Source organism: Carassius carassius, chromosome 5 (assembly GCF_963082965.1).
Source record: "Carassius carassius chromosome 5, fCarCar2.1, whole genome shotgun sequence".
Taxonomy (NCBI): domain Eukaryota; kingdom Metazoa; phylum Chordata; class Actinopteri; order Cypriniformes; family Cyprinidae; genus Carassius; species Carassius carassius.
Window position 1 is genome coordinate 31476223 of NC_081759.1, and position 143887 is coordinate 31620109.

Genomic DNA, 143887 nt, shown 5'->3' on the forward strand with positions numbered 1-143887 from the left:
CAAGTGCGAATGAAATATTGAAGCCATAAACCGAAATGATCAAAACATACACGGACCAACTATCCTGTCCATGTCCTCTCACTTGAATCAATAGCCCCTTTCACACTGCCATTCCGGCAAATACACGGGTAAAGTGTTCTGGCAATTGTTCCCGGGTCGCTAGATTTTGCACTTTCACACTGCCAGTGATTACCCGGGATATGTGTGTGCTTTCACACACAACCCGTAAAGATCCCGTAACGACACGTGACATCAGGGCGTGACGTGTAATGTACGAGTCGAAAACGTTAGGCAAGTTATACTTTCACTGAAGCAAGTGAACGATCTCGGCGTTAGCGCGGAAAGTGATGAACAAACTGATCTCTGCTTCATTACAGTTTGCACATATTTTTTCGTCGCGAACGTTGATCTTCCTTCAAAACAGCCGGTAAAAGAGTCACGCGATAATGCGCGTCATCACTTCGATGCGGCATAAGATCTGGCTTTTGTTCACACAGCACTCGTCCCGGGATTGAACCCGGCAATGTTACTAGGTCCCCGACCCGGGTTCAATGCCGGAATCAATCCCGGGACGTGGTTGCTTTCACACAGAAGGCGATCCGGCAATGTTCCAGCAATATGCCGGGTCGGACGTGCAGTGTGAAAGGGGCTAATGAGTATTGAGTCTATTTACCTTCTGCAAGCCCCGCCTTGTTCACGCAGTGATTGACATGGCACGAGGGGGCGGAGACATAATCGACTCGAAATGCATTTTCAATGTGCACATTGAATTTTGCTACATTCATTGCGGGACATTGAACAAAAATGCAATCGTAAGTGTCTTGACTGTGAGTGTTAAAGGAGCTATGTGGAGGTTTTTACTTAAAAAAAATCTTTAAGATAGAGTTTTCATTTGTTCATGTATGAGCCAACCATGATGTAAAAAAAAGAATGACACCTCGACTGTCCACCACGGTTGCCTCTATCAGCATGTAAGCTCAATTGTGTGTGGAGGAGTCGGGCCCGAATTGGCGCGAAAATTCACAAAATGTGACGTCATGCGCGTTATCGTCTACTTGGGCTTACAACCGTATGGCGCGCCAGCCATTATATTAAGCAGCGGCAATAGTTTTTTCAAATGGACTCTGCGGATGGAAAGAAGCGACCAGCCTCCAGCACAATTCAGACACCCACGGACACTCCTTGTAAGAAAAAAAAAAAAGAGCGTGCGCACTGAGAACGAGACTGGCTGCAGTTCCTCTAACGGCCACTGGTGTCAGTAACGGTTAGAAATTTCAGAACCTATGCAATGCTCCTTTAATGCAATTAAGAAAAATAGCATTTGAATGATAATTTTGCCACAGTTTTTGCTTGAACATGTTATACATTTCTAATCATTTCTGTAATACATTTTCATTTTAATTTTGTAACTTATAAAGCGTTAAAATTAGTATTCATTTTACATATTAAAACTAGTGTGTGAAATGTCAAATGAAAATTATGTAATTTAATTTTCATTTTCATTTTGCACCATACATTGCACAAATGTATTGGAAAATGTAAATACAGAAATGCATTGCCATTTTACATATTGCATTGTCATTTTGCATATTACATTCCAAATTGAATATTGCTACCCATATGCTTCCATATACGTGGGTGAATTATCGAATCATACAATCAAAGCGATTCGTTCAGTAACACTGATTCAATCAGAAAAGAAAAAAAAACACCTATATTGTCTGTAACTTGCCTTGCAGACTCGCAGGTTGCTTCTGCTGTGGCCTTTTTTGGGAAGTATTTTTGGAGCAAAATGTGTCTACAGTGTAAGTTATGCAGTATTCATTTCTTATTTATTGAACTGTTAAAAACATCATCACAGTCACAAAGCCTTGAAAGTGACAAACTCAATAAACATTAGTTGCCTATTTTTTATTTGGGTATTTGCGTTATAGCCATACAAGGACAAATCAAAGAAAAGAAGTCGTTAAAAGCAATCCTAAATAACTTTTTTAACTAATGACTTTAAGGTAGCGCATAAACTCCCACTGAAATCTTTGGTTTAGCCCAGTGGGTTGTATGGTCTGTGGTCTCATTTTCTGAGAGAGAAATATCTTCAGAGGTGCGGACACAGATTGAAGACCATTGTATTCTGGGCCAACTTTAGAAGAAAAACCTTCCATAACCTTCAGTTTAAAGGAAAACATCAAACATAAAAGTCTCTTTTGAGATACTACAGTAGATATATTGTATGCATGTTACCAAATATAGCTTCCATCATTTTAGAAAAGTGCTGCTTGCCAAGCCAAATGCTTGGCACAACATGTCATTTTATGATGAGAGAAATACTTTTTTTTTTTTCTGCATGACGTTTACAAACTACTCAGTGTCTTTCAGTTCCTGGCTACTTTCCAGTTTGTTCTCCTGCTGTGCAGTATCTCATAAGTCAGTCTTAAAGTAAATTACTTTTTTCCCCTCTTTGCTTGGACGCTATTTATAAGCCACTTTATAGGCATCTTCCACCTTCCAAATGATTTTTGGCTGTATTGTTTGTTTGTTTTCCAGAATGATTCTGTTTTAGAAAATTGCTATTCACTAAACTATATTAATCACAATATTTGCAGTGAGCACTGTGCTTTTGTACAATATCAGTGTAAATCATAGTTTGCTCTAACAGACGTAACTCCATTGTGGTATCCAATGGTAATACCATGGTTATTTGATGTGTAGTGTGGATCTGAATACCATAATTATATCCCATGTAGTTACATGGTAATCTATGGAGCTATACCATTCTTCATGTAAATTTTTTTTAATACTATGTATTACATTTTGGTTTTATTCTGAGAAAAGTAACAATAATCAGTCACCACAGACAAATACAGGACAACTACAAGTTTAACTAACTACAACCTAAAATCTACAAGATAGTTATATACTAAATGTCTACACTGTAGTTCAGAAAGTGTTCTAGCAGGTGATGCTGTTGGCAAAGGCTGATGGGTGTTTACGGAGCTGCATGAAGCTGACTTAGCATCCTCTTCTTCTGTTTCTGTCTTCTTCATTTAGAAGCAAAAATCAAACATTTGCCTTCCTCTCTTTCTGACGCATGCACAGCACTGCACAAACTAAACTTCCCCTGAGGAATGTATTGGCCTGTACTTAAACTGGGCCAGCAGATTATAACTGTGGCTTCATCAGAATATGACAGACTATGAGCCTTTCCTCTGTACAGCTGCACTATAATCTCAACTATAATCCAATTTTAGGATTATTCATATGAATGTACACGAATATCAGTTTATATTAATAAAGTGAACATAAGCCTTTGCCTTATGTTATATACATATATATATATATATATACACAGGTGCTGGTCATATAATTAGAATACCATCAAAAAGTTGATTTATTTCACTAATTCCATTCAAAAAGTGAAACTTGTATATTATATTCATTCATTACACACAGACTGATATATTTCAAATGTTTATTTCTTTTAATTCTGATGATTATAACTGACAACTAAGGAAAATCCCAAATTCAGTTTCTCAGAAAATTAGAATATTGTGAAAAGGTTCAGTATTGAAGACGCCTGATGCCACACTCTAATCAGCTAATTAACTCAAAACACCTGCAAAGCCTTTAAATGGTCTCTCAGTCTAGTTCTGTAGGCTACACAATCATCTGGAAGACTGATTTGACAGTTGTACAAAAGACGACCACTGACACCTTGCACAAGGAGGGCAAGACACAAAAGGTCATTGCAAAAGAGGCTGGCTGTTCACAGAGCTCTGTGTCCAAGCACATTAATAGAGAGGCAAAGGGAAGGAAAAGATGTGGTAGAAAAAAAGTGTACAAGCAATAGGGATAACCGCACCCTGGAGAGAATTGTGAAACAAAACCCATTAAAAAATGTGGGGGAGATTCACAAAGAGTGGACTGCAGCTGGAGTCAGGGCTTCAAGAACCACTACACACAGACGTATGCAAGACATGGGTTTCAGCTGTCGCATTCCTTGTGTCAATCCACTCTTGAACAACAGACAGCGTCAGAACGTCTAAAGACAAAAAGAACTGGACTGCTGCTGAGTGGTCCAAAGTTATGTTCTCTGATGAAAGTAAATTTGACATTTCCTTTGGAAATCAGGGTCCCAGAGTCTGGAGGAAGAGAGGAGAGCCACACAATTCACGTTGCTTGAGGTCCAGTGTAGCGTTTTCACAGTCAGTGATGGTTTACGTTGCCATGTCATCTGCTGGTGTTGGTCCACTGTGTTTTTTGAGGTCCAAGGTCAACGCAGCCATATACCAGGAAGCTTTAGAGCACTTCATGTTTCCTGCTGCTGACCAACTTTATGGAGATGCAGATTGCTACATGCTGCTGTCGTTTGCTGTTTTTTTTTTGATGACGCGTCACGCATGTGGCGGACGGCGGTGCGACACTGGTGGCTGGTGTTGCCAGATTGGGTGTTTTTCCGCTACATATTAAGACCCGTTTATGGTGTGTTTTAGCCGGATTTTCGCCTGGAGGGCTCTATAGAAATCTGGCAGGGCTCTATAGAAATCTCCCTATTGAACGAAGTTAACCTGAGAGAGCGTGCCGTTCACAGACACCAGAATGAACGAGTTCACATTAACGGTCATCAGGCATTAATACAGCACGTTCAGTTCACGTTCGCCCAAAATATGAACAAGTTCATGAACTATCGTTCAATGAACGCGTTCAGGCACAACACTGTGTACATGCTCATACTTTTCATTTTCATACTTTTTAGTTGTCCAAGATTTCTAAAAATCCTTTCTTTGTATTGGTCTTAAGTTATATTCTAATTTTCTGAGATACTGAATTTGGGATTTTCCTTAGTTGTCAGTTATAATCATCAAAATGAAAAGAAATAAACATTTGAAATATATCAGTCTGTGTGTAATGAATTAATATAATATACAAGTTTCACTTTTTTAATGGAATTAGTGAAAAAAAAAAACTTTTTGATGATATTCTAATTATATGACCAGCATCTGTATACCGTATTTTTCGGACTATAAGTCGCACCTGAGTATAAGTCGCATCAGTCCAAAAATACGTCATGATGAGGAAAAAACATATATAAGTCACACCGGACTATAAGTCGCATTTATTTAGACCCAAGAACCAAGAGAAAACATTACCTACTACAGCCGCGAGAGGGCGCTATATGCTGCTTAGTGTAGAGTACAGGAGCACTGAGCAGCATAGAGCGCCCTCTCGCGGCGGTAGACGGTAATGTTTTCTGTTAGTTCATTTCTCCTGGTTCATGTCAAATTAATTTTGATAAATAAGTCGCACCTGACTATAAGTCGCAGGACCAGCCAAACTATGAAAAAAAGTGCGACTTATAGTCCGGAAAATACGGTATATACCTTTTAATTGCTGAACAATTGCTGAAAAATATAAGGAAAACCATTTATGATTATCTATATACATGTACAATATTTAGGCTAATATTTAGACATATTTTTACTTTAATATAATATTGTATGTTTTTTCATTTGTATTACAATTTTCCATCTATTTAGATTACATAGATTACCAATTAAAAAAGTAATGTGATGCATATTTTCAATATAAGAGTCAACATAAAAGAATGGAGAAAGAGATTCACGTAATAGTTCTAATAACCCCAAAGTTTTTTAAAAACACAGTGAACAGGTTTATATAATCTTAAAGTTATTATATATAAATCTCCTGCATTTTAACTGAATCTTGCATCAGCTTGTTCCAATGCTAGCAATATTTAAACTGTTCATACATTTTAACTGATTACTTTTCATTGTTTTCAATGTTGATTCTTAGGATTATAAATTAAAATAAAATTAAATAAATAATATTTAAATTAAATCTAATAGATTTAAATATTTAATGATTCATTTAAAAATAATTTTTGAGTGTATATTTGCTGTTACACACATACACACACGCACACACACACACACACACACACACACACACACACACACACACACACACACACACACACACACACACATCAAATGTCAAATATTATAAAATGTAAAAATTTGTAATAATAATATAATAAAATAAAATCTTACGTTTTCAATCAGATTAGATTTAGAAAAGTGCCTTTAAAAAAAACTAACAATGAAAAGCCAGTAAGTCTTTGTCAGGGACGTATTTAGGGAAACAAGGATATTTTCAGGCAGTAGGAGAGAGAGAGCACTGGGGGAGTGGCTTCTGTTGTCAAGGACAACAGCATCAACGTGGTGACAACACACACCCGCACCCTCCCACACAGACACACACACTCTCTCAGAGAAAGCCAACGAATGCGTCTGCATGTCTGAGTAAGTCAGTGAATCGATTCTTCCTCCAGTGGACCGAGCCAGACAGCAGCATGTACCCAATTGAAGAGTGCCTCTCCTGGGCTCCAGTGGTGCTCAGAGCCAGTTGATTCCACAAGGGAACCACAGACACTGGCAGGAGGACTGGAGGAGGTGAAGGAAATGGGAGAAGGGACGCCGGTTAACTGATTAAAGCCCTCTCTGTTTCTCTCTCTCTTTCATTCCCTCTGAGTGAGGAGAGACAACTCTATGCACTGCATGCTGTAATCACATTGCTTGTGTGTAATTTGCTCCTCTCAATTACTTGTCCTTCCTCCTTATTTTTGTCTTATTTATTTATTTTTTTAGACTGCTGCAGTCTGGAGAAAAGGCAGAGCACGATTTAAAAGGACTTGTGGGTCTCTTGTGCTGCCTCATCTTTCTCCCTCTCTCCTTCTTTCTCTGTCTTTTTTTAAATGTAAGTGGAAGGTGGGATTGGGGGGAGTGGGGATAAACCGTTGTGGCCAGCTGGAGAGATGGGCAAGTCCAACAGCAAGCTAAAGCCTGAGGTAGTGGAAGAGCTGTGCAGAAAGACCTACTGTGAGTATTCCTATTTAGTCCTTTCTTCCATGTCTAGTGCCTTTTTGTGCTGGTTAATTGCAAGTTATAATTATTCTCCCTATTATTTTCCTTCTCTGTGAACACAAGCCTGTTATAGTATTTACTTTAAAACCATCTTCCATAAAGTTGCAATTGGCTTAAGTATAAGCTGAATGTAACCAAGCTATTATACTGCACTATTGATTCTGTTTATTTGTGTGTGTGTGTGTGTGTGTGTGTGTGTGTGTGTGTGTGTGTGTGTGTCTTACCTGCCTGCTTATGAACGATTATGTTAGCTTTGAATTAAATGTGATCATCATTTCGTCTGAGGGGTCGTTGATTCTCCTCTGTCACTAATCATAAAATCATTAAGCGTGTTTTGACTGGCTTGCATCTCTGTTGCGAGAAGATAAAGTGCCTACATGAACAGCTGGCAGCAACTCACATGTCGAGTCAATAAGGTGTGGAGCTAACTGCAAATTGTGTTGCAACAATCCTTCCCTGAGGTGGAGAAAGAATATTAGCATTTTCATTATCACATGGACTGGCTTTGACTTGATTTAGATTGCTGAAATGAGATGAGGCTTTGAGACCATGTTAATGCTGCATATTAATCACAGTGAGAAATAGGTGAAGCAAATTTTAGAGGGGAAGGTAGAACTGCGATCATAGTTATGACAGAATTAGGTACACATGACTAGATTAGCAACAACTGTTTAAGTGACCATTTTTTTGTTGTAGTGTAAAACCACGGTCCCAGAAGACATTGTTTATTTCATTTACATTTATATGTATACAAACACATGGAAATGCAAGCAGATGCAAAGAGGTTTCGTTATTTGTTGCCATCACACAGTGTGCAATATTTTTCAAACTATGCCATAATCAAGGATATTTTGATTTGCTTCATGACTTATGTTTCTAATAAATAAACACAAATAAAAAAAAAACACAACACACACGTCTCCCGGAAATCCTGAAGAATTCAACCAATCCGATGATGACTTCGACACTCCTGAAGTGTTTCCACTTTTGTGTCCCATATGCCTCAGACGTTCAGCCAACAGTCCATGGGCATGACATCTGAGGCTGACACTAGGTAACCTCTGACCTGTGGTCACAAAGACATTTGACCAGTAGTGGATTTAAATGTCACAGATTTACCTCTTGGCTCAATACAAGAATACAAATTCCATCTGCATTGCAGTGTTGCAGCAAAGTGCACTGGATATATTTATAACTTAAGATATGTTTTATAATTTGTAACTGATCATTTATTACAACTTAATCTCTGGAGAGTGACCTCATGTTCTGCTCTCCATATTTTTTCTTAATTTGCTTGGCTTATATTATTTTATAATCATCATTTATTCACTTACATGTTGTTCCAAACCTGAATGTCATTTTCTTCAGTTGATTTTTTTTATTGGTTACCAATATTTTTTTTTATCTTTTAAGTCTTTTTTTTTTTTTTTTTTGTAAAGAAAGAAAACCATTTGGAACAACATGAGAGTGAGTAAATGGTGACAGATCTATGCCTTTATGTTTGTGAGTTATCTATCAAACTGGATTCTTGTTTTTGTTGTTACTATAGTGATAGCTACTTAATTAATTACTTTTTAAACTAACATTTAATGTATCAGTTCTCTGGGACATTATCAAAGAGCCACCTGCTACAAGTAGGTAACTTATTTACTATGTACTCCTTTAAACTTCAGTAGAATTTAAGCACATTCCGAGTGGTAGTGAACCATTCATGTTTAATGAGCATCCTCAGAGGTTGGGTTTTGTGCACAGTGGGGGGTAAAGCAGGACTGTAAGGAAATAATTTCCTGCTCCTTCGCTGCAGGGTTATATCAGAGTGTGAGCAGTTGAGCAGAAATCCAACAGGCTTTCAATGAGACGATGTCTGCAATAAAACCCTAACATTAAGGATTCATGTCAGTCACTATTCAGACAACAAGTGTTTTGATGCATTGGTCACGTAAGTGACCTGAAGATGTGAAGATTTTCCTGAAGTTTTTTTTTTTTTACTATGAGAAATTAATTGAAAGTTGACTGTGAACTATTTCAACACTATTTCTTCTTTTTATGCAGTGATAAAGTTCTTTGCTCTCCATTCATTAAAATAAATAGTGTACACTAAACACATCATGTAACAAACCTTTCTTGCAGAAAGTATGCATTTCATAATTTTTTTACATATAGAGAATTAAGAGTGCATGAAGCATTGAAATATTTGCATTGCAACTATATTTGCATTGCATGGCAACAGCTTTATGTACACACACAGAAACAAACAAGCAATCTGTAATTAGCCATTAACAGGCCTTGTAGCCTCTCTTTTCTCTCTCTCCTTCTGTTCCCATATCCTTCTTCAGTTTTTCTCCTCTCCAGTCCTTGTCTTTACTCTTTCAGCCTTGTCTCTTCTCGTTCTCTCTGCCTAGTGTCTACACTGTCTGTTCCACTCTCCTCTCAATCTTTGTGTCACTATTACTAGTTTCACATCAGCCATGTTCATCCTCTCCCCCTTCTCTCATCCAGAAATGTAACCTTTGGTCTCTCTAGATTGATTCCCTTGTCTAATTGCAGACCGGCAGCTGTCGATTTGGCCTAACACATCCACAAGCTGTCTGTAATATCATAATATTTTACTCAGATTGTTTGTTTTTGTCATCAATTCGCACACTCTGTTCAGTTCTAGTTCATTTTTTATGGTCACCATGACGATGAGCTATATCCACTGATCCAGTAAAGACTGCTAGTACATCTTCCACTGCTTCAATAAGAAGAATGATACATTTAAACTATTTATTAAGATACTAATTAAACACACATAAACCAGCTAATCAAGGTCTTCAGAATCCCTGGCTGTGTATGAAATTGCTCCCTGTACCCTAAAGCACAAAGTATACTTCATTTTTGTATGTGTGCGCTAGCACATGCGTACAGTCAAACATGTAGCCTTTCAAAGTAGGCCTGTGCTCCATTTGATGTTTTGCGTGAACGCGGGCAGTTGACACATGTGCTTTTGAAAGCTTCATCCATGTCTAGTGTCTGGTATATTTTTCACCATAATTTATGGCAGATAAAAAAAAATGTCCCTCTCGCTCAGAATCGCTTGTCAATGTGGCCATCTGTTGTAGCAGTCTCTGTTATTTTGTTGTTGTTGTTCTGTCTGTTTTCCCTTTTGTTTCATTTTCTATTGTGAAACAACACCCTGGAACAGTGTTGCCACCTTGTGGAACAACTGATTACTGCAAAACAAATTCAATGTGCATGTGCGACCTGCGTGTAGAAAGTACACACAGTTAAAAAAAAATCGGGGTGTGTTCATACTGTTCTGATGAGAAATTCTCTCACATATGCATAAAAAGTGAAGTATACTTTGGGCTTTAAATAGTGAACTATTTGAGGGGACAAGCCATTTGTAACGGTGGACGTTATCAAATGCACTCATTCTTTCCCATAACACACTTCAATAATGTGTGTACAACTGATGTACACTCAATGCCTAGTCAATACCCATAATGCACTGTGAGGGTCATGCCGAATGAATTCACATGTCTTGCCAGAAGATGGCGCCTGCAGCTGAATCATTCATACATTTACCAAACATTTTGTGTTTATTTTGCTTTATTAAAATGTTGTTTGATTGTCCGCCGGTTCCCGCCTCCTTCTTCCCGATGACTACAAAGGTTGTGATTCATTACAGTGGTGCCGAAACCCGGGAGAAGGAGGGACGCGCTGCTGAAGATCCCTCGCCGCTGTGGTGAATCCGCGGTGCCAACGAGCTGGCGAGGAGTGTGCCGCCATGGACGCTCGAGGCGGTGGACTGGAGCGAGTTGCCGGGGACGGGCAAGCTCGCTGCCGACCCCCCGCTATCTGGAGGGGCGGCTGCCGTCCGTGAGGGAGCGGAGGAGTCGGCGCCGTTCGCCAGGTGGCCGGAGCCTGCTGCCATCCGCCGGAACGGGGAGGAGCAGGGAACGGGGGACTCCTGCCGGCTGCCCAAAACCGGACGAGCCGTCGCCGTCCACCGGGCGGCGGAGGAGTGTCGTGCCGTCCGCCGAGGGCCGTCCAGTGCCACCGCCAGGCACAGCGGAGGAGATCACCCAGCTGGTGGAGGGCCGAGCAGCGGTGCGTCTGGGAACCGGATTTTTTTCTTTTTTCTTTTTTTTTCTCCTCTCTCCCCTCTCTCGTCTCTGTCGCTCCTCCTTCCATCTCCTTTTCTCTCGCCTCGCCTGTCCTACCCCCAGGTTCCCGCAGGTCCCCGTGAGCGGTCCCCCCCGGAGGGGGGGGGGAGTAGAGCGCAGTCTCGGGAGTACCTCCCGGCCTGCGAGGGGCGATGGGGGTATGTGACGAGTGGGGCGGGGCCGAGGGACATGGGAGCGAGGCCGGTGGAGTGATTGGAGATGAGCTACACCTGTTCGACCCGCCGGTCTCGAGGCCCACGGAGGAGATGGAAGGATATAAAACTGGAGCGACGACAGTGAAGGACGAGAGAGGACCAGGCCTGGGCTTTTAGTTGTGTTTTGGTTTTTATTTGCGCGCACCAGTCGTCCGTGAGGGACTGGTGCGCTGTTTTGTGTTTATTTTGCTTTATTAAAATGTTGTGTGATTGTCCGCCGGTTCCCGCCTCCTTCTTGCCGAAGATTACAAAGGTTGTGATTCATTACAGTGGACTAATGTAGGGAACGGTCAATTTGGGTATGGTGTCAATGTCAACAGTCGCCGTGATTATGCCAAGTAAGATATGTTCCTGGATCAACATCTTTTGTTGATCCTGGATCATCTTGACTGTCCAAAAATATAGGCTAAACCCAATTCCTACCTCTAAACCAAACCCTACTCATAATTTATTCCTAAAATCTGTAAGAAATGATAGCTGATTAACAAGGGTGTAGAAGCACCTAAGCCCTGATCGTAAACCTAAAACAGATATTTCCTGAAAAGTTATATCTCAATTCTGATTGGTTAATTGGAATGTTGTTCCAGGATCAACAAGGATGTTGATCCAGGAATATGTTGTACTTGGTGAAATCACAGTCACTCAATGTCAACAGCCAGTAGAAACATCATTGAAGTTGGTTGAAGCTAAACTCTGCAGGACGTTGTCCCTCCAGGGGCAGGATTGGACACCCCTAGACCAACACAAACATTCACATGTTAAAAATGTGCCATTTTGTTTTTCACAAAGAGGGTTCTAATTGCTTTTCTGTCGCACTGCATAGAAAATTGCACATATGCATATAGGTATGTTTTCAAAAGAAGGCATCTGGTGATCCTGAAAGAGATAGACAGGATAACTCACTGGTGATGATGGCAACCAGGTCTGTCAGCAGGTCTGAAGTCTCCAGCAGAGCCTCGTCCCTCCCCTGCCTTCACATTGAGTTTATGTCCACAAATAAGGTTAATCAAATATCACAGTGGGTGGCCCAGGGTAGAGGCACTACAGCAGACGTGATGTGGAGGGAGATTTACCGAGAGTCTGCTTCACAGAATGTACAACCCGAATTCCGGAAAAGTTGGGACGTTTTTTAAATTTTAATAAAATGAAAACTAAAAGACTTTCAAATCACATGAGCCAATATTTTATTCACAATAGAACATAGATAACATAGCAAATGTTTAAACTGAGAAAGTTTACAATTTTATGCACAAAATGAGCTCATTTCAATTTTGATTTCTGCTCCAGGTCTCAAAATAGTTGGGACGGGGCATGTTTACCATGGTGTAGCATCTCCTTTTCTTTTCAAAACAGTTTGAAGACGTCTGGGCATTGAGGCTATGAGTTGCTGGAGTTTTGCTGTTGGAATTTGGTCCCATTCTTGCCTTATATAGATTTCCAGCTGCTGAAGAGTTCGTGGTCGTCTTTGACGTATTTTTCGTTTAATGATGCGCCAAATGTTCTCTATAGGTGAAAGATCTGGACTGCAGGCAGGCCAGGTTAGCACCCGGACTCTTCTACGACGAAGCCATGCTGTTGTTATAGCTGCAGTATGTGGTTTTGCATTGTCCTGCTGAAATAAACAAGGCCTTCCCTGAAATAGACGTTGTTTGGAGGGAAGCATATGTTGCTCTAAAACCTTTATATACCTTTCAGCATTCACAGAGCCTTCCAAAACATGCAAGCTGCCCATACCGTATGCACTTATGCACCCCCATACCATCAGAGATGCTGGCTTTTGAACTGAACGCTGATAACATGCTGGAAGGTCTCCCTCCTCTTTAGCCCGGAGGACACGGCGTCCGTGATTTCCAACAAGAATGTCAAATTTGGACGCGTCTGACCATAAAACACTATTCCACTTTGAAATAGTCCATTTTAAATGAGCCTTGGCCCACAGGACACGACGGCGCTTCTGGACCATGTTCACATATGGCTTCCTTTTTGCATGATAGAGCTTTAGTTGGCATCTGCTGATGGCACGGCGGATTGTGTTTACCGACAGTGGTTTCTGAAAGTATTCCTGCGCCCATTTAGTAATGTCATTGACACCATACTTGCCAACCTTGAGACCTCAGAATTAGGGAGATATTAAAAAGGACCCGGGTGTGGGGGGGGGGGGGGGGGTTGTGTGTCGTCATATATATCACATACACAAACGATGTGTCGCCATATATAATATCACATACACAAACGCAAAGAAAAATGTAATCCATTTATTTGACAAATTCAATTCCTTAAGGCCTCTCCTCAGGCGGTTAGACCCTAATTTGTTAGCTACTGTAAATGAAGAGATATGAAATAGCTAGATCTTATCAATAAACATTTATTAATTCATAGCCTAATGCAACAATTACATAAGTAAACTCTCAAAACATTATAATTATGACATTTCATTTTTAAATTTTCATGTAACAGTCTAAAGCTAAATAAATAGCTGTTCTTGCCTTTCATTTCAGACGTCTGCTTCTAGGGGCCGTTCACATATCGCATCTTTTTCGCGCTCAAGGTCGTTATTTCAACCGTAGGTGCGCGGCCGCGGTGAGCACGCTCATAATGGAAGCAACGTGGTGCGCTACTTTTTCCAGGCGGGTTTTTCCTTCTCATCTCCAGAAATATATCTAGTAGTAAAGCTAATGCGAGCCGAGGTGAGGCTAGAAATCAATTAATCCTTTGCTGATACTTCTTCGTCGTCATCATGGAGAGCGCAGTTTGGTTGCATAGCAACGACAGACGCCATGGGAGCGCAAGCGTTTGGTCTAAAACGGCCCCCAGTGACGGATGGTGTAGCAATATTGTTGTCCGGGTGGAAATCGGGAGAAATTCGGGAGAAAGGTCGGTCCGGGAGATTTTCGGGAGGGGCTTTGAAATTCGGGAGTCTCCCGGAAAATTAGGGAGGGTTGGCATGTATGATTGACACAATAATGCCGATGAGTGATGCAGTGTCGTCTGAGAGCCCGAAGACCACGGGCATCCAATAAAGGTCTCCGGCCTTGTCCCTTACGCACAGAGATTTCTCCAGTTTCTCTGAATCTTTTGATGATGTTATGCACTGTAGATGATGAGATTTGCAAAGCTTTGCAATTTGACGTTGAGGAACATTGTTTTTAAAGTTTTCCACAATTTTTTTATGCAGTCTTTCACAGATTGGAGAGCCTCTGCCCATCTTTACTTCTGAGAGACTCTGCTTCTCTAAGACAAAGCTTTTATAGCTAATCATGTTACAGACCTGATATCAATTAACTTAATTAATCACTAGATGTTCTCCCAGCTGAATCTTTTCAAAACTGCTTGCTTTTTTAGACATTTGTTGCCCCCGTGCCAACTTTTTTTAGACCTGTAGCAGGCATTAAATTTTAAATGAGCTAATTAAGTGGATAAAAGTGTAAAATTTCTCAGTTTAAACATTTGCTACGATATCTATGTTCTATTGTGAATAAAATATTGGCTCATGTGATTTGAAATTCCTTTAGTTTTCATTTTATTAAAATTTAAAAAACGTCCCAACTTTTCCGGAATTCGGGTTGTAGCCCACACAGGCAGCCTGGAAGGGGATGTCCTCTGATTCACGTAATCAGCAATGTACTGCAGTTAGCTCTCGATTTATGAGGTGTTCCTATTGATAAATTTACCAGTTTTCAGTGTATATTGCTCAATTTAGTCACAAACACTGTGTGTTCCTAGTGTACTCTTTTGTTAAGAGGCTATTTTGTAATTCATTTTATGTTCCAGGTGTTTTAAAGGAATTTGTGTTTGTAATCCTTTTCAGCATGGGATTTTGTAAGTTGGCCTTGTCTTACTACTGCCTGCCACTGTTTGGGTCCCCTTTTTGGCTTATATCAGTTTGAAAGCTGTAGAAAAAATGTCTGATTTAGTTTTTATGGGTGACTACAGGTGAAACTGTCATCTTCATAGAACTTCCAATACACAGGAAGTGGAAAAATGCCCATGACCAGAAGCTGTCCAATTACACTTTTACTGAATTTTTGTTGTTGTCTTACATTCATTCATTTTCATAGGAGTGGAAAAACTTTCATTAGTCATTCATTTACCTAATTCTCACCTCCGGTTTTACCTCCTGGTAAGATCAAATATCCCTTGTGAATCTGCTATCAGTCAGATGTAAGAAGTAAGAACCATTAATTTTTAACATTTTTAAAATAAGCCTCTTATGCTTAACAAGGCTGCATTTATTTAATATGAGATACAGTATTATTACAAAATGTTATTACAAAAAGATGCATATGTTGTTTTACCATAAGGGTCCAGGTAGTTAGCAGAATGATAAAGTTAATGTTCGGAATTAGGATTGACAGTATTTTGGGCATGTACTGTATATGGATTTGTTTATGGTTCATTTTAAGATATATGCACAAAAACACCTTTGTGTCAGCATCTTACAATCTAGTGTGTCTTCCAGTCATTTGCGTTATAAATCAGACTCTGACAGTGTACTGGCTCCCAAGGCGGTGGATTGTTCATTATTTTTAGCCTGTCTCTGTCTTTTGCTCTTGCCTTGCTCTTTAGCTGGTCTTAATTTGCTGCCACGGCCCACGATAGCTGACAGTGAGGGGGAGTAGTATTGTAGAATGAGTATAAGTGTCCTGCAGCATGACAGACAGATTAGATGAGATGTTTAGGGGTTTGTTGTGGGCTGGGTTTTTATGGATTTGAGGAGCATATTATCTTGAGTATCTTATTTATTCTGTTTTAAAGGAGGCTTCTCTTCTGGTGTTTTTTCCCCTCTTTTGTTCTTTGTTGTAGCAGATGGAGAAGGATGTAGTAGCTGGAGTCATGTTGGTTCATATGCGCTGATGAGACACATCTGTGTTACCATGTGCCCTCTGCCCTCTCGTCTCCCTCTCCAGACATCTTTTTGCTGTACCACTGGATTCTGTTACCCTTTAGTTATGTAAATATTTTAATCCTTTATACATTTATTATAATATTTGACTCCTTATTCAGCTAGAGCTCTCTCTGCTTGTCAAGGTCTTTGTCAAATCCCTGTTTCAACAGTTCTCTTTCTCCTCCTCATTCATAATCAAATAAATTTTTTGCATCTTCATACAATTTATCTTCTTTCACCATTTATTTTTCCCCGTTCTACCTTTCGCTCTACATAGATGGACATCCCTGACCTTGGTAATGACTACCCTCCTACCAGAGCTTTCTGTGTGTGTACGTGTGTATGTGTGCAAACACAGTTGCAAACAGTAATTAAGAGTATTAAAATGTAAACACTGAACTAACACAAACCGCAATGACCATCTGAGCCAATGGCATACTGAGAATATCAGATCCAAAAATGCTAAAGTGTTGCATCTGCATAATCCTTCAATATAGCATCTCACTGGGGCATCTCAAGACATGCTGTTCAACGATTTAAACATAAGAACTATGTGTCACGGGGTGACGAAAGAGAAGCGGAACTAAGTCCCGCTGGAATTGTGTTCCCCCCGGGACGGTGTCGCGGTAACACCGGTCCACTTCCGGGTTGCGCATTACGCCACAATAACAGCGCTAATGACAGATTGACGTCTGGTGTGGAGAGTTTGATGTGGCGATCTGTGAGAGGATTATGGAGGCGGAGTAACCATATAAAAAGGGAAGTACAGAGACCATGAGGGTTGTTGTTTTCCTACTGGCTGTTCGTTCCCCCGGCTGTTCTTCCTCGTTGTCTTCTCCCCGGATGTTGTTCTTCTCTTCGGATGTGTTCCCCTGGGAGAGGTGAATCCCTTGGACGTTTTGGGCTGGCGTGTGAAGGTAGTTGAGGACTATTGTGGGGTTTCGGCTATCTGGCTGTGCAACAGATATATCAGCGATCGAGTGGAGATATTAAGGACGGAAAGGGTGCGAGTTATGGGAAGCAAGTGAAGACCAGGCCGCGCCATCATCATCAGAGGGAAGATAAGTGACCTGATCTGGGACTTTGATAAATTGTATACACCTGTACTGGGATTAATAACGTTGTGAAGTGGACGGAGCAATCGTTGGGTGAGTGCTGGCTCTAATTGCACGAAGAGTGGGTGTGCCGTGCCTGAAGTGGTGGGTTTACATAATAAATTGTTTGAAGTGAAGTTACAGAGTGTGGGGAACATATATATGGAGTTAATGCCGGACGCTCACCACTCCGAAAGCCCACCACCATCGCCGTAACCAACACCCAGGCATTCAGCGTGCTCCCTGTTTGCGGGAAGTTTGTGTGTGTACATGCTAATGACTTACTCTGCTGTGTAGATCGCAGGATTCTCTGGGCCGAACGCCGCATGTGATGTCCCTGTGGAAAGAGGTGGACACAAGAATTATTCCTTCCCCGGTCTCGACCGAAGCATCTCCCAGCCGTAAGCCCCATTATCCATTAAAGAACACATACCGCTGTTGATTACTTACTCTGCTGTGCAGATCGCAGGATCCTCCGGGCCGAACGCCGCATGTGATGTCCCTGTGAAAGGAGGTGGACACGAGAATTATTCCTTTCCCCGGTCTCAACCGAAGCATCTCCCAGCCGTAAGCCCCATTACTCATTCAAGAACACATACCTGCTGTTGATACTTACTCTGCTGTGCAGATCGCAGGATCCTCTGGGCTGAACGCCGCATGTGATGTCCCTGTGGAAAGAGGTGGACACAAGAATTGTTCCTTCCCCGGTCTCGACCGAAGCATCTCCCAGCCGTAAGCCCCATTATCCATTAAAGAACACATACCGCTGTTGATTACTTACTCTGCTGTGCAGATCGCAGGATCCTCTGGGCCGAACGCCGCAAGTGATGTCCCTGTGAAAAGAGGTGGACCCAAGAATTATTCCTCCCCCAGTCTTAACCGAAGTATCTCCCAGCCGTAAGCCCACCATTCATTCAAGAACACATACCGACGGTGATTACTTACTCTGCTGTGCAGATCGCAGGATCCTCTGGGCACGAACTGCCCGAAGACTCCACGCCCTCCCGGCGTCCGAGGTCTGATCCCGGTCTGGTTGGGAGACATAGAGTTAGTACAGAGACTTTTAAATGCTTTTAACTAAATAAAACTTTGTTCATTTTTATACTCTCTCGTCTGTCTGGTTTCTCTGGTACGCTCCCCGAGGTGATCCTGGGTTTCAGGGGTGGGTGCAGTCAGGCTTGGCCACCCCGACCTGTGACAGATTTGGCGTAGTCGGCAGGGTTTCACCTCGGGTTGAGCGACCAGGGATTCTCAGATGGCCGACGACGAGGCACTGGGGGCCCCACCCCGAGTCATGCCAGTGTTCATGGGAAACCCCTGGGTCCAGAAATATGGAGGAAGTGAGTCAGAGGTGCGCCTCTCCGAATGGCGGGCTCAGATCGAATATCTGGCCGGGCTACAGGGACTGAGCGCGACTCAACAGCTACAGTTTGCCCTCAACTCCCTTGACGGGGAAGCACGGCGGGAAGTCCAAGCCGCCCCCGAAGCTGTCCGAACCACCGCCCAGTCTGTGTTCAGATTCCTGACGGAAAGGTATGGTGACGCTACTCCAACTGCGGTTCTCCGGGCCCAGTTCTTCAGCAGCAAGCAGGGCCCCCGCCAATCCGTCAGAGCTTTCGCCCTCCAACTACGGGAGCAAGTTACCAGGCTGCAGGGGCGCCCAGACCATGGTCTCGGAGAGGGTGAGACCCTGTTGAGAGACCAATTCCTGCTGGGGCTAAGGGAAGGCCCGGTACGCCAGGGACTTAGAGTCCAATTTAGGAGGGAGCCGGAACTCACCTTCGAAGACCTAAAGAAGGAAGCGGTGGCATTGGAGATTGATCAGGCTGAGGTGAAAGAGCCCCCTGTGTGTGCGGCCGTAAGTAGCTCCGTAGTGGCTGTCCCCGACATGGCGGAGTGGAAACAGACTCTGAAGCTAGAACTCCTAAAGGATGTCCGGGAGCAGATGGCGGAGCTAACCAAGACGCTCGTGGACGAGCTGCGTCTCGGGGCTACCAGGCCAGAGGTGAGGCCCATCTCGCGGGACCGGGTGTACTCGGACGGGAACAGGGACGCAGGGAGGCGACCTAACCGGCCCAACCGACCCCAGTTTGAGTGGGACGAGCAAGGACGACCTATCTGCAACCGCTGTGGCCAACCAGGCCATTACAGCCGACAGTGTGGCCCTCGAAGAGGTTCGGAGGGGGGTTTTTAGGTCGACCGGCCACAGTGGGTCGTGTGGTCGGGACCCCCTTAGATGACCCACCCATCGGAGCAGGCTCCAAGGACAGGCTGGTCGGGCATAGCCCAGTGGTGGAGGTCCAGGTGTGCGGTGTGAAGGTGCCCTGTCTCGTCGACACCGGATCCCAGGTGACCCTGTTCGCGGAGAGCCTGTCGCAAGAGCTGTTTGGAAACCAGAGGATGCATGGGACGGAGGCTCCCTGGCTCTCCCTGAAAGGAGCAAATGGTCTGGACATCCCCTACATTGGCTACAGGCTGACGGACTTGGAGATCCATGGAGTGATCGTGCCCCAGAAGGGAGTGATCATCGTAAAGGACCACTGCTTGGGGAGTCACCGGGCCTTACTAGGTATGAATGTATTATCTGCATGTTGGGAAGAATTGTTTCGGGTAAGGCCCGCTCGAGGGATCTCGCCGGCCGAACAACAGGAATGGGAACGCGTCGCCGCTGACTGCCGACGGATCCAGATGTCCCGGGCCCGGCAAGGCCGCGAAGGGACTGGTCGGGTAGCGTGCTGGTATGCCCTGTCCGTGCCAGCGAACAGCGAGGCCCTAGTATGGGTACGAGTCCCCCAGCGGGACGTAGGAGCGGAGGAATGGGTGTTGGTGGAGCCCCACTGGGATGGCCAGCAGGTAGAAGTCGCCAGAGGTTTGGCCGTGGCACGAAGAGGACGGATCCCGGTGAGAGTTCGGAACGGGACGCCCCACGTCGTGCACCTATACAAACACCAGCGGCTGGTCAAGGTAACGCCGGTAGAACCCCATCAGGTGCGGGAGGACCAGGACGTGAGCTTTCGCCAAGTACACCCCGCGGTGGTGGAAGTGGCCCTTACCCAAGCGAGCTCGTCGCCCCAGAGTCTAGGGGAGGAGGTGCCCGGCCACTTGAAGGGAAGTTCCCTGCAAGGGGAGGAGCTGGGACCGGCACAGGCCAGGAAGCTGCGAGACCTGCTGAGCAAGTGGCAACATGTCTTCTCGGCACACGAAGAGGACTACGGCTGCACCAACGTCGTGCAACATCGGATCCCCACCGGAGATGCAGAGCCCAGTAGAGAAAGGTACCGACCCGTCCCACCTACCCTGTACGCGGAGGTCCGCACACTGCTGCAGGGTATGCTCAATCGAGGGGTTGTTAGAGAGAGCAGCAGCCCGTGGGCAGCTCCCATCGTGTTGGTACAGAAGAAGACTGGCGCATGGAGGTTTTGCGTTGACTACCGCAAGCTGAACCTGGTCACTAGGAAGGACGCGTTCCCCCTACCCCGGATCGAGGACTCCCTGGCTGGCTTGACACGCTCGGCATGGTACTCCACGCTGGACTTGGCAAGTGGCTACTGGCAGGTACAAGTGGCCGAGGCCGACCGGGAGAAGACCGCCTTTACCACCCCGTTCGGTCTCTTTGAATGGGACCGGATGCCCTTCGGCCTCTGCAACGCTCCTGCCACCTTCCAGAGGCTGATGCAGCGGTGCCTGGGAGGTCAGTTGATGGAGTCCGCCTTGGTGTACCTGGATGATGTGATTGTCTATTCCCCAGATTTCGACTCCCACTTACAACACCTTGAGCAGGTCTTCGGGGCCATGGAGAAATATGGGCTGAAGCTCCAGCCGGACAAGTGCCATCTGTTACGGCGGGAGGTCAAATTCTTGGGACACTGTGTGGGCGCGGCGGGAGTTTCGGTCGACCCGGAGAAGGTGTCGGCGGTACGAGAGTGGGCTGCCCCACAGACGGTGAAGCAGGTCCGGTCCTTCCTGGGCTTCGTGGGGTACTACCGCCGCTTTATCAAGGACTTCTCCAAGATCGCAAAGCCCCTAAATCAGTTGCTGGCTGGGACAGGACGCCCCCGAGGTCGCGGATCACCGGCTATCCTGTGGAGCCCCGAGTGTGAGGCTGCGTTCCGGCGACTGAAACACGAGTTGCTGCAGGCGCCGATTCTGGCGTATGCGGACTTCTCCAAGCCCTTTGTCTTATATACAGACGCGAGCAACCTGGGCTTGGGGGCCGTGTTGGCCCAGCAACAAGGCGATGTAGAGCGGGTCGTAGCCTACGCAAGCCGGAGCCTTCATCCAGCAGAGAGGAATGACGCAAATTACAGCTCCTTCAAGTTAGAGTTGCTGGCGCTGAAATGGGCACTCAGCGAGAAGTTCAAAGATTACCTGTGGGGTGCCCAGGTGACGGTAGTAACTGACAACAACCCCTTAGTGCATCTACAGACGGCGAAGTTGGGGGCAGTGGAACAGCGCTGGGTGGCCCAGTTGGCCAATTATAACTACCAGCTCCGGTACCGGCCAGGACGGGAGAACAGCAACGCTGACGCCCTGTCCCGACTCCCGGAAGCTCAAGGTCCGAGGGACCCACCGGAACCCACGCCAGACCCCGAGGGAGAGGAGTATATGGTGGGCATTGTGGAGGCGCCGGGGACTCAACGTGAGGCGATGCCTGTGAGTTGGGGATGGGACCCCTGCCGCTGGAAAGAGCGACAGCAGGCCGACAGGGAGATCAGTGGCTTGATGCGATGGCTGGAACGGGGGCGAAAACCGACGTTGGCCGAACAACGGGCCCAAGGGGGAGCAGGAAGGAAGCTGTTGGGACAATGGGCCAGACTACAGGTGAAGGAGGGAGTACTCTGTAGGTCTGTCCGAGATCCGGGGCTGGACGAGGAACTCCGACAGATCGTTGTCCCCGAAGGCCAGGTGCAAGAGCTCTTGATAGCGTACCATGATCAGCTGGGCCACCAAGGGCACGAGAAAACGGTCTCTCTCTTGAGGCGACACTTCTACTGGCCCAACCTAGAAGCAACGGTACGTACCTTCGTTCGGGCCTGTCCTCGTTGCACCTTGTTCAAAGCCAGGAAGGAGGCACGAGCACCGATGGTCCCCATCCAGGCAAAGGCTCCTCTCCACATAGTCGCAATGGACTTCTTGACTTTGGGTCGGCCAGCAGACCGCTATCAGAACATCCTTGTCATTACCGACTTGTTCACCAAGTACTCCTGGGCCATTCCTACCTTGGACCAGACGGCGAATACCACCGCCACTGCTCTGTGGAGGGCTGTCTTCCAGCCGTTCGGTTGCCCCGAGTTCCTACACTCGGACCAAGGGCCAAACTTCGAGTCTCGGGTAATCAGAGAGCTGTGTAAAGTGTACGGCTGCACCAAGATCCATACCACTACTTACCACCCCCAGGGAAACGGCGGATGCGAGCGGTTCAATCAGACCCTATTGAACTTGCTCGGCACGCTAGATCAAGAACATCAGAGCGACTGGGTGAGTGCGCTACCAAATCTGATTCAGGCCTACAATAACAGTACGCACAGTACCACGGGCTACGCCCCCACTTATTTGATGTTTGGCAGGCATGTGCGGATGCCCACCGACTTATTGCTGGGGACGGCAGCAACCGAGGAGGAGGGGAACGTAACCGAATGGGTAGGGCGCCACCACCAACGCCTCCATTTTGCATACGAGCAAGTCTCGAGACGGATCCGAGCGGCTGGGAAGAAAAACAAGAGGCTGTACGACCGGACGGCTCGGGAAGCCCCCCTCCTCCCAGGAGAAAGGGTCCTGGTAAGGGACAACCGGCGACAGGGAAAGGGGAAGCTCAGTGACCGATGGGAGAGTACACCATATGTGGTCGAGGGCCAGCAGCGGCCGGGACAGCCGGTATATACGATTCGGCCCGAAGGAAAAGCCGGGCCCGCTAGAGTGGTCCATCGGAACATGATCCGCCCCTGTCCGAACTATCCCAGCCCCGTAGAGGAGGCGCCAATGGAGCCTGAAGCTGTAGCCCCGTGGATAGCAGGATGGGCCGTGATCCCAGGAGAACGGGGAAATGTCCCCGCAGAAATGGCCCCCAGAGACCCAATGGATATGCCTGCGGACATCGACCCTGTCTCGCCACCACGACGGTCCCAGAGGGAGAACCGAGGTCGGCCCCCGGCACGCTATGGAGAATGGGCGACTGAAAGGCGTTCTAGGGACTAGAACGGTTTGGCAGGGGGGTATGTCACGGGGTGACGAAAGAGAAGCGGAACTAAGTCCCGCTGGAATTGTGTTCCCCCCGGGACGGTGTCGCGGTAACACCGGTCCACTTCCGGGTTGCGCATTACGCCACAATAACAGCGCTAATGACAGATTGACGTCTGGTGTGGAGAGTTTGATGTGGCGATCTGTGAGAGGATTATGGAGGCGGAGTAACCATATAAAAAGGGAAGTACAGAGACCATGAGGGTTGTTGTTTTCCTACTGGCTGTTCGTTCCCCCGGCTGTTCTTCCTCGTTGTCTTCTCCCCGGATGTTGTTCTTCTCTTCGGATGTGTTCCCCTGGGAGAGGTGAATCCCTTGGACGTTTTGGGCTGGCGTGTGAAGGTAGTTGAGGACTATTGTGGGGTTTCGGCTATCTGGCTGTGCAACAGATATATCAGCGATCGAGTGGAGATATTAAGGACGGAAAGGGTGCGAGTTATGGGAAGCAAGTGAAGACCAGGCCGCGCCATCATCATCAGAGGGAAGATAAGTGACCTGATCTGGGACTTTGATAAATTGTATACACCTGTACTGGGATTAATAACGTTGTGAAGTGGACGGAGCAATCGTTGGGTGAGTGCTGGCTCTAATTGCACGAAGAGTGGGTGTGCCGTGCCTGAAGTGGTGGGTTTACATAATAAATTGTTTGAAGTGAAGTTACAGAGTGTGGGGAACATATATATGGAGTTAATGCCGGACGCTCACCACTCCGAAAGCCCACCACCATCGCCGTAACCAACACCCAGGCATTCAGCGTGCTCCCTGTTTGCGGGAAGTTTGTGTGTGTACATGCTGATGACTTACTCTGCTGTGTAGATCGCAGGATTCTCTGGGCCGAACGCCGCATGTGATGTCCCTGTGGAAAGAGGTGGACACAAGAATTATTCCTTCCCCGGTCTCGACCGAAGCATCTCCCAGCCGTAAGCCCCATTATCCATTAAAGAACACATACCGCTGTTGATTACTTACTCTGCTGTGCAGATCGCAGGATCCTCCGGGCCGAACGCCGCATGTGATGTCCCTGTGAAAGGAGGTGGACACGAGAATTATTCCTTTCCCCGGTCTCAACCGAAGCATCTCCCAGCCGTAAGCCCCATTACTCATTCAAGAACACATACCTGCTGTTGATACTTACTCTGCTGTGCAGATCGCAGGATCCTCTGGGCTGAACGCCGCATGTGATGTCCCTGTGGAAAGAGGTGGACACAAGAATTGTTCCTTCCCCGGTCTCGACCGAAGCATCTCCCAGCCGTAAGCCCCATTATCCATTAAAGAACACATACCGCTGTTGATTACTTACTCTGCTGTGCAGATCGCAGGATCCTCTGGGCCGAACGCCGCAAGTGATGTCCCTGTGAAAAGAGGTGGACCCAAGAATTATTCCTCCCCCAGTCTTAACCGAAGTATCTCCCAGCCGTAAGCCCACCATTCATTCAAGAACACATACCGACGGTGATTACTTACTCTGCTGTGCAGATCGCAGGATCCTCTGGGCACGAACTGCCCGAAGACTCCACGCCCTCCCGGCGTCCGAGGTCTGATCCCGGTCTGGTTGGGAGACATAGAGTTAGTACAGAGACTTTTAAATGCTTTTAACTAAATAAAACTTTGTTCATTTTTATACTCTCTCGTCTGTCTGGTTTCTCTGGTACGCTCCCCGAGGTGATCCTGGGTTTCAGGGGTGGGTGCAGTCAGGCTTGGCCACCCCGACCTGTGACATATGCACTTATGATGTATGTTTCTTTGGATACAGCAAGATCTAATCATAAAAGGCCAAACACATCCATCTAGCACATATGTACAAAAAAGCCTCTAAATTCATTTGATAAAAGTGCTGAATGAATACTTAAAATGTATAACTGTAATTTCATTTACAGGTCCTTCCACTGTAGCACTGGATCTAAAAGTGTGTCTGCTCATGCGTATGTAGGAGGAATAAATCTTTGTGGAAAAAGCTCTCTCGGCAATGACTCAGAGGCTGTCAAATGTAGTGACAGTGTAGTGACTGGCCTGATGTTAGCTGTGTTGACATGGCAGTCTGCCTCTAAGCAGTGAGAGACAGCAACAGCAGATCTCCTCTCAGGTTTCCACGTTTCCCTTTCTCCATTCAGCTTCTCAGCAGCAATATGACGTTGGTTACAATGCCAATAATTCACTTATTCCCCGATCTATCTGTCTGTCTTTCCATCTTAAAAATACTTTTTTTTTCAGCAAGAAGGCATCCAACAGAGCACAACTGAGCATAAAGACTACAATCTTTTTTAATCGCAGATTTATATATAAATGAGGTGTTGTTTGTACGTGTTTGTGTGTGTGTGTGATTTTTTTAAAACCTTCAAATAACACAATACTTAAACATAATTTAAAGTTTTACTTTACAAACTTTCATTTTTTTGTTAAAATTGCACATCTTTTTTTTTTTTTTTTACAATATAAATCACATTTTATTTCTACTTCCTTAAAATTAAATTCAAATGGTACTTAAACATTCCGTTTACTACCGCGGTTCAGAAATTGATTTGAAACTTTATTCTGTGTTCAAATCTCAGTCACTACATTGGTCCACCAGCTAGACCAGCACCAAACCCACATTACCCAGCACAAACCAGCCTTACATGTACAGTTTCCATTAACTGTAGATGGAACAAAATCTAACTATGTCTTGTCTTGTTCTGTCTACAGTTACAGAGAAAGAAGTTCAGCAGTGGTAAGTGTGCTCTTTATGTCTTCTCTCTGTACCCATCCCTCTCCCCGTCTCTTTCCTCATCATGACTCATCATGACTACCTGAGAGATAAACTGTAATCGATCAAATCTGCACAATAATGTTATTACACATATGTTTAAATGAAATTAAACTTTCCATCCTCTGCAATTCCCATTGTATTCTTCTTGGCCATATACTGAGTGTGTGGTTCTTGGGCAGGAAATCCTGCAGAAAGCATCTGCTTTAGTATATGAGTGTGAATGTGGTTGTGGTTTCATTATAAAAAAATGTAATGTGTGGTTGTGGTTTCAAACACCTCTCTTCTTTACCACACTCATTTCGAGAATATCTGCCACCAAGGGAAGGGATGATGTTTTACTAAAGTACCACATCATTGTAGATATTCAGTGCTACTTCAGAGCACAAATTTGGGCTGTGTTGAATCTCTGTCCTTCCTCTGTTCTCCATGAATTCTTAACTTCACACGCCAACATCTATACTCCTCCTGGCTGCTCTATGCCTCTCATGCCAGATGGGGAACCCGTGACTCTAGGCACTCAGTTGGGAAAGAGAGAAGGATGAAGAAAGAAACAGAGCAAAAGAGCAAGAAAAGAAGACAAAAAGGATGTAACAAAGAAGAGCAACTAACAATCCAGATAAAAAAATTGAGGCAGTCAAATACAGTACTCGGAGGAAAGGGAAGAAAGTTTTCTGCTTTTATAACATTTACAAAGGTGGCCCAGTCTTGAATGACTGTTCAGAAAACCTTGTATTTTATATGGCAATCTCTTAGAGCAGGGCTATTCAAATCTTGCCCTGGAGGCAACCCTGATCAAACCCACCTACCTGTGATTTTCTAATGATCCCAAAGACATTGATTAACAGGCTCAGGTGTGTTTGATTAGGGTTGGAGCTAAACTCTGAGGTGCACTGGCCCTGCAGGACAAGATTTGAAAAGCCCTGTCTTAGAGCAAGCCAATAAATACCCTACACCCTACCAAATCAATGTGCATTAAGTAGAGATTTAAGTTTAGAATATTGTCATGTAGAAAGAAAGAGAGCATTGAGCGATTTAAGAGATGTGATAAGAGCATTGTGTAAGAGATTGGTTGCTGGGGCAATAGTCAAGTTTAGAGGTCAGTATATGGAAAAAGAATAAAAAGCTAAATCAGAACTGGGCAATAGACATAATTTAAGCAATTTTATCTTCTTTATTCCCCCCATGCTAGTAGTATTCAATATTTCATATAGTTAAGTTCACACACCTTGCAATTAGCAATTTGGGCCTCAAATATTGAGAGAGATTCCTAGAATGATGTCTGAAATGCAGAATCTAAACTGACATGCCTGGAAATTAATTTGCATTGAAGACTGACGTGCCCTGTAATATCCTGGGCAACCATTTTGCCCTTTGCCCCAAATTGCTCGGAAACTATCTGCAATGATAGTCCTCAAGTTTGTCAGGGATCAATTAGCATAGAGAAAACAAACAGCGCTGAAGTGTTGTCTGTGAAAATGACTGGATAGAGTGACAGAGGTTTAATTTATCTTGAAATACACTGACCACATTTTTCTGAAACACTGTTAGCAGTGCATTTGGGTGCTAACATTTGGTTCCAGACTCTTTATCTTCACAGGGGGTTATGAACTGGAGGAAACATGTCTTGTGTTTTGGCTTTAGGTGGGGAAAAATAGCCCACCACTCACACACACTTTCCTTTCTACTGGCAATTTACACCACGTACCACGATCCTGCATAAACCATTTTAATATGTAGATTTGGTGTTCAAGAAACATTTTTTTAAACCATTATTACAGTTGAAAATTGTTAAAACAATTACTTTTTTTACTCAAATTTAATGCATCCTGAATAAATGTATCAATTTCTTTACTGACCCAAGACTTGAATAATACTGTAAATTTGTGTGTTGTTCTATAATCTAATTCAGAACCAGTCTTTCTTTTCTTCAGTTGTGCTGCCTCATGCCTATCTTTTTTTTTTCTATCTGTGTGGCAGGTATAAGGGTTTTATCAAAGACTGCCCCAGTGGTCAGTTGGACGCAGTTGGCTTTCAGAAGATCTACAAGCAATTCTTCCCCTTCGGTGATCCCACCAAATTTGCCACTTTTGTCTTCAACGTCTTTGATGAAAACAAGGTAACAAGAGGCTAAAAATAGGGAAAAGTCAATAAAAAGAAAAGCACTATAACATTTACCTACTGGGTCTTTTTAAAGTTGCAGTTTACCAAGAAATGTTTTGATTTATCATCTTCACTGAGTTGGAAAATTGTCATCACTAGAATCTCTCCCAGAAGAACTGTTTGGCTGAATATCAAAATAACATGTTTAAACATTCCATTCACTTTCATTTACTCAGTGACAAGACATTATGTCTTTCCATTTTAGTTTTAGAAATACAGCTTCAACAGATTTGAAAAAATTTAGTTTTTTTTTTTTTGGTAGAACAATTTGCTGTCAAAGTCTGAGCAAAATGATGATGCATTTAGAAGCTTTATAAGAGAATTTGACACAAGAAACTGTGTGTGTCTGTGTGTGTGTGTGTCTGTGTGTGTGTGTGTGTGTGTGTGTGTGTGTGTGTGTGTGTGTGTGTGTGTGTGTGTGTGTGTGTGTGTGTGTGTGTGTGTGTGTGTGTGTGTGTGTGTGTGTGTGTGAGTGAGTCAGACATTGCCGGTCTGATGCCCCTGTAGACCATTCTCAGTGGGACTGTCTGCTACAGTCACATCTTTAGACACACTTCCAAATCACTGTCAAAATGATATTTTCAATATGTTAAACCTTCTGAGAGGTGGTATTGAACACAGGTAAGATAACATCTTTCCCTGCTGCTGTCTGCAGTTTTTTGCTGTGTCACTCTGCAGTTGTTTGCCCTCTTTGGTGTCTCATTCATCTCAGTTTGATGTGAGGCTGTAACAAAGCAGTATAAAATCAACCCTTTTTGTCACTTCTTTAGATTCCTTTTTACACTTTACCTATCAGTTCTCATGCTGTTTTTCTGTTGTGTATCCACAGGATGGACGCATTGAGTTCTCCGAATTTATTCAAGCTCTGTCTGTCACATCCAGAGGGACACTAGATGAAAAACTCAGATGTAAGACCAGAATTCCTTTATATATCTCATAACATTAGTACATCAATACATCAAAAATTCCTTATTTGTGCAGCAGATATGTATTCATTTATCTGTCTCAGGAAGTGACATTCGAGAGTCTTACAGTAAAACAGATCTTACCCACAGCGAATGTGCTACTTAAATGATCTGGAAAAGTCTACCAAGTCTTCATTTTATTTTATCATCATGACTAATGAAAAGATGAGAATGTCAAAATAAACAGTAGAATAGTTTATATCCTACACTTATTCTCCGCTCATTGGAAGATACTACAGAGAGAGACTTTTCTTAATGTGCTTGTTTGTTATTGCTGTCACAGGGGCCTTTAAACTTTACGATCTTGATAATGATGGCTTCATAACCCGAGATGAGATGCTGAACATTGTGGATGCCATCTACCAGATGGTGGTGAGTCTTTTGCTTCTCACTGAACCGTAACTTTCTGTTTCTATTGAGTTAATGAGAGGGCTTTCTTGGAAGGCCAACATGGTGTTTATTGTAAGCCTAAACTCAAAAAATTGATTATGAAGCTCTGTCAAATTGATAAAGAGACTGCTGTGGATATCTTTATAAACACTGGCTTCCAGGAAGCTTAATAGCACTGGGTGCCTTTTTTATTAAACAAGACATTTTCTTGCTGCTCTGATCATATATAATTGGTATATTCACCTGTGTGGTAAAATTTATGAAAGTAACCCATTCGTTCTATGAGAACAACGAGACATTTTCAGTAGATTTAGCTTTTTGTGCACCTCCATTTTCTGTCAACAAAATACATGTATGTTTAACCTTTTATATAAAATAAGAAACACATGAGGAATCTTACATATTGAACATCTTACATATTGTGCATCTCTGCAGCAGACTATTTTAAATACGTTAAGAGTATGGGGAAAAGGGTAACTTTACAGTGAGGTTTTTCACATGAACTAATAATAAAAATATACATGTAAAGCATTAATCTTGCAAATTTGTATGGACACTGACATTGATGTGTTAGATAACTTCAGTTACTGTTAAACTGAACTAATCTGAGTCAATGCTAAGCAGTAGTATTTGGATAAATGAACTTTAAATTAATAAAAAAATGACTGTTCACTGTTATCCATGATACCAAATACATTATACATTAAATTGACATATAACTACTATAAAGTTCCATTAAGATACAGCAGAACACTTATTATTATTTTGTTTTGCCCTTGGATGCTATCGAATGAACATAATTAACCATATTTTTTATATTCACTGTATTGATTACAGTAATCAATATTTTTCCCTTAAGTTCAACTTGATGCATGCAGCAAGCTGAATTGCTTGTATTCATTGCAGTCTTTTGATTCTTTCTTTCTTTTTGCTCAGTTGGCTGTTACAAAAATGTGTTTGACTTTATCTGAAGTGGAAAAACATATAAATAACAACATTTATATTTATTTTCCACCTGATAGGCTACAAACACAAATGATTTGTTTTTCCGACTGTGGTTGTTTCTTATCCTGCTATCAAAAGCCAGGAGTATAGGTATGTCCCAATAATGTATGCCTGATTTATATCTTGCAGGGGAACACAGTGGAGTTACCGGAGGAGGAAAACACACCAGAAAAGCGAGTCGACCGCATCTTTGCTATGATGGATAAGGTGAACTCTGGGCATTTATTTACTGTACTTATTGTCTTCAGCTGCTTCATTGTTCTCATGCACATTACTTGCAGAAATGGTTGACTGTATAAAAATAAATATGGAAAATGTACTGTATTTATAGTGAATTGCAATAACTCTTTTTTTAGTCATCAACAACATTTCAAACCCATGACATCCCATGACTGTCATTCATAGCTGTAGGTTAAATACCAATGGCTTATTTCTGCTGTGATTGAAACACAGAAGGCATGCCACATGAAAGATTTAAAATAGAAGCTCTATTGCACTGCATCTATAGAGTACATCGAAAAGCTTTGATAAAAGTGCCTTTGAAAGCACTGTGCTCTAAAGAGAAAGAAGAGATTTGAATGCATCACTAAAACCTGTCTTTCTACTTGATTCCCTGCATATCTTCCACCAAAAACTGTATGTACCTAATACAATTATGTGTGGAAACAGTGACATGACTTATGACTAATTGTCTTCCTTTTGTCAACAGAATGCAGATGGGATGTTGACTCTGCAGGAGTTTCAGGAGGGCTCCAAGGCAGACCCCTCTATTGTACAGGCACTCTCCCTTTATGACGGTCTGGTATAAGCCCATCATAAAGTGCCATTCAGTGAGTTCCATTTCCCATTTTCCCAAATGCTGATAGCAATATACCATCCTGTTGACTACAGTGAATATTCTAAATGTGCACATCAGTGTAAATTTAGTATTATTTATATACTGTTATTTATTAATTTGGGGTTAGTTTTTATTTTTATCTTTCTGGTTTTAATCTACTTTAGTTTTTTTGTTTTTGTATTTATCTATATAAGCTTTGATAATTTTTTTTTCAGTTTTAGTAATTTTAGTACTTCAACCTAATCTTATTTATTTCAGTTTGTTTCTAATGTATCATTTAAAAAAAAATCAGTTTTTCATCTAATACTAATATTTTATTTTATTTTAGCTTAATTTCAAGTACTTAAAATAATTGTTAATAGTTTTAGTTTTAGCTAAACAGAACAACTCTCTTTTGGACACATCTTTGTAATTCTTTATAATACTTTTAACGTTAGGCCTTGACAGTTTATGATAATTACCACAATTCATTATTCATTCACCCAATCAGTTTAAATTTAAAGTTTTTCATTCCTATCTATACACTAGGTAATCAATACAGCCCATTTATGTCATCCTGCTGGCACAGTGAGAGGAAAGCTGACCTGTCACCAATCTCTTGGACCTGCCAACATGAAGGTGCATTGTGGGTGCTGCTCTCAAGTAGGGATCAGCTGTCAATCACTCATCTCCATTGTCACTGGAAAATCCGCTCAAGACAACATAAATCCATGCAGAACTCATTTGGGATGAGTGATGAACAGTAAAAGAACCTTTTTGTGAAGAAGAGACACTCATGCAGACAGTGACTTTGAGGGCATTGACATCAGTGTTATTAAATGTATAACTCATATATTCTAAACACCATTGAAAGAGTTCCTTATAGCTGTGGACATTGTCCTAGGATGGACCTAGCTGGATTTTGGTCTATCCTTCATTACATGATGAACAGAGTTGCAGTTGCATCATTCCACAGAGCTTCAGCAAGCACTGGCATTGAACAACATGCATTTAGTTGTATTTATTCATATAACCTTTCTTGTAAATTAGCAATCTTCAACAATAAACAAAAACTTATAAATCTCCTTATAAATCTCATGCTTATTCTTGAGACTTGACCGTTAACGTCTGACAGCCATGATATATTATACTGAGACTGTAACTACTCACATGCCACTGCTTTGCTTGACCTGTAGGCAGTCTCACAGTACACCTTGTGATGAAGAATGCAAATATTCTACAGTTTTGCATATTACTGTCATGTCATCTAGACAATGTAGGCGTATATGTGACGCAGTGTGTTGCACCTCTGACTTGTTTGAAAGAATGAGATTAATTTTGTAGCAATAGCATACAGTATACAGCATTCATCAGCACTGCAGATGTCAACAGTGTTGGAAGTTCTGCACAGTGTTGGTGTATTTAGATTACTGATAATGTTAAAATTGCGCTGCTTTGAAATCAACCCCCTTTTTTAAGCCCAACATACAAGATGTTAATGGGATCTATTTAAATAAAATTGTTTTTAATGCAAAATGTCTTGGGGTCTGTTTAGGCATAGCTCTTAAAGAAGCAGTTTCACAGAATATTGCATGTTCTAGCTAATAATCACCACCTTTTGTTTTAAAAGCGATAATATTTTATTTGTATGTAGAAACAGAATCAACACTGGTATTACCAAACAAAAGAAAATACATTTTCGGTTGGCAACATATTTTAAGAGCTAATTTTGCAGTCAGTCAAATTTCTGTATTATTATTCAGTCAGGGCTCATGAATATATCGTGCCTGAAGGCTTCAAACATTTATCTCCACACTCCACTCTTCAATAGAAATTGTGTAATGGACAGTATTGGGGAAAGTTACTTTTAAAAGTAATGACTTACAATATTGTGTTACTCCCTAAAAAAGTAACTAAATACGTTACTTAGTTACTTTTTATGGAAAGTAATGTTACATTACTTTTGCGTTACTTTCACGTTACTTTTTAAATATGAGCAGGGCTTGATTGTTTTTAATATAATAAGTTCTATTTATAGCAAATGTAAAAGCCCTTTCACACCAAAAAGTGTAATGAATAAACCTCAGGCTGAAGAAAAAGTAAATTCACGTCTGTACAGTAGAACACAGGAGAAGAAGGTTCAACACTCTTCAGCAATAAAAAAAAAAACAATGAAGCACAATTGTTAGTTTATCTAAAGTCATTTTTTAATTATTAGTATGGTTGAACTGGATCATTAAAGGTCAGCAGCAAAGACACTGTTAATAAAATGGGAATAGATACATTTGTGTTATTTAATATATTTAGTTATAGCAGGTTTGCGTCATATTCTGTGTTTGCATTTCACTGTTTTGATTAATTTGATGAATACTTAATCTGTTTTGTTTTTTTGTGAGTGGGATGAATTAATGCACATTCACATTTAGCCTAGAACTACAGTAACATCATGTTCACACAGCGCACACAACGCCTCCATACTTCCGATTTCTCCCAATATGGGAACAGGAGGCTTGTCAGTCAAAAAATGGGAATACAAAGTAACTGGCGTTACTTTTTTGAAAAAGTAACTCAGATATTTTCTTGTAAATTAAAAAGTAATGCGTTACTTTACTAGTTACTTGAAAATAGTAATCTGATTACGTAACTCGCGTTACTTGTAATGCATTACCCCCAACACTGGTAATGGACATGCAGTGTGAAAAGATTCCAGGCTGAAAGGACCAAAAATGGAGATGGAAAGGTTCAAGCTGGCAGACAGAACCTTGCTGCTTGCTTAACATAATGGAAGACTTGGCATTGTTCATTAATCAGTTAAACCAACCAGATTTTACTCATGGAAAATATTAGTCTCATGAATAATAATGACAGCTGGTACAGACAATGAAAGGCATCAGAAAAGAAAAAATGAATTAAGCTGTTTCACATTTATCTGACTGCTTCTATACTGTTATACATGGTTTATGTATTAAATCTATAGTGCTACAGATCTGTAGTGATCAACAACTCATATGTAACACGTGATATTAGATACATGCTGTGGATATTACTAAACATCTTATCATGACACTAGTTCCTCCAACCAATATGAGAACTACGCTGACTGATTATACCAAATATCTGGTATATATAACTACGGGCACTTTTAAGAAATTTTAGATTTATGTAAAAATTTGTCATATGATGCTTTTTAAATACATTCACAGTGTAATTGCACACCTTGACAAAAATATAATTAATGATTAATGTGATTTCATATAAAATGATGAAGCATTTATAGGTCCAAATACCATTTTTGTTCATGTCCCACAACTCTGGTCACAGTGTTGAGATATGTAAAATAAGCTTATTGAGTTACAATTTGACATTATTTCAAATGGAATTGTTTAATATACGTACATATTAATTTACAGCATCTTACATTGCTTTGTATTATTTATTGATCATTTTTATGATTTTTTCAACTAAATGTGCCTGTCCCACACATTTGAGCCCTTACCACAACGATGAAAAAGGCTTTTATTTATTATGACATTTTATCAAAGACAAACAAGTCTAGTTTCTATGGAAACAGAAACTAGTATGTGAGCACATTGCTGACAGATTGGACCACCTTACTACAGTACCTCACTCAAAAGATCCCAAAAATATAAGGTAAATATAATATTTTCTGTGTCAGCATTTATCCCGTGTCCTTACCATACAGCTTAGTAATTCTGTACTTTGAACTAAATTTTTTTAAATTGTATATTATTGTTTAATTTGTGTATATTTAGATGCTAAGAGTCAAAACTAATGTAGTAGACCTTGCTAGTTGCCAATTAACTGCAATTTGAGCAAAAATGTTATTTTCACAACATGTCTATACCGCAACAAATTTAGGTGTAGTGGTAAAGACCAGTTCAAGGTTAACTGTATAATAAATTACAAATATTCAGTCTGTTATATGATATTTAAACATGACATTTTGCAACCTTATATGAGACCAAATTGATCAACAATAAGATCAAAGAAATGCAGAGGAAATGAGAAATTTCAGAGAGGTATGCAGAGTATCTGCAGAAGGAAAAAGAGAACATTACAAACAGAGAAAGAAAAATGGCCAGATAAAGGGTCTACCAGCTGACAAAAAGAGAAAAATCTCAAAGGCGGCAGTGGGGGTTAAATAAAAGAAACAAGAAGGCAAAACACAAAGTACTGCATGCCTCAAATCAGTTTGTTTCAACAGACACACCACCATCCCCATTTGATGATGACTTACATGCTGCTCCACTAGAACCCTCACCTAATGTGACAGCTGCTCTTAAAATGAAAATTCTGTCATTAATTATTCACCCTTATGTTGTTCCAAACCTGTAAGACCTTTGTTCATCTTCGGAACACAAATTAAGATATTTTGATGGAATCTGAGAGCTCTCTAACCTCCATAGACAGCAAAGATACTACCACGATCAAAGCACAGAACATAGTAAGGTGATCAGTAAAATAGTCCATGTGACATCAGGGGTTTCTGTTTCTGTGCTTTGATCATGGTAGTATCTTTGCTGTCTATGGAGGGCCAGAGAGCTCTCAGATTGCATCAAAAATATCTTAATTTATGTTCCAAAGAAGGTTTTGGAATGACATGTGAGTGAGTAATTAATGACAGCATTTTCATATTTGGGTGTACAAACCTTTGATAGTGGGCGCAGAAGGCAGTAGTCTCGGATGGAAAATACAGGAAGCATTGTTTCAGACTTTCAAAGAAACCGTGCCCATAGACTCACCTGGAACCAAAACTTGTAATGACAGTTTGAGTTCTTTATAGCAAAATTACTACTATCTTTCACACATGCAATACCCTCTGGTTTTTTTTTTTTACTGTTGTTCTCTGAAGTAGCCTGTTTTTGATTTCATGGCACTTTAAGATTGTATCCTTACCAACACAAGAGGCCATGACTGCAGCTCTGCTTTATTTTGCAAAAAAATATATTAACACTTAAGTTGAGATGATTTATACATTAAAATTGCAACATCTGTCATAACAAGCTAATTATGTTATCTTTTGTGTGTATGGAAACAACTGACATCTTAGGTAAGTGTCTAAATTTTACATGGTAGAGAAAACCATGAAATCCCCTATTTTGTATATTATTTTTTAATATCAGTAAAACTACACACAATTTGAAAAAGATATTGAAATATATAACATTTTTATAGAAATTAAAAAAGAAAAAAGTATGCAGTTTTGTTGACCTTTTTATATGTACAGTATAACAGACTCTGATGGTTAAAATTCACAGGGGTTGATTTTTTTTCAAACATTTTGAAGAGTCAAAAATGCCCATGGTTGCAGAAACACCCATCTACACTTTCTTGCTGTCTGGGCTCAGCCACCTCACTTGACAGCCCATTAGTTTTAATGGATTGCTTGGGCTCAGATACTGTCAGCCGTTGGAATGTAGGGTCACCTCCCTTCTGTCATGTCATGCCTTGTTGGACAAGTTGTTAACAGCAGGTGGTAGGTATCAGTATGGCAGGGTGGGACTGTTTCGTGTTTACATGCATTAGAGACACTATCACTGTTTAACAGATGCACAGTCATTCTGAATGGTTACACTCCTCCCTGAACCTTGTTTTTCTAAACATATATCTAAAATATCTTATCTGCTTTCAGGCTATGATCTAAACAAATCTGGCCTCACTGATATCTTTGGGTTTGAGGTTGCTACCATATATGTACCAGGGGGTTTAATGTCTTAAATAATTTATTTTCATAATTTATTAATATTACTATTTTCCTTATGTTTTTTTGTACATATGTTTCTTACATAACAATAAGATTGTTATATTCAAACCAACCTAAAAAAATATATATACAGTACAGACCAAAAGTTTGGAAACATGACTATTTTTAATGTTTTTGAAAGAAGTTTCTTCTGCTCATCAAGCCTGCATTTATTTGATCAAAAATACAGAAAAAACAGTAATATTGTGAAATATTATTACAACTTAAAATAATAGGTTTCTATTTGAATATAAAAAAATAATTTATTTCTGTGATGCAAAGCTGAATTTTTAGGATCATTATCACATGATCCTTTAGAAATCATTCTAATATGATGATTCATTATCAAATTTGGAAACAGTTCTGCTGCTTAATATTTTTTCAGAACATGTGATACTTTTTTAGGATACTTTGATGAATAAAAAGTAAAAAAATAAAAATAAAAAAAAGAAGCTATGTTTAAAATATAAATATTTTGTAATAACAATATACACTACTGGTCAGTAATTTGGGGTCAGTAATTTTTTTTTTTTCTTTCTTTTTTTAATAAATAAATCAATCAATACTTTTATTCAGCAAGGATGTGTTAAATTGATAAAAAGTGATAGTAAAGAATATATATTATTAGAATTTTTTTTATTTTGAATAAATGCAGTTCTTTTTAACCATTTATTCATCAAATATATTAGACAGCAGAACTGTTTCCAACACTCATAATAAATCAGAATAATAGAATGATTTCTAAATGATCATTTGATAGACTGGATGTTACATTTGACACTGAAGGCTGGTGTAATGATGCTGAAAATTCAGCTTTGCATCACAGGAATATTTTTTTTTTTTTTAAAGTATATTCAAATAGAAAACTATTATTTTAAGTTGTAATAATATTTCACAATATTGCTGTTTTTTCTGTATTTTTGATCAAATAAATGCAGGCTTGATGAGCAGAAGAAATTTCTTTCAAAAACATTAAAAAAAAGTAATGTTTCCGGTCTGTACTGTATATCACGTTTTCCACAAAAATATTGAGAAGTACAACTCATGTCAGCACTGATAATAAGAAATTACTTCTGACACTGAAAATTCATGCTGAAAATGTACCTTTGCCATCGCAAGAACTATTTATTATATATATATATATATATATATATATATATATATATATATATATATATATATATACAGGACAGACCAAAAGTTTGGACACACCTTCTCATTCAAAGAGTTTTCTTTATTTTCATGACTATGAAAATTGTAGATTCACACTGAAGGCATCAAGGACTATTTGACCAAGAAGGAGAGTGATGGGGTGTTGCGCCAGATGACCTGGCCTCCACAGTCACCGGACCTGAACCCAATCGAGATGGTTTAGGGGTGAGCTGGACCGCAGACAGAAGGCAAATGGGCCAACACGTGCTAAGCATCTCTCGGGGAACTCCTTCAAGACTGTTGGAAGACCATTTCAGGTGACTACCTCTTGAAGCTCATCAAGAGAATGCCAAGAGTGTGCAAAGCAGTAATCAAAGCAAAAGGTGGCTACTTTGAAGAACCTAGAATATGACATATTTTCAGTTGTTTCACACTTTTTTGTTATGTATATAATTCCATATATAATTCCACATGTGTTAATTCATAGTTTTGATGCCTTCAGTGTGAATCTACAATTTTCATAGTCATGAAAATAAAGAAAACTCTTTGAATGAGAAGGTGTGTCCAAACTTTTGGTCTGTACTGTATATATATTAATTTTTTTTTATTATTTTATAATTATAATTTACAATATCACTGTTTTACTGTATTTTTTATCAAATAAGAGAGAATAACAGACTAAGTTTAAACAAGAAAATCAGATTAAAAAAATCTTACCGACTCCTAATGTATATTATTCTTTAATGACTGAACGTCACAGTTTGTTGGCAAAGTGTGCCCCCTATTGACCATCAAACAACTTGCGCCACATAAACACGTTTGTGTGACTTCTAACTAAACGAGTAAAATATTTAAGCTACAACATAATTTTGGGTTCATGCATAATGACTCACAGTATTTTGCGTAGAGTTTTAAAGGAATGTATGTTTTGAAAAAGTGACAGGCGGCGGACACTCCCCCTGACTTCCTCCCGCTCGTGTCCCGGCCGCAACTTCCTGTCGCTGTAATTCCTCATTGCTAACGGAGTCTCTGTATCGTAGCCTAGCAAGCCAACTCCACAAACAGAAAAGAACAACAACAAATGTACTTAAAATTAACGTATGATATTACGTTTTGGAATAATACAGCCGTTGAAATGTAAACGAATAGAGAGCTAATGAATATCCTGAATCAAATCGTTTCCGTTAGATTCAAATATTGTTGTGTGTTATAATGCTAGCTCGGGACTCTAGAAATTTGCCTGACGGCAGCTAGCGGGGAGTTTCGTTGTTTTTTGTGTCACTAATATTATATTGTCATCAGACAAAGTCAGCTTGTGACTCAACTCCAGAAATGAAAGTTTCTCTTTTGTAGAGCGATATCGATTTGCGTTGACACCTGTTAGCTTAGCTAGCGCGGCTAACGATAGCTAGCGCTCTCCTCACACTGATTCTGCTGGAAATGGTGAGTGTTTCTTGTCTTCTCTGTTTATGCTTACTGTTAAGTTTGGGTTAATACGATATATTGTTTTTGAATAGCTGCTGGCCCTGTTCTTGAGATTGATTTGGTCATCCTTTTTTTTTTTTACGAGCTAGCGAATTTTTTAGCAAGTGTGTTTGGAAACCAGAGAGCTGTATTCTAGTGAAATGACAGCTTGTCAGTTTCTGTGCAGAAATCTGTGTTAGCATCTCAGCCAAGTTGTCATGGAGATGTCTCAATTTTGTCGGAGACATTTTTTTCTTTGGAAATTTTTTTGCTATGTAGATTACATTATCATTCATCTAAGTTTGCATCACAGAGTGGAAAGTAGTCATCCATTATGTGATCTGAAAAAGCTTTTTCCTTTTGTATTGCTTTTGATGCAGCTATTGTGGTATTGTTCTTGCTCCGTTATGAAAAGTATTGTTTATTCCACATCATTGTTTTTCAAATGTAATGCAAAATGTCTGATCTGATCGTTTCATGTGTCAACAGGTAGACGCCCTCATGTGCCCATGGAAAAGGCGGCTTTCGAGGGGTGGCTGGAGTCAGTTTCCGCCACCTTCCTGGCGCTAAGTGACCAGCAGCGCAACCAATCGCTGGACCACCTCATCTCACTGAGTGGTGCCGCCCAACTGCGACACCTGTCCAATAGGCTGGAAGCGCTCCTGAAGCGGGATTTCCTGCGCCTGCTGCCGTTAGAGCTGGCCTTCTACCTGCTCCGCTGGCTGGACCCCCAAACCCTGCTCACCTGCTGTCTGGTGTGCAAGCAGTGGAATAAAGTCATCAATGCCTGTACAGAAGTGTGGCAGAGCGTGTGTCGAGACCTCGGCTGGCGCATCGATGAGTCCATCCAGGATGCGACACACTGGAAAGGTGTTTATCTAAAAGCCAAATTGCGTATGAAGCAGCTTAGGGAGGAGGATGCTTTTGAGACGAGCTCTCTTATTGGACACAGTGCTCGGGTATATGCTCTCTACTACCGGGATGGGCTGCTCTGTACAGGTGTGTAAATTTTTTTTGAGTTGTCTTTTCTGGAGGTGTGTTCAGAAGGAGAGATGTTAGTCATCATAAAATTCCTAACTTTTTTTTCTGGATGCATCTTTTTGATCTGCATATGTTTTTGCATTGAGCTCGTTATTTTTAATCCAGTTTCTATAGCCCGATCTTCAAGTTGAGCGACATATATGCCTTTTTTAAGTTGACCCCAAGCTTGCATTCACATCTGCCTCCATCCATGCATGTAGGGCTGTGCAAAAAATCGAATGCGATTTTCATGCGCATCTCATCAGTAAAGACGCTCCTGTAATTAGAAGTATATCTCCAGCACGTGCGTTCAGATCAGGGTTGCCAGGTTTTCACAACAAATCTTGCCCAATTGCTTCTTAAAACTAATCCAAAACTAGCCCAATCGCGCTTCCTGGAGGTTCCCCGATAAAAATTGCTTCCCGGGGTTAAAATATACATTTTTTGGAAGGGTTGCCCAGGTAAAATTCCCATTTTAGGGGCTAAATATCACGTTATTGGTATTGGGGTTGCTTCAAACCGCGGACATGAAAAACAATCGCAGACTTGGCAACACTGGTTCAGGTGGTGTGGCAGTTACTACACAGAGCCGTAGTCTACCGACAACTAACACAAAATCGTTTTCAAAATCGACAAAGAATCGCCTGCGATTTTAACATCGATTTTGTGTAGATTGTCAGTGAATTATGGCTCGGTGTAGTAAATGCCAACCAGTGTTGCCAAGTCTGTGGTTGTTTTTCATGTCCGCCGGTCAAAGCGACCCCAATACAAATAACGTGATATTTAGCACCTAAAATGCGAATTTTACCAAGGCAACCCTGCTAAAAAACGTATATTTTAACCCCGGGAAGCAATTTTTTTTTTATCTGGGAACCTTCTGGAAGCGCGATTGGGCTAGTCTTGGACTAGTTTTGAGAAGCAACTGGGCAGGATTTGTTGTGAAAACCTGGCAACCCTGATCTGAACGCACGTGCTGGAGATATACTTCTAATCACAGGAGTATCTTTACTGGTGAGATGTGCATGAAAATCGCATTCGATTTTTTTGCACAGCCCTACATGCATGTTAACCTGAAATAAATTGAGTACCTGGTTTGCGTAAAGTTATGTTGGCCTTTTATAGACTGAACTGAATATGGATGTAGTTTTGTTCTTTTTTCAAAGTCATATTTGCTCTCTTGCATCAAAACAACACTTCTTTGTGAGGGAAACCAAGTAGGCAATTAATTTCTAGGGCTGCCCCCTAATAAGTTGACTAGAAGAGGCTCGGTCGACCAAAATTTTATTAGTCGCAGAATTTTTTTTTTAAATCCACAGGAAGTGGTGAGGTCCCGTAGTCAGTGACGACCGTTAACTGCTGGATTTTGTGGTAATACAGTACATCCAAACACTGGCAAATCATTCATCGACTTCAAATATGACTTATTATCTGAAATATGTAAGTAGTAGCAACTTTACATGGCCACTCAATCTAATGTTAACCTTGAAAAATGTGAGCTATTCAAGTATCTTAAAGAGTGAAATGCCTACTTTAAATGAAACAATTCAAATCTGAAAACGAATGCAACATATAGGCGCATCACTACTGTGGAGATGATGAGTCAGTGTTGCCGAAATCACAAAAAGCAATAGTGTATCAATAGGTTAAAATGTTAATACAGTTTAATCTTACTGTTTTTCCCTGACACATTCATCATCATTACTTCTACCACTGTGTTGTGGCAAGCTTTATTATTGTGTTTGAGTTCTTATTAGTAGAGCTGCACAATTAATAAATTTTTTTATCACGATTACTAGTCGAACTGAAAAATCTTTAGTCAAGGGCAGCCCTATTCATTTCAGTAGGTTTACTGGTTGGGCATGGGTAAGAAACTTTAGATGTTACTTGTTTTTAATGACAATCACGGTTGTGCACTGATCAGAGATGTCCTTACTCTTAGGTTCTGATGACCTGTCAGCTAAACTATGGGATGTCCGAACAGGGCAGTGTGTCTACGGCATCCAGACCCACACTTGTGCCACTGTCAAGTTTGATGAGCAGAAACTGGTGACTGGGTCTTTTGACAACACCATTGCATGCTGGGAATGGAGCACTGGTGCCAAAATCCAGCAATTCCGAGGACATACTGGGGCCGGTCGGTGTCAAATTCTCCAGAATGTTTTTCCAGCTAAATGGCACAAAGAAATGAACTTTAATAGTTGTTTTTACCTATGATTTATTTTTTGTCAGTGCATTCCTTCATGGTTGTGTCATGTCATCAAGACATAGCATATGCATAATCCTAAAGTTTTTCTTTTTTTGCAGTATTCAGCATAGACTACAACGATGAGTTGGACACCCTGGTCAGTGGCTCAGCAGACTTCACTGTAAAAGTCTGGTCCCTGTCTTCAGGAACCTGTGTCAACACTTTTACTGGACACACTGAGTGGGTCACTAAGGTAAGACACTCGACCAGTTTTCACTGTGCAAAATTGAAGTGTATTATTTAGCTGTTTTTATTTATTTATTTATTTTGGAATTGAGTTTGTTGAATGCCTATATGGTTCATCTGTGCTTGTTTAGGTGCACCTTCAAAAAAGCCAAGTGGAGTCCATGATGCACAGTCCTGGTGACTACATACTACTGAGTGTTGATAAGTATGAAATAAAGGTAATATAAGTCACGTGTGCAAATATTTTTATTTCCCTGAGTGTTTTACAAATGGTTGATCCTTGTATTAACTTAATAGCTATTTCTTTCTTTTTTTTAAATCACAGATATCACACAGTTCTCATCAAAACCAGTATTTAATTAACTAAACTAATATTGCTACAAGTGTGATTGCATCATATAATAATTGCTGTTAATAATGTTCATCGTCTGGTTGACTACGTCTTGTATTAATTTTTCTGTAAATTCCTGTCATATGCAAACTGACAGTCACCACTTATAGGCTACTACTAAATATTGTAGAAACGTAATTTTCTGTAAAGTTGATTTGTATTGTAAAAAGCGCTATACAAATAAACTTGAATTTAATATTTTTGCAGCACCCCTAGTTGCATTGATGTAGTTACATGAAATTCTGAGTTCATATGGATGATAAGATGTATATCTGGTTCTGTTTGTCCATAGGTGTGGCCTATAGGTTGTGAGATCAACTGTAAGTGCTTAAAGACTCTATCGGTGTCAGAAGATCGCAGTGTTTGCTTACAGCCGCGGTTACAGTTTGACGGCCGGTACATTGTCTGTAGTTCAGACCTGGGCATATACCAGTGGGACTTTGCAAGTTTCGATGTCGTCAGGTACATTAATTTCTGCCCCTTAATCTTTTAGCCAAGTTACCAGTAACCCTGTTCAATCAACTATCCTTTAAATGTTTGACTGTTTTATATTAGAGAGTGAACTGTATTTTTTTTTTACTTTCAAACGTATAAATGTTCTAAAATATTTGGGATTCTACACTATTTCTAGACCATAAACCAAATCAGCAAATTTGTGAAGCTATATTTTGTTTTATCAAAGGATAGGCATTTGTGTTTAATCTACTGATTCGTTCATATTTCAGAGTCATCAAACCACAGCAGGACCCGTCCAGTCTCTCTCTGCTTAGTTTTGGCGAGGTGTTCGCTCTGCTCTTTGACAACCACCACCTCTATGTTATGGACTTGAGGACTGAAGTTACCGTGGGCCGCTGGCCACTACCAGCCTACCGCAAATCCAAACGTGGCTCTAGTTTCTTACCGGGCGTCACCTCGTGGCTCAACGGACTGGATGGCAAGAACGATGCGGGCCTGGTGTTCGCCACTAGCATGCCCGATCATAGCATTCATCTGGTTCTTTGGAGAGAGAATGGGTAGAAAGGCAGAGGTGGTGAATACTAGCCATGCGCTTTGAAAGCAGGCAGGACTTTTATGGACATGAAAAGAAGAAAAAAAAAAGGGTGCTCTCGATTTTAAAAATATTACAGTCAACCAAGTTAGATAATGCATGGACCGAAGCGTTTTCCCCTACTCGCCTTTGTTTCCATTCGCATTAGGGGTTCACTCTTGCTTCACTCTCTTTCTTAGTCACTTGCAAAGCACGCATTCAGCACATTACGATCTATAGAAAAGAAGAACGCTGGAGATTTGTAGTACAGAGCTTAGTTTCTCTCTAATGTGAACAATCCAAGGTTTTTGTTTGTTGAAGATTTAAGAGAGATTCCCCACTGAACCTCAGTTTAGTTTAGCTCCTTTTGATTTCACATCAGTGAGGTAGTGAAATGTTACTGCACCCCCCGGACCACAGATTGCGTCACAGCAAGCATGGTCAGTAGAGTTGGTGTGTTTTTATTGCACAGTCACCAAGAATGACAATGAAGTACTTTGTTTGTTTGTTTGTTTGTTTCATTGTTATCTTTTCAATTAATTTTCATTTCTTTACACATCAGGAATTTTGCTTTGGGCACAGAAATGTTGCCTTAAACCTATGATTTCCTATTTAAGTAATTGAATTTGCAGACCTCTGCATCCGTAGACGCTGGCTTGCACCCCAGACACCTGTGTCGGTCATTTTGCGGAGTCTTGAAAAGGCTCTGATAAAATGCTATCTGAATGAATCAAATGGCTTTTGTATGAAGGTCATTCAGAGGTGGCTTCACACTGTTACTGACCCTTGGTGTTATTTCTCATTCTGTTTATTAGTCATGTGCCTTTGTTTTAACACTTAAGCAATAGTATTTACGGTGCGTCACATTTTGAAATCCAATTCTCCCTCAGTGACAGAATCAGTTTAATGCTTTTTTTAACCTAATGTAACCAACACCATAAGAGTTAGTCTTACTACTATTTAGCCAGAGTAGATCACACAAAAATATTTCTTGTGAATCTCATTGAATGTTAATTTTTAATCTTTATTTTTAAAAGACTTCTCTTATTTTTGCATAATACCTGCTAACCAGACTTTTTCACTTTATATATCTGCTTCTGTAGTTCTGTATATCCCCTTGGAACATAGATCAGTGTAACTTTGCATTTTCTCCCAAACCCATCAAAACAAAGTATTCTGGGTTGATAGTTGAATTAATTTTTCACCATCTTGCTCACACAATTCCATCGATAGATACCAGGTAAAATTATAATTAAATATAATTGGGGGTTACTTATGATGTCTGTATGCACTGGTCGTGTGTTATTTCACTGAAATGCAAACCTCACAGACAGTAATGCCATCCATCCATCATTAGCAAAATTCAGGTCTGTTGTTTGTATAGCAAAATAACATGCTGTCTTACAAATAAATGACAGTAGCTAATGATAGAAGTTGACTTTCATTTGTCTTATGATATTTTGTAGTTTATGTGGTTTAGGTCAACAAAACCTCTAAGTAACAGTCTTATAACCGGAATTACAGGACGCTTTCTCACGCGAGGAGGAGCATGTTTTATTCAGTTTGCCCACTAGAGGGCGATGCTGCAGCAAATATTTGGGTAAGAGGCTGACGAAGGATCGTCTCAACATACAATAAGTGAAATATATATAATTTTGTGTTTTACATAGGAAAAAAGGAGGGAGAGTAAATAATGAATATTCATTTTTGAGTGAACCGTTCCTTTAGTACCTGAAGAAGTGTGTAACAAAATTATTTAAAGCTTTTATAAATTTCAGTGTCATTACCACAGTTTGACGCTCTCCTTTCTATCAGACTGATCTCAGTTTTCCCATTTCTAGCTTGATTGTCTCGGGTAATTTATATTCCCCCTCTTTTTCCTTTCTTCGCCCTCTTTTTCTTCCCCTGAGCTCCCCCTCGTGCTCCTCCCCTCAGCCCTTCCAAAACTCATTGGAAGGAATTAAAGCAGAAGAATAACATGGCATGTCTCTCTTATTCCCTGTCTCTACCTCTCAGTCTCAGTGCCAGTGCAGAATTAATGGGCCATTTACCCCATTTTGCCATACAATAGACCTTTTTTGTTGTTGTCCATGAACAAACATAGGATAGGAAAATGCTTGAAAATATGCTTTATAAATGGTTAGATTGCACTGAACTACATTTTATAATCCACTTCAAAAGATTCCTTGTAAAATGCTTTCTCATACTGTTTATTTAGTCTTAAGGTGGTTATATCCATTGTTAGGAGAGGGATTCAGACATGATTATAAAACTAGTTTAATATAATGGTTAAAGCTGAAAGAATTTAATTATAAATACATTTTGTTAATTAGATTCCATATTTTAGATATGTTTTTGTTATGCTAAAGGAAAATAATTTGTGAGGAACATTAAAGTTACTTAAAGGCTATGCTATGTTATTCTGTCAAGTTATTGTTTTACTTCTTTTTTTTAAATCTAGGAATGTTTGCTCAGTGACATTCCAGCACTGGAAGGATCAGGAAAAGCTGTTTCCCACTGCATAGGTTGAATTATGAAGATATAGCAATGAAGAAAAGCGAAGCATACCCCTAAAGTGAAAGTAAAATGCTTTATTTTGTTGTTTCAGTGCAGAAGGTCTTCTTATTTCCAAGACCACCCACATGAAAAGATTTATATCAGTATGCATTGAAAACTCAAGCAATTGCAATGCAAAGGACCACGCTGATGAGCTCCATATGCTTAAAAATTGCAAATGTCAATGAAAAGTGAAATGAAAAGTCTTGACGAGATACATCTCTTCTAATCCTAATGATTTGTGCATGTTTAATTGTGAGTGCTCTAAACATACTGAAAAGGCATGTCTGCACTGTTTCTATTATGGGATGAGAGAACACACACACACACACACACACACACACTGGTGTTTATTTTCACCCTGTCCACAGACCAAACATGATTACAAGTTGTACAGTCAATATTTAGATATTGCGGTTAGGCCCTCAGCCATGCTCTCTATTCTCCTCCCCTCAATATGTGCATGTCATCAGACAGGATATTCCCACTTTTACTGAACTGATCTCAGTATTGTGGCAATCACTGTAATTGTTACAACACATTTCTGAGATGTAGCTGTCAGTGCATGACTTAGGGATGTAAAGGTATGAGAATTTCTTATCCTGATTATTCATTCATATATTCATTTGTATAGCCTACTTCCCTTAGCACTCGTTTAAAACCTCCCAGCTTTTCCGCCATGTTTTCACTCAAAATCAAACTACTCTGCCTGCAGTGTGCACATGAGACTATACTGGATAGTATTTATTTATCCTCAGTTGTTCAAATCATGGCAATCGAATACAGTTATAATCAGGGATGTGCAGAGATTCCTCAGGGGGGGGGGGAGCTTAAATTTAAACTAGGGGCAATGTAAAAAATAAAATAAAAAGATAGATAGATAGATAGATAGATAGATAGACAGACAGACAGACAGACAGACAGACAGACAATATTGTAACTTTGATGGATATTAGTAGTAATATGTATGTTCATACTGCTATTCGCTTTTTTAGAGGTGGTTAAGGTTTAGAGTTGTCACTTTAAAGGTAAGAGTAACAAGTTATTTCACTCTTAAAGGGATAGTTCACCCAAAAATGAAAATTCTGACATTAATTATTCACTCTTTTGCCGTACTGAACCCGTAAGACCTTCGCTATCTTTGGAACACAAATAAACATTTTTTTATGAAATCTGAGAGCTTTCTGACCCTGCATAGACAACAATGAATCATTTTTTTCCCAGTATGTACTTTCATGAATGACACAGAAGAGAAGAATTGTTTAATTAAGTTATTTTTGTTTTCTTTGTGCACAAAAAGTGTTCTCGTAGCTGCACAAAAACCACATGGACTACTTTAGAAATATCCTTACTCCCCTACTGGGCCTTGAACTTGGCAGTTGTGTTGTTGTCTATGGAGGGTCAGAAAGCTCTGTGATTTCATCAAAAATATATTAATTTGTTTTCCGAAGATGAACAGAGGTCTTATGTGTTTGGAACAATCTGAGGGCCAATGACAGAATTTTTACTTTTGGGTGAACTATGCTTTAAAGGTGCAATTTCTGCAAAGGAGTAAAAATTCCAAATGCACCACCCAATTGGGAATTTAAGGCAATGTGAGGAAAGCTCATCTCTGTAGACTTACACATCGATTTATTATTGCTAGTGATGACATTTTTTGTAACCACGGAATGCTGATGCCGGTTTTGGTAAAATAAGCCTCTGTTACCTTGTTCAATCCTAAAAACCTCTCAACATTCGGTTCCTTGATATTATTGATCAATAAGACGGCAGTCTTCCAAACTCATTCCTTTGAAATACTGCAATGATCAGGCGGGAAACTAACACAGATGCAATGAAGATATGTTAACATTTCAGATTTTTGTCTATATTCATTTACCTATTCAGAAACTCACTGTCATCTGTGTTGATGGTGGTGAGCTAAAGGCCCAACAATTCCTCCCCTCTCTCCAGCCCTCCACGGACAGACAATGGATCATTCACACTGCTCTGCCTTCATGTCACTGATTGGCTTACGGTAAAAACATTCAGGCCTCGTGGGAACTTTCCAGCCGAAATAATAATCCGAAGGGGGAGGGAAGTGAGAAGGACAGATACAGGCTACAATAGCCAAAAGAGACCTTATTTGCATCTCATATCCCCTCCCCAAACAAATCAACAACAACATGAGCCTAATGAGAGGGACAGAGCTGGTGCCATTACACTTGCTGCAAAGCTGAAGCTAATGGCTTTACTTCAGTGTTTGTGCATATGTGATCACACACTTAAACATGAATCCAGGTCATGGTACAAGATATTCAGTTTTGTGTGTGTGTTTGTTTTAACCAGCATGAGAGTTGTTACTATTGTACTTTTTATTTGATTAGAAAGTGTACACCAGAACTTGTGTTGATTTGTAACTTAGTGACCAACAAAACAGCTGCATGTCAGTTTCCAAAAATATTTTATAGTATAAGATCATAAATTGTACAAGAATGTAAAATGATCTACACTACAGTGTGAGCATAAGAGCTCTGCTCAGGACCACCATGAATTCTCTTTTAATCAGCGAACATCGTGAGGCTTAATGGGTCAAACCGTCCTGGGACATGAAAGCTATGATGTCAGTTAGCCCACATGGAACACATTTCATTTGCTTCGTGATGAAAAATTGGTAACACTTTGCAGAAATGTTCTCTATGTTAACATTTCTAAGCAGCAGCTGACTGTAATAGCTTTTTTTAATATGACAGAGGCATGTTGATACAGTAATACTGCAATGAATAAGGTTTTGATAACATCAAAATAGATTATTCTTTTTTATGGGATGTTGCCATGTTTATTATGAATGATTTATCAGTGCACATATAAGGTCCTGCAAGATTGAATCAAAAACATTAGCTCGCCAGTTCTCTTAAAACTATGACTCTCTGATGTCATCTATACACTCATAAAGATGGGCAATCTATCCCTTCTGCAACCTATCAACTTCTCTCAGATAAATAATAGAGAAAAAAGTCACAATTTCCATTTGGACTTCATATCTAAACTATATGTTATTACTATGAATATATGTGGATTTGAAGTACATCCAAGAGCAGTGCTGATGTACATCAGTTTAAAGATACTCATTTTTACAATTCTATCAGTGGGAAAGAAGCATGCGGCTCATTTTCAAAGTCACAGAAATTGCTTAAGTGTGTGTTTAGATGATTCAAAACAATGACATCTAAGTAGTGCTGTACTTAGTTTGATGTAACAAAATGAGAATCTGGGGTCAATTTTATTCAGTATCCTATTTCAATAAAGCATGAGCAAGAGAAAAATATTCAGCATGTTTGGGGCCTTCCATTTAGAATTATTAGTATTTATAAACTGTTTTCTGGCTAGTACACAACTAAATATTAAATTACGATTGTTTCAAAGAAGTGATTAAAAGTTTGGTAAATTATTTTAAATTCAGTTTAAGAAAACAGCTTTACCACTTCATCCCTCTCTTCTGTTCTATTCATTTACAGATGCTTTACTGTTTAAATGTTACCAAACCATTACTTTAGGGTCACGTTCACATTACAGGTTGGCTAAGTTAGGACAGTAAATGGCCAACAATCCATTTAAAGCTTTTAGCTGAGATGGTTGACTATACAAAATGGCTTTTTACACACACAAAACGTTTTACAGACAAGATGAATGTGTGACATACTAGACCTTAGCCACACATTACAATCATGGAGTTTCAAAGAGGGAAATTCCATTTAAGTATTTGTTCAGTTCAACAGATGGTATTTGTATAAAGAGCTTTAGAAAGGGTCTTCCTAATAAAAGACCCGAGTGGCTGCAACAGCTCATTCAGAAACATTTGCTTAAGATATGAAAAAAGCAGACAGTTAAGCAAACACAGACCAGTGAGAGTAGCAGAAAGACAGTTAACAGCTGTTTCCATTAAATCAGCTTGGTGGAGCCAGGGCGTTTTGGCAACATACAAATATCATAGTGGGCAATCGCTGTGCCTTTGAGAGCTTCTTGATGAGGGAGGTCCTGATGCATATGTTTTTGGCAACGAGGTTTCAGTGTGTGTAAACATTTGTGACAGTGGTGGAGACGTGAAGACTGAGACTTCTTGAGCGCCGAGAAAGTCATGTGCCTTTTTCCGAAAATAAAAAAAAAATACTAAAAAACTCTTCGTTCCTAATCTAGAGTTCTTATGACTTATTGTCACCATGGGCAACAGTACAAAAAGTTTCAATTGAAACATTCAATTCTGTCTTCATATATTGTGATTTCTTTGGTACTTTTAAATAGCTCTTTTGACCATAAAGAGAAATGTATAAAGTAATATGAGAATCATTAAAGGAATGGCACTTTTGTAGTTTATACCTATAATAGTTTTAAGCATGCAACTGGTTAAAGTTATGAAGGACAGAGTTGTCTGTTCATGCCTCAGACTTCATCTGAGTGAGAAAAAATTTGGCCCACTTCATTTCTGGCCTGCATCCAACACTGACGTGAATCAGGATAGATTTCAGTAGCATGCACAAAAAGAGCTAGAACTTCTCTAGAACTGAAATTATGCAAATTATTAGACACATCTTAGATCCAGGTTTTTCCACTGAAAGTTCTCTTTTAGTTTTTCCTCTGATCGTAAAGCCTGGGTTACTTTTCAGCAAATAATGATAAACAGGTCTGACAGCTTGGCAAGAGGGGACAACCAACTCCTCAGAGAGATTCTGAATACATTTCACAGCAGTTCTCTCTATAAGAAAAGGAAATACCAACATCTTGCAGTAATAGTCTCGGCAGATTGAACAATTTCATCCTTTGTGAGGAGTGAAGCCTTGAGCTCTGGAGTTGCTTGGAGTCCTCTGTGTGTGAGCGAAAATGTGCAGGGCATATATTCTGTTTTCTCAGTGTCAGGCAAGCAGTTTCATTTCTTGTTGTGTAAATAGTTTGTGATTTCATTGATCTATTATTTTAAACATTCATGCTCTGCTAAATGAAATCACACAAGATAGCAAAACTGCAGCACTTTTTTCATTTCCAATCAGTTCAAAATGTAACTTCTTTACTACAAAAAAAAAACATGCTTGTGAGGAAGCTATGTTAGAAATGGATGTGCTGTATTACAGTTTTTCTGTGGAATGTGAGAATTTGCATGAGACTGTTTGCTCCCTTCCTCCCAAATGGGCCATCTAATCTCTCTAATTGGAAAAAGGAAAAAAGTTGGAAGGTGGGAGTGGGGTAGAGGGCATTTTTGGCTAGCTGCCCGAACTTTGTGGTTTGAGCGTTTCAGTGTGATAGGATCAATGTAGCATGGATAACACTGTCCACTCTGTTCTTCAAAAACTGCCCCTTCTTTTTCCGCAGATCTGGGCCAGGTGATGATCATAATCAGATACTGAGAAATGGAAAGCACAGGATTATTCCATAATCGTGAGATATCCATCAAATGTGTAACATCTAATTATAATTTTATAGAATTATATAGTTTAACTGATTAAATCTCTAAAAAATGCAGACCTGCAACTATCTGGATGTTGAACATGAACGAGAAAGGGCTTTTTTGTATAATACTGTGGAGTATATAATGAGGGGATAGGAAAGTTTTGGGGTGAGAACAGAAGAAAAAAGAAAAGAAGTGTGATGGAACAGCTGTTATTTTGCTCCATTTTAGCAATTAAGAGAGGATCAAAGGATTGTTCATGCAGTCAGCTGCTGACCAAATGCAGTGCCCAGTGCATGTCATCACAGAAATCACAGAAAGTTAACTTCCTTCAAGTGTTTCTAATAGAGAAGCATGTGTCCACATGCCTTGACTTTTGGACAAATCTTTAATAGTTGTTATGAGAATTTTGAACTTATTGAATGAGACCCACTGACAACATATGAAGCTAGAATATTAACACTGAAATCATCAGATCATGCATCAAAATGGAGAAGCGGTGATTGGAAAACATCTTTGAAATCCTTTTGTTTAAACAGACAAATCCAATTATCCAAATAAAGCAAAATAAAACAACTGTCTGCAGAATGCCTGTTAAATTAATTATGGATTGTACAAACATGGAGAGACATAAACCAATGCAAAATGAAACCATATTAAAAATAAGAACACACACAGACACAACTCTGCCGTGTTGTTTCATATAGAAATCTTTCATTTGATCTTAAGTGAATTATGTTTTATTATTTTCTTGTTGGTATTTAAAGCAAACTTGAACTGAGTATTTCCCTTAAAAATACAATGGATTAAGTTATTTTCAAATTATCAATAACATTCCATTTTTAAATCAAACAAAATAAAATTATAAATTAACAGGTAATAGCTTGAACTCAAATATTTCCCTATAAAGGTTGTTCCTTCATGATATATCTTTGGAGTGCAGATGCATGAATACTTAATAAAACACTTCTTAAGACAGGCTGAAGGCTAAATAACCTCAAATAATTACACATAATTACTTAGAACTGAAAATAGATAAGCATTGCTGTTAGGGTACTGTCTGATGACTGACTGGGCAGGGACATGCAATGCACTTTGATAGCCAAATATTCTTGCTCTGTGTCACCGTAGGCGGGGTCTGACGCTTTATCAAGTCAAATCACGGCCCGCACCCTCTCAACATTCTCGACCTCCATCAAGTTCTGACCCCCACCCTCCAAGTGACGTCAGAAATCACAACAACTGATCAGACCAATAGTGTGCTGCATGCATACTTCTGGGGTCCGGGTAACTGAACAGATCCAACAAGACATCTCAAAGGAATCATAGTGAGTTGAACTTTTTCCTGCTTTGTTATTTGAACAAGATGCAGTGCGAGATCGCTTTTGGAATGTTTCGATGTACTTTATAAACCGTTGATTCCTTGCTGGATTAGTCTACTGCACAAAGAGCAGCGAGAATAAAGACTGGACGCGCGTCAAGATGTTGCTGCACGCTATGCTTTCGCGGCAGTGAGCAAATGTGATTCGTTTTCAACCATTTGGTGTTTTGTCCATGGAGGAGTTTCGATACACATTTCCGCGGATATCGAAGGAACAATATGAGCATACTTAACTATCTGAAGGGGTTAGAAGAACGCGGCTAGACGGTGGGCATGGAACAAGAGGAATTGTTTATCTCAGTCTCTGGTGGAGAAACATTATGGGTTATAAACCAACAAATGGTAGGCTATCCCTTGACCTAATAATTAACTTTCAAGCTTCTGAATCATAAAGGAATGGCAAACTCTGGCAACTCTCCAGTCTTTCTACGGCTGCAAATATTGATTTTGTCCATCGGCTGTGCATTGGTATGTTATAGTCGTTCATCCACCGCATCACCGGCACACAACCAGCGTTTGATATGCTGGCAAGCCATCATCAAGTGCCAAGGAGAACAGGAGTGTCACTACGCGTACACACAGTATCTACACGCGTGCGGTCCGGTGATAAACGGCAACAGGAAGAAATGTCCCAGCCATTGCATTTCTTCCATCATTCAGCTCAATCTGACTGTGAACGGCCCGGCACTGGAGGACTGCGAATGCGCCTCGGACACTCTGTGCAAGATGACCAAGAGAGCCATTGAGCCCTGTATACCTAGAACGAGCCACATGGGCTGCACCGAAGCGCGTAAGCAATGTGAGAAGGATCCCGAGTGCAGCACCGCCATGCGGGACTATCTGTATCACTGCAGGAAGCTCTTCGGTGGAGAGCGCTGCTCGGACGACTGCCGGCGGGTCATCACGAACATGCGCTCCATCCCCAAAGCCCTGCAGCTGGACACTTGCGTGTGCGACGGCACAGAGAGGACCATATGCGAGTATGTCAAAGGCAGCATGAAAAACTTTTGCTTTAACGACCGGTATGGCGGGAGTGGCTTTTCAGATAATGAGGACGAACTGGAATATGACTACGAGACGGATTATGAGGACGAAGAGAGTGATGCGTGGGATTTAAGAGCACAGAAGAGTTCGATTGTGATGTCCACCATTTTGACACTTTCTTCTCTTGTTATAGTTAGATAGGGCATGTTTTCCGAATTAACTGCATATTTGGCAATAATAAATTAAGCCCAAAAACCCCCTCCCCCAGACGTGGAAGTAAAAACAAAAGGTGCGCGCGCGTGTGTGGAGGGGGTTAAACAAGACGTATTTGTCGGAGTATTAAGACACAAGTCTCAAGGTTACAAACAACAGTAGCGCTACATGATCACATTCCCGCGGTAAAAGTAGCATGTTACTTATCACTTTATTGTAGATATAGCCTACACACAAAAATATGACCAGACTTTTTGTGTTTTGTATAGAATGTCTTATTAGCTGCCCCGCGTAAAGTAGCCTGTGTTTCAAAGGGCAAAACATTGGTTTGATTTATAAGCGCGTAAATGTACAGTTACACGAGAGAATCAGCCAACTGGGTAAAAATAAAGAAGAAAATGGGAGAAGAAGAAAACCAGAACCCCATAGTGAAAGATTGTTTTTAAAAACCTAGTTAAGCTGCCAAAATCCGCACACTATGAAAAGCAGTAAGTTGTCCTTTATGTAAAGAAAATGTTGGAAATATGTACTCTGCTATATATTAAGTTATTATGAACTATTGTGGAAACTGCTATTCAAAGAGATTAATAAATATTGTGTTTATTTTTGTATGAAAGATTGATTAGTGTAAAAAAAATGCAAATGTGTATAATGTTTCTGTATCATATAATTGCGTGAATAATTTTGATTAACAATACCATGTAATACTGTTTATAATGTTCATAAAGATTGGCTTCAAATTATTCCAAAGATCATCTTACTTATGTGTCTGGTTATTTCACTATACAAACTAATACAACAACTTTACATGCAGATCTGACATAAGGTAAATGAATGTATGTTTTTACTTTCTATTGTACACTTGAAAGCATATTCATGAAATTATATAATATGCTATAAAATGAACATTAAATATCTAAGTCATTATAAAGTAATTTAATCAATAATGCTCTGAGTCTGCCATCATTAAAAAATCTTTAATTTCCACCTGACATCCCCTGCATGGGCATGCGCTAGTCAAACATCTTGGCTCTATCTGTGCCTGCACTTGATCTTGTAAACATAAATGTTTACAGAGGGAGTTAGTCTAGACTCTAGAGACTCTAGACATCTAAGGAAACAAATGAGGTTGTCTTTAAACAGGATCAGAGTTGAGCATGTGCCAAGAGACTGGCTTATTGGTTCAAAGCCTGAGTGTTTATTTAAAGTCTTCACTCAGTCTGACAAGGAAAAAAGCAGTGTTCGCGTGAATGAAGCCTCAAGTAGCCGTCACAAACGCACTCAGCCTGCTACTGTGTGTGTAAGTGGGCTTGTCACTGTTCAAAAGAGTTTGCTTCTCAGTGTGAGTAGCACTTGGGTAGTACAAATCTCCTCTTAGATTCCATATGCCTCTTTGTTCTGTTAAGTTTAATATAACAATACCTGCTTGATACCTAGTTAGCACTGCAAATACAAAATATAATAGATTTTGCCCTCCCCCAAACACCTTAAAAATGTCAGCTTCTCACAGAAACAAATCATTGAGAAAACAGTGATTTTTTTATGCTGTGTTACAAGAGTTCTAGAGATCCAAGATGGCAGCCATGATGCTTAGTTCATTTCAAGGCAGACGTGGGACTAGGTTTCTCAGTCTTATTAATGAATGAAGGAGAAGTCGAGTGGCACTTCTGTCATGCTAATACTAAACACACAATAGACGCGGTACACAATGACCTGGCACTTCATTCTGTCTTCTAGCTGACACCTCTAGAAAGAGCAGAGTGAACGTTCTGGAGAGAACAGAAGGAGAAGATGGTACAATGTAAATTATGTCAATCTAGTCCAAATAGAGGAGGTTACTTTTTCAAAAACTACGGTCTCCAATATTTTTATGCCTTTTTTGAATTTATACATATTAGTTCATTTAAGTTCTTTTATTTAACTAGGTTAAAACTCATTGAGATTAAAATCTATTTTACAAGAGTGACCTGGCCAAAAAGGCAGCAACAAATAATAAAAGTATACAATTATACAATATACAACAAAAACATAAAAAACACACTCATAAATCACAACAACAATTTACCAAAGGATAAAACATGTAATTTGTTATTTGTTTTTGTTGAGAACAGACCCCTTTAAACTGACAACACTGTTGTTAATCCAGTTATGTCCGCAGATTTGAGTGTAAAGGAAGTGACAAAAAAAATGACAAAACGTGTTTAAGATTCCTATTACTTTCAAATTCTTAATTTTTGTGTAACTTGTGCCAGCATGTGTACAGGCTTTCATAAGATTCAGGATATGATTAAAAAAAATCACAATAGTCCTCTCCACTGAACACAGTTCATCTACATCACAGTGCTACATGAGCAATGAGACATGTAGCAGTTTCTCCTTGTGGAAACTTTATCCATAGTACATTTCAGCTGTTGACATAAACCAAACATGAATGAACATTTTGAGAGGGTAATGCAGGAGAAAAAAGAGGTTTGGTTGTCAGGCCAGTGGATGGGAAGAGGGGGTTGGTCTTTAAGGGGTTCTTAAAGAAGGAATTTGGAGGAAGGGCAGGCAGTGAAGGGCTTTTCTGAATGACCCTACATGGACAAACAGAGGACCCCTCCACACCATCAGCATACTTTAATCTGCAGTAGTGAGCTGGACTGCATGGGTGCATATGACTTGATTGCTCTTCCATCGAGGGGATGAAGAAAAAGAGGGGAGCAGTGAAAAGAGTGTGAGAGGAGAGACAAAACTGTGCTGACATGGGGCATAGCTTAATTTTCACGGTTCTGAGACAGATGGGAAAGGTAATGTGGCGTGACGGCTCTTAGAAACTTCAATGGATGCCATGACCTCAGGGAAGTTAGAATCGACTGCACTGGGACATTTTTGTTTTTTTCTTTAGGGGTGAAGCCAGAGGTGCACCTTTTAGCTCATTGTTTTGAGATATTTAAACTTTCTTACATTCTCTTTGATAAATGTAATGTAAATATTATGACATCTAAATACACACACACACACACACACACACACACACACACACACACACACACACTTCTGCCATATGGACATTATTTTGATAGTCACCTCTGATAACAAATTACTTGTAATGTAGAAACATGCATGCATGATTTGAAACTATTTTGAAGCACTATACAAATAAACATGAATTAATTTGAATACAATGTGTTTTTTTTCTTTGTTTTTCTTGGTTCTGAGTGTTGTTTTTGTCAGCCCAAAGCCACTGCCATCACGAGTTGAAGGGTATTGAAGCTGAAAGGAGCTTCTCAGAGGCTCAATAGGGAGCTAAGAGTGCTACTACTACTAACTCTATTAACCTGACCTCTAGAGGCCCGAGAAGAGTGAAAAGTGAGCCATCTACTTCAACATCATATCTATTCCTTATACATTCATTTTACCTACATTCTTTGTGTGCCCCCAAACACTAGTTATTGTTAAAAAAAGCTATTCTTTAAATTACACATTCAAATATGCTTTAGTATTATATAAATATTAATATGAAGATGGTAATACATACAAAAATGTATATTGTGTAAGTGGATTCTAGTCATATCATTTAACGTCTGGTTAAAGTTACTATCAATTCACAGTCAAAGTGATCAAAGATGCAAAAGTCTCATTCACTGACATTCATCCTCTAGTAAATTCTTGTTTATTGGAGTAAATCTTGTGGATTTACTAACAGACAGGATTATTAACACTAGTTTTTCATTTCACCTTATTGTTATGAGTATGATGTGGGACAGGAGGAAACACACTTTAGTTTAACTAAACTTAAATAGGTAATGTTATTTAGTAAATCAATAACATACCATGGTATATTTTAAAGTGACATGGAATTTATTTGTGAAACCATCACTGTATGTTACTGCCAAGGTAGGCAAAAAGTCAGGTAGCTAATATGAGAAAAGCTTACTTTCTGTAATGCAACTATTTTCGGTTGCACTATTGACTATTGACCACAAGATGGCAGTGTTGTCAAACCTGTTTCTCATCTGAATGTACAGTACATGTACTTGTAATTTGTATCTTATTTTATACACAACACTTTTAATGTCTCAGGATTATTTGTGTATTTGAACTACTATATTAGCAGTAGTCTTCACGAGTTGTGTCTCCTCTGCAGATTCCTCCTGGTACACCGCTAGTATTGCACTTGCGCGTTCGTCTGCGACGCTCCCCGGAGCAGAGCGACCAGGAAGACCAGCAACCCCAGTTTCCCAGTTGTTCAAAAGACTTAGCTAGAAGTGATTGAACAGACAGAGGGAACACTCAACTCAAACCAACACAAATTAATTATATCAAAGTTTTACAGGCCGGTGCACACAGAAACACACACCTTTCATCAGTTCCTTCTCAATGATCTGACACGCAACACCTTCAGACCCTGTTAGGCACATGCATTTACACTCCCCATCTATCTGGATCACAGTGCCACCGTTCTGGCACGGCTGGCACTTACACACGCTGTACTCGGCCACATAGTCATCCAGGGCTCTTCTGAGATTTTCCCGTCTTGGCTGAGCATCAGGAAAGTCCAAAGGGATCGCATTGTAGATGGGTTCAGGCTGTCAACACAACAATGGAAACAAATTGTGCTCCATTACAGCAGTTACCACACATGCACTGGCAAGTAAAAAGTAAAGGCGAGGTGAGTCTCACATCACTGTGAATGAGAGCTGGGAGAGTAGTGATGGTCTTTGCCCATTCCACATACTGATTATAGTCTAGGATGCCATCTTTAGTGAGCTGAGACTTCATGGCTACTGCTGAAGCCGGACTGCCCCCTTTCACTGCGATCAGCACTTTATCAATAACCCCCTTGGTGTCCTTGCCATCTGGTGAACAAGGTTGTGAGCAATTTAGCTTCACCAGAAAGCTCGTGGCTGATTAACTTGAAGGGATAGTTCAAACAAAAAATGTAAATTCTATCTTCAATTATTCACCCTCAGGTCCAAGTTACTGTAAATTAACTGTTTTTATTCATATAAATGAAAGTCAGTGGGGGCCAAAATAACACTAAACCCCTTTCATTTTATTGCTCAGTTTTGAGTGAACAATCCTTCTAATAGCTTACTGTTAAAAATGTATACTCATACACACCTGTGGGTTTGTCTGTTAGTGTCTCACAGTCGTTTGTTGGTTTAATATGACCTCCTCCTGTTGCTGCTTGAGTAAATTGGAAGTCGCCTCTAAGTCCAATCTCTAAACATTTCTTGACTGTGGTTTCTGTGACCTCTGCAATCAGATTAAGTTGAACCATCAAATAAAAACAAATATTCAGGCTGAAAACGTGAGCTATGCTTCTTATTAATGCCTTGTCATTGAATCATGTAGCCTATACCTTTGTCTCCATATCTGACAAAAACTAAACAAATTAAATTGGATTTTTAACTTACTTTTTAGTTTAAGGATATCCTCATTCATTATATAAACAAGTTCGTATTCTCCACCAGACTTTCCGTTCTTGGTGAAGTGTGTTCCATAGTCCTCTAAGAAAGCAAAATACTGGCCCTTCTCATATGTAAGTGGCAGGGCATCCACATCATCCAGGAACGTTGAGGACACCTCCAGCCCTCGCTGTCTCATCCTGTAGGTTGCCAGCTCGACTCTGCCTTTCACTCTCATGAAGGTCTTTCTCTGAAAGAGAACATGTGTTTGTAGTAGAAGCGGACTAAGAAGGTAGTCTTTATTATTTATATTAAGACGCTACATGAGCAAAAGACATATATATTTTTTTATTTTACAGTTTAAAATTACAGCCTGTTCTATGCACATGGTGGCTCATAAGAGATGTGAATTATTCTGAATAAAGTCAAATAGCTTTTCATAAGAGAACAAGCAATAAACCTGAATCTCACCTTGGTTTGTGTGATTTCTGAAAGCTGTTTGATGATATTTGTTGTTGATTCCTTTCTGTCAAATCCTACGGACGCACTGAAACCTAAGCCAGGACCAGGTTTTTGGTCTGCCCCAGAAACAGTGTCATCACTCTCACCAGGACCTGGAACTTCACCCTCCTCACCAGGACCTGGAGCTTCACCCCCCTCACCAGGACCTTCAGCTGCACCGCCCCCATCGGGACTGGCAACTTCACCACCTCCACCGGCACTGCCAGCCTCACCTGAACCAGAACTGGAAGGCTCAGTCGGTGTAAACTTGAAGTTTAAGCCTACTTCAAAAGATGTAGAGGTTTCCCTAGATATCTCTTTTATTAAAGAGTGAATGTCCTCATACATCTCCTTAGAGCTGCTCTCTTCCACTTTTGTCTGAAGATAAAGAAACAGGTAAAGGCTTTTAATTATTTTTTTTTTAGATGGTTGTTTGTTACATCACTTACTCACCAATTTACGGCACTTACGGCACCCATTCACAGGACATCCACTGGTGAGCAAGTTGTGTACTGCTAAAATTGTCATTTTTAGGTGAACTATTCCTTTTATACTCAATAGCTTGGTAAAACAACAGCTGACATCAGGAATACAGTAAAATGAGAGACCCACCTCATAGCTGAGAACTCCAACATTCCAAGGCAATCTGTTATATTCCAACGAGGATGGGTTTCTGATCCGGTTACATTGACCGTTATAGAATCTGTTATTGAAGGGATTCATTCGAGGTCCTGATCCCAGAATGTTTATTCTGTTGAGACAGGAATTAAGCAGCTTTAGGAAATGTGCTGAAGTTGTATATCCAGAACTGTAGTGATAATTGCAACATTTGTGTTGTCAGTCATTATTTTTATTTGATTTCATAATTACAGTTAAAAACAAATGTTGGTTCCATAATGCCTAAAACAATAGCAAGAGTGTATGTTACCAGTAATGAATTCAAACCCCAATTTAAAATAGCAATAAACAATACTTCTTTAATCTTTTTTTATTTTTCAGAATATCTCTTGATCAAATTAATATATTCTTGCTGAATAAATCCTTATGTACATTAATACAACATTTGTACATGCTGAACAAATTAACTTTAATTAAGATATTATGATCAAATTTTTAGCTCTGACCCATATCCAGCTTGGATGGCTATATCAGACTCAAATACAGCTGTCCTGCCACAAGGTGTCCTGACGGTATCACAATCATCTTCATCAGATGTATCAGGCTCTCCACAGTCATAATCCCCGTTACACCTCATACTTTTGCTTATACATATTCCTTAGGGCAGAGTAATATTCATAATACTGAATATTGTTTAAAAATTCATACCACTGATTTTCTACTGGTCAGATTTGCAAAGAGAAAAAATCCTAACCTGAATCGCACCTCCATTGAGAGCTCTTGCAGACAGGTGGAGGGTCCATCTGGCATTTGGTAGAAGGTTTACAGGGTTTCCGATCTCCAATTGGGTCTATGCACCTAGAGCCTTTAAACTGCCCAAAGACCTCAATACTTCTAGAGCGATGCTGTGTTACACAGACATAGGTGAATGCTTCACATTTCTTAATCTTTGAAAAATTAAGTTGTGTGACTTGTTGGATTATTGACAATTATATGACAATTTGAAAGACATTATACATTCAGAAGTGTGAGACAGATGACAAAATAGGTGTTTAAAGAGAAACAGAGAGAAAACAGGAATTACAGTACCGTCCTATTAGTGCACGGGTCGCAGGACGTCCACTGGGACCAGGCGCTCATTTTGCAGTCGATTGAGCCAGGATCATTAATTTGACGCACCTCTCGTCTTGACCCTTGCCTTTGAGAAAGATTAATAATTATCACTTACCAACTCCTTTCTAGCGCATGACTTTGATTTAACACACAAACAAAACAAAAAAAAAAAAAATAAATAAAGGTATTATTTCCCGCATTTTCCAAATCTATTAGTGTAGAATGTACACGGATTTTAGAGGATTATACATACACATGGTCTGTTATGCTCTTTCCATTAACCTGATAAACAATGCATATTGTTACGCATAAAGCAACTAAAGCCTTCATGGTGAAGCTTTGGATGGTCCTTTGAATTTGTGTAGGAATTTGTACACTTGTATTTAAGCATCGATACAAGGTTAATAATTAACATCAAGCTTTATAGAATTAACGAGAAGTTTGGAAATTTGTGTGCCTCCAAAGGTTTGTGTATATCTCTGTGCTTTCCCAGATTATCTGAAATCATGTGATAACTGTAACCCCCAAAGATAATCTTATGTTTATCTATCTGAGTATTTCAAGCTGTTTTCTGTCACAGAAACAGTATTTTCTTGTTTTAATACTCTGTATTAAGTACAAATCATTCATTCATATTATATAAAAAAATAAGAACGTGCAAAATAAAAACTACCCATAAAATAAATGTTACCCAATCCTGGGGTTACATTATTTTATATTTGGCTGACGTACTTAAAAGGTAAATATGTTTAAATAATATAACAAATTCTACAAACAAATAACTAAAATAAATTTTTCCTCAATTTAGTTCTACCTCAGGTCAGTTTAGTGTAAAACTAAATCCTTTTTTTTTTGTTTTGTTTTTTGACCATGAGACCATTGATTTAAGAGGCATGTTGAAATCTCAAACAAATACTATTGACATACCAGAAGTCCAAAAAGTGTTTAGTTGCAGGCTTTTGAGAATGTGCCTGTTTGTTTGGTAAATGTTTTATAAAAGTTAGTCATGGATGTTTGTGGTGAGAAACATTACAGTATACTTGTTTATTTAATTATTAATTAAGTATTATTTTATTACTTATAATCAAATTCCTTAAAATAAATTATTTGATGGTGTGAACATGTAATGAACAAAGAAAAGTATATACTTTAGCCTAGATTCCTGCTTTCAAAGTGAATGACCTATCAGCAGCCTGCACTTCATCTGTGCCGAGTCAGCTGCCTTCCTCACTCATCAAATTCAAACATGTCACAAAACAATACAGCTCTGATGGTGTCTTTGTGTGGGGTCAAAGAGGAATGTTGGCCATGCAAAGTAGAGGTCCATGAACATCCTGTCCTGTACACTAGAACACCCCTTTTTAATGTTTCAGACACTTCCCCTCGGCTCACACAGGAAGATGGAGGGGGCATGAACTGCACTCCTCTCCCCTTTTCCTGTTTTCGGGGGACTGTGGGAGACTTATACTATATGGGCTATATCTGCAACCTCAAAAAAAAAAAATTAAAAAAAAAAAAACTCTCTAGAGACAGTAATACCTTGCCAGCTAATCTGGAATTACAATATTCCTTTTTTTAAACCCTATTATTATTATTATTGATTCCTTCTTTTAATATCTTTAAGGAGCCCTGAAAAAGCACTGTATAAAACAAATGCATTATTATTATTAAAAATAATGAAAATTATCATTTTAGAGTAAAAAACTATATGGTCAAACCTTAAATACATGAACTTCATATGCAAATAGCCTGTAGCCTGGTTTCACAGACACAGATTAAGAGAGGATTAGGCAATAGTTTAGTTAGGACATATAAGTAGATTTATTTTATAATTGTGCCTTAAAGACATTACAGATGTGCATCTTGAGACAAACAGTTACGCTTACGGACATATTTTAATATATGTTTGTTTAGTATTATTTCTATAATTATCCCCCCTCCCCTCCCCTCTACTCTTTTAAAACATGTCTTCAATTTTAGATTAGCAAGGAATGTTTTTTTTTTCTTTTACCCATTCGTTCTCTTCAATGTCAGCAGTGTCAGCAAAGGAAATGTTATGAGGAAGGAAGGATGAACAGAGAGCTGAATTTCTTTTCTGGCATTCGGAATGTTCTAGGGTTTAATGAAAGGGAAATCTGTGCATTGCAAAATTCATGCAAACGTATCTGAGCTCTCATTTGAACAAATCTTTCAGGAGAAATTGCCTATTGATATTAAAAATAAGTGTCCATATTATGCAATATATATTCAAGTTGAGAATTTTTTGAAAATAATCTATTTTAAAATTCAAAGTTGATCGATCACTAGTGTTTGCATAGCTGTAGGTGAGGTTATAAAGGCCGAGGTAAGGTGCGCGGTAGGTCTACCTGTGGGAGGCGCTCGGTAGCGGCAGCCGTTTGAGGAGGCTGAGGACCGCCTGTTTGGTTTAGGTTTCACACTCATTCAAACTGTCCACGGGGCTCATCTGCTCATCCTGAGTTCGTTATCAGTGTTTCAGGTGTGGAGTTCAAGAATGCATGATTGCGGTGAGTGACTGATACTCTGGCACTGCAGCCTCACGTGTTACCTGTGGCGTTTTTTTCTTTGTCTCACCTGTCAGCTCGGCATGCGTGGGTATTTGATTTGATGGCAAGTAAAAGTGATGAATGGTAGCAAAAGTAATTACATTTCCCACGTTTCAACGTATCATTACATTTAAAAACGAAATGACTGTGAACGCTGTATTTCTTGTCTTATTTAGGGATTTCACTTCACAGTGATTTCACTACAGCCTTTAAACTACAAATTAATGGAGACGAAATAAACTAGTGATGTTTAAAAATTACTCAATACGCGATTATGTGCTACGTTTATCTGAAAACAAAAATAGACCACAAAGTTACATTAGCCTATATAATACATTTCAGAATCAGTGGTAAAAAAAGGAAGAAAAGCAAATTTTATTGAACGTTAAAACCAGAGGAAAATGATAATCAGTTATCTGACCAAGTTCAGAGGTTTCATTAAAAAATCAATGTAGTTATGTTTTATAATAATAATAATTACTATTATTTTAAAATCCATGATAATCAGCTATTAGTAATGTATTGGGCATTGCATGCTATTGTGTAACTTCCACGCTTGTAATATTGCTGATGTGGAATTGTACCTCTGTTTATGGACACCCGCAGCTTGTTGCTGAATCCTCTGTTTTTAATGAAACTTAACTGTTGTGACTTTTGGGTTCATTTAAGTTACTGAACAGCCAGGACCGTGAGACGGCTCATCTGAGTATAAGAAACATTGTGTTAGGTACTGCACTGAAAGGAGTTCCGTTGTAAGTGGAAGATTCCCGTCTCAGACATGTGGATCTCAGAAGTGTCTTCAAAACATTCAAAGGATTCTTCTATGGTCTTCGTTCTAAATTCTTAAAAGTGTTTGAATTCAGCAATGCAGTGTGCTCCTCCATCTTGAGCCTTACCTGGTTCATCTGGGTTAATGTGTAGATAGTCATAAGATTTCTTGATGTATTTGTCTGTGAATAATGTTCTCAGTCATCCAGGTTATCACAGAATGTGTTAAACATCTCGGCATTCAGATGAAAAAATCTGTCCACATTTTCTTTGTGATTTAGAGAGTTAGAGATTAGGCAAAATCTGTGAATTTTTTTATCATAGCATCCTATCTCATACAAGCACACAAAAAAACAGATTAATTGGGTGCTTGTTAAGAAGAAAACACTCATGATTGTGTGTCGTCTTGCACAAGAATCTTCATTTCGCTTATCACTCTTTTTTTATGGTTGCCACATTACAGGCCTTTCAACACTGAATGACCCTCAACACTGCAGTAATGAGAATTGTCTTATAGTAATTCTGCCACCGTTTTCCGCTCTACACAGCTGATAAACTATTCATATCTCTGTCTGTCAGCTGTTGAGTGTCATAAAATGTTACTTTTCTACCAGTCGAGAGACATTTTTTTTTGTCCTTGTGCTATTGAAATTAACTTGACTTGTCATTAAAGAACTTGATCTGCCAATATTTTTTATGTATTTAAATCTGTATGTTCTCCCTAAGGAATTATGCTTTTGTCTTGTGCAAGATCAAAAGATTTTGTCATTCGCTTGTCTCTGCAAGCTTTTGACTCCTGCTGCATTACAATTATGTAAACTCATAAGCTTGTGTCTAAGAGACTGGTCACGGCAAATTCATGTCAGATAAGGAAGAGATAATCTGAGGAAATCCGATTTTCTTCTCATATTTAAACTGGGAAAAGTAATTCTGCACCAAGACAAGTGCTGAAAGGAGAACGTTTGGGTAATCTTGAGGATCATGGGATTGGAAATGTTTTTTTTTTTTTTTTTTTTTTAAGGCTGTAGAGCTGATGAGCTTGAAAAGGATTAACAGGTTTTAATTGCTCAACCTTTGATCTGCCCACCTTTGCTCTCTCTTGCCACTTTCTGCTGAGAAATACACAGCTGAACACTATTGGCTGCTTAAGGTATGTCTTCGAATCCATTTAGATTATATTTAATCTTTTCCAAATCCTTTATTGAATAAGACACTGTTTCTTTTTAATTGATTGAAATCTTTTCAGAAGTTTATGCTTCTGTTGGTGAATCGTATATGAGTGGTGTCTGTGAATATTTGGGTGAGATAAACATCCTTGTGATAAAAACTGATAAGTTTTTTTTTTTTAACCGTAAGCTTACACATTTTGATTGATTGCTTTATTGATCCCATGTTTGAAATTGGGGAGTTTGCAGAGTTAAAATGTGGAGATTAGACCTTGAAATAAAAAGAAATTTTAACTCAATGTAATTTTCCTATAAATCATGTATTTCAGGAATGGGAAACTTATTTGGCACTTTTTTTGTTTTGCATACTAAGCAGGAAGTGTTTTTTTTTTTTTTTTGCTGACAGCGTTTCCTCGCTTTCCTCTGCCCTTTTGTCACTGACAGAATCTATGGGCCAATTTAAATTGGTCTGTAGAGTTTTACATTTCTTAATGCTTATGCAGCGGATGATTGATGTGAATTTGAATGATTGATATCTTTCTTACGTGATGTAGGTGTTTAATCTGATAAATGGATTATAACCATGTACGTAAAGGTTTCTTTCTGTGACTGCATGTCATGAATAAAAGAGAAGAGATATTAGTCACATTTCACCTGTCTAATGTCAACTTTTTTTGCCTAATATATTATTTTTTTCTCTACCCAGGTGCAGTGCTGAGAATGTGTGCTTGCTGAATATCCCACCTGCGTGCGTGGACTTGTTTTTTGCCTCTTGGCTGGGTTGTGTCCCATTTTTTTTGCATTCATTCTCCTGTAACAAAGCACCCACCATGTCACAGCCACTTGAAGAAGAGCCTGTTACTGTGGTACCAGCAGAACCAGCATCAACTACTGAACCAGCATCTACCACAGCTCCTAGAACTTCATTCTGGAGGGAAAGGAGAAAAAGTACAGTTTGGCCTCCTCTCTTTTAATATACTTTAAATAGGGTTGATGTAATCTACAGCAAACATGGAAAAGTGTTTTATCTATTTATTTGAAATGTTAAATAAGCTTGTTCTCTTCTTCTACAGTCCCAGAGAAGACAGATGAGTTCCTGCTGGCCAGGTTTCAGGGTGATGGAGTGAGATATAAAGCCAAGCTGATTGGTGTGGATGATGTCCCAGAAGCCAGAGGGGATAAAATGTGTCAGGATTCCATGATGAAACTGAAGGTGCAGATCCAAGATTAGTGCTTTAATTTCTCTGTTGTGTTTTTATTTTATTCATATATGATTTTGAAGTACTTTTAAGGTCCAGCTTTCTGTTAAACTGATTAGGGATGCAAGGAAGGCGTTTACTGCCATTTTATATTTAATAGTAGGGGAGATATGGGCCAAAGTGATGAGATTATTTTATTCTGTTAATGGTACAGTTATTATTATGTGGATACTGTGCTCAATTCTTGTTTGTATACAGGGCATGGCGATAGCTGCTCGTTCTCAAGGCAAGCACAAACAAAGAATATGGGTGAACATCTCTCTAACAGGAATCAAAATTGTTGATGAGAAAACTGGGGTTAGTAGTTTCCTGTATATGCTCCTTTTAAGTTGATTTATGAAATTGAGAACTGGCCACTTCATTTGTCATAAAATTTTCTGTATTGACTTTATAGCGTGCTCTCTGTCATCTCTTTCTCTCTCTGTCTCTAAGGTGATTGAGCATGAACATGTGGTGAATAAGATCTCATTCATTGCTCGCGATGTCACTGATAACCGGGCATTTGGATATGTTTGTGGAGCTGAGGGGCAGCACCAGTTTTTTGCTGTTAAGACAGCTCAGCAGGTCAGGGTTTGTTCATCAGACACAAAATCTTATGATAGATAACAAACCTGGACACATCATGATGGATGTTCAAGTGCAGTTATGTAAATGCCTATTAATGTTTGAATGATATGTAATCCAAAGTGTAAGAAGAACTCCTCTCTTCTACAGGCTGAGTCTCTGGTCATGGATTTGAAGGATCTGTTTCAGCTGATATTAAATATGAAGAAAAAAGAGCAGGAGGCTGCACAGAAGGTGATGTGTATATATATATTTTTTATTACTTACTAACAAAAGAAATTCAGTTATTTAGATTATAGTATTTTAAATACATCTGTCTGAAAATAAATTTGGTGCTGTATATTTCATGCAAAAGGATTGCAGGCTTGTCTAGATATTTGTCTGTTGGTAAGCTAAGCTATTTTATGAACTCAAGCATCTCCCAAACTTTGAATGCCTCTCCAATCAATTATGCAGAAAAACAGTTTTCATTATATATTTCATATAGTTTTCCTATTATGTTGAGATGCATTTTATTTACTGAAACCTTTACAACTTTTTAGGTTGAAGGAAATGGCAGCGTGATTGAGGTAGGTATAAATATATTGGCAATATTTCAGTCCGTTATTTTGATGTAATCCTTTATTCATTTGTCCTAATGTTCTATCATCAGAATGGTGGTGATGCTTTACTCACCTTGGGTGGTCAAGAAAATGCTGTAAAAGTAAGTGCTTGCAACGTCATACAAATGTATATTATTGAACTTGAATCTTTAGAAAATAACCAAGAGGACGTTTTGTGATATTCTCAGACTGTAGAGCAGATGGACCTGTTTGGTGATATGTCCACTCCACCTGACATTCACTCTCCGACGGTAATGATCCTACAGTATACATGCATTTCTGCTGTTTAAGTCCTTTATCGAATCATTTCTTTTAAAAATATCTTCTATTCTTATTTACTTAAGTGTCTCTGAAAAGAGCAAACAGTTTGCCTTAATACACGTGGTTAGATTTCCAGTTTCTACTCTGCACATTGTGCAGGGTTTTATTTTTTATTTCTTTTGAGAACTTAACATACTAAATGCTTTGCCCTTATTTTCCATCAACACTTACCAACTTACCAAAGGCATCCATCAGCTCTCATTTCTCTTTTAAGGGTCTCAAGCATTTGGATTGGCTGCTTTCATGACCAAAGCACTAACAATGTTTTTTTGCGAAAGTCCCGTTGGCCAGTAGATGGCACCCAAACCCAAGAAAATGGAAAGAGAACTCTTCAATTACACACTGGTGTTTGAGACCCTTCCTATGGAAATGGGATAATTTAATGCTGGATGATTTGAAAATCACAGAAATAATTTTTCTATTACTGTTTAAATATTTTCTTTCAGGATTTTTCACAGAATCTGCCTCTCATCTCATTTTTTCTTTTTCTTCTAAAACCAGCCTGACAGTGTTCTGCTCCTTGACTTTGCTTTTGTGATTGATGGCAATCAAGAAAATCCTTTCATCTCGTACCCATCCCCTCTTTCCAATACACCAGATGACAAACCTGTTTCATCCATATCAGATCTTTTCCCGACTTACAGTACCGATCCCTTCAGTGATGATCCCTTTTCTTCCTTGAATGATCAATCAGATTCCATGTTCTCTTCCAAAAATGAGTCAGATCTTTCTAGTTTCCTTTTGAATGGGCCAGATTTGCAGCAAAGCCTGAGTGAAGGCTCCTCTTCAAACAGTCAGCAGTTTAATGGACTGTCCACTGACCAATTGTCACATGAAAGCAAAGTAAACCAGCTTCCTTTAAGCGATCTGAATGACAGCAATTCCCCCTTTAGCCAGAATCCTTTTTTGAGAACCTCAATAAACAACCCATCAATCTTAAATGGGTTATACAAATCAGGTCCTCCTGTTCTCCAAACCCATCTAAGTATTGGATCAAGTAAATCAGTGGAATGGTTTGAAACCAACCTGTCAAATTCTGTTCAAAATGGAGGCTTGATGGTCCTTTGCCCCCCACCTCAAAGCTTGAAGTCTGAATGCATGCGGAGAGAGAAGGTGAACATTTGACAGGAAAAACTTCCTCTGAGAAAGTTCTCAGTCTGTATTACTGCACACCCAAATGCCTAGAGAGACTACAAGGACTGTGCTGTTTGGCATTACAGCAGGATATATATATATATATATATATATATATATATATATATATATAAATATATAAATATATAAATATATAAAAAATATATATAAATTATTTATTTATATATATATATGGTATATGGATGGTTTGTTTATTATTATTAGAAACGGTCCTTGTAAGTAAGTAAGTAAGTAAGTAAGCTTTATTTCTATAGCACTTTTCACAGACAATGGAGTCACAAAGTGCTTCACAGAGTTAAAAATATACACATAACATAAATGCACATACAATACAAAATTACACATATACAGTATATGTGCCACAATAAAAAAGAAAACATAAAACTAGTTAAAAGCTTGTCTAAAAAGATGTGTCTTTAGGTGCTTTTTAAAAATTTCTACAGAGTCCAAAGCTCTCAAGTCTAATGGAAGAGCGTTCCAGAGCCTTGGAGCCACCACGCAAAAAGCGCGGTCACCTCTCGTTTTTAAACGTGTTCTAGGAACAGTTAAAAGATCTTGACCCGAAGACCTCAAAGAACGGCCTGAAGTGTAGGCATGAAGTATATCCTGGATATACGCCGGAGCTTGATTATGCAAGGCTCTAAAAGTAATGGTTAAAATTTTAAATTGCACTCTAAAACTAACTGGAAGCCAGTGAAGAGCCTTGAGTATAGGTTTAATGTGAGATCTTCTTTTGGTCTTTGTTAAAAGTCTAGCAGCAGCATTCTGAACTACTTGCAATTTGTCCATGGAGGAATTGTTTAAACAAGTGTACAATACATTGCAGTAGTCAAGACGAGATGAAATAAAAGCATGAACAAGCATCTCCATCTCATTATTAGAAACTACAGATCTGATTTTAGCGATATTCCTGAGATGGAAAAAACAGGAACGAACCACAGATTTAACATGACTGTTAAAACACATAGATCTATCAAAAATGACACCTAGGTTTCGCACAGCATTACATTCTGAGGGTGATAGAGCCCCAATGGCCAGTTTAATCTTGGGAAAAATGTTGTCAGGAGCAAAAATCAGCACCTCAGTTTTATCTTGGTTTAGCTGCAAAAAATTGTCTGCCATCCAATTGTTGATGGAGGCTAGGCAGTTATGCAACAAGGACAGTTTGTCTAGTCTATCAGAGTTAAAAGAAAAATATAATTGAATATCATCTGCATAGCAGTGATATGATATTTCTCCAAAGCTACTAATAATCTTCCCAAGAGGAAGCATATACAGGCTGAACAACAGAGGGCCAAGCACAGACCCTTGGGGCACACCACAGGACAAAGGAGCAGAATCTGACATATATTTCCCTACGGACACCGAAAAACTCCTGTCGGAGAGATAGGAGGAAAACCAATCCAGAGCTGACCCAGTAATTCCCACAGTTTTTTTCAGTCTATCTATCAGAGTGCAGTGATCGACAGTGTCAAACGCTGCACTGAGGTCTAAGAGAACCAGCACAGAGCATTTACCCCCATCAGCAGCCATCAAAATATCATTTGAGACCCTAAGAAGGGCTGTTTCAGTTGAGTGTTTTTTTCGAAACCCAGACTGAAATTTGTCAAAGATATTGTGCGCATTTAAAACATTATTCAGCTGGTTCGCCACAACCTTTTCTAAAATTTTAGAAATAAATGGCAATTTGGAAATAGGCCTATAATTTTTAAAAGTAGCTGCATCAAGATTGTTCTTTTTCAAGATAGGCTGAACAACAGCATGTTTAAAACAATTAGGTACCTTGCCCAATTGAAGAGACAAATTTAAAATTGAGACCAAACATGGACCAAGATGATTCATGGATTTTAAAAACAGAGATGCGGGTAAGATATCTACCGGGCTTTGTGAAGGTCTCATCGTGCCCACTAATTTAATTATTTCTTTCAGCGTAATGGGGCAGAAAGAGTCCAGTATTGAAGGTCTTTGATAATCAGTTAGACCTATATGATGGTTTGCTGATGGAACCAAGCTTGCTCTGACAGCTCTAACCTTATCCACAAAGTGAGACAAAAAGTGGTTGCAGTCACCATTTGAAAACACAGGGACAATACATGAGCCAGGAGAAACAATATTATTAATAGTTTCAAAAAGAGCCTTAGGTTTTTTCTTACATGCAGATATCAAATTAGTAAAATAAGAGGCTCTAGCCTCTTTAATCATTTCATGCAAGTTAATAAAAAGATCTTTAAGATACACGCGATGGACTTGTAGCTGAGTCGCTTTCCATAAGCGCTCGGTTTTCCGGCAAACACGTCTTAAACTACGAATGGCTTCATTCATCCACGGTGATGTATTAACGGCTGCTATTTCTCTAGTTTTAAAAGGTGCCACTTTGTCCAACAGCAGGGTACAGTGATCATTAAAAGCCTGTGCACAGGTGTCTACATCGGTTGAAATAAGAACAGAGCTTGAATCAAAAGCGGCAGAAAATTTCTCAATAGTACGCTGAGTGATCAATCGTGAGCAGGTCTCTCGTTTAACAGGGAGAGGATCCTCATCACAAACAAGTTCAAATAAAATGCATTTGTGGTCACTAACAAATACATCTTCAATACTGATGTTATTAATATTAACGCCATGAGAAAAGACAAGGTCGAGCGTATGCCCTTTGCTGTGCGTAGGGCCAGAGACATGCTGAATGAAATTAAACGATTCAGTAATATTTACAAATTCAGACGCAGTTTTACACAAAGGATCATCTACATGTATATTAAAATCGCCAGCAATAATCACTCTGTCAAGCTTAATAACAGATGATAGGAAGTCAGAAAACTCAGTAAGAAAAGTAGACACTGGTCCAGGTGGCCGGTAAACCACGATGCAGTAAACTGAATTAGAGCGACCAACCTTAGTCATCTGTAGTTCAAACGAAGAGTACGCGTCAGCTCTCATTGACTGGCAGATAAAACGCTTTTTAAAAACCACAGCAAGGCCTCCACCCCGACCAGTGAGTCTTGGCGAGCTAATAAATTCACAGTCCATCGGGCAAAGCTCATTCAGGTGATAATATTCCATATCCCGTTGCCAAGTCTCCGTAAGCAACAAGAAGTCCATGGCTTTGGACGTAAATAAATCGCTGAGTAGGAGAGATTTGTTTGCAATTGAACGCGCATTTATAAGGCCCATCCTGAGCGGTGCAGGAACAACCGAAGCAGTACAACAGGCTCGCGTCAGCGACCTCAGATGCTCCAAGCACACACCGCGTCCAGATGCGACGTCGAAACTTCTCCGGCACCCTGGAACCAGAACCACAGGGACACCAGGGAAAACCGAAAGAAGGCATGAAGGTCTGGAGTCATAGTTGAAAATCCTCAATTTGAAAAGTTTTTTCAAATGAGTCTGTCTCCCTGCCCTTTTTCCTCGCTTTCTCCTCCGTTTAATTGTAGATCGTATTAGGCCCTCTCCATGTCGCGTGCAGTCAGATCCAGTCGGACGCGCGAATGGGGCTGCGTCAATACCATTCCAGATAACGTTATATCCATTATATCCGTTGCTGCGCTCCACCAAGGAAGATCGGATTAGCAGCAGTGTTTGGCGATCATACACCCATGCAGTAGACACAACTTTTGTTGACAAACTTAGTAGTAGTATGGCACAAAAGACAAACAAAATAACTCGGGACAAACATCCAGCCGCGGAGGCAAAGCCAAACACAGGCGCCATCGAACCGGATGTGGTTCATTGTAGTTTGTCTTATAGGACACTGATAGTTGGGTTAATAATTTATGGAAGGTGTTTGTTGAGGGATTTTTTGGCACATGGGAAAAATTGGATGGAAACTGCCACATTATCTTGTGTTGTGGGACATGGCACTGTTGTCTTTGTACTGTCAGTGTCTTAAAAATTCATAATATACTTTTTGTTCCTTAAGAAAACTACTTAGTGTAATACTTAGTGTCTTATAGACCGTGGTCCTTATTCACTTCTTATCAGTAGAAGCCTTATGCATACTAAAATGTTCCTTTCCAACTTTTTAACAGAATTCAATTATGCATGCAAACAACAATGCCATGGCAATCACTGAAAGCAATACTGTGACTAACTGTCATTTCATGAGCTCTACTCAGAAATAGTTAATTGAAAATCATCTGATTGGCAGTATATTTTTATTTTTGTTGTGCCTCACTTTAAACGTGCAGGGTAAGTATAAGTTCAACCAAGTGTCTACATGTTTATCAAACCTAACATACATTTTTGTTTTCCTATGGCAAAACTTTGTATAAAATTTAACTTTTTCTCATCATTCATATTTTAAACGCCATATATCCTTTTTTTATTTTTATTTTTTTATATGCATGCTTCATCTCATTTAGCACCGTAATTTTGCTAAAAAGCAGAGTACTAAAATGATTTTAAACAGATTGTGACCCCACAGTCACCTGGAAATCATATGTTTGGAGCTGAACTATTTGCTCCACCAGCCCAGAATGAGTCTCAGCCCTCATCCATTCCATCAGATCTATTCGACACCACACCATCCTCCACCGTCAATGCCCTGGGTATAATGCATTTTATCTGTCTATATCTAAACATTCTTTTATAAAAAATTATGTTGTTTTTATTTAATGTTTATTACTGTGTTCCAAAGGGTCATTGTCTCTGGGCTCTACTTCTGTCACTCAAACTCCTGGGACAGCACTATGGGGTCAGACTCCCACAATGTTTCCTCCTCAGGGTGGTGTTCCTCAAGTAATAGTTCCAGGACAACCAAACTCTTTTCCTCAACCACCTGCATTTGGAGGCCTGCCTGCACCTGCATGGGGGCAGCAAGGGGGTTCCCCTTTTGGTCCACCAGCTGTCACTCAAGCCTGGGGTCAACCAGGAATTGCAGCACCTTGTGGTGCCTGGTCCACCTCTTGTCCTGTGCCAAGCCCTTTTGCAAACCAATTTGCTCCCATGATGCCTCCTAATGCAATGATAGGTATGCAGCAGAGTGCAGTGGTTCCTCCTCGACCTCCACCCCGTCCTCCAGTGAAGGAAGATCCCCCACTGGTCAAAAGCGCCTTTACAGCTTTGGACCCCCTTGGGGAGAAAGAGAAGAAAACCGGAAAAGATATGTTCAAAAATTTCCAGATGGCTAAGCCCCAGAAAGCAGAAGAAGGAACTGGTCCGAGCTCCAATGGCTCATTTGACCAGTACTTTACCAGCAAGGTTGGCTTGGCTCAGGAGGTGGCAGATCATGATGATTTCGACATAAACCAAATCTCAGTTAACTCAAATGGTATTCATTTATTAACAGATGTATATAGACTGTATAGAGCATAGCGATTTTGTTGGTTTGATAAGTACAGTTCCTCACCTTGTACAGGGACCTCCAAACTTGCTCCTCAGCAGTCTCCTCCTACTCGGGGAGCACCTCAGGGAGCAGGTCTGACTCCGACCCTGGCCCAATCCACAGGCCTTTTGGATGCTGCCTTCAATCCTAATCCAGCCCCTGCACCCTCAAACCCAACTCCCACAGCAGGCTCAAACCTTTTTGATGACACTTTTGGATCTATCCCATTTGGAGCACCTCCCATGAATACAGTATGTTCTTTTGAATTTGAATTCTGAAAGCTGATAGTGTCAAAAAAGCGCTCTAGGTTTTTCAACTGATACTGTGTTCTTCCTGTATGAATTTTGCCTGTTTTCTATCTCAGAGCACTCCAGCCACTCAGACTGCTGCCCTTGCGGATGCTTTTGGAGACCCTTTTGGGGGAAATCCTTTTGCCTGAGACTGTTGGTGAGGAACTATAAAAACACTCACTTAAATATTTCTTTAAATGTTTTGATATTTTATGTATTTTAGAAGTCTCTCTCTAAGAAATTTGATTTGCAGTATGTGTTGAAATAACTATATTACCTGTTCATGTACTTATTTCAGAACACTCCCACTGTTCCAGTGCTACTGAGCCAGAGGACCACACAAGCACTGTAGAGTTACGATCCTCATTCTACTACTGGGAAAAGAAATGTGCTCGTAAAACCCTTTTTGTTGTATTCTGTGCTGCACTGTTCTCATTCCCACTATATATCTGCTGTAGCTTCTCTGTATGTGCCTTTCTAAATGATCACAGATCAGTCCTTCTTCTCCAGCCCATTCAAATGAACCCATTTCAATCCCAAGTCATGAAACTCATGAAATAAGATGCACAGTTAAAGTATGGTTCTTGTAGAGAATTGAATAGAGAAGGAGAGGGAATAAAAGACACTGATCATTTTTGCGCACATGATTTTTCTGTATTCAAGTATCCTGAGCATTAATGACGAAGTAAAAGTGATTAATCCTAATGATTTGTCATTAAAGAATTTGAATAAATATCTGGCTTTGTGGATTTTTTTTTTGTGATCTTTGTTGTCAAGTTCTCAAATTAACATCAGGTAGTAAAATCCGACCAATTATTAGTGTTATGCAATGCATCTTAGTAAAGCTGGCTCTAAATGTTGTTTACAAGACTGAAGAATTCTCTAGAGCTGATATAAAGGCTAAAAGTACATACTGTTGTAAAACAAAGTTGGTAACTATGGTGAAAGAAAGAGCACCAAGATGTGACCAGATTACAGAAGCTATTAATGCAATGAAACTATTGCCAGTGAACCCATTGTCATGCGCCAAGAATTTGCCATTAACCCTTCAGTTCTATTTATACAGACAGGATGGCATCATTCGTGTATGTTAAATTGTTAACACAGGGTTGAAAGATTTGCCAAGCCTCTTTGTTGACATTTGGGATTGGATAACTGGATAATTTGGGATAAAGGTTTAATAGACAAGAACAGTATAAAAGAAGTGAGTGGCAACTTTCTGTAACATTTCACAAGTTTGTTGGCTGCATTAGCATCAGGTATTGGAAGCTCCAACAGTGTTTTTCAGTTTTGAAATTGTTTAAAGATGCCTCGTCCTTTGTTTCAAAGAAATGGTTGCTGGGACCCTTTTCAGGAGAAGGCACAAAACCTTTTCAGCCAAAACACTGACCTCCCCAACTTCCTCGAACCAGATGAGGTTAGCTGGATAGAATCAGCAAGGAAAAGATTAGGATTGACATCGACCTGGCCAGGATCAATGCGTATACCTCTCTTCAGCTCGGAGGCTCGACCTAAATCATGTACTGGATCAGAAGGATGCAGTTCTGAATCTCTGTGTGAACAAACAATAGGACAGCAAAACTGGAAAATCTGTCTAGATGTCAGTCCATTTTCTTCAGAGGAGATAACCATCAAAACGAAGGAGGGATATTTGGAGATTACAGGTATGATTACCTTGATATGTCTGTCTTTATTTCACATGTAAAATGTATAAAGCAACATGTATTTACATAAAAAAATGACTAGCCTATGTAATGACATTACACGCTGCAGATCGAATTTCCTAAATACTTCAATGGCAAGTTCTTTTGGGTCTGTTTTTTCTCATAGGTAATCACGAAGAAAGACAGGAGCATCACAGATGGATCTCAAGAACCTTTACAAGAAAATACAAGTAAGAGAGTTTGTTTTTTACATGTTTACAGCTGTACAGAATATACAGTGTTACTCCATGATTATTCAAGGCTGATTTCAATTTTCTTGTGTCATTCACTAGGCTTCCGGCTGAATTAGACCTAAAACAGATCAGCTCCATGCTGTCTTCAGATGGTATTCTCTCTGTTGAGGCCCCATTACCTGGCTCTAACATCAGTCTCCCCGGAGAGATTGTCATCCCTATTCACATGATGGACAAACAGTTATCTGCAAAATCAGACGGGCAATGCCTAACCAGTAACTTATAGACCTAGTTACTGGTTAGGCACAGTTCGTCTCAAAATATATGTATGATAAAGGTAGTGAATGTGTTTTCATAACTGTTTGTTTTTGATTGCTAACATTAGAAGCATTTGTAAATACTGGTTTTGCAAGGGAATATTTATCATATTATGAACCATTACCAAAATACTACAGTGACAGTAATATGCTTAATAGATCAGTTCGGCTGTTACTTTGTTTTAAAAACAGTTATGCAATAATTTGTGCTGTATAAGAATACATCAAAGATGATCACTCTCTTTTTCAGGCTACATTAAAAAAAAAGGAAAAAGGAAGTGGGGCTTCATAATGGGGATTGCACTGTATAATGCCAGGATAATCCTTTTGATTTTGAAAGGCTATTTTAATAAATCTGTTTTGAAAATGATACCTTGTATTAATGAATGTCATGACATAACAGTCTAAAGAAGCTGTATACTGAAATGTATCAATATTTAGGAAAGTAGCTGAGTAGATATCTTCTTAGTTGTGGAAATTTAGATTATTTCAAGAAATTCGTTTATTTTCAGTTTGTTCACCGAAATTATTAATTCACAGATTGATCATTCAGTGACCATTTCTATATTACATAAATACAACAACAGGTGGCGCAAAAGAGTGTCTTATGTGTTATGTCTTAGGTCAAGGAAAGTATTTACTTGTTACAAAAAAAACAAGTCTTTATTAATATTTTTGCCTAATCTACTCATTGAATAAGTAAAATAAGTGGTTCGGATGACCAAAGCACACGTTTTTTTTTTCTTTCATAATTAACATTTTAATGGTTTGGTCAGACATTTACAGATTCATAAATCTGGGATTATTTTAAAGGTGTTGTGGAGTTATGTTTTATGTTAAATATGACTATATAAACAAGTGTATTGTCAACATGTTCAGGGGGACCCAGAAACTGTAGCGGCAACCCTATCCACAAACATGTTTCTATTTATACAAATTGCTGCATGTTCATGTAATTCTGGATTTCACAGACACAAGTTGTCAGGCATTTGGTTGTAGATAGTGAGATACATTTGCAACATTTATCAAGTTCTTGGATAATTGTGCATGCATTTCGAAGTAAATCTGAGACTGATTTCATCCCATAGATGTACCAGTTCGGTCATTTAATTCACAAACGACATGTACCTGTTCATTCAGTTGGTTCACGAATGAGATCTCTCTTTTGTTTAGTCTCAAAACAGCGACTCGGTCACTGATGGCCATATTTGCATATTTGCACCAAAGAAAGACATTTACACTTTACCATTGTAAAGAAAACCGAGCCACTACTGTGTTTTAGAGTTAGCTTAGTGGTATATTTTGTACTTTGAACAATTTACTTGGCTACTTTATAGAGTAATTCTGAGGGAGATCTCTTAGATCTAGAACTAATTAGATCTCTTAGATCTAGAACTCTTAGAACTTATTATGCCCTTTCACAGCCCAAACTGCAATGTTATCTGCTGATGTGAGGCAAATGAGTTTGTTTTAAATTTTTTAAGAAGTGCATGACATGACTCAAACATAATTAAGTCATTTTTATTTAAAAGACATACAACAATAATAAAAATAGTACAAAATGCACACAAAACAGTACTCTGTACAGTGGTCAAGTAAATTGTTCAAAGTGCAAAATATACCACAAAAAGGTCTAAAATGTGGGTCAGCTGTCATACAATGGTAAAGTTAAAATTTCTTTCTTTGCTGCAAATATGTGAACTACATGAGCCGAGCTCTACCTCTTCACCATCATTATCATTGCGATGTGCACCAGTTTGGTCATTTCAGTCACAAACAAGATTTCTCTCGTTCAGACTCAAAAGCAATCCATGACGTGAGAAATGAATGGGAGAAACTGCAATGTGCAATATGGCGGAAAAATCCCTCTTTCTAAATGAAATAGCCAGTTGCTGAGTAAGTCATTGTGTCACTGCAGCAGTTGTTAGAAGCTCTGGTTCCTTTAGAAACCTGAGACTAGACCAGCCAAAGTGCATGCGTAATCATAACGTGCTTAAGACTGTGCATACGCATTAGCTGCTCTAGTCTCAGGTCTCCATGGGAGCCAGAGCTTCTAACAGCTGCTGCAGTGACACAGTGCTGGTGTAGCCTGAAAAATAAGCTTTTTAAATGCTATTTGAGAATAAGAGAAAACTTTCAGTTCATCTCCGATTTTGTTGCCGATTTGAAATATGTAATATGATTGTGAGTTCAACTAGCTGTTTTTGAGATTTCAGGATTTAGATAGGACTTTCTCTTGAATAAGCTGCAGAGAGGCCTTGCAAATATGACTATCGAGTGAACAGATTGCCTTGTATTTTTTACATTATTTGTTGTATTGTATTCATTCACTACATTGAGCAAATCACATGCTCCATCACATCTAATACTCGAAGGCTGTTTGCTCAAGGTTTAGTCATTCTTTGATTAATAATGCCATACTGCTCTAGAGGGAGGGATTTTTGTGAACGAGAAATATGAGTCAATGGATTACGTGAATAAAAATGATTTATTCACCTAAAAGATTCATTCAAAAAGAACGATTCATTCACTAATGTAACATCACTCCATCCTCAAGACGATGGTGCTGCCTGGTATTTAAAGCTGGAGAGCTGACACTAGATTCTCTGTGCTTTTAACTTCATACTACCATACTGCTTGCGTTGCCGGTCATGACACTGTCATTTATGAAATGCAAAACCTTCCTTATTTGGTTTCCTTCTTGGGGAGACCAAAAGTATGAAGGCAGGTTTCTCCTTACCGTTGTACCCTGACTATTTTTGTATGTGTTCCACAGCTTTCATCAAATACTCATGAGAAGTCTTAAAATGACGTGTCTCAGGTATTCTATGCACAGTAAAAAAAATAGCAATATGTTTTGCCAAATGTTCAGTATTTTCTCTGGTTCTATTACCTATATATGATTCAGTTATATCTCTAATATAAGTTGGCAAGAGGATGTATCTTCAGAAAAGTACCAACACACTGCCTTTTTAGTATCCATAATATGACAAAATGCTTTGAAAAGTAAGATATGTGTTGCTGTTTGATAATTAAGCATTTACCCCATGCTATAGATCTTCAGAAGAGCACATTTGATTATAAGTTTGGTTATAACTCTAGCATGTTTTTTTTCTTTTCTTTTTTAATTGTAGTGTTCATTAGGTTATATTAGACTCTGACCTGGATATAGTGTGCAAAATAACACACACTTACACACAAATATAAATTAATTTTTGTTTATATGTATATAAATCACAATGTTACTATGTAAACAGGTTATAAAAAATAAAAAAAACTGACCGATTTTCTTTACTTCCTGTATCAATGAGTCAGTTAAGCCTAATTAATGCATCACTGGTTGTATTTTACAGAGGATCAACCTATTAAAATGGTTATGATGACTGCTGTTAGTACATTTCCGATTAAATTAAGGGCTGGAACTGGGCCTGTAAATATACACCATAACACAGCGGCATGTAGAACTGCCACTTGAAACCACCATTTAACTTACTGAGTGCGCACACAGTGTCCATGCCAAAAATATAGCCCGAGGTGTCTCCGATTACATGACAAGTCTAAAGCTATTCAGGAGGAAGGAGGGTGTTGAAATGGCGAGAATGCCTGGGAGCTCTGCAGGGATCACTCTCCACCGCCTGTGAGTGATTGAAGATTTATGGCACAATATAAAGTTTAGTTTGTCAACATGTTCACATTTCAGTGTTACATGCACAGCATAAATGTGTGAACGTATCTGTTATTTACATATAGAGATTTGTAGTTCTTGATGTATTTATTTATTTAACTTATACATTTATTATTATTTTTGGCAATGCTTTACTTAGTATACTGTACATCTTAAGTATGTTAAGAGGTTCAAAAAAATCTATCAAGAAATTAAAGCAATCACACTTGTTTTTGCCAAAGATTGTTTCTGCCAGTTTTAATAACATTATATGAAGTAATTTGAAAACTGACTGTTAGCTTATGACTCTTTTACTCACTTCCTACAGCCCTAACCTACTAAAAACTATGCATGCTGAGAATGTGCAGGGCTCAGGGCTACACTCATTTGCCCTGCTATTAAAATGTAAGCAAATGTTATGCTAGTGTTGATGTCAGTTTCTGCATGAAAGAGGCCATAAAAAGTGTCACACATATGTTTCTGGGGGATGTCTGTTAAGGTGATTACTATTCTCGACATAAGCAAAAGATAAATTCAGTCATATAACAAAATATCAAAGTGGTAATATGGTGTGAATATATATTGCACACGTATTTTCAGCAAAACATTTCACAAATGTTTGTGAAAATGGTTTACAATGATTAAACAATAGATATGCTGTTAAAAATTAGGTATTTGTACACCAAGTTGTCAGCTGTTATTGGAACATAGTAAATGTGTTGATTTACACATGTGCTCAATTTTGTTTTGTAGAAAACATATGGAAACTCCAAAGGCTCTTTAATATGTTGTGCGTTTTAATAGACAAGTGATGACTGCACAGAGTAGCATTTTAACAGAACTTTCAAATGTATCCACTTTGATAAAACAGCACTGCTTTTTCCCCACATAAACATGACCAGAGGAGTGGAAGTGGTCAGCTGTGGTGTAATAAAAGTTCTGCTGCTTTCGTGGTGTGTGTCACGCTCGTTCAGCGGCCTCGTTTCGCTTTGACAGCTTTTAGCCTCACCCTGCTTCATTCTACTACATTAATAAATAATTAGCTCATCCTTGAACATGATTTCTGCATGAAATTTCGATACCTATTTCTATAACAACACTCTTTTTTTCATTACAAACACTAATCTTGAAGTCAAAAAAAAAATCCATTATGCAGCGCTGATGCTTCTGCATAGTGATGACAAAGCCAAACTGTTCTACATATTTCTCCTTGACGTTTACATAAAATAAGAACTAATCCAGGTGTCTAAGCCAGTTTTGGTTCATGCTGACGGGTGTATCATAATATATCTGTTGACACTGCATGCTTCTTTTGAATGGGGGTTTAATGTCATCAGAATGAATCAGTTACATCAATTAAATTGATTTAGCAAACAATAGTATCATACGTATCTAAACTTTACATTCATCTAATCTTCACAAACAACACAGTGAAACACAATTACAAAATTTATGTTCTTGACAAAAAATAGCATAGGCAGTACAGTAAGTGATTTCCATCTTCAGAATGATTGTCAGTGCCAAGTGTTTCAACTGATCAAATGCTTGTCTCCCATTTGTGCCATATTAGACATTACATAGCCATATTTAGCTTCTGCTTGGCAAGCAGAACAAATCAAATATAAGGCGGTATGGGCAAGCCCTGAAGACTGTTCAAGAGGCAGATGTGTTCAGGATTGTGGTAAGAACATTATTGAAAGCTCTACTGTTTGCCATTGAATGTAACAGATACACTTACAATAGGAGATAATTAGATCAAAATTGAGAAATTGATGACTATCAAATATATTTGCATGCAAATTTTTTCAGAATTACTAAATGAAAAGCGTTTTCACATAAATGTATGGCAATACTATTTTGCTAATTAAATTAGAGGAAAACAGAAAAAGGTCATATGAATTTTAAATATATTACAGGGCTGCTGGAAAAACATCACTAGTGGGAAGGAAAAAGGTAAATAATATGTTATGTTGGTAATAACTGAACAGCCATTTCACATTTCTAGTTCATGGACAGTTATTTTTGAAAGTTATTTTGTAGTTATTTTGTAGTATTGCAAATGAATTGCCAATATGGAAAAAAGTGTACAGTGATGAGGCTGTCTTGTAAATAAGAAATAAAATAAAACGATCATCTCTTCTCTGAAGTGAGCCGCCACCATGAGTACAGACGCGGAGATGGCCATTTATGGCAAGGCTGCCATTTACCTCCGTAAGCCTGAGAAGGAGAGAATCGAGGCTCAGAACAAACCATTTGATGCCAAAGCTGCTTGCTATGTGGTTGATGATAAAGAACTGTACGTCAAGGGAACAATCAAGAGCAGAGACGGTGGCAAAGTCACTGTCATTGTGAATGACACTAAAGAGGTGAAATTTCAACATTTCATGAAAAATCTTGCATATTTAATTTTACATATTTGTTTGGTCTAATTTAATGGATTAAATTTAAAGGAGAGAGTTGCAAAGGAGGATGACGTCCACCCAATGAATCCTCCAAAGTTTGACAAGATTGAGGACATGGCCATGATGACCCATCTCAATGAACCCTCTGTGCTGTATAACCTCAAAGAGCGTTATGCCGCATGGATGATCTACGTAAGTTCTGGAGCAAAGTAAAACAGCATTTAAGTTCATTTTGTCAGTGTTGTTGCAATCTGACTACTTCTTTGCTCATTTCAGACCTACTCTGGGCTGTTTTGCGCTACTGTGAACCCCTACAAGTGGCTCCCAGTGTATGATGCAGAAGTGGTGGCTGCCTACAGAGGCAAGAAGCGTATGGAGGCCCCACCCCACATCTTCTCTGTCTCTGACAACGCCTATCAGGCCATGCTGACTGGTAAGATCTGATTTATGTGATCTGAATTATTTCTAAGTTGATTTTGGTATGTCAAATTCACATTCAAATATATTTTTCTTAAAAAATCGCTGCAACATTATTACTTTTCATTTGCAGACAGAGAGAACCAATCCGTCCTAATTACGTATGTATCTAGCCTACTCTACTGTTTGAGATGTTGAGAACGGTTATATTTTGCTCTTGTGGAACTTCTACATTTCTTATCATCATTTCTCTTCTCATAAACCAGTGGAGAATCTGGTGCTGGAAAGACTGTGAACACCAAACGTGTCATCCAGTACTTTGCCACAGTTGCAGTTCATGGTGACAAGAAGAAAGAGAATGCCAGCAAAATGCAGGTATGAGATACAAAACTATGATAAATAAATTTCTCTGAAAGATATTAAAGATGAAATTAAAGGTAAAATTAATAATGTCTGCAAATAGTGATGACACAAGATACAAGAGAAAATAACTGAAACCCCTTCAAACATCAAACAGGGCTCTCTTGAGGATCAGATCATTGCTGCTAACCCTCTGCTTGAGGCTTATGGTAATGCCAAGACTGTGAGAAATGACAACTCCTCTCGTTTTGTAAGTCAAGCTATTTTTATATTCAAACATAATTTAGAAATATTTAGCTTAGCTTTGTTGAGTACTTTGTATTGTTGTTGTTGTTGTTTTAGTAATACAGTACAGCAACTCAAATGTTAATTTTATTTTAAACAGGGTAAATTCATCAGAATTCATTTTGGCACATCAGGAAAACTGGCTAGTGCTGATATTGAGACATGTAGGTGGACATGATCTTATTTATCCATCCTCCACATTTGTCTGTCATGCTTCAGATGATTGTGACACAAGTACATTCTCTCAACAGATCTGCTGGAGAAGTCTAGAGTGACATTCCAGCTTTCAGATGAGAGAGGCTACCACATCTTCTACCAGATGATGACCAACCATAAGCCTGAGCTGATCGGTAGATGCACATATTTATTTAACATTTACTATATTGTACAGATAATATTGTACAATTCTATGAAATAAATATTAATATACATGTATTTTGCAGAAATGACGCTCATCACCACCAACCCTTATGACTTCCCCATGTGCAGTCAGGGTCAGATCACAGTGGCAAGCATTGATGATAAAGAGGAGCTGGTTGCTACTGATGTGAGTCAATGCTGTTTTAAATAACAAACTCAATGTAAACATGACTAATCATAGAGCTTGTTCTTTTCTGAAATTTCCAGACTGCTATCGATATTCTGGGCTTCAGTGCTGAGGAGAAGATGGGCATCTACAAGTTCACTGGAGCTGTGCTTCATCATGGTAACATGAAGTTCAAGCAGAAGCAGCGTGAGGAGCAGGCTGAGCCTGATGGCACAGAGGGTGAGACTAAATAGTACTAATGTGTGTGATTACATGCAGTGCTTGAATTGAAAGATCCACATTTCTATATTCTTAAAAAAAAACTTTTACATGGCAGAGGCTGACAAAATCTCCTACCTTCTGGGTTTGAACTCTGCTGATATGCTGAAGGCTTTGTGCTACCCCAGAGTAAAAGTCGGAAACGAGTTTGTGACCAAAGGCCAAACAGTGCCACAGGTGTGTGTAGTAATATATGTAATAACATATCTCCATCAAGACATTTGTGTTCAGCTTGAAAATCATAATTGAATATAGCAAATCAAAAAGTTTTTAATAAAAATTCAATCTATTCTAACAGGTTTACAACTCTGTTAGCGCCTTGTGCAAATCTATCTATGAGAGGATGTTCTTGTGGATGGTCGTTCGTATCAACCAGATGTTGGACACAAAACAGCAAAGAAATTTCTTCATTGGTGTGCTGGATATTGCTGGCTTTGAGATCTTTGATGTAAGAATGTTTTATGTTTATTTCTCTTTATGGAAAATAGAGTCACATTCAGCTGCTAGTAAATGATCCTGTTTCTTTCTCCAGTTCAACAGCATGGAGCAGCTGTGCATCAACTTCACCAACGAGAAACTGCAACAGTTTTTCAACCACCACATGTTTGTGCTGGAACAAGAGGAGTACAAGAAGGAGGGCATTGTTTGGGAATTCATTGACTTTGGCATGGACTTGGCTGCTTGCATTGAGCTCATTGAGAAGGTTTTTACTGGTTTATGAACTTATTAATTTCCATTTTCCATTTTCAAAAGTATACATTTTTAATAATAAACAACATTCTTTTATAAACAGCCCATGGGTATCTTCTCCATCCTTGAAGAGGAGTGCATGTTCCCCAAGGCTACAGACACTTCCTTCAAGAACAAGCTGTATGATCAGCATCTTGGCAAGTGCAATGCTTTCCAGAAACCAAAGCCTGCCAAAGGCAAGGCTGAGGCCCACTTCTCCCTGGTCCACTACGCTGGAACTGTGGACTACAACATTTCTGGCTGGTTGGACAAGAACAAGGATCCACTGAACGAGTCTGTTGTGCAGCTTTACCAGAAGTCTTCTGTCAAACTGCTGGCTACTCTCTACCCACCTGTTGTTGAGGGTAATAAAAAACTGAACTGTGCTAATTTAATTAACCAAACACTGATTTAATTTTGCACTTTCTTCTGATTATCACATTATGTGTCTTCCTTTGTCTCTTCATCTGCATAGAGACTGGTGGTGGAAAGAAGGGAGGCAAGAAGAAGGGTGGTTCCATGCAGACTGTGTCTTCACAGTTTAGAGTACGTCTTTGTTTGAAACCAAATTTGAATAATGATGCAGTGAAAGCAATGACTGTACATCAGCTTGCTTGATAAGTCAGAGAAATTATATATCAACAAGTCAGTCAATGTGACTAAGAAAGCTGTACCTTTTCATGATTAAACAGGAGAACTTGGGCAAGCTCATGACCAACTTGAGGAGCACTCACCCTCACTTTGTGCGCTGTCTGATTCCCAATGAGTCCAAGATTCCAGGTAAAGTAATAAAGGGATTACAGATATTCTGTCATTAATACAATATTTAATACTTTTACTAATTTATCAAGCTCAAGATCTAAACTGTCTTTTATAGGTCTTATGGAGAACCACCTGGTTATCCACCAGCTGAGGTGTAACGGTGTGCTGGAGGGCATCAGAATCTGCAGAAAGGGCTTCCCCAGCAGAATCCTCTATGGTGACTTCAAGCAGAGGTAACAGGGACCACATGAAAAAAACAACCTGTCCTCCAACCAATACGCTCGTATAGGTCGTTTGTCCAAATCCCTGAAATACGACCCATCAGAGCGTATACTACAATTGCGCCCCTATCGGCAAAAGGTCGTTTTCATATTAATGTTTTGTACTCTTTTATTTGCCCTCTGAAATATATTTACTGTATGAGGCTCTTAATTAGAGGAAATTAAGCATTTTGATTGACCTTCAACAGATACAAGGTGCTGAATGCCAGTGTAATCCCAGAGGGACAGTTTATTGACAACAAGAAAGCTTCTGAGAAACTCCTGGGATCCATCGACGTTGATCACGACCAGTACAGATTTGGACACACAAAGGTTCATATTCTTCTTTACAGCATTTAAAACATTTAATCATTTATTGTATAAGGTTATTCTGTTTAAATCACTGTCATTTATTATATATTCAGGTGTTCTTCAAAGCTGGTCTTCTGGGTACTCTTGAGGAAATGCGTGATGAGAAACTGGCTGCTCTGGTCACAATGACTCAAGCTGTCTGTCGTGGTTATCTGATGAGGAGAGAGTTTGTGAAGATGACGGAGAGGAGGTAAGGAATGTCATGAAAGGAACAAAACCTCTGATTTTTATATTTATATTTCTCTATATTTATATTTCAGTTGGTATAAACCTTTTATCAGTGGAAATATTTATACCAATGATTTCTTCCCCTCATGATTTCAGAATGTCAATGAATAATAAATAAGATTTGTTCCTCTCTATGGCAAAAAATTAAAGTATCTTGGAAAATATTTAAGATTTACTTATATTTACAATAAGCAGGTTTTTAATATCTATTTTGTGTCAAAACAGAATTCAGGAAAAAAACATGGCACAATGTACCGTTACCTATATTTTGAATTACACATTGCACTGTATTGTGATTTACAGTTAAAGAAAATCTCTGAAAACCAAACGTATAATATCTTGAAATTTTTTACTTAGATTTTTTGATACATGTAAGACTTGTAGGAAGTATTGTGTTGACAAGTATAAAAATAAGTGCATTTATCAGTTACTAATTATCTAAATGATTTAATCAGGGATGCAATTTACACCATCCAATACAACGTCCGCTCTTTCATGAACGTCAAACACTGGCCATGGATGAAGGTTTACTACAAGATTAAGCCTCTGCTGAAGAGTGCTGAGACTGAGAAGGAGCTGGCAACCATGAAAGAGGACTTTGTAAAATGCAAAGAAGATCTTGCCAAGGCTGAAGCCAAAAAGAAGGAGCTTGAAGAGAAGATGGTGGCACTGCTGCAAGAGAAAAATGATCTGCAGCTGCAAGTAGCATCTGTGAGTTTACCTAATTTAATTAACTGAAATATATCTCCATTAAAATGGAACAAAGTGGTTTCCAAAGAAATAACAATCTATTTTCCTAACAGGAATCTGAGAATCTGTCAGATGCTGAGGAGAGGTGTGAGGGTCTGATCAAGAGCAAAATCCAGCTTGAAGCTAAACTCAAAGAGACAACTGAGAGACTGGAAGATGAGGAAGAAATCAATGCTGAACTGACAGCTAAGAAGAGGAAGCTGGAGGATGAGTGCTCTGAGCTGAAGAAAGACATTGATGACCTGGAGCTCACCTTGGCTAAAGTGGAAAAGGAGAAACATGCCACTGAGAACAAGGTTGGAGATTTTGTTGGTTTAAGATTAGATTAATAATTTAACATTATGATATGATATATTAAATGCGCTCATTTGAAAAAAAAAAAAAAAACAGGTCAAAAACTTGACTGAGGAAATGGCAGCTCAGGACGAGAGCATTGGCAAACTTACGAAGGAGAAGAAAGCCCTCCAAGAGGCACATCAGCAGACCCTGGATGATCTCCAGGCAGAAGAGGACAAAGTCAACACCCTGACCAAATCCAAGACAAAGCTTGAGCAGCAAGTTGATGATGTGAGTTGTCATAATTAGGTTATACTTTGAGTATATAATTTTGTATTTTTCATACCATGAGTAGAAGTAATGACTAAATATTAAAGACAATAAATGCATTATATTCATAAGGTGTATAACTTGTCACATGTTAAAATGAATCAAATAATAATGGTGCTAATAATTAATCCACTTAATTAACACAATACCAACATCAAATTGCTTAGCTGGAAGGTTCCCTTGAACAAGAGAAGAAGCTCCGCATGGATCTTGAGAGAGCAAAGAGAAAGCTTGAAGGAGACCTGAAATTAGCCCAAGAGTCCATCATGGACCTCGAGAATGACAAGCAACAATCTGATGAGAAGCTGAAGAAGTAGGAAGTTTTTGTAAACTCTTACAAAAATAAATATCATTTATTTCAAATCATTCATTGTTCCCCTTTTACACACAGAAAAGACTTTGAAACAAGCCAGCTGCTCAGCAAGATTGAAGATGAACAATCTCTGGGTGCTCAACTCCAGAAGAAGATCAAGGAGCTTCAGGCATTCTTTTTTCTTTTGTTGTTAAAGGCAATGGTAAAAAAAAAAACAAAAAAAACTAATAAGGTTTTATTAATGCCACTGTAGGCTCGCATTGAGGAACTGGAGGAAGAGATTGAGGCTGAGCGTGCTGCTCGTGCCAAGGTTGAGAAGCAGAGAGCTGATCTCTCCAGGGAACTTGAGGAGATCAGTGAGAGGCTTGAGGAGGCTGGAGGAGCCACTGCTGCTCAGATCGAGATGAATAAGAAGCGTGAAGCTGAATTCCAGAAGCTGCGTCGTGATCTTGAAGAGTCCACTCTCCAGCATGAAGCTACGGCTGCTGCCCTCCGTAAGAAGCAGGCAGACAGTGTGGCTGAGCTGGGAGAGCAAATCGACAACCTCCAGCGTGTCAAGCAGAAGCTTGAGAAAGAGAAGAGTGAATACAAAATGGAGATCGATGATCTCTCCAGCAACATGGAGGCTGTTGCCAAAGCAAAGGTTTGACAATTGATTCTTAAATCTTTTCAAGGAAATATATCAAATAATGTTAAGATTCTTAAGAAACTAATGATCTCGTGGTTTACAGGCCAATCTTGAGAAGATTTGCCGCACCCTTGAGGACCAACTAAGTGAAATTAAGTCCAAGAATGATGAGAACCTCCGGCAGATAAACGACCTCAGTGCTCAGAGAGCAAGACTTCAAACTGAAAATGGTAACAATGGATACAAAATTCTCAAAATTACATAAATATGCATATAAATATATTTATTTAAATATAAACAATTATAGTGGCAAAATGTATTATTTATATACACCTTAAAGTGATAATGTTGGCTTATGCAACTCCTCAGAGAGGGTTTTAAGCATGTCATGGTTTAGTGTAATACAGTTAAACAGAAACCAGACTGACAGCAGTGCACCAAAATGAGTGCAAGTAGTCCAATTAGTTTATTCACTGTAGCGAAGTGCCACTATGCAATAGAAAAACATTGCTTCTTCCATTTATTAACATAGATATATACAGGTTTTTCCGCAATTCTTATATCTTACCAATATTTTTGTAAATGTAAATCTCTAAAGGTGAGTTTGGCCGTCAACTGGAGGAGAAAGAGGCTCTTGTTTCTCAGCTCACCAGAGGCAAACAAGCTTTCACTCAGCAAATTGAGGAGCTTAAGAGGCAGATTGAAGAGGAGGTCAAGGTAATAGCATCGACACAAACATTATTTCCACTTACTATGCAACCCAGCCAATATTATGTGACTTTGTTATCTAGGCCAAGAATGCACTGGCCCATGCTGTGCAATCAGCCCGTCATGACTGCGACCTGCTCCGTGAGCAGTTTGAGGAAGAGCAGGAGGCAAAGGCTGAGCTGCAGCGGGGAATGTCAAAGGCCAACAGTGAAGTTGCACAGTGGAGAACCAAATATGAAACTGATGCCATCCAGCGCACTGAGGAGCTTGAAGAGTCCAAGTATGAACATCACAAGAGCTGATTACTATGTGATCATATGGAAAATTCTTTCATGTTAAAACTGTTTTTTACAAATGCATTGTAGGAAGAAGTTGGCTCAGCGTCTGCAAGAGGCAGAAGAACAAATTGAGGCTGTGAACTCCAAATGTGCCTCTCTGGAGAAGACCAAACAGAGACTCCAGGGTGAAGTGGAGGACCTCATGATTGATGTGGAGAGAGCCAACTCTTTGGCTGCCAACCTTGACAAGAAGCAGAGGAACTTTGACAAGGTTAAAAATAAATAAATAAAAGTCATTCTGTAATAAGATACAGGCATTATTTCAGCATGCTGTAAGTTGAACAAATCTGATTTTAATATGCCTCCATTGAAGGTCCTGGCAGAATGGAAACAGAAATATGAGGAAGGTCAGGCAGAGCTGGAAGGTGCCCAGAAAGAGGCTCGTTCACTCAGCACTGAGCTGTTCAAGATGAAGAACTCCTATGAGGAGACTCTGGATCAGCTGGAGACCCTCAAGAGAGAGAACAAAAATCTGCAGCGTAAGACTGAAACATTAACAAGTAAATATATATGATAAATGAATGCCAATAATGATAGATTATATTTTTCCTTTCTACAGAGGAGATTTCAGACCTGACAGAGCAGCTGGGTGAGACTGGTAAGAGCATCCATGAGCTGGAAAAGGCCAAGAAGGCAGTGGAGACTGAAAAGGCGGAGATTCAGACCGCCCTGGAGGAGGCTGAAGTGAGTATCTGGAGTTGAATATGTAATTCTGCAGGGAACCATAATACTGTGTTATTAATTCATATTTTCGTTCTAAAATGTAAATATTGTTTTTCTTTTCATAGGGCACCCTGGAGCATGAGGAGTCCAAGATTCTCCGTGTCCAGCTTGAGCTTAACCAGGTCAAGGGGGAGATTGACAGGAAGCTTGCAGAGAAGGATGAGGAGATGGAGCAGATCAAGAGGAACAGCCAGAGAGTCATTGAATCCATGCAGAGCACTCTGGACTCTGAGGTCAGGAGCAGGAATGATGCCCTGAGAATCAAGAAGAAGATGGAGGGAGACCTTAATGAGATGGAGATTCAGCTGAGCCACGCCAATCGCCAGGCTTCTGAGGCCCAGAAACAGCTCAGAAACGTTCAGGGACAACTCAAGGTATATGACTTCTCTTTGGTTTATGGGTTCAGTAATATGATTGTATAATCTAAGCTATGTTAAGTAAAGGCAAACCGAAAGCACATCAAAAGCTTAATGTAATGCTATTGTTATGTTCAGGATGCCCAGCTGCACCTTGACGATGCTGTGAGAGGACAGGAAGACATGAAGGAGCAGGTGGCAATGGTGGAGCGCAGAAACACTCTGATGCAAGCTGAGATTGAGGAGCTGAGAGCCGCTCTGGAGCAGACAGAGAGAGGCCGCAAAGTGGCTGAACAAGAGCTGGTGGATGCCAGTGAGCGTGTTGGGCTGCTGCACTCTCAGGTAACAGCATAATGTATTTTACAAAGAAATTAATTCTACAATGAAATATTTATCTAAATTGTTCATAATGTTGCTTTTCATGTTATAGAACACAAGTCTCCTGAACACCAAGAAGAAGCTTGAGGCTGACTTTGTTCAGATCCAGAGTGAAGTTGATGACACTGTACAGGAAGCCAGAAATGCAGAGGAGAAGGCCAAGAAGGCCATCACTGATGTGAGAAACAGTAGCTGCCTAATGATTCACAAAACACTTCTGTGCTTAAAAATGTCAAACTAATATCTGTCTATATTATTGCAAAAGGCTGCAATGATGGCAGAGGAACTCAAGAAAGAGCAGGACACCAGTGCTCACCTTGAGAGGATGAAGAAGAATCTGGAGGTGACAGTGAAGGACCTGCAGCACCGTCTGGATGAGGCTGAGAATCTGGCCATGAAGGGAGGAAAGAAACAACTCCAGAAACTGGAGTCCAGAGTAAGATTGCCTTTATTCTGATGTCCTCCTTTATCCTGATATTTATAGTCTTGATGTGGACATTATCCAGTGTCTAAACATGTCTAAATATTAAGGTCCGTGAGCTTGAGGCTGAAGTTGAAGCAGAGCAGAGACGTGGAGCTGATGCTGTTAAAGGTGTCCGCAAATATGAGAGGAGAGTCAAGGAGCTCACCTACCAGGTACTTATATATATAAAAAAAACTTAAGGTCACATTAATCTGATTATCCTTTAGTCTGATGTACATGTATTATCTGCAGACTGAGGAGGATAAGAAGAACCTCAACAGACTGCAGGATCTGGTTGACAAGCTTCAGCTGAAGGTCAAGGCTTACAAGAGGCAGTCTGAAGAAGCTGTGAGTACCTCATTTAAGAACAAGAAGCACCTTCTAAACATATGAGATCTTCTGCTGCTGATATAATTGTGTGTGGATTTGCAGGAGGAACAAGCCAATACTCACCTTTCCAAGCTGAGGAAGGCGCAGCATGAGCTGGAGGAGGCTGAGGAGCGTGCAGACATTGCTGAGTCTCAGGTCAACAAGCTCAGAGCCAAGAGCCGTGATGCTGGAAAGGTAATTTCTTTTTCTGGTGCATATTTTTTTCAAGCTTAACTACCTCATATATTCTCTTTTTTACTATGTATTCATGTATTTGCTCACTCTTTTTTTTTCCAAGGGCAAAGAGGCAGCTGAGTGAAAAACATACCATATACATCTCTGAAACAGTAAAAATTAATAAACTTTCAAATTCAGCAGCTTATTTTTCTTGTCATTTTTGTTGATTTATTTATTGACTCACGATTGTTTATGATTTGTTATTACTTAAGCTTCATGATAAACCATAAATCCAATCAAGTAGTTTATGAAATGGGCTCAATAGTATGTACTTTGATTTTTAAAATCTATCAAATAAATGTCAAAATCACAACTACAACTTCTAGCAAATTAATGTATTTTAAACATAATTCCATTGAACTTTATGAATTTAATAATATTATATACATAATATAATATATATGTGGTTTGTAAAGACACTGATATGTCAACAAGATTAGCTTAAAAGAATAATTAAAGCATTCATTTACAAAAACTAAACCACTTTTTTTTTATATTAAAACCATAGACATGGTCGATGGTCCAGTCCCAGTTAGTTATATTATTTGTACAGTTCTACTCTTTGTTTTCATCTTTGCAGAAATATGTTAGTTTAATTACACCACAATACAGATCAGCACAGATGGCAGAATTGTATTTTTATTGCTACAGTTAATACTGAGCATTGTAATTATGAAGAAATAAACTAATGATATCTGCCTACTTCTAAATACACTACCTATCCTAATGCATACACCCACATTTCCAAATGCACTTTTGTAATGTTACAAAATATCTCAAATTAAGGATGCTAATGCCTTTTGTCAGAGACTATAGTCAATTTCTTTTTATAAATTTTAAAGGCCTGCACAAATATACAGTCTAGTCATGAAACTGTAGATGGCGCTCGGCTGATGGGTTGTTAATGTAACTGATGATATTCAGAGAATTAAATGACTTGATACAAGATGACTGGTTCATGCTGCATATGCAGCCAATGATGTTACTACCTTGCATTTATATTGCTGGCTAGCATTCACTAGAGATTCCTTTAGTGCACTTTTTTTAGAGCTTCTCTGAAACCTTCCACCTTTCCCAGCTCCACCTGTATAGATCTGCTATGGGTCATCTTATATGTTGTTCGTGCAGCAGCAGTATGTCTTAAATACTCAAGGCAACGCATCGCCATAGCATTGGCAGTAGCAAGTTCCTGTACTTGCTTGCAGTAGCAGCGATAATCTACAACTACAGCAATAACCAACAACAGCAGGAATTCAGCAGCAGCAGCATAGCAGATCTAATCTGCCAAGTCCAAATACAATATTGTCATGTACATCACCATGCTAAAATCGTCAGAGAGTTGTCATGATTAAAATAAAATGAATACTGAATGGGTGGGGTAGGGCAACGTACGGTAACATTCTAAATAGTAATATGAATGTTAAAAACCATGATTTAAATTATTTATACCTCACCTTTTTTTTCTAAATAAGGTATAGCCTGTCAAAATTTGTGATTACATTTTATATTAATTTAAAATGTATGATTATATACTATTATAGGCTGTCTGTCAAAAGTTTGGTGTAATTTACTCTAATATGGTGATTTTGTGCTAATTATTAATTTATGACAATAAAGTGATATGATTCGATTTGATGACTGTTGAAAACATTGCCCTTTAATGCTTTCGTGGAAACCAAGAATGGCTCATTTCAATGTCAGAATGGCAAATTTCTTCAAAAGACAACGAGTTTGCAAGCATGATATAAACACCATAAATTAAACATTGTCATAATCCAGTGCTCACTTATGCTTCAGTAACTCACATTCATTTACTTCAATCACAACCTTTTGAACTTTCCACACCTGCATTACATCTCAGCTGGACTATTGCAACTCTCTTATGGTGCTTATTCCACTCTGTGGAAATTAAATTAAATTAAAATTAAAAAATGAGTATTAATCCAGTCTCAAAACTCATATGTATATTCGATTAACATGCAATTTTATCTCGTTTTATTGTCTCTAATTGGTTAGTGATTTTGTGTTTCTCTTTATGTGTATTTGTATTGTAATTATTGTACAGCACTTTGATCAGCCTGTGGGCATTATTAAATGTGTTTTAGAAATACATGGGACATAGTAATCTATAAATCATGTTACAATTCCTGTTTTTCCCCAAATTTAGACCTCTTAAAATGATAATTAAGATTTTTCTTATTACATTTAATGTTTAAGACTTTGTATGGCCTTGCATTTGATATAAATGAATTTAAGTATTTAAGACCTGCAGGGACTCTGGAATAGTATGTACAGTAAATGGAGTTTGAATTACTGTTTACCGGCAATAAAGATGATGATGATGAAGATGAAGGTGATTTTGTTAATGATTACATGAACATCATATCCTCATGCACACTGTTAGTTATACATCCCATTATCCTTATAGTCTGAAAAAGAAAATGTATTGCCTGGTGACATGCACCAATCTATAGCAAACTGATCCAATTAAATATCTAAGGTGATAGTATCCGATACTTTTGATGGAGCAGAATAAACATTTGGAATATAAAAAGGCCCTGTATGAAGATAATGAGTTTATTGAAGTGGTGTTAAGTGTAATAAACACAATCATGTTGTTGGTTAATCAAATAAACATTATAAAACATAAAATAAACATAAGCAAGATTTTATCAATCTTTATCATTGTTTGACATATTTATCTGACAGTCATTTAAGTTATATGTATTTAATTATTTAATGTAAAATAAAAACATAAAAAAGACAGCCATGCCATCTTACTGGAGCCAATTTTAGAACAGTATGGGTTCTAATATTGCAGTCACATACAGTTTTTTTTTTCCTTATACAAAAAAGGTAAACCAAGAAATCTGATCCATGAGTCTGTGGAATGTAAACTCATCAAGTACAGCAATAAAATGTGAAATAAATATGTTCATGAGCAAATAGCAAATGCACATTATCTGTTATTCAGATTATAGCACACTAAATAAGAATTCACCAGAATATACACTGAATATGTCTTAAATATATAAATCCTGCCACATTGATTTGTTAATGTCAATAAGAGTTTAATAATAATAATAATTAAAAAAGCATAGCAAACGATTCAAATATCTAATACAAATTAAGTGTTGCCCCTTTTTCAGGTAGACAAATAAGTGTTATGTTAAAGATCATTTTTTTGTCTTTTTGCTGTTTTAATTTAAAAAGTTTAACTGATTATGTTATATTGCATTATTAAGCGTTAAGTTTTGAGGTTAAATTATTTTAAGCTATTCTGAAGTTGTTTCTATTTTTGTTATAACCAAGTTTGGATAGTACCAAATGATCCATCTGATCAATTTCTTAATTTTTTTTAGCCATATTTGGCATTAGCCAAATTTAACTCCTGCATTGCTTGCAGAACATGTACAGTATAAAGAGCCGGAGCAGGACTGGAGACAGTTGCGTTCAGAAGTCCAGCCGCAGCTTGCTTGTGGTGAGAGAAAACTTCCATTTCATTTTCACTATGTACACAGTTTTAAAAAAATGTATGGTATCTTTACTATTTGTAACACACTTACAGTTGATATTTGTAGATTTTTTTATTAAAAGGCATGGCTTGAATGTATAACATTGTACTTTGTTTTTTTACAGTATTGCAGACTTTCATCAGAAGTGTGTGGGATTGTGGTAAGGTAAAGATGCTATATTAAACTAAAGACATTTTATGGGGAAAAATAAAAACACTGAAAATGCATTAGTGTTCTGGCATAATACACTTGTTTTAGAACATATAATCAACATCCAGGCTTTACTGCAGGGTTTCCTTAAATCTGGCAATAACAATGAACTCTGGTCTGCAGAGTTTAATTCAAACTCTGATCAAACTGGAGAACCTGTTAACTTTTAGGTGTCTTTTATTAGGGTTGGAGTTAAAACTCTACATAAACTAATTTTACATTAAGTAGAAAATTACTGATCTAATACTGAATTTCTGTGACAATCTTTATATTTTTGAAGTGAGCTGCCACCATGAGTACGGACGCGGAGATGGCCATTTATGGCAAGGCTGCCATTTACCTCCGTAAGCCAGAGAAGGAGAGAATCGAGGCTCAGAACAAACCATTTGATGCCAAAGCTGCTTGCTATGTGGTTGATGATAAAGAACTGTACGTCAAGGGAACAATCAAGAGCAGAGACGGTGCCAAAGTCACTGTCATTGTGAATGACACTAAAGAGGTGAAATTTCAACTTTCCACAAAACCTTTTACTTACATAATCTTACAAATTTTTATGATTGTTCTAATTTAATGGACCAAATTTATAGGAGAGAGTTGCAAAGGAGGATGATGTCCACCCGATGAATCCTCCAAAGTTTGACAAGATTGAGGACATGGCCATGATGACCCATCTCAATGAACCCTCTGTGCTGTATAACCTCAAAGAGCGTTATGCCGCATGGATGATCTACGTAAGTTCTGGAGCAAAGTAAAACAGCATTTAAGTTCATTTTGTCAGTGTTGTTGCAATCTGACTACTTCTCTGCTCATTTCAGACCTACTCTGGGCTGTTTTGCGCTACTGTGAACCCCTACAAGTGGCTCCCAGTGTATGATGCAGAAGTGGTGGCTGCCTACAGAGGCAAGAAGCGTATGGAGGCCCCACCCCACATCTTCTCTGTCTCTGACAACGCCTATCAGGCCATGCTGACTGGTAAGATCTGATTTATGTGATCTGAATTATTTCTCAGTTGATTTTGGTATGTCAAATTCACATTCAAATATTTTTTTTTGATAAAACAATCGCTGAAACATTATTACTTTTAATTTGCAGACAGAGAGAACCAATCTGTCCTGATTACGTATGTATCTAGCCTACTCTACTGTTAGAGATGTTGAGAATGGTTATATTTTGCTCTTGTGGAACTTCTACATTTCTTATCATCATTTCTCTTCTCATAAACCAGTGGAGAATCTGGTGCTGGAAAGACTGTGAACACCAAACGTGTCATCCAGTACTTTGCCACAGTTGCAGTTCATGGTGACAAGAAGAAAGAGAATGCCAGCAAAATGCAGGTATGAGATACAAAACTATGATAAATAAATTTCTCTGAAAGATATTAAAGATGAAATTAAAGGTAAAATTAATAATGTCTGCAAATAGTGATGACACAAGATACAAGAGAAAATAACTGAAACCCCTTCAAACATCAAACAGGGCTCTCTTGAGGATCAGATCATTGCTGCTAACCCTCTGCTTGAGGCTTATGGTAATGCCAAGACTGTGAGAAATGACAACTCCTCTCGTTTTGTAAGTCAAGCTATTTTTATATTCAAACATAATTTAGAAATATTTAGCTTAGCTTTGTTGAGTACTTTGTATTGTTGTTGTTGTTGTTTTAGTAATACAGTACAGCAACTCAAATGTTAATTTTATTTTAAACAGGGTAAATTCATCAGAATTCATTTTGGCACATCAGGAAAACTGGCTAGTGCTGATATTGAGACATGTAGGTGGACATGATCTTATTTATCCATCCTCCACATTTGTCTGTCATGCTTCAGATGATTGTGACACAAGTACATTCTCTCAACAGATCTGCTGGAGAAGTCTAGAGTGACATTCCAGCTTTCAGATGAGAGAGGCTACCACATCTTCTACCAGATGATGACCAACCATAAGCCTGAGCTGATCGGTAGATGCACATATTTATTTAACATTTACTATATTGTACAGATAATATTGTACAATTCTATGAAATAAATATTAATATACATGTATTTTGCAGAAATGACGCTCATCACCACCAACCCTTATGACTTCCCCATGTGCAGTCAGGGTCAGATCACAGTGGCAAGCATTGATGATAAAGAGGAGCTGGTTGCTACTGATGTGAGTCAATGCTGTTTTAAATAACAAACTCAATGTAAACATGACTAATCATAGAGCTTGTTCTTTTCTGAAATTTCCAGACTGCTATCGATATTCTGGGCTTCAGTGCTGAGGAGAAGATGGGCATCTACAAGTTCACTGGAGCTGTGCTTCATCATGGTAACATGAAGTTCAAGCAGAAGCAGCGTGAGGAGCAGGCTGAGCCTGATGGCACAGAGGGTGAGACTAAATAGTACTAATGTGTGTGATTACATGCAGTGCTTGAATTGAAAGATCCACATTTCTATATTCTTAAAAAAAAACTTTTACATGGCAGAGGCTGACAAAATCTCCTACCTTCTGGGTTTGAACTCTGCTGATATGCTGAAGGCTTTGTGCTACCCCAGAGTAAAAGTCGGAAACGAGTTTGTGACCAAAGGCCAAACAGTGCCACAGGTGTGTGTAGTAATATATGTAATAACATATCTCCATCAAGACATTTGTGTTCAGCTTGAAAATCATAATTGAATATAGCAAATCAAAAAGTTTTTAATAAAAATTCAATCTATTCTTACAGGTTTACAACTCTGTTAGCGCCTTGTGCAAATCTATCTATGAGAGGATGTTCTTGTGGATGGTCGTTCGTATCAACCAGATGTTGGACACAAAACAGCAAAGAAATTTCTTCATTGGTGTGCTGGATATTGCTGGCTTTGAGATCTTTGATGTAAGAATGTTTTATGTTTATTTCTCTTTATGGAAAATAGAGTCACATTCAGCTGCTAGTAAATGATCCTGTTTCTTTCTCCAGTTCAACAGCATGGAGCAGCTGTGCATCAACTTCACCAACGAGAAACTGCAACAGTTTTTCAACCACCACATGTTTGTGCTGGAACAAGAGGAGTACAAGAAGGAGGGCATTGTTTGGGAATTCATTGACTTTGGCATGGACTTGGCTGCTTGCATTGAGCTCATTGAGAAGGTTTTTACTGGTTTATGAACTTATTAATTTCCATTTTCCATTTTCAAAAGTATAAATTTTTAATAATAAACAACATTCTTTTATAAACAGCCCATGGGTATCTTCTCCATCCTTGAAGAGGAGTGCATGTTCCCCAAGGCTACAGACACTTCCTTCAAGAACAAGCTGTATGATCAGCATCTTGGCAAGTGCAATGCTTTCCAGAAACCAAAGCCTGCCAAAGGCAAGGCTGAGGCCCACTTCTCCCTGGTCCACTACGCTGGAACTGTGGACTACAACATTTCTGGCTGGTTGGACAAGAACAAGGATCCACTGAACGAGTCTGTTGTGCAGCTTTACCAGAAGTCTTCTGTCAAACTGCTGGCTACTCTCTACCCACCTGTTGTTGAGGGTAATAAAAAACTGAACTGTGCTAATTTAATTAACCAAACACTGATTTAATTTTGCACTTTCTTCTGATTATCACATTATGTGTCTTCCTTTGTCTCTTCATCTGCATAGAGACTGGTGGTGGAAAGAAGGGAGGCAAGAAGAAGGGTGGTTCCATGCAGACTGTGTCTTCACAGTTTAGAGTACGTCTTTGTTTGAAACCAAATTTGAATAATGATGCAGTGAAAGCAATGACTGTACATCAGCTTGCTTGATAAGTCAGAGAAATTATATATCAACAAGTCAGTCAATGTGACTAAGAAAGCTGTACCTTTTCATGATTAAACAGGAGAACTTGGGCAAGCTCATGACCAACTTGAGGAGCACTCACCCTCACTTTGTGCGCTGTCTGATTCCCAATGAGTCCAAGATTCCAGGTAAAGTAATAAAGGGATTACAGATATTCTGTCATTAATACAATATTTAATACTTTTACTAATTTATCAAGCTCAAGATATAAACTGTCTTTTATAGGTCTTATGGAGAACCACCTGGTTATCCACCAGCTGAGGTGTAACGGTGTGCTGGAGGGCATCAGAATCTGCAGAAAGGGCTTCCCCAGCAGAATCCTCTATGGTGACTTCAAGCAGAGGTAACAGGGACCACATGAAAAAAACAACCTGTCCTCCAACCAATACGCTCGTATAGGTCGTTTGTCCAAATCCCTGAAATACGACCCATCAGAGCGTATACTACAATTGCGCCCCTATCGGCAAAAGGTCGTTTTCATATTAATGTTTTGTACTCTTTTATTTGCCCTCTGATTTGCGTTTCGTGTAGCTCAGTTGGTAGATTATTGCGCTATACATTGATAGGTAATCATGGTATCATGGGTTCGATCCCAGGGAATGGACATGCATGAAAATGTATATGCTCAATAAATCATAATTTAGCATGATTTCTGTGAGGGTTAGGTTTAGAGGTGGGGTTAGGTGTGGTCATTCGAACGAATAAGCCACCTAGTAAAATATGTAGGAAATACTGTGAGATCGGTGTAAAAAGCCCACACATTGCATTTAAATAAACGTGCGTTTTGATTGGTAATGACGTTATATGTCATTTCATGACGACAGACGCAACGTAATACTGTCATTATTTTTACGCCCGCTAGAGGGCGTTTAACTTTAAAACGTAAATATAGGTCGTAAAAGGTGCTTGCACAAATGACCTATATGGTCGTTTTTTGTTGGAGGACAGGCTCGAAAAAAATATTTACTGTATGAGGCTCTTAATTAGAGGAAATTAAGCATTTTGATTGACCTTCAACAGATACAAGGTGCTGAATGCCAGTGTAATCCCAGAGGGACAGTTTATTGACAACAAGAAAGCTTCTGAGAAACTCCTGGGATCCATCGACGTTGATCACGACCAGTACAGATTTGGACACACAAAGGTTCATATTCTACTTTACAGCATTTAAAACATTTAATGATCATGATTTATTGTATAAGGTTTATTCTGTTTAAATCACTGTCATTTATTATATATTAAGGTGTTCTTCAAAGCTGGTCTTCTGGGTACTCTTGAGGAAATGCGTGATGAGAAACTGGCTGCTCTGGTCACAATGACTCAAGCTGTCTGTCGTGGTTATCTGATGAGGAGAGAGTTTGTGAAGATGACGGAGAGGAGGTAAGGAATGTCATGAAAGGAACAAAACCTCTGATTCTTATATTTATATTTCTCTATATTTATATTTCAGTTAGTATAAACCTTTTATCAGTGGAAATATTTATACCAATGATTTCTTCCCCTCATGATTTCAGAATGTCAATGAATAATAAATAAGATTTGTTCCTCTCTATGGCAAAAAATAAAAGTATCTTGGAAAATATTTAAGATTTACTTATATTTACAATAAGCAGGTTTTTAATATCTATTTTGTGTCAAAACAGAATTCAGGAAAAAAACATGGCACAATGTACCGTTACCTATATTTTGAATTACACATTGCACTGTATTGTGATTTACAGTTAAAGAAAATCTCTGAAAACCAAACGTATAATATCTTGAAATTTTTTACTTAGATTTTTTGATACATGTAAGACTTGTAGGAAGTATTGTGTTGACAAGTATACAAATAAGTGCATTTATCAGTTACTAATTATCTAAATGATTTAATCAGGGATGCAATTTACACCATCCAATACAACGTCCGCTCTTTCATGAACGTCAAACACTGGCCATGGATGAAGGTTTACTACAAGATTAAGCCTCTGCTGAAGAGTGCTGAGACTGAGAAGGAGCTGGCAACCATGAAAGAGGACTTTGTAAAATGCAAAGAAGATCTTGCCAAGGCTGAAGCCAAAAAGAAGGAGCTTGAAGAGAAGATGGTGGCACTGCTGCAAGAGAAAAATGATCTGCAGCTGCAAGTAGCATCTGTGAGTTTACCTAATTTAATTAACTGAAATATATCTCCATTAAAATGGAACAAAGTGGTTTCCAAAGAAATAACAATCTATTTTCCTAACAGGAATCTGAGAATCTGTCAGATGCTGAGGAGAGGTGTGAGGGTCTGATCAAGAGCAAAATCCAGCTTGAAGCTAAACTCAAAGAGACAACTGAGAGACTGGAAGATGAGGAAGAAATCAATGCTGAACTGACAGCTAAGAAGAGGAAGCTGGAGGATGAGTGCTCTGAGCTGAAGAAAGACATTGATGACCTGGAGCTCACCTTGGCTAAAGTGGAAAAGGAGAAACATGCCACTGAGAACAAGGTTGGAGATTTTGTTGGTTTAAGATTAGATTAATAATTTAATATTATGATATGATATATTAAATGCGCTCATTTGAAAAAAAAAAAAAACAGGTCAAAAACTTGACTGAGGAAATGGCAGCTCAGGACGAGAGCATTGGCAAACTTACGAAGGAGAAGAAAGCCCTCCAAGAGGCACATCAGCAGACCCTGGATGATCTCCAGGCAGAAGAGGACAAAGTCAACACCCTGACCAAATCCAAGACAAAGCTTGAGCAGCAAGTTGATGATGTGAGTTGTCATAATTAGGTTATACTTTGAGTATATAATTTTGTATTTTTCATACCATGAGTAGAAGTAGTGACTAAATATTAAAGACAATAAATGCATTATATTCATAAGGTGTATAACTTGTCACATGTTAAAATGAATCAAATAATAATGGTGCTAATAATTAATCCACTTAATTAACACAATACCAACATCAAATTGCTTAGCTGGAAGGTTCCCTTGAACAAGAGAAGAAGCTCCGCATGGATCTTGAGAGAGCAAAGAGAAAGCTTGAAGGAGACCTGAAATTAGCCCAAGAGTCCATCATGGACCTCGAGAATGACAAGCAACAATCTGATGAGAAGCTGAAGAAGTAGGAAGTTTTTGTAAACTCTTACAAAAATAAATATCATTTATTTCAAATCATTCATTGTTCCCCTTTTACACACAGAAAAGACTTTGAAACAAGCCAGCTGCTCAGCAAGATTGAAGATGAACAATCTCTGGGTGCTCAACTCCAGAAGAAGATCAAGGAGCTTCAGGCATTCTTTTTTCTTTTGTTGTTAAAGGCAATGGTAAAAAAAAACAAAAAAAACTAATAAGGTTTTATTAATGCCACTGTAGGCTCGCATTGAGGAACTGGAGGAAGAGATTGAGGCTGAGCGTGCTGCTCGTGCCAAGGTTGAGAAGCAGAGAGCTGATCTCTCCAGGGAACTTGAGGAGATCAGTGAGAGGCTTGAGGAGGCTGGAGGAGCCACTGCTGCTCAGATCGAGATGAATAAGAAGCGTGAAGCTGAATTCCAGAAGATGCGTCGTGATCTTGAAGAGTCCACTCTCCAGCATGAAGCTACGGCTGCTGCCCTCCGTAAGAAGCAGGCAGACAGTGTGGCTGAGCTGGGAGAGCAAATCGACAACCTCCAGCGTGTCAAGCAGAAGCTTGAGAAAGAGAAGAGTGAATACAAAATGGAGATTGATGATCTCTCCAGCAACATGGAGGCTGTTGCCAAAGCAAAGGTTTGACAATTGATCCTTAAATATTTTTAAGGAAATATATCAAATAAGGTTAAGATTTTTAAGAAACAAATTATTCTGTGGTTTACAGGCCAATCTTGAGAAGATTTGTCGCACCCTTGAGGACCAACTAAGCGAAATTAAGTCCAAGAATGACGAAAACCTTCGCCAGATAAACGACCTCAGTGCTCAGAGAGCAAGACTTCAAACTGAAAATGGTAAAAATCTCAAAACGACATAATTTTTTTCATTCACTTAAAGAAATGGCTTATTATATATATATATATATATATATATATATAATTTAATTGAAATATACAAATTTATAGTGGCAAATTTGATTATTTATGTATACTTTAAAGTAATGATGTTGGCTATGTCACTCTCCTTAGGAGGTTTTAAGCCTGGTTTAGAGTAATACAATCAAACAGAAACTACACTGACAGTGCACCAAAATGAGCGCAAGTAGCCCAAGTAGTTTATTCCCTGTAGAGAACTGCCACTATGCAATAGAAAAACATTGCTTCTTCCATTCCGTAGATATATACCATTTTCTCCACCACTCTTATATCTTACCAATATTTTTGTAAATGTAAATCTCTAAAGGTGAGTTTGGCCGTCAACTGGAGGAGAAAGAGGCTCTGGTTTCTCAGCTCACCAGAGGCAAACAAGCTTTCACTCAGCAAATTGAGGAGCTTAAGAGGCAGATTGAAGAGGAGATTAAGGTAATAGAATCAACACAAACACATCATTTCCACTTACTATGCAACAAAGCTAATATTATGTGACTTTGTCTCCTAGGCTAAGAATGCACTGGCCCATGCTGTGCAATCAGCCCGTCATGACTGCGACCTGCTCCGTGAGCAGTTTGAGGAAGAGCAGGAGGCAAAGGCTGAGCTGCAGCGGGGAATGTCAAAGGCCAACAGTGAAGTTGCACAGTGGAGAACCAAATATGAAACTGACGCCATCCAGCGCACTGAGGAGCTTGAAGAGTCCAAGTATGAACATCACAAGAGCTGATTACTATGTGTTCATATGGAAAAGTCTTTAATGTTAAAACTGGTGTTTACAAATGCATTACAGGAAGAAGTTGGCTCAGCGTCTGCAAGAGGCAGAAGAACAAATTGAGGCTGTGAACTCCAAATGTGCCTCTCTGGAGAAGACCAAACAGAGACTCCAGGGTGAAGTGGAGGACCTCATGATTGATGTGGAGAGAGCCAACTCTTTGGCTGCTAACCTTGACAAGAAGCAGAGGAACTTTGACAAGGTAAAAAATAAATAAATAAAAGTCATTCTGTAATAAGATACAGGCATTATTTCAGCATGCTGTAAGTTGAACAAATCTGATATTAATATGCCTCCATTGAAGGTCTTGGCAGAATGGAAGCAGAAATATGAGGAAGGTCAGGCAGAGCTGGAAGGTGCCCAGAAAGAGGCTCGTTCACTCAGCACTGAGCTGTTCAAGATGAAGAACTCCTATGAGGAGACTCTGGATCAGCTGGAGACCCTCAAGAGAGAGAACAAAAATCTGCAGCGTAAGACTGAAACATTAAAAAGTAAATATATATGATAAATGAATGCTAATAATGATAGATTATATTTTTCCTTTCTACAGAGGAGATTTCAGACCTGACAGAGCAGCTGGGTGAGACTGGTAAGAGCATCCATGAGCTGGAAAAGGCCAAGAAAGCAGTGGAGACTGAAAAGGCGGAGATTCAGACCGCCCTGGAGGAGGCTGAAGTGAGTATCTGTAGTTGAATATGTAATTCTGCAGGGAACCATAATACTGTGTTATTAATTCATATTTTCGTTCTAAAATGTAAAATTTTTTTTGTTTTCATAGGGCACCCTGGAGCATGAGGAGTCCAAGATTCTCCGTGTCCAGCTTGAGCTTAACCAGGTCAAGGGGGAGATTGACAGGAAGCTTGCAGAGAAGGATGAGGAGATGGAGCAGATCAAGAGGAACAGCCAGAGAGTCATTGAATCCATGCAGAGCACTCTGGACTCTGAGGTCAGGAGCAGGAATGATGCCCTGAGAATCAAGAAGAAGATGGAGGGAGACCTTAATGAGATGGAGATTCAGCTGAGCCACGCCAATCGCCAGGCTTCTGAGGCCCAGAAACAGCTCAGAAACGTTCAGGGACAACTCAAGGTATATGACTTCTCTTTGGTTTATGGGTTCAGTAATATGATTGTATAATCTAAGCTATGTTAAGTAAAGGCAAACCGAAAGCACATCAAAAGCTTAATGTAATGCTATTGTTATGTTCAGGATGCCCAGCTGCACCTTGACGATGCTGTGAGAGGACAGGAAGACATGAAGGAGCAGGTGGCAATGGTGGAGCGCAGAAACACTCTGATGCAAGCTGAGATTGAGGAGCTGAGAGCCGCTCTGGAGCAGACAGAGAGAGGCCGCAAAGTGGCTGAACAAGAGCTTGTGGATGCCAGTGAGCGTGTTGGGCTGCTGCACTCTCAGGTAACAGCATAATGTATTTTACAAAGAAATTAATTCTACAATGAAATATTTATCTAAATTGTTCATAATGTTGCTTTTCATGTTATAGAACACAAGTCTCCTGAACACCAAGAAGAAGCTTGAGGCTGACCTTGTTCAGATCCAGAGTGAAGTTGATGACACTGTACAGGAAGCCAGAAATGCAGAGGAGAAGGCCAAGAAGGCCATCACTGATGTGAGAAACAGTAGCTGCCTAATGATTCACAAAACACTTCTGTGCTTAAAAATGTCAAACTAATATCTGTCTATAATATTGCAAAAGGCTGCAATGATGGCAGAGGAACTCAAGAAGGAGCAGGACACCAGTGCTCACCTTGAGAGGATGAAGAAGAATCTGGAGGTGACAGTGAAGGACCTGCAGCACCGTCTAGATGAGGCTGAGAATCTGGCCATGAAGGGAGGAAAGAAACAACTCCAGAAACTGGAGTCCAGAGTGAGATTGCCTTTATTCTGATGTCCTCCTTTATCCTGATATTTATAGTCTTGATGTGGACATTATCCAGTGTCTAAACATGTCTAAACATTAAGGTCCGTGAGCTTGAGGCTGAAGTTGAAGCAGAGCAGAGACGTGGAGCTGATGCTGTTAAAGGTGTCCGCAAATATGAGAGGAGAGTCAAGGAGCTCACCTACCAGGTACTTATATATATATATATATACATAAAAACTTAAGGTCACGTTAATATGAATATGTTTTAATCTGAGGAACATGTATTATCTGCAGACTGAGGAGGATAAGAAGAACCTCAACAGACTGCAGGATCTGGTTGACAAGCTTCAGCTGAAGGTCAAGGCTTACAAGAGGCAGTCTGAAGAAGCTGTGAGTACCTCATTTAAGAACAAGAAGCACCTTCTAAACATATGAGATCTTCTGCTGCTGATATAATTGTGTGTGGATTTGCAGGAGGAACAAGCCAATACTCACCTTTCCAAGCTGAGGAAGGCGCAGCATGAGCTGGAGGAGGCTGAGGAGCGTGCAGACATTGCTGAGTCTCAGGTCAACAAGCTCAGAGCCAAGAGCCGTGATGCTGGAAAGGTAATTTTTTTTTCTGATGCATATTTTTTAACTTAAAAACTCTCTTTTATACTAATCATGTATTTGCTCACTACTTCTTTTTATTTCTTTTCTAAGGGCAAAGAGGCAGCTGAGTGAAAAACTTAACATACCATGTACATTTCTGAAACAGTAAAAATGAATAAACCTTAATATTCAGAAGCTTTCTTTTCTTGTTATTTTTTATTTATTTATTTATTCACTCACGGTAGTTTACGATTTGAAGTAAGCTTCATGATAAACCATCAAGTTCATCAAGTAGTTTATGAAATGGGCTCAATAGTATAAACTTTAATTTTGAAATGTATCAAATAAATGTCAAAATCAAAACTACAACTTCTAGCAAATTAATGTACTGTATTTTAAACATAATTCCATTGAACTTTATGAATTTAATGATATAAACAAATACATTATATAATCATGTATATAAAGTTTGTAAAGACACTGATGATGTATGTCAACAAGATTTGCTTTGAATAATAATTAAAGCATTCAGTTACAAAAACTAAACAAATTTTTTTCATATTAAAACCATAGACATGGTCATTGGTCCAGTCCCAGTTCTTTGTAGTTCTACTTTTTGTTTTCATTTTTGCAGAAAGATGTTAGTTTTATTGCACCACAATAGAGACTTGCACTCCTGAGGGAGTACCACGGGACCCAACGCAACAGGATGCGCTGTTGAATAGCTATTGATGGGCGGGTGCGGGCGGGAAGAGACTTGTGTGTGTCGATGTGAGAGAATAAAATGATTTGCAGGACTTCCACAAAATAGAAATTATCTAAACATAAAGTGTCTAAAACATAAAAATTGTTATTTATCTGTAGCACAAAAGCAAAAAGGAAAACTAATATTAACTTTTTAAAATTATTGAAATGCGCAAGCTAAGCAAAGTTTCTATTTATAACACGTGTTGAAAGGGTTGCGCAATGTACCCAATCAGAGACTTAGCTGTTGATTTCTAAACACGATGGCCAATGAGAGGTGATTAAGTTAGAATCTACTCACCGTATGACTGAAATTGAGTGCTCACAAATCATCTTAATTTAACACACTAAGTGTAGATAACAGTGGCTTTTGAATGTTGATGCTTAGCCTAAATAACAAATCTTTTATCGGGTGTGTTTATGCTGGGATGTTGTGGAGCTTAGGAGATGTTACAGAACCATTTGATGTCAATTTCTTCTATGTACTGAAAAAAATCTATTTAGATTAGGTTACTTTTAAGAGGGACTTTTGCGAGCGGGAGCTGGACAAAACATGAATGTCGCGGGCAGGAGCGGGACCAAATAAGATATATTTATGCGGGAGCAGATGGATGCGGGCAGGGGCGCTATCAGGAATTTTGGGCCCCATGACAAAAAAATCTAATTGGGCCCCCTCTGCGCAGCTGTTGTCACCACATCTCTAACTGTCCCATCAAAAGCTTTACATAACTCTAATCAAAGGCTTGCAACTGTCTTGCTGCTTGTAGTTCAATACTAGTACTAGCACAATATTTACTGCTGGCAATTTGTAAATGCAAATCTGCATACAGTATGCAGTTCACTATTTGATGCAAGATTAAAAGCCACCATAAAAATATCCTTAAAGCAACACTATGTAAAAACGTTTACCTTAAAATAATGTTTCCAAAATCGTTTCAGTGGTTCATCAAGTTGTAACAGGGTGAAAGGCACTTATGCCTCCCTGGAGTCCCTGGAATGATGCTAAGTCATTAACACAGTGGTAGCTAATTTATATGTAGTTTTCAAATTAAAATAATCATTCATTCTTCTCTCTTTAGACCAAATCAGTTAAGCTTATGAGAAATTTGAATCAAGGAATACATTTAGAAAATCTTGAATAAATTATGACAATTTTCATTTTTGGGTGAACTATTTATTTAACAGAAGTGAAAAAGGAGCAACTTATACGGAAGTTCTAAGCGACCATGCATTATAATTTTTTTCCTTTTTGTTTTCTCATTATAACAACTTAATTTTCTCGTTATCTCGACATAACGAAAGTCGTTTTCTCGTTATAACAACTTATTTTTCTCGTTATCTCAACATAACGAAAGTTTGTTTTCTCGTTATAACGACATGACAGTTTTACTGTTGCTATAGCAACAAACTCAACTTTGACAGGCATCTGATGGACCATGCAGGCGCTCTTACTGTAGCCTATATTTCAGCAAATTTTGCTTCGCCTAGGTAATAACGTCTACAATACTGTACATAAATAAAGGCTGATCAATCACTGTTCATTTTTCCAGAGACAGTACACCAAACGTTTTGTTTTTGTAAATAACATGTTTAAATGGCAACACCGCGAACACAGATGGAGTTCCTTCAGAAGGATGCAGAACTATTCTAAGATCTTGAGCTGCTTGGATTAAATTCACTTTTAATTTTCCATTTATTTTAAATAAAATTATATATAATTTGTAATTTTTAGTAGTCATTATATGCTGTGGCAGATAAATCATGTGTGTTACAAGCTTCTGTTTGAAAAGATCGTTCATGTGCTGTGTATGTGTGTGCAGAAAAAAATGATTACAACATTATAGAACAAAACTGAATTAAATTAGCCTATGCATTTTACATAAACATCACATTTCTCATCAATATGGTTAACAATAAAGATTAATAATAAGGAAAAGAAGCACATCACAAATCCCGTCCTACTGTAGATAAACAGAACATCTCTGCTTATTAACTACCTAATCATGTGCTTAAAAGAAGCACAAATAAAGATATAGGTGCATACAAAATACAGTGACATTAACCTTGGTTTTGATAAGCAGTTATTTTATGACCCAGAACGCGTTGGTGAAACTCATGCATCTAGCAAGAACTTAATACACAAAATAATCATATTGATTAAACCAATTAACATTTATGAATTAATTAAATGTCAGTAATGAACAAGACTGCACAAATTTTATTATTTATTAGTGCGTCGTGCATTGATTGACTGTCTGCAACTAACTTAAAGGGTTAGTTCGCCCAAAAATGAAAATTATGTCATTAATAACTCACCCTCATGTTGTTCCAAACCAGTAAGACCTCCATTTATCTTCGGGACACAGTTTAAGATATTTTAGATTTAGACCGAGAGCTCTCAGTCCCTCCATTGAAGCTGTGTGTACGGTATACAGTCCATTTCCAGAGAGGTAAGAAAAACATCCTCAAAGTAGTCCATGTGACATCAGAGGGTCAGTTAGAATTTTTTGAAGCATCGAAAATACATTTTGGTCCAAAAATATCAAAAACTACGACTTTATTCAGCATTGTCTTCATTGAACCGGATATGACAAACTGCTTTGTTTTGAACTGTCTTACAACAGACACGGAAGAGAAGACAATTCTGAATAAAGTCGTAGTTTTTGCTATTTTTGGACCAAAATGTATTTTCGATGCTTCAAAAAAATTCTAACTGACCCTCTGATGTCACATGGACTACTTTGAGGATGTTTTTCTTACCTCTCTGGACATGGACAGTATACCGTACACACAGCTTCAATGGAGGGACTGAGAGCTTTCGGACTAAATCTAAAATATCTTAAACTGTGTTCCAAAGATAAATGGAGGTCTTACAGGTTTGGAACAACATGAGGGTAAATTATTAATTACATAATTTTGCAAATTGGGCGAACTAACCCTTTAACACTGTCACTGATAAGTGCGCTAAAGCAGGACCAAACCATTTCATGCAGATACAGGGGGCTGGTCGGTCAATATGGATGTTTTATTTTTTGGTCAATGGTGATATTTAACTTTTATTGCCAAAATAAGTAAAATCAAAGACATTCATTTTATTATTATTTGAAATATACTCAATGATGATGGTTTATAGAGTTGATAATATAATACAAATTTTAAATTAGTTTTTACCTATTTGTTGGGCCCTCTGTCAGCCAGGGGCCCTTGGAATTGTCCTAACTTTTCCCCCCATACAGCACCCATGGATGCTGAATCTTGCAGAAGCGGGACTGAAAAATCCGTCCCGTGCAGGTCACTACACCACAATACAGATCAGCAGACATGGCAGGATTGTATTTCTATTGCTACAATTAATACTGAGCATTGTAATTATGAAGAAATAAACATATGATATCTGCCTACTTCTTAATATACTACCTAACCTAATGCATACATCCACATTTCCAAATGCACTTTTGTAATGTCACAAAATATCTCAAATTAGGGATGGTAATGCCTTTCGTCTGAGACTAGCCTATATGAGAAAGTATATGTATTAGCTGTAAGAAATAAATATGATCATTAAAAAAATGCATAGTAGCCTATGTATTCTTGTATCAATATAGGGTATCTGCATGGTTTCTAAACACCTTTACAAATAAATTTTAAAAAGGCAGGCCTGCACAAATAAAATGAACACTGAATGGGTGGGGTAAGGCAACGTACGGTAACATTTTAAAAAGTAAAATGAATGTTAAAAACCATGATTAAAATAATTCATACCTCACTTTTTTTTTTCTTAATATAAGTCAAAATTTGTGATTACATTTATATTAATCATGTATGATTATACATGTTTACATGCTGTCTGTCAAAAGTTTTGTATAATTCATTCTAATATGCTGATTTTGTGTTCACAAAACATTTTTAATTAATTTGTGACAATAAAGTGATTTGATTTGATGACTTTGCTGCTTAATGCTTTTGTGGAAACCACAAGTTTGCAAGGATGATGTAAACACCATAAATTAAACATTGTCATAATCCAGTGCTCACTTATGCTTCAGTAACTCACATTCATTTAATTCAATCACAGCCTTTTGAACTTTCCACGCCTTCATTACATCTCACCAGGATTTTTGGAACTTTCTATATCATGGTGCCTCGAAGACTCAAATTTACAAGTAGTTCAAAATGCAGCAGCTAGATTCCTGAAGGGAAGTAAAAAATTTGATCCCAAGATTTGCTTGGCAACAAACATTCTCTAAAATATATTCCTTTGTGTTTAGCAGCAAAAAGAAATTAACACAGGTTTGGAACAACTTGAGAGTAAGTAAATGGCAATTAAAATTTTATCTATCCCTCTATGTGCTTTTTTTGTAAGTTTTCTACTGTTATCAACAACTTCCACTTAGCACTAAATATTATTCATGCCCAATAGAAGTGTAATGGATAAAGAAATGGTTTAAAGGGCACATAACACACACAGTTTCACCTAATCTCATGTTAATCTTGAGTACCTATATAGTAGTACTGCATCCTTCATACAAATCTCAAACAAATCCTATGCAGCGCTGCTGTCGATTTCCAGATGAAGCATGTTGATTGGCACAGTCTCGCTCTCCTTTGGTCGATGTGTGCGCTGGCTCGCTTTTCAGAGAGAAATGCTCATATAAGGAGTTCCACCATGGTCCACCTCACGATCGAAAAAAAACTTGTGCTGCGTTCCAGGCAGGTTTTTGAGCACGTAAGTCACGACTTCCAACCACGACTCATGACTTTGTAGCGTTCCAGGCAAGTCACGCCAAACTTCCTGGGTGCAAGGAATTGTAGCTAGATTATTAATTTTATTGCAACATTATATTGTCCTAAAATTGTTTTTTCAAGGTGTACCACTTGCATAAACATTGCATCCGTAGGCAATATTATCCGTAGGGGCTGCCATTGTTGTTTCGCAGGCTATGTGACGTCACAGCTCAGAACTGGGAGTACATCGATCTAGTACGAGTTCGAGGGTGGGAAGTCATGTGTTTGACTGCTGTTCCAGTGCACTTTCATGGGTAGAAGGTTGGAAAAATGGGTTACAGTTGCCTGGAATGCGGCACTGTACCAACCTGGAAGTAAGATTTTCGGCACAGAAATTCTCCGTCATTCGTTCAAATAATTTTTTTACCACTTTGTACATGTTTAGCATGAGAATACATCTCTTTAACACTGTGAACAACTCTGAATACATAAAACAACATTGTAGCCCCCCTTTAAACAATGTCTTTTGTTAGAGCACGTAACTTAAGCTGTAACATACCCGTTTGTGGCTATATCCTGATGAGACATCGACACAGAATCTTAAAGTTTAAGGCTTTTAACCAAAGCCGATGAGCTTCTTCAGACTTCAGGTGGGACAAATCATAGGGTGCCCCACATGTACATTCAGCTCTGGTGCGTGGATTATGGACAAAATGTCTTGCAGGTATTTTTTACGCTTGAACCAGCTATTATGACACCCCTAACTACATAAAGTACAACAGCCTTTCTGTGGTCTATATTAAAAGTAAACTAGCCTGTAAAATCTACACAATGACCGCAAAACTACGGAATCACAATTTGGCGATGGAATAAGGTGGATGGGGTCAAAATGAAACTTTAATATAATATAAAAATACATAACTAAATTGTTATTACATTTTATTATTTACTAATTACAATTGTAGCTAGACAGTCGCCTGTGGCTATGGTTTTACTAATACAATTGTCTGAATGATTTTATAGTCTCAAGTACGGTGGCCCAGTGGTGCACAACACAACGACATTAAAAAAGCAAACATAAGCTCACAACACAACGACATTAAGCCACAACACAAATACATTAACCCACAACACAAATACATTAAGCCACAACACAACAAAATTCTCAAAACACAACGAAATTCTCACAACACAACGAAATTAAGCCACAACACAATGAAATTAAGCCACAACACAACGAAATTCTCACAGCACAACGAAATTAAGCCACAACGGAAGTGCTCCCGACCACTAGGGGGCAGTGTTGAAAGTTAAACACCGATATTTCATCGAGACGTATGTGTACTTAATATGTGTAATCGATTTTTAAAAGAAAAATGTGTTTTTATTAAATGTTTTGATATCCTGATAATCCTAATGTATCGATTCATGAATCGAGCAAAAAATAAATTGATAATATTTTTAATTTGGACCGTTTAGCTCTGCTTTTGTACACAATGTTTTTCCTCAGGGGGCTTATTTAAATCCGGTGCTGTGCGGGAATCCATTTCTCTTTCCGTAGAGCTTTCAAATTGACAAGAGGAGAAGATTTTTCATCTTACAAGAACTTCCCCTGATGACTGTAAATGAATTTCATCGCGCGGAGAAGGGCATTAAACGTTTCAAGTTAACGTTACATCAACAACTTTAGGGTGAGTATTGTTCTATCGTCTTCTAGCAAATCTAGCTAATAAGGCTGGATAACGCTGCTGCACTGACTTGATCAGCTCAAAAATAGCAGGGCTAAGTTAGAGTTTAGCTTTAAACTCCGTCCACCTCATCTTTTTATAACTCGTAAGAGATAGTAGAAATAACAGCAGGACTCCCGGTAATCCACGTTGATAGGTGTTTGGTGTGATAGGAACTTCTTCACTTGATATAAAGTATTTTAAATACTGTTGCCATTTTTAGATTGCCATGTATCATAATAAATCTTAAAGGACCGTTCACACCAAACTATAAAGAAAACGATAAAGATATTTAGTTTTAAAAATAGTTCTCACTATTTAAAAAAAGAGTCCACACCACAGCTATAATGATAAAGACATAGAGAAACAATATCATTGGAATCACTTTAAGAACTATTTTTTTTTCCAGCTGATGAACGATTAAAAACATTGACAGCCAATCAGAATCCTGCTATAACGAGCTCGAGAATGTAAAGCAGCGGATGAGCTTGTGCGCGCTTAGAATAAACAGATTAATGTTATATCGTTCGCTGCTGTGGACTCTATCGTTATCTTAATAGTTATCATTCATTGTGTGAACGGGGCTTTAGTCTGACAGTTATTGTTATATTTTCAAATTGTATTATTTGTAACCTGAAGCTTGAATTTATTGTTCACATTTATATAGCAGTTTTCCAGGGGTCCCCAACACAAACATGGTAAAGCTATTCAGTAAAAAGCAAACAAGATCAGAAATGGTTAAGAGAGATAGGGACATCCTTTGAAATATTACTGTTCTCTTTACAGTCTATTGGCATGTTTGTAACATTATATAAAATATTAATTATTTGTCATAATTTATTTTAAATATAGAGTAATTTACAATGTAATAATTTAAAATGCAACTGAAAGTAATTCAAAATGTATCTGAAATCAATTAAATATGTAAACCAATGTTATTATCTTCACAGATTGTTTTAACGGACTCCCATCCATACTGTTGCAGCACTGTAGCAGACAGCACACTATTCAGAACTGAGAATCAGTGCAGTTCCTCCTGTACAGAGCTGCACTGAAGGGAGCAGAGCTGGCACAAACCTAGAACAATGGTAAGTAAGAGAATTATCAAATTCTTTAATGTATGACATAATTAATAAACTTTGATTAATAATATTAACACGCCCCATTGGTATGCCTAGAGTCAAGAGTCAAGCCAGGTCCTGTCAGTGGGATGGTGGTCCTGTTTTCAAGAGAGGAAACTCGCTGAGTGTTTAAGGTAGGAGTAAAGTGTCTAATATTGATCATCTTTTCATATCTTGCTTTTATTCATAATGTATAACATGCCTATTTGATTAGCCCTAACAGAAAAAAGACAAAAACACAATCATAATGATTATGGCTCTATTCATTATGCATGCAACTTGTAATGATGGTGGAAATTTTTTATTTTTCTTAATGGTCAATTTACACTATACCTTTGTTTTTCATCTCAGGAGAATGTTTACAGTGATGTCACCAGTGATCTGCCTCACCTATCAGTCCTCCAAGTGGCAGAAGTGTTATAAATATAGTAGTGTTACAAAAATATAGTAACACACCATTACACTGTCATAGTTATTAGTATTTGTATTTTACATAACGATTAAAACTGTATCAAAGTTTCAAAAATGTAAGTGTGGATATTTACATGTTTACATTACACTGGTGAGCAAGAAAACATATTAAAGTTACATATATTTGCACTTACATAATATTTAATTTACCTTTTTTATTGTAGTCTGTACAAATAAAACCAAATGAATCCATCCCAAGTTTCTTGTGTAAGGTCAGATCTCTCTGTGGAAGATTGACTGAAAGGTGGACCATGAAGAGGGGGGACTCATCGAAGGGCTGCAGAGACTGACACTGTCAAAATAAATGTTAAATAATTATGATACATGCATGTAACGTGTGCATCAAAAAGTGAAAATAAATATAACATTTTCTTTCTCTGTCACAAACAATACAATATCAATATTTACCATTGCATTGCTTGTTATTCCAACTTCTCTCCTCGCTTTAGCCGTCCTTGCTCTGGTCACACGAACCATGTGGAATGCAGGTTCAATAACTCTCCAAAAGGCCATTAAATGGATCTACTTCTCAGATCTAGATTGGATGAGACATGTTTTCAGAAAATACACACCAAACAATTTAAAGAGTTTGTTTGACTACACTGAACCTGAAGGATACTTAAAATGTATAATGTATTGACATACAAGTGGAAAAAAGATAGGTCTGTAAAAAGATTTTAGCTGGGGTTTTAGCTTATTCTCCCTCGTGTCATTCTAAACTGTTCTGAATTTATTCTGTGGGGTCTATCTAGATAGCTGACTGACGGTAACATTTACAACATTTCTGTATGCCAATGAACAAAGCAAGCCATGTGGGTTTACAGCGACATAATGTTGAGTATATGATGACAGCTTTATTTTTGGGTTAATCATCTATTAACACGTATTGCCTTGATCCACGGAAGAGGTTTTTTAAACAAACAGGCAACCACAGCGACAAAAAATAAATAATGACAATTAAAAAATTCACAATAGGCCTACATTGTGCTCGTTAATATAGTAATAAAGGTTTAGATCTTACCTAGTGTAGATTCGCATGCTGTTGTCATTCTTGAAGAGGCGCCTGCAGACTGAAGTATCAGAATTGATGTTGAAATCCTTAAATCTTACATTACTAATTTGAATCCACTTATTTCAAGTTTCTACATCCAGGGGAGAAGTGTGAAAAATCTTTGAGGAGCCTCACAAAACGGGTCACAGCAATAGCTGTGTAAACCACCCTCACAGATGTCTATGGAACTCTTCATTAAATAATTATATTGCTGTGGTATACTTAATTTGTTGTATTGTAGCAAAATGTATAAATATGATTTAATATTCATCGTTTATGGATAAAAGTTTGCAGCTGGTAATGCACTCACACTACGGCAGAATAAAGACAGTAACCTTTTATTCGCACTGAGATTTCACAGGAAATACGTAGTCTATTGCCTGTTTCTGCAGACCAACTGCCCCCTAGTGGTCGGGAGCATTTCCGTTGTGTTGTGGCTTAATGTATTTGTGTTGTGAGAATTTCGTTGTGTTGTGAGAATTTCATTGTGTTGTGGCTTAATTTCGTTGTGTTGTGAGAATTTCGTTGTGTTGTGGGTTAATGTCTTTGTGTTGTGGCTTAATGTATTTGTGTTGTGGCTTAATGTCGTTGTGTTGTGAGCTTATGTTTGCTTTTTTAATGTCGTTGTGTTGTGCACCACTGGGCCACCATACTCAAGCATTCAGAAATGACACAAAATAAAATTAAACAGTATTACTTCGATAAAACCAAGGATTAGTTTTTGTAAGGGTTGTAAAGTCCACGTTTTTGTTTAGGAAATTGTAGAGGCTAGCATATATATTGCAAAAAGGTGGCCAAAAATGAAAGATTAAGTGGAGATTTGAATTAAACGTTTGGTCAATAATAAACAAGGATTTGATCGTCCTGTGTTAGATGAAGTGTTAGATTAGCAATTACCAGGACTTTGACACCCTTTGCAGGCATTTGTAATAATAGCCAATGTAATGCACATACATTTTTATTACATTATGTAATTTAACAGTGTTATTCAATGAAACCATATGATTATTATTAATAATTATTATTAATTTACCAATCATTATTGCCTCATTGTTTTTATATAACATGTTATGGCATTTATGGTTTTTGTTTGCTTAGGTCTGCTTTTATTACCTCAAAAATATTATCTGAATAACGTTACTTCATAAATTATTATTTGAAGTGATATGAAGTATCAAAACCATGGTTAATTTGTGGTGAAACTGTGTGTTCGGTGTACTGTCCATGTCCAGAAAGGTATAAAAACATCTTCAACTCTTCAAAGGTCCAAAAATAGCAAATACTACGACTTTATTCAGCATTGTCTTCTCTTCCGGGTCTGTTGTGAGCGCGTTCACTGCAGTGTAGTGATATCTGGTTCGCGAACGAATCATTTAACCGGTTCTTCTTGAACCAGTTCACCAAATCGAACTGAATTGTTTGAAATGGTTCGTGTCTCAAATAAGCATTAATCCACAATTGACTTAACTTTACTTAAAGCTGTTAACTTTTTTAACGTGGCTAACACTCCCTCTGAGTTAAAAACAAACCAATATCCCGGAGTAATTAATTTACTCAAACAGTACATTGAATGAACTGCTGTGAAGAGAGAACTGAAGATGAACACCGAGCCGAGCCAGTTAACGAACGAAAGATTGACTCATTCTTGAGTCAAGAACTGGTTGCATCAGTTTTCGGATCACCAGTAGTGTGAAGTTCAGTTCTTTTCCGCAAACCGGTTCTTTCGGACAGTTCAATTCAATAAACCGGTGGAAGAAAACGGTTCACCGGGTCTTTTGCTCTCGACGTAATGACGTCGTTGGCGATGATTGCCCTTGATTCAAGCCTTCGGTTTACCTGCGCTCATAACATTAGCACAGAATCAGTTCAGAATCAATCATAAAAAAAAACAGTTCGGTTCAGACGCGCTGTGTGTCATTCTGCTCCTCGGTTCTCGAATTGGCCGCGTCCGACAGAAACGGATCTTGACTCGAGAACGAGTCAATCGTTCGTTCGTTATCTTGCTTGGCTCGGTATTCATCTTCAGTTCTCTCTTCACAGCAGTTCAGTCAGTGTACTGTTTGAGTAAATTAATTACTCCGGGATATTGGTTTGTTTTAATTCCGAGGTCCGAGTGTCAGCCACATTAAAAAAGTAAACAGCTTAAGTCTTTTGTGGATTAATGCTTATTGGAGACGCAAACCGTTTCAGATTCAGAAATGATTCAGTTCGATTTGTTGAACTTTGGTTCAAGAAGATCCGGTTACATCGCGTGATTCGTTCGCGAACCCGATATCACCACACTGCAGTAAAGGAAGAGAAGACAATGCTGAATAAAGTCATAGTTTTTGCTATTTTTGGACCAAAATGTATTTTTGATGCTTCAAAAAATTCAAACTGACCCTCTCATGTCACGTGGACTACTTTGACAATGTTTTTATTACCTTTCTGAACATGGACAGTATACCGTACATTTTCAATGGAGGGATAGAAAGCTCTCGGACTATATCTAAAATATCTTAAACTGTGTTCCGAAGATGAATGGAGGTCTTATGGGTTTGGAACGACATGAGGGTGAGTCATTAATGACATAATTTTCATTTTTGGGTGAACTAACCCTTTAAGGCAGATGTGGCAGTGATATTATTACAGACATTAAAACACATTATTAACTTCAACATCCAGATTTATAAACGTAACATTACCTAAAAGTGATGCACAGGCTTCATCTTAGGCTTAGGCTTTTTTTTTTTCTTATCTCGGCTCCCTAATACTTATGTCTTTTCCCGGGCATAGTTGTCCATCAGTTACGATCATTTGCAGTCAGTCAGCAGCAAACATTAGAGGAGAGCTGACGCAGGCCAGGCACGCATGCGGGAGTCACATGGGCTTCGCCTGTCTACGTCGTTCACCGTAAAACGCATTTTTAAAATATAATTATGTATAAATAGTCATGGCTATATTTTTATTTATGTACATATGTAAATAATATAACAAACATTTTTTTTTTAGCAACTGGGATGGTGCCTCCTAGGAATTGGTGCCCTACGCAAACTAGCGTACTCTGCATATCGGTATGCACCTTTTTTCTTGTCGTAAAAATGGGCGCGGCCATTTGTAAATTATATGGGTCTGGCATCCATATATCCTTATTTTTAGCTGAACAAAACAGTTCGTTCTGCTGCTTGATATTTAAAGTTGGTGTGTCTTATCATATTATTTTAATGTATTATCTTAATTATGAACACACTGGTATGTAGTGCAAACAGTTCCCTTTCATAGGTCACTTCGATGCTGTGGTGACATCACTGTATGGGAACACCCCTCAATGTGATGATTGTCTGAAGCCCTGTACCATCCCACCAATTTTATTGTCCAAATAGCTCTTGGCACCACCCTATGCATGCGTACGCATAGTATACCTGTGCTATTTTGCTCAGATTTCATTTCCTTCAGGAATGCGAATTTTCTGTGCCCTAGGAAAGCATCTCGCGTTCTCAGCAACATCTACAACGAGCAGTGTTCAACACCTCTTCGCGGACGCGTTGAGTCATCGGAAGTGCAAAGAGCCGTGTAACAGGTTTATCACAGTGGGGGGGGGGGGGGATACCCATGAAAGGTGGTAGTGTGCTTGGGCATGCATCATGCGCAGGCAGAGCTAAGTGGCCTTTCATTTTCTCCTCAATGTGATAGCCTATGGCTAAAACTGTTGCGCTCAAGGGTAGAAGTCTTTTCTAAGGTCGCCCCCATGTCCAACTCCCGCTGGGTCGGATGCAGGTTTATTGTGCCGAGGCGCGAGGCGATGGCTTGGGGCAACATGTGCGACATGGATTACGAGGACAGTGCTGCGCTGGAGTTTTCCCCACTTCGCTCACTCTCCCCGACTCGAGTGCAAGATATCGGCAACATCTCTGTGGAACCCGTTGTTTTTGCAGATGAGGATATACGGCCCACCCCGGAGGCCTACAATGCTGTTTCCTTTGGTTATGGGCTGCATGACGACAATGTTTTGTCCACCACTGCTTCAGAGTCAGAGGACATTCTGGCAGACACATGCGGTTCTATCCCTCTGAGTGGACAGGAGAAACACACTTCCCCTTCCTACAGTGAGCTGTTGGATGTGGGTACTCATGCGTTGGATAAACTTTGGCTAGATTGGGAAGTGGAGTGGAGCTTCATTTAAGCTGGACGACCGTTTTCTAACTAGTCGTACACCTGCACAGCCCCATAGGCCATCTTCCCGGACCTCCGCCAAGAGGTTTAAAGGTCCTGGAAACAGCCTTACTCGGCGAGCATCACAAACGCTGCTGCGGATGTCGCCACCATTGCTGACATGGCAGAACGTGGCTAAACAGCGATGCTGCCAGTAGAAGAGACTCTTGCCGAGCATCTCACACCAAATTTGGCCACAGCCTGGAAGTGTCGCCCCTCCTTCCTTCTTATGGATGCCCCGATTTCCAAGGCTGGGCTGTTTGGAGAATCAGTCACCTCGGTGGTGGAGAAATTTAGGGCAGTGAAGCAGCAATCAGCTACCTCTTCGAGCACCCCCTCAGACACTCTGTTTCTATTTCAGCCTTCAGAGTTCAAGGGATGGCCCAAGGGGCTGGCAAAGAAGGCCCATTTATGACGGCCCACACAGCTGCCACGTTCTCGCTAGCGGCGGGGCCAGATGTTCATCCTGTTGGAATAAATCCTGCCATGAACACGCTTCAGGATTATATACAACGAAGCGCAGCGACTTTGACACATGCATTTCTGTGCTTACGGATGCTGCAAGCTTTCCATGCTCGGAAATTCTAACGCATGTGGAGACATTACAGCTGCAGGTTTTAAGGCCATTAACGCTTTTTCGGGCCACGTGTGTACCCTTGCCCGGCATTCCGCAATGGTTGTTACGCACAATTTGTCATGGATACATCAGTGCTGCCACCAGAGATGTCATCTCTGCTGAGAAAAGGGACTATAGAAGAAGTACACCCCTCTTAGATGGAGTCAGGATTTTACAGCCATTATTTTGTTTACAAAAAGATGGTGATTTACAACCTATATTGGATTTATGCCATTTGAATCTTGCACTCAGGATGAGCAAATTCAAGATGTTGATGGTAAAATCTATTCTGTCTCAGATTCAACCAAACAATTGGTTTGTCACGATCGATCTGAAGGATGCATACTTTCATATTCAGATCAACAAGAGACACAGGAAGTTCCTCAGATTCACTTTAGAGGGCAAAGCGTATCAATTCCGTGTTCTTCCCTTCGGCTTAGCCCTGGCTCCACGGACTTTCACAAAATGCATGGACGCAGTTCTGGCCCCGTTGCGGGTCCAGGGCGTTCGTGTGCTAAATTACCTAGACAATTGGCTGGTATTAGCACAATCACTAACTAAAGCACACTCATATTGAGTGAGATTGAGTGCTGAATCATCTAAGCAGCCTGGGCTGACGACATTTCCAAATATCACAAATTTCCAAAAGAGTGTTTTGATCCCCTCTCAGTGGATAACCTTTTTGGGGATAGATCTGGACTCTTGTGTGGCAAGATAGTTTCCCCCGCACATTCAGTCTTTCATGTCATGCCTTTGCCATTTCAAAGCAGGCCGCTCAGTGACAGTGAGTTTGTGCCTCAGACTTTTGGGTCTGAAAAGCCAAAGGATTTCATCCTATTGCTTTCCACATCGAACGATTTTGGTGACATGGAGGTGTGTTATGACGATAAAGAATTGGATGTCGGCCAAATTTCTTCAGAATGGAGTTCGACAAGGGGCCTGTTTCTGCCGCTAGACTGTCATGACAGACACGTCATTGACAGGTTAGGGGGCTGTTTGTCAATGATGGCCAGCCCACGGAACTTAGTCGGAGGTACAACGAAGCTGGCATATAAACAGATTGGAGTTGCTGGTGGTCTTTCTGGTTCTCCAATATTTTTTAGCTGATTGGCCGTCATGTGTTAATCAGGTTGGACAACATAGCGGTTGTATTGTATTTGAATTACCAAGGAGGTTTACACTCTCGACCCCTGTGCAGGCTGGCGAGGAACATCCTTCTATGGTCTCAGAAGAGATTTCTGTCAATCCAAGTGGTTCATGTTCCCGGACACTTGAACTTCAGAGCAGATTTGCTCTCAAGACAGAGCCTGGAGGAGGGAGAACGGAGGTTGCACCCCCAAACGGTGAACCATATATGGTGAGCGTTTGGAGAAGTGGAAGAAGACTTATTCGCGTCGAGCATGACTACGCATTGCCCACTATGGTTCTTCCTACCCATCCACCCCCCCTCCCAATCACCCCTGGGATTGGATGCTCTGGCACACAATTCCAGCGGTGCCTTTCCAGAATACGGTTGGACAGAGTGGAACAACTCTTGTTGGTGGCTCCGTGGTGGCCCACTTAGCCATGGTTTGCGAAACTGATCAATCTGTTAGCGGGCTCTCCATGGGAGATTCCCCTCAGACAGGACTTGATGTCGCAAGCACGGGGAATGATTTGGCACCCAAGGCCAGATCTATGGAAGCTGTGGGCGTGCTTTCTGAGCAGGGTGAGTTAATATGTCCCGGTCTCTCTGTAAAGACCACCGAGACTATAACTAATTCTAGGGAAGTTTCTATGAAATGTTTATATGCCTTCAAATGGAAACCGTTTACTACCTGGTGTAGAATTCGTAATATGGATCAAGTTTACTGCCCTGTCGCTTCAGTACTGGAGTTTCTTCAAGACATTTTACAAAATGAGTAATACCAGCCACTCTTAAAGTGTACGTGGCAGCCATATCAGCTAACCAGGCATATATAGACGACGTTTCAGTGGGCATCATCCTCTGGTCCCTCGCTTTATGAAAGGTTTGCAACGGCTGAGGCCTTTTCGCCCTGCGCGAGTTCCATTGTGGGATCTATCTATTATATTGCGAGGATTATCAGGACATCTGTTTGAGCCCTTGAAAACTGTGTCTGAAAAAATTCTGACTCTACAGACAGTCCTTCTTTTAGCTTTATCCTCCCTCAGTAGAGTTGCACCTTTGTGCATGGTTTTTGCACCAGGATTTGTGAAAGTTTTGCTGCGACCAAGGCCTGATTATGTCCCTAAAGTCTCTTCGAAATCATTTTCGCTTCTAGCAGGTGGCCTTGGAGGCTTTCTCCCCTACAGAGGCGGGAATAGGAGATCTAAGCCTTTGTCCTGTGAGAGTGCTGAGGGTCTATGTTGATCGCACATCCCCATGGCGTAAGTCTGACCAGCTGTTTATCTGTTTTGGACATAAAAATAAAGGCTGTGCTGTTACAAAGCAACGCATGTCCCATTGGCTGGTGGAGGCTATATTCTTAGCCTATAAGGTGCGCGGACTCGCCTCGCCCTTAGGAATTTGAGCTCATTCCACGAGGGCAGTGGCTTCATTCCAAGATTTTTTCTGTGGATCTTCGATGGACGATATATGTGCTGTGGCAGGATGGCACTTTTGTCAAGTTTTACAGCCTGGATGTGAGGACGGCTCCTGGCTCCCGGGTACTCTCCGCTTGAGCAGATGCTTTTCTTGGATCCCAGCTATCTCAGGTACGTCAGGCATGATGGTATAGGGTTCCCATACGGTGACGTCACCGCAGCATCTAAGTGACCTATGAAAGGGAACATCTCGGTTACGTAGGTAACCACGGTTCCCTGAATAGTGAACGAGATGCTGCGATTTGGGCCGTTCCGTACCTTGATAGCGTTTCCTTAGATCATGAAATCTGACCGAGATGTTTTACAGTTTACTGCACGTTGTTATTTTTCTCCATATTTACCTATAGCAGCTAATGAACTGGAGGTCTCAACCATAGGCTTACTTCCGCATTGAAGAAAATGGTGGATAGGGAGCAGCTGTACGGATTGGCTGCCTGTTCAATATAGAATTGAATATAAAATCGTATTACTTGTCTATAAATCCTTAAATAATCTTATACCATCTTATCTGACGGACTTACTCCACCCTTACACTCCTAAGCGGGACTTAGATCGGGAAAGAAATTCCTCTTTAAGATTCCCAGAACCCGCTTGAAAACAAGGGGCAATAGTGCTTTTGGTTTGTATGGACCGGTTTTATACATTCTATGGGCTGGACCCACTCTGTGGAATAATCTCCCGACCCAAAGTAAAATGGCTTCCACTTTATCTGAGTTTAAATCCAGTCTCAAAACTCATTTGTTTGTCTCTGCTTTTAACATGTAATTTTATCCTGTTTTATTGTCTCTAATTGGTTAGTGATTTTGTGTTTCTTTTTATGTGTATTTGTATTGTAATTAATTGTACAGCACTTTGGTCGCCTTGTGGGCATTATTAAATGTGTTTTAGAAATACATGGAACATAGTAATTTGTAAGCCATTTTACAATTCCTGTTATTCCCCAAATTTAGACCTCTTAAAATGATAATTAAGATTTTTCTTATTACATTTAATATGTTTAAGACTTTTTATGGCCTTGCATTTGATATTACTGAATTTAAGTATTTAAGACCTGCAGGTACTAGAACGAAAGGTTTTTGTTTAGCAACAGGGATTGTGCCCCCTGGGAGTTGGTGCCCTATGCAAACTATAGCATACTCTGCATATCGGTATCCACCATTTTTCTTGACGTATAAATGGGCATGTGAATGGAGTTTGAATTACTGTTTACCGGCAATAAAGATGATGATGATGAAGAAGGTGATTTTGTCAATGATTACATGAACATCATGTCCTCACGCACTCTGTCAGTGATACATCCTATTATTCTTATATGTAGTTAGATTTTTTTATTATTATTATTATTGGTGGCAAGTGTTACGTTCAGTGACTTTCAGTTTCCTTATTTGGTCTTTTTCCTGTTCTTGTTTTGTTAATTGATTGATCCCCACCTGTCTCCAGTTCCATGATTACCTCCTGTGTGCTTAAATACCCTGTCTGTTTAGTTCTTCCTCATCCGTGATTAATGTAGTAATGTCTATGTCATAAGTGTTACCTCTATTGATGTTCATTAAACTCCTCTTTTGATTTATACCCTCCTCGTGCACTTGATCGCTACGCTAGCATACACACGACTGTAACAGCAAGCACCAATCTATGTCAAACTGATCCAATTAAATATCTAAGGTGACAGTATCAGATACTCCAATTTGATGGAGCAGATTACATATTTGGAATATAAAATACCAATGTTTGAAGACTACTGAGTTTATTGAAATGGTTTTAGTGTAAGAAACACAATCATGTTTTGGTTAATCATATAAATAAGCATGCAAAAGACAAATAGGCCTAAATTAGTAGCAGAAACACAAGTACAGCTAAGGTCTGCAATGTCCCTACCCCAAATAATTTTGAACTTAGAGATTTGTAAGCATCAAATCAAAGACAACCTTCACTGTCAAGACAAGAGCAAGATTTTATCAATCTTGTTCATTATTTGACAAATTCATCTGACAGTCATATAAGACATATGTATTTAATTATTTTGAATTTAAACTAAAAACATAAAAAAGACAGCCATGGCATTTTACAGGAGCCAATTTGAGAACAGTCAGAGTTCTAATAATGCAGACACAGAAAGTTTTTTTTTCTTATACATATAAGGCCAACCAGGAAATCTGATCCATGAGCGTGCCTGTCTGTGGAATGTAAACTCATCAAGCACAGCAATAAAATGTGAAATAAATATGTTCATGAGCGAATAGCAAATTATCTGTTATTCAGATTATAGCACACTGAATAAGAAGGCACCAAAATATAAACTATATATGTGATAAATATATAAATCCTGTCACAATGATTTGTTAATGTCAATAAGAGTTAATAATAATAATAATAATAAATAATAATAAATAAATAAATAAATAAATATTTTTTTTACTAACGATTCAAATACCTAATATTTGCAACTTATAAAAAACTATTTAATTGTCTGCTATAACTCATTGTTTGGTCTATATGACTAGCATTTTGAGATTTCTTTTTACTATAAGGAATCTTATTTTATGTGGACGAGTGTTGTCAAGCAATACACAATGAGATACATAAAAAAGAATTACAAACTACAAGTTAAGTGTTGCCACTTTTTCAGGTAGACAAATAAGTTTTAAGTTAAAGATATGTTTTTGTCTTTTTGCTGTTTTAATTTAAAAAGTCTAACTGATTATGTTATATTGCCTTATTAATCATTAAGTTCTGAGGTTAAATTATTTTAAGTTATTCTGAAGTTGTTTCTATTTTAGTTATTACCAAGTATGGATAGTACCAAATGGTCCATCTAATCAATTTCTTAACAAATTTTTGCCATATTTGGCATTAGCCAAATTTAACTCCTGCATGGCTTGCAGAACGTGTACAGCATAAAGAGCCGGAGCAGGACTGGAGACTGTTGCGTTCAGAAGTCCAGCCGCAGCTTGCTTGTGGTGAGAGAAAACTTCCATTTCATTTTCACGATGTACACAGTTTTTTAAAAAATTATGGCATCTTATATATTAATAATCATTAATATGTAGTAAATATTTTTTTTAATGAAAAAGCATAGCTTTAATGTATAACATTGTACTTTGTATATTACAGTATTGCAGACTTTCATCAGAAGTGTGTGGGATTGTGTTAAGGTAAAGATGCTATATTAAACTAAAGACATTTTATGGGGAAAAATAGACTGACTGAAAAATGCATTAGTGTTCTGGCATAATACACTTGTTTTAGAACATATAATCAACATCCAGGCTTTACTGAAGGGTTTCCTTAAATCTGGCAATAACAGTGAACTCTGGTCTGCAGAGTTTAATTCAAACTCTGATCAAACTGGAGAACATGTTAACTTTCAGGTGTCTTTTATTAGGGTTGGAGTTAAAACTCTACATAAACTAATTTTACATGAAGTAAAAAATTACTGATCTAATACTGAATTTCTGTGACAATCTTTATATTCTTGAAGTGAGCTGCCACCATGAGTACGGACGCGGAGATGGCCATTTATGGCAAGGCTGCCATTTACCTCCGTAAGCCAGAGAAGGAGAGAATCGAGGCTCAGAACAAACCATTTGATGCCAAAGCTGCTTGCTATGTGGTTGATGATAAAGAACTGTATGTCAAGGGAACAATCAAGAGCAGAGACGGTGGCAAAGTCACTGTCATTGTGAATGACACTAAAGAGGTGAAATTTAAACTTTCCACAAAACTTTTACATATATAATCAAATTTTTATGATTGTTCTAATTTAATGGAATAAATTTATAGGAGAGAGTTGCAAAGGAGGATGATGTCCACCCAATGAATCCTCCAAAGTTTGACAAGATTGAGGACATGGCCATGATGACCCATCTCAATGAACCCTCTGTGCTGTATAACCTCAAAGAGCGTTATGCCGCATGGATGATCTACGTAAGTTCTGGAGCAAAGTAAAACAGCATTTAAGTTCATTTTGTCAGTGTTGTTGCAATCTGACCACTTCTTTGCTCATTTCAGACCTACTCTGGGCTGTTTTGCGCTACTGTGAACCCCTACAAGTGGCTCCCAGTGTATGATGCAGAAGTGGTGGCTGCCTACAGAGGCAAGAAGCGTATGGAGGCCCCACCCCACATCTTCTCTGTCTCTGACAACGCCTATCAGGCCATGCTGACTGGTAAGATCTGATTTATGTGATCTGAATTATTTCTAAGTTGAATTTGGTATGTCAGATTCACATGCATAAATATTATTTATAAAACAATCGCTGAAAGATTATTACCTTTTCATTTGCAGACAGAGAGAACCAATCTGTCCTGATTACGTATGTATCTAGCCTACTCTGTTTCTAATCTGTTTGAGATGTTGAGAATGGTTATATTTTGCTCGGGTGGAACTTCTACATTTCTTATCATCATTTCTCTTCTCATAAACCAGTGGAGAATCTGGTGCTGGAAAGACTGTGAACACCAAACGTGTCATCCAGTACTTTGCCACAGTTGCAGTTCATGGTGACAAGAAGAAAGAGAATGCCAGCAAAATGCAGGTATGAGATACAAAACTATGATAAATAAATTTCTCTGAAAAATATTAAAAATACTGAATTACTCTCTTCTCACACAACATATGATACAGTATGTGAAATTAAAAATGTCTGCAAACAGTGATGACACATACAAGAGAAAATAACTGAAACCCCTTCAAACATCAAACAGGGCTCTCTTGAGGATCAGATCATTGCTGCTAACCCTCTGCTTGAGGCTTATGGTAATGCCAAGACTGTGAGAAATGACAACTCCTCTCGTTTTGTAAGTCAAGCTATTTTTATATTCAAACATAATTTAGAAATATTTAGCTTAGCTTTGTTGAGTACTTTGTATTGTTGTTGTTGTTGTTTTAGTAATACAGTACAGCAACTCAAATGTTAATTTTATTTTAAACAGGGTAAATTCATCAGAATTCATTTTGGCACATCAGGAAAACTGGCTAGTGCTGATATTGAGACATGTAGGTGGACATGATCTTATTTATCCATCCTCCACATTTGTCTGTCATGCTTCAGATGATTGTGACACAAGTACATTCTCTCAACAGATCTGCTGGAGAAGTCTAGAGTGACATTCCAGCTTTCAGATGAGAGAGGCTACCACATCTTCTACCAGATGATGACCAACCATAAGCCTGAGCTGATCGGTAGATGCACATATTTATTTAACATTTACTATATTGTACAGATAATATTGTACAATTCTATTAAATAAATATTAATATACATGTATTTTACAGAAATGACGCTCATCACCACCAACCCTTATGACTTCCCCATGTGCAGTCAGGGTCAGATCACAGTGGCAAGCATTGATGATAAAGAGGAGCTGGTTGCTACTGATGTGAGTCAATGCTGTTTTAAATAACAAACTCAATGTAAACATGACTAATCATAGAGCTTGTTCTTTTCTGAATGAAATTTCCAGACTGCTATTGACATTCTGGGCTTCACTGCTGAGGAGAAGATGGGCATCTACAAGTTCACTGGAGCTGTGCTTCATCATGGCAACATGAAGTTCAAGCAGAAGCAGCGTGAGGAGCAGGCTGAGCCTGATGGCACAGAGGGTGAGACTAAATAGTACTAATGTGTGTGATTAAATGCAGTGCTTGAATTGAAAGATCCACATTTCTATATTCTTAAAAAAACTTTTACATGGCAGAGGCTGACAAAATCTCCTACCTTCTGGGTTTGAACTCTGCTGATATGCTGAAGGCTTTGTGCTACCCCAGAGTAAAAGTCGGAAATGAGTTTGTGACCAAAGGCCAAACAGTGCCACAGGTGTGTGTAGTAATATATGTAATAACATATCTCCATCATGTCATTTGTGTTCATCTTGAAAATTATGATTGAATATAGCAAATCAAAAAGTTTTAATAAAAATTCACTCTATTCTTACAGGTTTACAACTCTGTTAGCGCCTTGTGCAAATCTATCTATGAGAGGATGTTCTTGTGGATGGTCGTTCGTATCAACCAGATGTTGGACACAAAACAACAAAGAAATTTCTTCATTGGTGTGCTGGATATTGCTGGCTTTGAGATCTTTGATGTAAGAATCTGTTATGTTTATTTCTCTTTATGGAAAATAGTCACATTCAGTTGCTAGTAAATTATCCTGTTTCTTTTCTCCAGTTCAACAGCATGGAGCAGCTGTGCATCAACTTCACCAACGAGAAACTGCAACAGTTTTTCAACCACCACATGTTTGTGCTGGAACAAGAGGAGTACAAGAAGGAGGGCATTGTTTGGGAATTCATTGACTTTGGCATGGACTTGGCTGCTTGCATTGAGCTCATTGAGAAGGTTTTTACTGGTTTATGAACTTCTTAATTTCCATTTTCAAAAGTATACATTTTTAATAATAAACAACATTCTTTTATAAACAGCCCATGGGTATCTTCTCCATCCTTGAAGAGGAGTGCATGTTCCCCAAGGCTACAGACACTTCCTTCAAGAACAAGCTGTATGATCAGCATCTTGGCAAGTGCAATGCTTTCCAGAAACCAAAGCCTGCCAAAGGCAAGGCTGAGGCCCACTTCTCCCTGGTCCACTACGCTGGAACTGTGGACTACAACATTTCTGGCTGGTTGGACAAGAACAAGGATCCACTGAACGAGTCTGTTGTGCAACTTTACCAAAAGTCTTCCGTCAAACTGCTAGCTACTCTCTACCCACCTGTTGTTGAGGGTAATAAAAAACTGAAGTGTTAATTAAACTGTTCTAATTTAATTAACCAAACACTGATTTAATTTTGCACTTTCTTCTGGTTATTACATTGTGTGTCTTCCTTTGTCTCTTCATCTGCATAGAGACTGGTGGTGGAAAGAAGGGAGGCAAGAAGAAGGGTGGTTCCATGCAGACTGTGTCTTCACAGTTTAGAGTACGTCTTTGTTTGAAACCAAATTTGAATAATGATGCAATGAAAGTAATGACTGTACATCAGCTTGCTTGACTCTTCGTGAGAGAAATTGTATATCAACAAGTCATTCAATGTGACTAAGTAAGCTGTAACTTTTTGTGATTAAACAGGAGAACTTGGGCAAGCTCATGACCAACTTGAGGAGCACTCACCCTCACTTTGTGCGCTGTCTGATTCCCAATGAGTCCAAGATTCCAGGTAAAGTATCAAAGGGATTACAGATATTGTCATGTATACAGTATTTAATACTTCTGTTAATTAACCAAGCTCATGATCTAAATTGTCTTTTATAGGTCTCATGGAGAATCACCTGGTTATCCACCAGCTGAGGTGTAACGGTGTGCTGGAGGGCATCAGAATCTGCAGAAAGGGCTTCCCCAGCAGAATCCTCTATGGTGACTTCAAGCAGAGGTAACAGGGACCACATGAAAGAAACATTAACTGTATGAGGCTCTTAATTGGAGGATATGAAACATTTTGATTAACCTTCAACAGATACAAGGTGCTAAATGCCAGTGTAATCCCAGAGGGACAGTTTATTGACAACAAGAAAGCTTCTGAGAAACTCCTGGGATCCATCGACGTTGATCACGACCAGTACAGATTTGGGCACACAAAGGTTCATATTCTACTTAACAGCTTTTAAAAAATTTAATGATCATGATTTTTTGTATAAGATTATTCTATCAATTGTATTGATTCTATTCTATCAATTATTCTGTCAATTATCACTGTCATTTATTATATATTCAGGTGTTCTTCAAAGCTGGTCTTCTGGGTACTCTTGAGGAAATGCGTGATGAGAAACTGGCTGCTCTGGTCACAATGACTCAAGCTGTCTGCCGTGGTTATCTGATGAGGAGAGAGTTTGTGAAGATGATGGAGAGGAGGTGAGGAATGTCATGAAAGGAACAAAACCTTATTCTTATATTTATATTTCTCTATATTTACATTTATATTTCAGTTAGTATAAACCTTTTATCAGTGGAAATATTTATACCAATGACCCTTCCCCACATGACTTCAGAATGTCAATGAATAATCAATAAGATTTGTTCCTCTCTATGGCAAAAACGTATTTTGGCAAATATTTAAGATTTACATATTTACAACAACCATGTTTTTATTTATTATTTTGTGTTAATACAGAATTCAGGGAAAAAACATGGCACAATGTATTGTTACCTATATTCTGAATTACACATTGCATTGTGTTGTGATTTAGGGTTAAAGAAAATGTCTGAAAACTAAACGTATAACATCTTGACAGAAAAGTACCTTTTCTGTTTTTATACATATTTTTTACTCACATTTTTTGATACATGTAAGACATGTAGGAAGTATTGTGTAGACAAGTATAAAAATAAGTGCATTTATCAGTTACTAATTATCTAAATGATTTAATCAGGGATGCAATTTACACCATCCAATACAACGTCCGCTCTTTCATGAACGTCAAACACTGGCCATGGATGAAGGTTTACTACAAGATTAAGCCTCTGCTGAAGAGTGCTGAGACTGAGAAGGAGCTGGCAACCATGAAAGAGGACTTTGTAAAATGCAAAGAAGATCTTGCCAAGGCTGAAGCCAAAAAGAAGGAGCTTGAAGAGAAGATGGTGGCACTGTTGCAAGAGAAAAATGATCTGCAGCTTCAAGTAGCATCTGTGAGTTTACCTAATTTAATTAACTGAAATATATCTCCATTAAAATGGAACAAAGTGGTTTCCAAAGAAATAACAATCTATTTTCCTAACAGGAATCTGAGAATCTGTCAGATGCTGAGGAGAGGTGTGAGGGTCTGATCAAAAGCAAAATCCAGCTTGAAGCTAAACTCAAAGAGACAACTGAGAGACTGGAAGATGAGGAAGAAATCAATGCTGAACTGACAGCTAAGAAGAGGAAGCTGGAGGATGAGTGCTCTGAGCTGAAGAAAGACATTGATGACCTGGAGCTCACCTTGGCTAAAGTGGAAAAGGAGAAACATGCCACTGAGAACAAGGTTGGAGATTTTGTTGGTTTAAGATCAGATTAATAATTTTTGTATTATGATATGGTATATTAAATGAGCTCATTTGGAACAAAAAAAAAAACACAGGTCAAAAACTTGACTGAGGAAATGGCAGCTCAGGACGAGAGCATTGGCAAACTTACGAAGGAGAAGAAAGCCCTCCAAGAGGCACATCAGCAGACCCTGGATGATCTCCAGGCAGAAGAGGACAAAGTCAACACCCTGACCAAATCCAAGACAAAGCTTGAGCAGCAAGTTGATGATGTGAGTTGTCATAATTAGGTTATACTTTGAGTATATAATTTTGTATTTTTCATACCATGAGTAGAAGTAGTGACTAAATATTAAAGACACTAAATGCATTATATTCACAAGGTGTGTAACTTGTCACATGTTAAAGTAAATCAAATAATAATGGTGCTAATAATTAATCCACTTAATTAACACAATACCAACATCAAATTGCTTAGCTGGAAGGTTCCCTTGAACAAGAGAAGAAGCTCCGCATGGATCTTGAGAGAGCAAAGAGAAAGCTTGAAGGAGACCTGAAATTAGCCCAAGAGTCCATCATGGACCTCGAGAATGACAAGCAACAATCTGATGAGAAGCTGAAGAAGTAGGATGTTTTTGTGAACTCTTACAAAAATAATGGTTATCATTTATTTCAAATCATTCATTGTTCCCCTTTTACACACAGAAAAGACTTTGAAACAAGCCAGCTGCTCAGCAAGATTGAAGATGAACAATCTCTGGGTGCTCAACTCCAGAAGAAGATTAAGGAGCTTCAGGTATTTATTTTTTCTTTTTTGCTGTTAATGGCACTGGTCAAATAAAGGCTAATAAGGTTTTATTAATACCACTGTAGGCTCGCATTGAGGAACTGGAGGAAGAGATTGAGGCTGAGCGTGCTGCTCGTGCCAAGGTTGAGAAGCAGAGAGCTGATCTCTCCAGGGAACTTGAGGAGATCAGTGAGAGGCTTGAGGAGGCTGGAGGAGCCACTGCTGCTCAGATCGAGATGAATAAGAAGCGTGAAGCTGAATTCCAGAAGCTGCGTCGTGATCTTGAAGAGTCCACCCTCCAGCATGAAGCTACGGCTGCTGCCCTCCGTAAGAAGCAGGCAGACAGTGTGGCTGAGCTGGGAGAGCAAATCGACAACCTCCAGCGTGTCAAGCAGAAGCTTGAGAAAGAGAAGAGTGAATACAAAATGGAGATTGATGATCTCTCCAGCAACATGGAGGCTGTTGCCAAAGCAAAGGTTTGACAATTGGTTCTTAAATCTTTTCAAGGAAATACATCAAATAAGGTTAAGATTCTTAAGAAACTAATGATCTTATGGTTTACAGGCCAATCTTGAGAAGATTTGCCGCACCCTTGAGGACCAACTAAGTGAAATAAAGTCCAAGAATGATGAGAACCTCCGGCAGATAAACGACCTCAGTGCTCAAAGAGCAAGATTTCAAACTGAAAATGGTAATAATGGAAACAAAATATATATGTATATGTATACATAAAAAATGTATTTTATTTAAATATAAAAACTTATAGTGGCAAAAAGTTTTATATACCGGGAGCAGTAAATTTTAAAGCGATAATGTTGGCTATGCAGCTCTTCTTGGGTTTTAAGCATGTCGTGGTTTAGTGTATTACAGTCAAACAGAAACCAGACTGACAGCAGTGCACCAAAATGAGCGCAAGTTGTCCAATTACTTTATCCACTGTAAAGAACTGCCACTACGCAATAGAAAAACAATGTTTCTTCCATTCATTAACATAGATATATACCATTTCCTACACCAATCTTATATCTTACCTGTATTTTTGTAAATGTAAATTTCTAAAGGTGAGTTTGGCCGTCAACTAGAGGAGAAAGAGGCTTTGGTTTCTCAGCTCACCAGAGGCAAACAAGCTTTCACTCAGCAAATTGAGGAACTTAAGAGGCAGATTGAAGAGGAGATTAAGGTAATAGCATCAACACAAACACATCTTTTCCACTTACTATGCAACAAAGCTAATATTTTGTGACTTTGTCTCCTAGGCTAAGAATGCACTGGCCCATGCTGTGCAATCAGCCCGTCATGACTGCGACCTGCTCCGTGAGCAGTTTGAGGAAGAGCAGGAGGCAAAGGCTGAGCTGCAGCGGGGAATGTCAAAGGCCAACAGTGAAGTTGCACAGTGGAGAACCAAATATGAAACTGACGCCATCCAGCGCACTGAGGAGCTTGAAGAGTCCAAGTATGAACATCACAAGAGCTGATTACTATGTGTTCATATGGAAAAGTCTTTAATGTTAAAACTGGTGTTTACAAATGCATTGTAGGAAGAAGTTGGCTCAGCGTCTGCAAGATGCAGAAGAACAAATTGAGGCTGTGAACTCCAAATGTGCCTCTCTGGAGAAGACCAAACAGAGACTCCAGGGTGAAGTGGAGGACCTCATGATTGATGTGGAGAGAGCCAATTCTCTGGCTGCCAACCTTGACAAGAAGCAGAGGAACTTTGACAAGGTAAAAAAAAAAATGTCATACTGTTATAAGATATTATTTTTAAAAAAGTTGTGTGGGTGTTATTTCGGCATGCTATTAGTTGAACAAATCTGATGTTAATATGCCTCCATTGAAGGTCCTGGCAGAATGGAAGCAGAAATATGAGGAAGGTCAGGCAGAGCTGGAAGGTGCCCAGAAAGAGGCTCGTTCACTCAGCACTGAGCTGTTCAAGATGAAGAACTCCTATGAGGAGTCTTTAGATCAGCTGGAGACCCTCAAGAGAGAGAACAAGAATCTGCAGCGTAAGACTTAAAAAACCATTAAAAAGTAAATATATATGATAAATGAATGCCAATAATGATACAGATTATATTTTTCCTTTTTACAGAGGAGATTTCAGACCTGACAGAGCAGCTGGGTGAGACTGGTAAGAGCATCCATGAGCTGGAAAAGGCCAAGAAGGCAGTGGAGACTGAAAAGGCAGAGATTCAGACCGCCCTGGAGGAGGCTGAAGTGAGTATCTGGAGTATAATATGTAATTCTGGCAGGGAACCATTATACTGTCTTATTAATGCATATTTTCGTTCTAAAATGTAAATATTGTTTTTATTTTTCATAGGGCACCCTGGAGCATGAGGAGTCCAAGATTCTTCGTGTCCAGCTTGAGCTTAACCAGGTCAAGGGGGAGATTGACAGGAAGCTTGCAGAGAAGGATGAGGAGATGGAGCAGATCAAGAGGAACAGCCAGAGAGTCATTGAATCCATGCAGAGCACTCTGGACTCCGAGGTCAGGAGCAGGAATGATTCCCTGAGAATCAAGAAGAAGATGGAGGGAGACCTTAATGAGATGGAGATTCAGCTGAGCCATGCCAATCGCCAGGCTTCTGAGGCCCAGAAACAGCTCAGGAACATTCAGGGACAACTCAAGGTATATGCCTCGTCTTTGGTTAACGGGTTCATTAATGTTTGTATAATCAAAGCTTTGTTAAGTAAGGGCAATCAGAAAGCACATCAAAAGCTTACTGTAATGCTTTTTTTATGTTAAGGATGCCCAGCTGCACCTTGACGATGCTGTGAGAGGACAGGAAGACATGAAGGAGCAGGTGGCAATGGTGGAGCGCAGAAACATTCTGATGCAAGCTGAGATTGAGGAGCTGAGAGCCGCTCTGGAGCAGACAGAGAGAGGCCGCAAAGTGGCTGAACAAGAGCTTGTGGATGCCAGTGAGCGTGTTGGGCTGCTGCACTCTCAGGTAACAGCATATTGTTGTTTTTCTTACAAAGAATTTAAGGAAATTGAAATTATTGTTTAAAATGTTCAGCCTGTTGCTTTCCATGTTACAGAACACAAGTCTCCTGAACAGCAAGAAGAAGCTTGAGGCTGACCTTGTTCAGATCCAGAGTGAAGTTGATGACACTGTACAGGAAGCCAGAAATGCAGAGGAGAAGGCCAAGAAGGCCATCACTGATGTGAGAAACAGTAGCTGCCTAATGATTCACAAAACACTTGCTTAAAAATGTGTGCTTAAAAATGTCTTAAAAAACTAATATCTGTCTATATTATTGCAAAGGCTGCAATGATGGCAGAGGAACTCAAGAAGGAGCAGGACACCAGTGCTCACCTTGAGAGGATGAAGAAGAATCTGGAGGTGACAGTGAAGGACCTGCAGCACCGTCTAGATGAGGCTGAGAATCTGGCCATGAAGGGAGGAAAGAAACAACTCCAGAAACTGGAGTCCAGAGTAAGACTGCCTTTATTCTGATGTCCTCCTGTATCCTGATATTTACAGTCTTGATGTAGACATTATCCTGTGTTTAAACATGTTTAAACATTAAGGTCCGTGAGCTTGAGGCTGAAGTTGAAGCAGAGCAGAGACGTGGAGCTGATGCTGTTAAAGGTGTCCGCAAATATGAGAGGAGAGTCAAGGAGCTCACCTACCAGGTACTTATATATATAAAAAAAACTTAAGGTCACATTAATCTGATTATCCTTTAGTCTGATGTACATGTATTATCTGCAGACTGAGGAGGATAAGAAGAACCTCAACAGACTGCAGGATCTGGTTGACAAGCTTCAGCTGAAGGTCAAGGCTTACAAGAGGCAGTCTGAAGAGGCTGTGAGTACCTCATTTAAGAACATGAAGCACCTTCTAAACATATGAGATGTTCTGCTGCTGATATAATTGTGTGTGGATTTGCAGGAGGAACAAGCCAATACTCACCTTTCCAAGCTGAGGAAGGCGCAGCATGAGCTGGAGGAGGCTGAGGAGCGTGCAGACATTGCTGAGTCTCAGGTCAACAAGCTCAGAGCCAAGAGCCGTGATGCTGGAAAGGTAATTTCTTTTTCTGATGCATATTTTTTTAAGCATAACTACCTCATTTATTCTCTTTTATACTAATCATCTATGTGCTCACTCTCTTTTTTTCAAGGGCAAAGAGGCAGCTGAGTGAAATACTTAATATATCATGTACATCTCAGTAAAAATGAATAAACCTTCAAATTCAGCAGCTTTCTTTTCTTGTCATTTTTGTTGATTTATTTATTGACTCACGATTGTTTACGATTTGTTATTACTGAAGTAAGCTTCATGATAAACCATTTAGTACATCATGCAGTCTATGAAATGGGCTCAACAGTATGAACTTTGATTTTGAAATGGATCAAATAAATGTCAAAATCAAGACTACAGCTTCTAGCAAATTAATCTATTTTAAACAATTCCATTGAACTTTATGAATTTAATAATATAAGCAAATATATTATATAATCATATATATGCAGTTTTTAAAGACACTAATATATGTCAACAAGATTATCTTAAAATAAAAATTAAAGCATTCACTTCAGATACTAAACTATTTTTTTATATTAAAACCATAGACATGGTCGATTGTCCAGTACCAGTTAGTTATATTATTTGTACAGTTCTACTTTTTGTTTTCATCTTTCCAGATAGATGTTAGTTTAATTACACCACAATACAGATCAGCACACATGGCAGAATTGTATTTTTATTGCTACAATTAATACTGAGCATTGTAATTATGAAGAAATAAACAAATGATATCTGCCTACTTCTTAATACACTACCTATCCTAATGCATACATCCACATTTCCAAATGCACTTTTGTAACGTCAAAAAATATCTCAAATTAAAGATGGTAGTGCCATTTGTCAGAGACTATATGAGAAAGTATATGCATTAGCTGTAAGAATAAAATATGATCATTAAAAAAATTCAAAATATGTATTCATGTTTGAATACAGGGTATCTGCATGTTTTTTAAACACCTTTACAAATAAATTTTAAAGGCCTGTACAAATAAAATGAATACTGAATGGGTGGGGTAGGGCAACGTACGGGAACATTCTAAATAGTAAAATTAATCTAAAAAAACATGATTTAAATAATTTATACCTTAACTTTTATTTTTTTTTTTCTTTAAGATAAAGAATAGCCTATGTCAAAATGTGATTACATTTATATTAATCATGTATGATTGTATAATTCATTCTAATATGCTTTTTTATGCTCACTAAACATTTCAAATTATTAATTTGTGACAATAAAGTGATTTGATTTAATGTGATTTGAATTGATGACTGTTGAAAACATTGCTGCTTAATGCTTTCATGGATACCAAGAATGGCCCATTTTAATATCTGAAGAGCAAATTTCTTCTAAAGAAAATGAGTTTGCAAGCATGATGTAAACACCATAAATTAAACATTCTCATAATCCAGTACTCACTTATGCTTCAGTAACTCACATTCATTTAATTCAATCACAGCCTTTTGAACTTTCCACGCCTTCATTACATCTCACCAGGATTATTGCAACTCTCTATATAATGGTGCTTCAAAGACTCAAATTTCTGGTTTACAAGTAGTACTAAATGCAGCAGCTAGATTCCTGAAGGGATGTTAAAAAATGTCTCATGTTATGCCCCTTCTGGCTTCAGGTTCAGTATGGAATTGAATATAAAATCGTATTACTTACTCCACCCCTACACTCCTAATTGATGACTTAGATCAGGACACAAATTCCCAGAACGTTGCCAGGTTCCCAGAACCAGCTTGAAAACAAGGGGCAATAGAGCCTTTGATGAGTCTGGACCGGTTTTATACAGTCTATGGGCTGGATCCACTCTGTGGAATAATCTCCCGACCCAAATTAAAATGGCTTCCACTTTATGAGAGTTTTAATCCAGTCTCAAAACTCATTTGTTTGTCTCAGCTTTTAACATGTAATTTTATCTCGTTTTATTGTCTCTAATTGGTTAGTGTTTTTTTGTTTCTTTTTATGTGTATTTGTATTGTAATTATTGTACAGCACTTTGGTCAGCCTGTGGGCATTATTAAATGTGTTTTAGAAATACATGGAACATAGTAATCTGTAAATCATGTTACAATTCCTGTTTTTCCCCACATTTAGACCTCTTAAAATGATCATTTTGATTTTTCTTATTACATTTAATATGTTGGCATTGCATTTGATATAACTGAATTTAAGTATTTAAGACCTGCAGGGACTCTGGAATAGTATGTAAATGGAGTTTACCATTAAGGTAATTACTGTTTACCGGCAATAAAGATGATGATGATGATGAAGATGAAGATGATTTTGTTAATGATTACATGAACATCATATCCTCATACACTCTGTCAGTCATACATCATATTATCCTTATAGTCTGAAAAAAAATGTATTGCCTGGTGACATGCACCAATCTATGTCAATCTGCTGGCCAATCTATGTCAAACTGATCCAATTAAATATCTAAGGTGACAGTATCAGATACTCCCATTTGATGGAGCAGAATTCATATTTGGAATGTAAAATGGCACTGTATGAAGACTAATGGGTTTATTGAAATGGGGTTAGTGTAATAAACACAATCATGTTTTGGTTAATCATATAAATAAGCATGCAAAATAAAAAATAGGCTTAAATTAGTAGCAGAAACACAAGTACAGCTAAGGTCTGCAATGTCACTACCCCAAATAATAACTCAGAGA

General features: G+C 38.9%; 9 protein-coding genes across 9 annotated transcripts; 8 read left to right on the forward strand and 1 right to left on the reverse strand.

Annotated features, from left to right (window-relative positions):
* Positions 1-6284: 6284 nt before the first annotated feature.
* ncs1a (neuronal calcium sensor 1a) lies at positions 6285-33119 on the forward strand. The gene is made up of 8 exons (XM_059550625.1): positions 6285-6896; positions 26202-26226; positions 28243-28381; positions 29255-29333; positions 29674-29762; positions 30915-30992; positions 31495-31615; positions 32152-33119. Exons 1-7 carry the CDS (start codon positions 6833-6835, stop codon positions 31591-31593), a joined length of 573 nt encoding a protein of 190 aa, XP_059406608.1. The 5' UTR covers positions 6285-6832; the 3' UTR covers positions 31594-31615; positions 32152-33119.
* Positions 33120-40472: 7353 nt separating this feature from the next.
* Positions 40473-46284, forward strand: fbxw2 (F-box and WD repeat domain containing 2). The gene is made up of 6 exons (XM_059550626.1): positions 40473-40981; positions 42942-43136; positions 43307-43440; positions 43565-43651; positions 44117-44286; positions 44550-46284. Exons 1-6 carry the CDS (start codon positions 40492-40494, stop codon positions 44839-44841), a joined length of 1368 nt encoding a protein of 455 aa, XP_059406609.1. The 5' UTR covers positions 40473-40491; the 3' UTR covers positions 44842-46284.
* A 7797-nt stretch (positions 46285-54081) lies between these two features.
* Positions 54082-55444, forward strand: LOC132141265 (growth arrest-specific protein 1-like). Its single transcript, XM_059550627.1, has one exon. The coding sequence runs from the start codon at positions 54604-54606 to the stop codon at positions 55390-55392; it is 789 nt and encodes a 262-aa protein (XP_059406610.1). The 5' UTR covers positions 54082-54603; the 3' UTR covers positions 55393-55444.
* Positions 55445-59031: 3587 nt separating this feature from the next.
* On the reverse strand, positions 59032-63435 carry c9 (complement component 9). Its single transcript, XM_059550628.1, has 11 exons — positions 63283-63435; positions 63006-63114; positions 62671-62821; positions 62423-62573; positions 61911-62049; positions 61269-61676; positions 60807-61047; positions 60511-60645; positions 60070-60245; positions 59747-59975; positions 59032-59648 (listed from the first exon to the last, which is right to left on the reverse strand). The coding sequence occupies exons 1-11, from the start codon at positions 63357-63359 to the stop codon at positions 59497-59499; spliced, it is 1968 nt and encodes a 655-aa protein (XP_059406611.1). The 5' UTR covers positions 63360-63435; the 3' UTR covers positions 59032-59496.
* Positions 63436-65387: 1952 nt separating this feature from the next.
* LOC132141267 (disabled homolog 2-like) lies at positions 65388-77768 on the forward strand. Its single transcript, XM_059550629.1, has 14 exons — positions 65388-65554; positions 68234-68475; positions 68601-68740; positions 68985-69083; positions 69219-69350; positions 69501-69584; positions 69893-69919; positions 70003-70053; positions 70141-70203; positions 75846-75969; positions 76059-76691; positions 76779-76996; positions 77110-77192; positions 77334-77768. Exons 2-13 carry the CDS (start codon positions 68358-68360, stop codon positions 77182-77184), a joined length of 1764 nt encoding a protein of 587 aa, XP_059406612.1. The 5' UTR covers positions 65388-65554; positions 68234-68357; the 3' UTR covers positions 77185-77192; positions 77334-77768.
* Positions 77769-78140: 372 nt separating this feature from the next.
* Positions 78141-79857, forward strand: LOC132140415 (heat shock protein beta-1-like). Its single transcript, XM_059549198.1, has 3 exons — positions 78141-78699; positions 78866-78929; positions 79032-79857. The coding sequence occupies exons 1-3, from the start codon at positions 78342-78344 to the stop codon at positions 79216-79218; spliced, it is 609 nt and encodes a 202-aa protein (XP_059405181.1). The 5' UTR covers positions 78141-78341; the 3' UTR covers positions 79219-79857.
* A 5203-nt stretch (positions 79858-85060) lies between these two features.
* On the forward strand, positions 85061-95540 carry LOC132141271 (myosin heavy chain, fast skeletal muscle-like). Its single transcript, XM_059550635.1, has 39 exons — positions 85061-85279; positions 85364-85507; positions 85592-85748; positions 85866-85893; positions 85999-86107; positions 86250-86342; positions 86478-86541; positions 86629-86727; positions 86821-86924; positions 87005-87143; positions 87241-87359; positions 87481-87630; positions 87715-87885; positions 87976-88276; positions 88387-88457; positions 88604-88691; positions 88789-88906; positions 89143-89266; positions 89359-89495; positions 89989-90244; positions 90337-90579; positions 90674-90850; positions 91057-91202; positions 91281-91371; positions 91456-91845; positions 91934-92060; positions 92429-92547; positions 92622-92818; positions 92904-93087; positions 93190-93355; positions 93436-93560; positions 93665-93973; positions 94094-94297; positions 94386-94511; positions 94599-94769; positions 94865-94969; positions 95049-95144; positions 95229-95360; positions 95464-95540. Exons 1-39 carry the CDS (start codon positions 85073-85075, stop codon positions 95482-95484), a joined length of 5808 nt encoding a protein of 1935 aa, XP_059406618.1. The 5' UTR covers positions 85061-85072; the 3' UTR covers positions 95485-95540.
* Positions 95541-98831: 3291 nt separating this feature from the next.
* On the forward strand, positions 98832-110368 carry LOC132141269 (myosin heavy chain, fast skeletal muscle-like). Its single transcript, XM_059550632.1, has 41 exons — positions 98832-98883; positions 99042-99077; positions 99408-99626; positions 99715-99858; positions 99943-100099; positions 100220-100247; positions 100353-100461; positions 100604-100696; positions 100832-100895; positions 100983-101081; positions 101175-101278; positions 101359-101497; positions 101595-101713; positions 101835-101984; positions 102069-102239; positions 102330-102630; positions 102741-102811; positions 102958-103045; positions 103143-103260; positions 103938-104061; positions 104161-104297; positions 104791-105046; positions 105139-105381; positions 105474-105650; positions 105857-106002; positions 106081-106171; positions 106254-106643; positions 106732-106858; positions 107247-107365; positions 107442-107638; positions 107724-107907; positions 108010-108175; positions 108256-108380; positions 108484-108792; positions 108913-109116; positions 109205-109330; positions 109418-109588; positions 109684-109788; positions 109877-109972; positions 110057-110188; positions 110285-110368. The coding sequence occupies exons 3-41, from the start codon at positions 99420-99422 to the stop codon at positions 110303-110305; spliced, it is 5808 nt and encodes a 1935-aa protein (XP_059406615.1). The 5' UTR covers positions 98832-98883; positions 99042-99077; positions 99408-99419; the 3' UTR covers positions 110306-110368.
* A 20169-nt stretch (positions 110369-130537) lies between these two features.
* Positions 130538-141371, forward strand: LOC132141268 (myosin heavy chain, fast skeletal muscle-like). The gene is made up of 40 exons (XM_059550631.1): positions 130538-130578; positions 130905-131123; positions 131207-131350; positions 131435-131591; positions 131711-131738; positions 131852-131960; positions 132130-132222; positions 132358-132421; positions 132509-132607; positions 132701-132804; positions 132889-133027; positions 133123-133241; positions 133362-133511; positions 133595-133765; positions 133849-134149; positions 134272-134342; positions 134492-134579; positions 134675-134792; positions 134877-135000; positions 135135-135271; positions 135790-136045; positions 136138-136380; positions 136477-136653; positions 136860-137005; positions 137087-137177; positions 137255-137644; positions 137733-137859; positions 138230-138348; positions 138425-138621; positions 138707-138890; positions 139006-139171; positions 139258-139382; positions 139489-139797; positions 139916-140119; positions 140211-140336; positions 140438-140608; positions 140704-140808; positions 140888-140983; positions 141068-141199; positions 141297-141371. Exons 2-40 carry the CDS (start codon positions 130917-130919, stop codon positions 141315-141317), a joined length of 5808 nt encoding a protein of 1935 aa, XP_059406614.1. The 5' UTR covers positions 130538-130578; positions 130905-130916; the 3' UTR covers positions 141318-141371.
* The last annotated feature ends 2516 nt before the right edge of the window (positions 141372-143887 follow it).

Coding starts and splice junctions, on each gene's coding strand:
- LOC132141268 (XM_059550631.1), top strand. CDS start 130,917: ATGAGTACGGACGCGGAGATGGCCATTTATGGCAAGGCTGCCATTTAC. Junction 131,961..132,129: donor AGAATGCCAGCAAAATGCAG/GTATGAGATACA, acceptor AACATCAAACAG/GGCTCTCTTGAGGATCAGAT. Junction 135,001..135,134: donor ACAGATTTGGGCACACAAAG/GTTCATATTCTA, acceptor TTATATATTCAG/GTGTTCTTCAAAGCTGGTCT.
- LOC132141271 (XM_059550635.1), top strand. CDS start 85,073: ATGAGTACAGACGCGGAGATGGCCATTTATGGCAAGGCTGCCATTTAC. Junction 87,144..87,240: donor TGAGCCTGATGGCACAGAGG/GTGAGACTAAAT, acceptor TTTACATGGCAG/AGGCTGACAAAATCTCCTAC. Junction 87,886..87,975: donor GCATTGAGCTCATTGAGAAG/GTTTTTACTGGT, acceptor TTTTATAAACAG/CCCATGGGTATCTTCTCCAT.
- LOC132141265 (XM_059550627.1), top strand. CDS start 54,604: ATGGCAAACTCTGGCAACTCTCCAGTCTTTCTACGGCTGCAAATATTG.
- LOC132140415 (XM_059549198.1), top strand. CDS start 78,342: ATGCCTCGTCCTTTGTTTCAAAGAAATGGTTGCTGGGACCCTTTTCAG. Junction 78,700..78,865: donor GGGATATTTGGAGATTACAG/GTATGATTACCT, acceptor TTTTTCTCATAG/GTAATCACGAAGAAAGACAG. Junction 78,930..79,031: donor ACCTTTACAAGAAAATACAA/GTAAGAGAGTTT, acceptor GTCATTCACTAG/GCTTCCGGCTGAATTAGACC.
- ncs1a (XM_059550625.1), top strand. CDS start 6,833: ATGGGCAAGTCCAACAGCAAGCTAAAGCCTGAGGTAGTGGAAGAGCTG. Junction 26,227..28,242: donor GAGAAAGAAGTTCAGCAGTG/GTAAGTGTGCTC, acceptor TCTGTGTGGCAG/GTATAAGGGTTTTATCAAAG. Junction 28,382..29,254: donor ACGTCTTTGATGAAAACAAG/GTAACAAGAGGC, acceptor GTGTATCCACAG/GATGGACGCATTGAGTTCTC.
- LOC132141267 (XM_059550629.1), top strand. CDS start 68,358: ATGTCACAGCCACTTGAAGAAGAGCCTGTTACTGTGGTACCAGCAGAA. Junction 76,692..76,778: donor AATCTCAGTTAACTCAAATG/GTATTCATTTAT, acceptor CACCTTGTACAG/GGACCTCCAAACTTGCTCCT. Junction 76,997..77,109: donor GAGCACCTCCCATGAATACA/GTATGTTCTTTT, acceptor TTTCTATCTCAG/AGCACTCCAGCCACTCAGAC.
- fbxw2 (XM_059550626.1), top strand. CDS start 40,492: ATGGAAAAGGCGGCTTTCGAGGGGTGGCTGGAGTCAGTTTCCGCCACC. Junction 40,982..42,941: donor GGATGGGCTGCTCTGTACAG/GTGTGTAAATTT, acceptor CCTTACTCTTAG/GTTCTGATGACCTGTCAGCT. Junction 43,137..43,306: donor CCGAGGACATACTGGGGCCG/GTCGGTGTCAAA, acceptor CTTTTTTTGCAG/TATTCAGCATAGACTACAAC.
- c9 (XM_059550628.1), bottom strand. CDS start 63,359: ATGAAGGCTTTAGTTGCTTTATGCGTAACAATATGCATTGTTTATCAG. Junction 60,246..60,510: donor ACTAACAGACAAACCCACAG/GTGTGTATGAGT, acceptor CTTGTTCACCAG/ATGGCAAGGACACCAAGGGG. Junction 59,649..59,746: donor TGAGAAGGAACTGATGAAAG/GTGTGTGTTTCT, acceptor AATCACTTCTAG/CTAAGTCTTTTGAACAACTG.
- LOC132141269 (XM_059550632.1), top strand. CDS start 99,420: ATGAGTACGGACGCGGAGATGGCCATTTATGGCAAGGCTGCCATTTAC. Junction 102,812..102,957: donor CTGTGTCTTCACAGTTTAGA/GTACGTCTTTGT, acceptor ATGATTAAACAG/GAGAACTTGGGCAAGCTCAT. Junction 107,366..107,441: donor AGATTGAAGAGGAGATTAAG/GTAATAGAATCA, acceptor TTTGTCTCCTAG/GCTAAGAATGCACTGGCCCA.